This window comes from Saccopteryx bilineata, chromosome 2 (genome assembly GCF_036850765.1).
Source record: "Saccopteryx bilineata isolate mSacBil1 chromosome 2, mSacBil1_pri_phased_curated, whole genome shotgun sequence".
In the NCBI taxonomy this organism is placed as follows: Eukaryota; Metazoa; Chordata; class Mammalia; order Chiroptera; family Emballonuridae; genus Saccopteryx; species Saccopteryx bilineata.
The window spans coordinates 257,838,892-257,966,195 of record NC_089491.1 but is presented as its reverse complement, the minus strand read 5'-3'; the positions used below and the strand labels follow the sequence as shown (position 1 = coordinate 257,966,195).

The window sequence follows — 127,304 nt, the reverse complement described above, 5'->3', positions numbered from 1 at the left end:
ATGCATTGCTTACCCACCTTTGGAAACCCCTCCTTTAACCTTTCATTATCCATTTCCAAACGCCAAACCATTTTTCTGTTCCTTTTCTAGAACCCACTTCTTTTTTTTTTTCATTTACACATCAAAGCTTTATTGTCTAGCTTGGCCAAGCGGCAGCAGCTCCGACAAATCTGAGGGAGAGCGCGCCGGCCCTTTGTTTTACTTAGTTTTTATAGTTTTGTAAGTGGGAAGTACAGAAGCAAAAATTGTAATTAGGAGCCCTTTACCACTATTGGTTATAGTCATATGTCCTTTAACATGATAGGACCATGTTCAATTTGCAAACCATACATCATTTTGGAGAGAACAAAATTTACAAGTCAACACAATGGTAGAAAGATATCTCTTTACATATTAAAAGGCCTTCCTATTTTTTCTAATGTTCATCTGCCATCTCTCTGTCCAGAGTCAGACGTATTAACCGCATGCATTTACATAAGAGAGGTAGTTTCAGTGGGGACAAATGCCCGCAAATGGCTCATAGTTATAAGAAAAGGTTTATTTTGGCCCTTCCCCTCCTGCACCAGGCTAGCCATTCACTCCTTTCCCCACAGGTGTGGTGGAATGTCAGGGAATTCATGCTTTCCTTCCCTTTTCATTTACAATACAATGGCAAGAGCCATCCTGGTTATGCCAATCACAGTACAGAGACTATTCTCACAATTTCTCTGCACTCCTTAACCCAAATTAATAAAAATGTTCTCCAAGCCTCTCAAAATATTAATTCTGTATTTTTTTGGTACCTTACAACACCTGCGGATGAAGTGGCTCAGTGGCTCATTCCCCCCTCTGAATGGGAGTATAAGACGCGGTATCTACCGAGGGGAGAGGCTGGTAGGTGGGCTGAAGCGTGGGTCGAAGGACAAGGAGGTTGGCGGCCCCTAGCTGGCGTTTGACCAAGGTGGCCACCATGCGTAGAACACAGGGGCCGATCAGGAGCATGGCAAGGAGCACCAGAATGGGACCTGCAAGGGAGGAGAGCAATGTAGTGGCCCATGAGGGCCAGGTAAACCCGGGGACCCAAAGTCCATGTGCTTCTCTGTCCGAACGGCGTTTCTCCAGGCGGTCTCTCAGGAGGTCCAGAGATTGGCGGATGACTCCGGAATGGTTGGCGAAGAAACAGCACTGCTCTTGGAGAGCTGCACACAGTCCTCCTTGGCACAGGAACAGCAGGTCGAGTCCCCTTCGGTTCTGCAGTGCAACTCCTGCCAGGGAGCCCAAGGATTTCTCGAGAACTCGGATTGATCTCTCAAGGGCGGCGATGTCCTGGTCAATGAGTTCCTGAAGAGCCCTGAAACCGGAGTCCTGGACAACTAGGGCCGAGATACCTTTCCTAGTGAGGCGGCCCCTAACAGGCTGGCCAAAGCTACCACCACGGGGCCTATAGCCCTTTTAGAACCCACTTCTAATCAGCCTTGCCTCTACTAAAACAGTTCTGAAAGCCACCAGCAACCTCTCCATTGCCAAATCAATGATTGTTCCTTCTCAGTTCTCTCATCACTTTGCTGTTTCCCCTCTTCCTGACCTCTAAATGTAGGAGGGACCCCAAGGCTGGTATTAGGGCTCCTCTGACACCCCGCTGCCTAGCTGACCTATCATCTGTACTGAAGGTACACCCTTCTAAGTGCCAGCTCCTGGAAGTCTGCTGGGCTTAAAGCAGGCCTAGATCCTCCCTCCTCCCTCCACCACATCTCAGCAAACAGAAGCACTTGCCCCATTTCCTGAAACCTCAAGAGTTCTTGACTTTTATACCCATCCTGGCTCTCAACTCATCAGACCCTCTTCAAAATACAGCACAGTGCCAATTCCCCACACCTCCCACCATACAGTCTAGGCTAGGCCACATACCTCTCACTGGGTTCCCTGCTTCCCTCTCCCCTCTAGTCTTTTCCCCAGAGATCAGAGTGACTTCTCCACACCATAAATCATCCTGATTATTGAAACCCTCTGGGGGCTCCCACTACCCTTGCAATGACCTACAGGCCCTATGAGATTTGGTCCCCGCAGGCTAGCCTGACCAGCAGTGGCACAGTGGATAAGAGTGTTGACCTCGGACACTGAGGATCAAGATTGGGAACCCTGAGGTTGCCACCTTGAGTGCAGGCTTGCCAGCTTGAGCAAGGGGTCATTGGCTCAGCTGGAGCCCCCCTATCTCTGTCAAGGCATGTATAAGAAGCAATCGATGAACAACTAAAGCAGTGGTAGTCAACCTGGTCTCTACTGCCTACTAGTGGGCATTCCAGCTTTCATGGTGGGCGGTAGTAGAGCAACCAAAGTATAAATAAAAAGATAGATTTAACTATAGTAAGTTGTTGTTTTGTAAAGATTTATTCTGCCAGCCTGACCGGGCGGTGGCGCAGGGGATAGAGCACCAGACTGGGATGTGGAAAACCCAGGTTCAAGACCCCAAGGTTGCCAGCTTGAGTGAGGGCTCATCTGGCTTGAGCAAAAAGCTCACCAGCTTGAGCCCAAGCTTGCTGGCTCAAGCAAGGGGTTACTCGGTCTGCTGAAGGCCCGCATTTATTCTGCCAAACAGCGAAAATTCAACATAAAGTACTTGGTAAGTAATTATTATATACTTTAACTTACTGTAACTCTGATTTATAAATTTTATTTATTTATTTATTATTGGGTTTTTTTTAATATTTTTCTGAAGTTGGAAACGGGGAGGCAGGTAGACAGACTCCCGCATGCGCCCGACCGGGATCCACCCAGCACGCCTACCGGGGGCGATGCTCTGCCCATCTGGGGCATCACTCTGTTGCAACCAGAGCCATTCCAGTGCCTGAGGCAGAGGCCATGGAGCCATCCTCAGTGCCCGGGCCAACTTTGCTCCAATGGAGCCTTGGCTATGGGAGGGGGAGAGAGAGAAAGGAGAGAGGGAGGGGTGGAGAAGCAGATGGGCGCTTCTCCTGTGTGCCCTGGCTGGGAATCGAACCTGGGACTCCTGCACGCCAGGCCAACGCTCTACCACTGAGCCAACCAGCCAGGGCCTCTGCTTTATAAATTTTATAAAGTTACTTCCCTACTTTATAAATCACCATTACTGTGGAACCAGTGGGCGGTTAGAAAATTTTTTTTTTTTTTTTTTTATTTATTCATTATAGCGAGGGGAGAGAGAGTGAGAGAAGGGGGGAGGAGCAGGAAGCATCAACTCCCATATGTGCCTAGACCAGGCAAGCCCAGGGTTTTGAACTGGCAACCTCAGCGTTTCCAGGTTGACACTTTATCCACTGCGCCACCACAGGTCAGGCCTAGAAAATTTTTTTTATTTTGTATTTTTCTGAAGCTAGAAACGGGGAGAGACAGTCAGACAGACTCCCGCATGCGCCCGACCGGGATCCACCTGGCACGCGCACCAGGGGGTGATGCTCTGCCCCTCCAGGGCATCGCTCTGCTGCAACCAGAGCCACTCTAGCGCCTGGGGCAGAGGCCAAGGAGCCATCCCCAGCGCCCGGGCCATCTTTTGCTCCAATGGAGCCTCGGCTGCGGGAGGGGAAGAGAGACAGGGAGGAAGGAGAGAGGGAGGGGTGGAGAAGCAGATGGGCGCTTCTCCTGTGTGCCCTGGCTGGGAATCGAACCCGGGACTTCTGCACACCAGGCTGATGCTCTACCACTGAGCCAACCAGCCAGGGTGAATTTTTTTTTTAATTAAAAATAAATTTTTATTTTAATGGGGTGACATCAATAAATCAGGGTACATATATTCAAAGAAAACATGTTCAGGTTATCTTGTCATTCAATTCTGTTGCATACCCATCACCCAAAGTAAAATTGTCCTCTGTCACCTTCTATCTAGTTTTCTTTGTGCCCGTCCCCCAACCACTCCCCCTTTCCCTCCTTCCCTCCCCCCGCCCCCCATAACCACCACACTTTTGTCCATGTCTCTTAGTCTCATTTCTATGTCCCCCCAATGTATGGAATCCTGCAGTTCTTATTTTTTTGATTTATTTATTTCAATCCATATAATGTTATCAAGATCCCACCATTTTGTTGTAAGTGATCCGATGTCATCATGTCTTATGGCTGAATAGTGTATCATGGTGTATATGTGCCACATCTTCTTTATCCAGTCTTCAATTTTTTTTTTACAGTGATTAAAGCCTTTAAGCAAACTCTTGGCCAATACAGCAAGAATCCATAAAAGAGTAGTGTCCTTAACATGTTCACCAAGTCCAAGTTGGCCCCAACACCATGCCAAATCCCTGAAAAATGCAACCCAACCCCAGTTCAGTCCGTTAGGAGCTGTCACAAGGAGCAGGAGTCCAGGAAAAGTCCACATCCAGGAAAACCCAGTTCAGTCCATTAGGAGCTGTCACAAGGAGCAGGAGTCCAGGAAAAGTCCACATCCAGGAAAAGTCCGCATGGCACTGGAATTGTTGTCACAATTCTATACTTTGCAGCTTACGTCCAAGTCCAAATGACCGCTGCTTCTAGCTGGTAATGATTCAGGTAGACTGGAAAAGCCATCTGCAGCATGCATGGATATGGAGCTTCTGTTCTCCTCTGCCTGGAGATATGAGACCAGGGTGCTTTTCCCTGGAGCTCTGTGACTGTGGCTTGGTAAAGAGATCCTTGAGATACACTAAGCTGGGTGGCAAAGGTAGATTCATAATAGAAGTTGGCAAAAGGGGGAAAGAGAGCTCTAAATTAGGAGTAGGTCCCAGCCTGAAATATGAGTGGGGCATTGAGGTAGGAGGAATAAAGGAAACACTATATATTAAACAAAGCAGCAGAAAATAGGACTATCAACACCCACAACAGAGATCTTCGAGGGAAGAATAAAAAACCTGACTATTCAGGCAAGACATAGTTAAGTGGCCCTTGTGCAAATGAGATCAGTTTACCTGCTTCTTGGAAGAAATACTCTAGGCTCGTCCACAGTGTTGTAGATGGGGCCGACGGCCCTGGGCACCTTAAGTGGCAAACCCCAGCATTCTGTACAAGGTTAGGTCATAGGTGGCTGGAGCAGGCTGGAAGAGACTGAACCCTCCCTTAGAGGAGCAAGGGAGAAGCCTACCTTCCAGTGTCCCTTTTCCTCACAGCAGAGGCATGTAAGCCTGGCAGGCTTTAGCTCAATGACCTTCCTTTCCACTATTGAAGCAGGACCCAGATGGCATCTTATGAGACCCCTTTGGGGCGTTGGAGCCTTTAAGGGCATTTCCTAAAAGCTGGTAGTTCCCCTGATCTCTACTGGGCTTTTTCTGCCTCTTGTTATCTTTTTTTTATTTTTTTTTATTTTTTATTTTTTGGATTTTTTAAATTTATTCATTATAGAGAGGAGAGAGAGAGAGAGAGAGAGAGAGAGAGAGAGAGAGAGAGAGAGAGAGAAGGGGAGGAGGAGCAGGAAGCATCAACTCCCATATGCGCCTTGACCAGGCAAGCCCAGGGTTTCAAACCGGCAACCTCAGTGTTTCCAGGTCGACGCTTTATCCACTGCGCCACCACAGGTCAGGCGCCTCTTGTTATCTTAAAGGCCATGCTCAGAAGATCTCGCTGAGGAGTTTGAGGATCTCCATCCGCCTATATAAATCTTTTCCATATATCTGGAGCTACTTGGAAAAAGACAAAACATTGTTATTAGCTGGATCAAATAAAGAAGGTAGTAGTTTGCAGGAGAAAAAGATTTGGCGTCTCCTGTTCATCAGCATTCAAAAGAAATTAAAATTTTTTTTAAGTAAAAAGCATGATATGGTAAACTCATAGGAGTTCCAGGATATGACTCCCCCCTTTTAAATTTTTTTAAATTGACCTTAAAATATTTGCTGGGTACACTTTAATAATACCTTGACTTTAAAGATTGTAAGAATGACAAAATACAGTAAATGCTTTTGCTCCATATGCAGGAGCATTGTCAGTTTAACCAGTTTAGGAAATCCAATAATAGAACAGTGCATACAGACAATGAGCTATAACATGCTTAGCAGCCTCTCCTGTTCTGACAGAGGTTACTATAAATCCAGAATATGTATCAACTGTAATGTGGACAAAGGACTGTTTGCCAAATAAAGGTATATGAGTAACATCCATTTGCCAAAGTTGTCCTGATAGGGGTCCTTGAGGGTTAACTCCAAATGAAGGGGCAGATTGTAGTATAGGACCCCTTGGACAGGATTTCCCAATCTGCCATGCTGCTTCCCGAGCAAGTTGAAACTGTTTACCCAGGGCTGCAGCATTCTGGTGATGAATAGTATGAGACTGAATTGCTCGATCTGTCATGGTTGCTCCAAATAATTTTCTTTTGGGTAGCTTGATCAACAAGGGCATTCCTAGGCCCTGGCCGGTTGGCTCAGTGGTAGAGCGTCGGCCTGGAGTGCAGGAGTCCCAGGTTCGATTCCTGGCCAGGGCACACAGGAGAAGCGCCCCTCTGCTTCTCCACCCCTCCCCCTCTCCTTCCCCTCTGTCTCTCTCCTCCCCTCCCGCAGCCAAGGCTTCATTCATTAGAGCAAAGTTGGCCCGGGTGCTGAGGATGGCTCTGCAGCCTCTGACTCAGGCGCTAGAATGGCTCTGGTTGCAACACAGCAACACCCCAGATGGACAGAGCATCCCCCCCGGTAGGCGTGCCGGGTGGATCCCGGTCAGGCGCATGTGGGAATCTGTCTGCCTTCCCATTTCCAACTTCAGAAAAATACAAAAAAAAAAAAAAGGGCATTCCCTTGTGCTAAAGCTCCAGGAAGCATGGAGTGAGCTCGAGTATGTCCTATAAAACATGGAGCTCTATGTTGACATAGAAGTCTTTGAAGGAGGAGGAACTGCTGAAATAGACAGCAGTCTTTATAGTGGAAACACCATAAGTAAATATTTGCTGTCTATATATAGATTAAAGGGGGAATATGGCCTGACCTGTGGTGGCGCAGTGGATAAAGCATCGGCCTGGAACGCTGAGGTCGCTGGTTCAAAACCCTGGGCTTGCCTGGTCAAGGCACATATGGGAGTTGATGCTTCCTGCTCCTCCCTCCCCCTTCTTTCTCTCTCTCTCTCTCCTCTCTAAAAATTAATAAAAGAAAAATTAAAAAAAAAAAAGAAGAAAAAAAAAAAAAGGGGAATATGGCAAATGCTGAAAAGCCATGGTCATGGCATATAATTCTAGATTTTGAGCTGATTTTAAATTGACAGTTTCAGTATAAAGTTGTCCATTGATTTGCAAGAGCGATTTGCCATTTAGTGGAAGTTTCCCAGAGCCATTGTTGTTGATCCTTTGAAAAAAGGAACAATAATAATTTTGAGACTCAAAACCTATAAGCTGTAGCCTGACCTGTGGTGGCGCAGTGGATAAAGCGTCGACCTGGAAATGCTGAGGTCGCCGGTTCGAAACCCTGGGCTTGCCTGGTCAAGGCACATATGGGAGTTGATGCTTCCAGCTCCTCCCCACCTTCTCTCTCTGTCTCTCTCTCCTCTCTCTCCCTCTCTTTCTCTCTCTCTCTCCTCTCTCTCCCTCTCTTTCTCTCTCTCTCTCCCTTTCTCTCTAAAATGAACAAATAAAATAAATAAAAAAATACTAAAAAACAAACAAACAAACAAAAAAAACCTATAAGCTGTAAGGGTCGACTATGCCCCTTGATAATCAAGGAGGCGACAAGATCAAAATATGGAAGTGTATTCCATGGGCTATTAGATGGTTCTATGTGCCCAACCTGTAGCTGCTCTTGTACCAATTGAGCGGCTGCCCTAAGTTTCTCCTGAGAAAGGGGCCATTGGTCTACCCATACAGGATTATCTGATTTCCAAGTAATTGGGTCTGCACAATGCATTATTGAGGTAGCAGGAGCTACCAAGGCCCCTATGCTAAATTTTGATATCCTAATCCACACCTTCTGGTATTGGGTGCCATTTCTATGGGGGTAAGAATTCCTCACTGTTCTTTCCCTAGTCCCTTGCTGGGCAAAAATCCCCGATCAAGCATCTGAGTACTGACTAAACCCTTAGGACTGACAAGCAACGCTCCCATATTTTTCAAAACATCTCTACCCCACAAATTAACTGGCCATCCAGGGAGCACATAAGGCTTAAAAAATACAGAATGACCTTGGCCCTGGCCGGTTGGCTCAGCGGTAGAGTGTCAGCCTGGCGTGCGGGGGACCCGGGTTCGATTCCCGGCCAGGGCACATAGGAGAAGCGCCCATTTGCTTCTCCACCCCCCCCTCCTTCCTCTCTGTCTCTCTCTTCCCCTCCCGCAGCCAAGGCTCCATTGGAGCAAAGATGGCCCGGGTGCTGGGGATGGCTCCTTGGCCTCTGCCCCAGGTGCTAGAGTGGCTCTGGTCCCGGCAGAGCGACGCCCTGGAGGGGCAGAGCATCGCCCCCTGGTGGGCAGAGCATCGCCCCTGGTGGGTATGCCGGGTGGATCCCGGTTGGGCGCATGCGGGAGTCTGTCTGACTGTCTCTCCCCGTTTCCAGCTTCAGAAAAATACAAAAAAAAAAAAAAAAATCCAGAATGACCTTCTTAATCTTACAAATGTAGAAAACTAGAACTTTGTTGAGGGGATTTACTCTGCCCTATACCTTGTAATTCTGTAGCTGCTGCATGAGTGGGCCAGGAAGGAGGCCAATGTAGCTTAGCAATAACAGATACATCAGCTCCAGTATCTAAAAGTCCTTTAAATTTATACTCATGTATTGTTAGTTCCATTTCAGGATGTTCCTGACTTATTTTTTTTAAATCCAATTGGCAAAATCAGAGGAGTCAAATCATCAATTTGCTTGGGGCCCCTTTTGCAGGATTGGTTAGAAAATTTTACTAACAGAGATACAAATGTCGGTGGTAGGTATAAAAAGGTTGACTACCCCTGAACTAAAGTGACATAACTACAAGTTGATGCTTCTCATCTCTCTCCCTTCCTGTCTCTCACGTGTGCACGCATGCTAAAAAAAAAAAGTGTCTGAGTCAGGTGCACACCCGAGACCCAAACTTGATGCCTGCATCGTGCAACCTGCGTTGTGCCAGCACTGCCTCAACATGTTTAATTCCTAACCCTGTGAGATAGGAGGTATGCTGTTCCCATTTCTCAGATGCGAGTGGGGCTTGCTATCCAGGGGCCAAAGTCAGAGTTGAGGGCAGTCTCCCTCCAGAGATCTGCTTTCTCACCCTCTTGTCTCCTTCACTCCCCAAACCCTTCCCCCCGCCCCCCCCCACAAACTTTTTTCTAAAAGGCTTTGTGCTCAGCAGCAGTGGGTATGGATTGGCTACCTCCTGGCCGACAGCCATGCTAGATGACAAGCCCTTACGGGACACTGCCGCACAGACAGCCATCGTATGTGGCAGGCACTGGCTGTCTCCTGCCGAGCTAGACCCTGGGGCTGTCCCGGGAGTAGCCTCACGTCCCTGCTTGGAGGTTTGTCACTAGCACTAAATGGCCCTGTGAGAGGTTTCCGTCCTAGGAGCGTAGGCCTAGAGTGGAGGTATTTGTATCAGACAGGCCAATTTCTCTCAGCCAAAAGAAACTTCTGGAACTGCGCTGGCTTCAGATGCCCTCAGGAGGCTCTTGAGCTGTGTCTCACAGGGCTGTACAAAGCTGTCGATGCCTGGGGAGGGGTTTGGGGAATGGGCAGGAACATAAGAGAGCAGGAGAGGTGAGAGGGAGAAGTCAAGAGGGAAAGTCTCACCTAGTTTCTATCCCCTGCTTCAGACTCTCAGCTACTGGTCAGTTGTACTTGGAATAAAAATTTCCAACACAGAGTCATGGTCCCACAAGCCACACCCCAAGGGCTTAGGCAAAGGTTATGGAGTCAATGGAGTGACGAATCCATGCCCCACATGTGAACAAAGGCCTGCAGGAAGTGGCTCACCTGCTCTGTGGAAAGAACTTGGGGTTACAGGGCTGCAGTAGCTGTGGGGCCAGTGGCTGATGGAACTGGGAGCCAAAGCCCCAGACCCCAGGACCCCAGGACCCCAGGACCCCAGGCTGCGCTGACAGCTGGCTCTCAAGCTGCCCCTACGCTGCCCCCTTCCTTACAGAGCTGCCGGGTACCAGGCGAGCAGAGTGGGACAGAGGCGGCTAGAAAGCAGACCCACTGGGGCTCACTGGGTTTGTTTCTTTCATGGAGGGTGCAAGAGGCAGTTCAGGGAAGCTTGGGGTCATCTGGCCCACAGCCGGAGCAGAAATCATGGTTGGACTCACATTTTACAGAGCAGCCTGAAGCCCCCTGTGGGTTACCCACACATCCTGGACTGTACTCACAAGCTGAGTCTAGCCTGGACAGCTTCAAGTGGACCCAACCAGCACCAGAGCTGCCCAGCACCAGCTCTGTGGCCTGCCAATGAGGGCTTCGCTTGAACACTGCATGGCCATCATCTGACCTCCAGTTGCAACCTAGGTTGAGGAGGCAGCTTCCTAGCCAAGCACCAGCCCATGCCTATGTTGAAGCCACAGGATTCTGGGCCTCAGTTTCCTTAACACATAAAAAAATCATACCCACCCCATAGGATTATTTTGAGAATTAAAATACTTAGTATCCACACTCTGATCTCCACCCCTCCCTGAAACCGATGCTCCCAGCCCATCTCCAGCAGTCCTCTCTTCCTCCGGGATCAGCAGCCCCAAGCCCGGGAGGTATTCTTGACTCTGCCCTCATATTTTTTCAGCTCTCCCCTCAACATGCAGCCAGAATCCAACCCTGCCCTGCTCCCCACAGCAGCCACAGGGAATCTGTTAAGATCAAGGTCAGGACCTGACCTGTGGTGGTGCAGTGGATCAAGCGTCGACCTGGAACACTGAGGTCACCGGTTCAAATCCCTGCATTTGTCTGGTCAAGGCACATTTAGGAGTTGATGCTTCTTGCTTGAGCCCTTTCTTTCTCTCTCTCTCTCTCCTCTCTAAAATGAATAAATAAAAATAAAAGTTAAAAAAAAAACAAAAACAAAAAAACCCCCAAGGTCAGGTCACACCCCTCCCCTGCTCTAAATCCCTCCATGGCACCCATGTCCCTCAAAAGGCACTCCCATGGAGCCTATGTTATCTGCCTCCATTTCCCTATCCTGACCCTCCCTCCACCCCCGTCACTCCAGCCTCATGGGCCTCTTCAGTTCTTCTTGCACACATCAGGCACATGCCCCCTTCCTCACCTCCTTTACTGATCACTGATTCAAAATTGCAGACCCATCCCACCACCCACTCAGAGTCCTGCTCCCCCTCACGTGGCTCCACCTCCCTCTTCGCCCCAGCAGCTCCCTCCAGGCCCTGAGAACTAGTTCTGTTTTGCTCCCTGCTTTTTGCTCTGGGTTTCCAGTACCACCACAGTAGGTGCCGCATAAGAGTCAGCCACTTCTGTTAATAGTTATGGGCCTTTCTCACTCTGGGAGGGGGGAAGGGACCGAGGCGATGGTAGAGGGGGGCTTGTTCTACCTAGGTATCCAGGACATGGGGATGACAGTCCACTTTTTGAAAGGTCATGAGGTCTTGGTGAGATGACACATGTGAGCAGCCTGGCACCAGGAAGTCTGGAACACAGTAGATTCTTACAAATGCCTCTGATCCTAGAATGAGGGTACTCCCCTAATACTCATATCCAAACCCAGCTCCAGCTGCTCTCCTGTCTGAGCTCTAGTTTGGGCATAAAACTGTCCCTCATAGAGGTGACTTCAGGTCAAGGCACAGAGTAGAACTAGCACACAGTAGGAGCTTTATTAAAGCTCTGAGTCTTGCCTGACTAGAATCCCATGGTCAGTGGGTTAAACCCAAAGGTCGCTGAATCCAAAGGTCACTGGCTTGAAGCCCAAGGTTTCTGGCTTGAGCATGGGGTCACTGGCTCAGCTGGAGATCCACTCCCCATCAAGACATGTATGAGATGCAATCAATTAACAAGTAAAGTGCCACAACTACAAGTTGATGCTTTTCATCTCTCTCCCTTCTTGTCTCTGTCGTGTGTGTGTGTGTGTGTGTGTGTGTGTGTGTGTGTGTGTGTGTGTGTCTCTCTCTCTCTCTCTCTCTTTAAGAAAAATAAAAAAGCTCCGCATCTTGGCTTATTGTTGGCAGTGCTTCTCACCCTCACCACCATCCCCAAACTGGCCCCGCCTGGCCAGCAAGGCTGCTTGCCCAGTCAAGCCTGGTGTCCCCGCCCAGCCAGCAGCAGCAGGGGGCAGGATTTCCCGCTGATCCCAGCCAGGTCCCTCCTCTGCAGTTTGAAAAGAAACCAGTGGGGGTTAACCCTCCCACACCAGGCTGATCGGGCTGCCTCAAACCCTCCTCTCCCCTTAATACTCTGCCTGACCCAGGCGGCCAGAAGTGGTCCAAATGGTCAAGACTGGCTTCCCTGCAGGCAGGGGTCATAGGGTCAGACCCTCAGGCCTTAGCCCCCTCCCCACCAATTCTCAGTGTCCAGATCCAAGAAATGGGTTCCCCTAACATCAAGGTTAAAAATGAACACTCAATGTAAAACAGGGCGCTGAATGAGAACAACAGGGTGGGTTGGGGGGCATCCCACTGGCAGTTCCACAACCTGAGGCTGGTGCTGAGAATAGAAAGCTTGAAACCCTGGCTGGGATGGCCTCATTTATGGGACCTAGGGAGGTCCATTCCAGCCGGAGGTGACTTTGCAGCCCCTTCCTCTCCCCCCTCCCTCCCCCCCAGCCTCTATCGCTTCCGGAGTTCATCTTGGGAACAAGCCCTTTGCCTTCTCCAGGGAGGCCACTATAGGGGGAGGGGTACAATTAGGAGCACCCAAACCCCTCCTCAGGAGACCAAGCAGGATGGAAGGGACTGTGGGGACTAGCCTGGGTGATGATGGGGCATTTAGGGTGGTAGGGCCACCTGGGGACTCCCCGTCGCCACTCTGCACGGAGCAGGAGAGCCAGCCGCTTTTTCACTGACCCGGTTCCGGGCCCGGTCCCCAGTCAGGAGACTCCAGCTCCTCCCCCAGCCCGCCCTGCCAGGACGGGAACTACACGGCCCCTTTAAGAGAGCGCGGCCCCACCCGCCCCCTCTGGGCCGGATCCGAATTCCAGGGAGGCGGGGCAGAGACGGTGCAGAGTCTGCAGCGGCGGGACCGGATCGCTGTGGCTCGGGCGGCGCCTCCCTGCGGCGGCCCGGCCCAGCTCCGGCCCCCCGCCGGGGCGATGCTCCCCGAGGCCGCAGGATGAGCCAGGTGAGCGTGGGGACCCTAGCAACCCCTCTCCTCTGTCGGCGCACACTGATGGGGAACTGGGCTGCGGCTGATTCAGTTTCCTGGGGCTGTGTGACCTTGGGCAGCCCCGCACCTTCTCTGGGCCAAAGTCCGGAAGGAGAGGTCAGGCTGGAAGAGGCCATTCGGTAAGGGCCGCACGGCCTGGGCTCTAGGGAGGCTCTTCAGAGGCGGGGCCTGGCCGGGGCTAGCTGGCTGCCTGATCGCGCTTGGGATCAGAAAGGAGGTGCCCTGGGCCCGGGCTCCCTCACCCACTGGTCTGCGACCTTGGCTGATTACCCTCTCTGCACCTCAGTTTCCTTTTCTGTAAAATGGAATTAATTATCACAGCCCTCTCAGCCCTGGCCAGTGTCAATGGCTACCTGTTATTACTTACTGCTATGTTGTTATTATAAATAATGACACAGTCCTTAGGGAAGGGGACTGAGGGAAGACCCCGGACCTTCCCAGAGTAGGTCGGGTCCACGGCATCCCTGAATAATGGAGCTAAGCCCTTGTCTTCAGGACCTGGGCTCCTCTCCTGTCCACTCTAAGACCAGGGCTGTGGCCTCTAGAGCTCGACTTGAACCCTTTCACATAGTAAGGAGGACTCAGCCAGGTTCCCTAATCCACACCCCCAACAGCCAAACTACAAACACTTATGGACACTAAGTCATTTATAAAAATTATCCCATTAGGTCCAAGGAGGAAGGTAATATTATTATGTCCATTTCACTGATGAGGAAACTGAGGTACAGAGAAATTTCTTACAGTCAGGGCTCAAACCTAAGCATCTGGCCTGAAATGACAGGTGGGTACAGGTGGTCAGTGGCTTAGTCTGTATTGTGTATTGAGTGCTTGCTGGATCCTCACAGCAATCCTGACCTGCGTCCCTGCCCACAGTGACTTGGCTGGCCTGGGCATGGCGGACCCAGTGGTGGGCATTGCAGGCTCTGCAGCCAAGAGTGTGAGGCCATTCCGCTCGAGTGAGGCTTATGTGGAGGCCATGAAGGAGGACCTGGCCGAGTGGCTCAATGCCTTGTACGGCCTGGGTCTGCCTGGTGGTGGTGATGGCTTCCTGATGGGGCTGGCCACAGGCACCACTCTGTGCCAACATGCCAATGCAGTCACTGAGGCTGCCCGCGCTCTGGCTGCTGCCCGCCCGGCCCAAGGCGTGGCCTTTCAGGCTCACGGTGTAGTGCCTGGCTCCTTCATGGCCCGAGACAATGTGGCCACCTTCATCGGCTGGTGCCGAACAGAGCTGGGTGTGCCTGAAGTACTCATGTTTGAGACTGAGGACTTAGTGTTGCGGAAGAATGAGAAAAGCGTGGTGCTCTGCCTGCTGGAGGTGGCTCGGCGTGGGGCCCGCCTCGGCTTGCTGGCCCCTCGCCTGGTACAGTTTGAACAGGAGATTGAGCAGGAGTTGCGCGCTGCACCCTCAGTCCCCAGTGCCTCCAATGCCCCTGCTACTGAGGACACCATCGAAACTACTACTGCACCGGGGGTTCCCACTCGGGGGCCCCGCATGACGCCCATGGACCTGCGCAACCTTGATGAGCTGGTAAGTCCAGTGGTCCCTGTTGTGCTCTTACCTTGCACTTTGTACCCGAAATCAGACAGCCGAGCCGGTGCCCACAACCAGTCCCCAAACCTCTTTGCAGGACAGCCTGCCCCAAAGAAAGGGTGCATATGTTCAGCACCAAGTGTATACTGGCCCCGAGGAGATGAGCAGGCCTACAGAGTGAGAGGTGTTGAGTGATGTCACATGGGCCAGCTGGCCTGGGATAAAATCTGAGCTCTACTGCATGACTCCTCCTTCATTTATGTGCTAACTAGGCACCAGATGTGCTGTGTGTTCCTCATCCAGGGGCCACGTGATTTGAGCCCCTCTTGTGTGCCCTCAATCGAGTGCTAGACAGTTGCATACATGTTGCCTCAAGGTTAAGTGAGTGCCTGTGACACTCGATCTTGGGCAAGGTGCCTGGCACACAGTAGGTACTCAGTGGTACCCAGGAAAGCTCCCAGGGGCTCCAGGCCCCTCCTCACATCATTATCTGGGAAGCATAGCCAGAGCTGCTACTATTTTGCTGGGAGCTTCAGCACTAACTACTGTGAGCAAAGGAGGCGCCAGACCACATCTCCAGCTCCCTCCTCCTCCCAGGACCTAACTGTCCCTGACACCCCCGCAGCCAGGCCAAGAGTTTCTTTCTTATCAAGAGGTTAGGGCTACAATGTGCCAGTCCTGGAAAGGGGAGAGCCGGATGGTGTGGGCAGAGGCTGCCACCCCACCCTGTCCTGGGCCAGGGTCACCCGAGGCCCCACCTGCCCATTTCCTCAGCTCTATTGTGGGCAGGGAGGCAGGCAGTGCCGCCCACATAGCCAGGCTGGCAGCTCGGGGCCTAGAAGGACATGCGGGCAGATGTATACTCACTGGGCGGGTGGCCTGTGTGTGCATTTCGGTGTGTGACTGTGGCACCTCTGCCTCAGTGTGGTGAGCGCCCTGTGCTTATGTCCTGTGACTGCCTCCTCTCAGGACCTGGCCTCCTCCCCTCTCTCTGGGCCTCAGTCTACATGTCTGTGAAGTGGGTAAAGGGGAAGTGAGGATGGCTCCAGGGCTTCCCCAGGCTCAGGGGCTTTGGGAATGTGCCTCACTGGGGTCCCAGCTCCTGTCCTGATCACAGTCCTATCTAGTTATCTCTTTGACCCTTGATAGCCAAAAGGGAAGGAAAACTGGTGAAAGGTCAAGTGTAGAGGCTACACCAAGACTAGCGCAACAAAATCCATGCCCCTGTTCCCTTCCTCCGGACCCTGGAATGGCTGACATTGGGCTCTAGGAGGCGGGACCTGAGCCCTGACCTCCAGCCTCTCCTCTCTGGCCTCAGGTGAGGGAGATCCTGGGCCGCTGTACCTGCCCAGACCAATTTCCCATGATCAAGGTCTCGGAGGGGAAGTACCGTGTGGGAGACTCCAGCCTGCTCATCTTTGTGCGGGTAAGAGTGAGGGATGATCTGCAGGCAGCAGCTCATGGGACAGGCTACAAGGCCCACGGGATAGGCTGTGACCTGCCCTTGCTGGGCTCCCACAGGTGCTGAGGAGCCATGTGATGGTTCGCGTGGGTGGCGGCTGGGACACCCTAGAGCACTACCTGGACAAGCATGACCCTTGCCGCTGCTCCTCCACAGGTCAGTGCCCTTGATAGAGGCAGGCAGGGGGCTCATCTCTGTGGCTCCACCCCTCACATGCCACCTGTCTTCTCTCTTTGCAGCCCACCGCCCACCCCAGCCAAGGGCCCAAACCTTCTCCCCCCAGAGGGTGTCACCCACACCCAGCCCCCGAGCTGGTAGCCCAGCCCTAGGGGGTGAACGTTCAGGTTCCCGGCCAGAGGTGATACCCATTAGCTTACGAAGCTCAAAGGACGGTCCTGAGACCCCACTCAGGTGAGACAGGAAAACATGGAGGAGAGGGGTTTAGGGGGTGCGGGTGGGAATGTCCGCCCTGGCCTGGATGATGAAGGAGCCTGTGCTCCAGAGTGACTCACACCCTGGGAATAGTTCCCGTGGGTGGGGGCAGGCCTAGCTTCCCGTCTCCATGGCAACCCAATCAAACTAACAACACAGCTGGGGCGGGCCCTGGGACTGGGTGGCAGCCAGTCCAACCCTGCTTCCCTCTGGCCTGCCCAGGAAACAGGAGGGCTGGGGAGGGGGAGCTTAGGTCCTCCCCCTCACCCCCGCCAGGCTTTGCTTCTTCCGCTGCCTTGGGGTAGGGGAGGGAACAGGGGCCCTGACTACCGGAAGCTGCTGCAGAACCTCTCACTTCTCCCTGGAAGTCCCCAGGACAGAAATAAGCCCTTGACAACCCTCACCAAACCCCCCACAGCACCACAGGTGTCTTCCCTGCCCTCTACCAATCACAAATCTGCTTCTTCCTTCCTCTCCCTACCCTTCCTGCATGCCAGTCCTCTTTCCACAACGCCCCATCTCTCTTCTGTTTCTCTGTCCCAGGGCCCGGGATCAGCTGCCCCCCCATCCTCGCTCCCGACGCTACTCTGGGGACAGCGACTCTTCAGCCTCCTCGGCCCAGAGTGGCCCCCTTGGTGCCCGAAGTGATGACTCAGGCACTGGCCCCCGGAGGGAGCGGCCCAGTCGGCGGCTGACCACAGGCACCCCAGCCTCCTCAAGACGGCCTCCTGCCCCTCGCAGCCAGTCCAGAGACCAGCTAGATCGGGGGCGGCCCTGGGAGACCCCAGGAGGCAGGGGAGCCCAGCTGTCAACCCCCAGCCCTGCCCGGCGAGCCCGGAGCCAGAATCGTGAGGAGCAGGCTGTGCTGCTTGTGCGTAGGGACCGAGATGGGCAGCACTCGTGGGTGCCACGGGGTAGGAGCACAGGGGGCTCTGGCAGGAACAGCCCCCACACTCCCCGTGCCCGCAGCCCCGCAGCCCCAGGGCCACTCCGGGTTTCCAGCCCCGGTCCAGAGTTGGGCACCACACCGGCCAGTGTTTTCCGCACCCCCCTACAGCTTGATCCACAGCATGAACAGCAGCTGTTCCAGCGCCTGGAAGAGGAGTTCCTGGCCAATGCCCGAGCCCTTGAGGCTGCTGCTGGTAGAATCCCCGCTGGACCGGCTCCTGACCAGGCGCGGGCCCCAGACCCTCCAGCTCCCGACTCAGCCTACTGTTCCTCCAGCTCCTCCTCTTCATCCCTCAGCATTCTGGGTGGCAAGTGTGGCCAACCTGGGGACTCTGGCCGGATGGCCAATGGGTTGCCCAGGTGCCGAGGTCCAGCCCTGTCCAGCTCTTCCGATGAAGGCAGCCCCTGCCCTGGTGTTGGGGGGATGCCAGATGCATTGGCGAGCCACCTGGGTGGCCTTGAGCTCCCAAGGACCTGGGCACGGGGCCGGATGGACACACAGCCAGATGGAAAACCCTCACGGATCCCCACGCCTAGGGGCCCCCGCCGTCCATCTGGACCCATGGTGCCCGGGATCTGGCATGCCCTGCACTCAGTCAGCCCAAGGGCAGAGCCGGTTCCTGGATGTGATGGACCAGGCCAGCTGCCCTAAGGCTCCCATTCCTCCTCCTTTTCCTTTGTGGCCTTAACCCCTCTGCATCAGGGAATAGCCCCCACCCATGCACCTCTGGGGGACCAGACCTCATGGGACCAGACCCCTTAGGACCACATGGCACAATGGGACCTCTGTAATACATTCCAGTTGGGGGATGAGTATTGCTATTTAATTACTAATATTATTGAATGCCTTAGAGAGGAGGCTGGGCCAGCCCAATGAGGACCCTTCCTGAGGTCCTGTGGCCCTGCAGAGCCTGACAGTAAAGTTTTGCTCCAGCCACTTGTTTCTGCTTCTTGGGGACTGATCCTTGGGGCCACCCTAACCCTTATGGGAGCCATCATTACATGTTGGGATTCTGGAGTTAACTGTCAGGAGCAAAGCCTGACAGCTCTAATCTATAGGTTTAAGACTACCCTGCCCATCCCAGAAAAACCAGGTGCACTTGAACTGTTTCCCCCTTTATTATCTCCTGAGAGGTATGACTAAAGATTTTGTCCAGCGAGGCTCCAGGAGCAGTTTGAAAGCTTCCAGCTAGATTCATAGTCAGGTTCCTTCTGTCCAGTGGGATCGTGATTCGATGTCTCAGAAAGATGAAATTCAAAGAGACTACTGGCCCAGGAGGGGCTTTCCTCATCCAATAAGGGAGAAGACTGTTCTGTCCAATCCAGAAGAAGTTGGGCAAATTCGTCCAATCCAAGTCCCTGGTTGTTCCAGACAAACTGCCACGCTACCCCAACAGCAAGGTGGTCCAATTTGGTCACATGAGGCTGCAGCGCGCCGGATGCAACGCCCCCTGTAGGCGCAGAGCTGGGTGCGCAGGCCGCGAGCGCACAAGAGCGCAGCGTAAAAGCTCTCGGAAGAGACGCAGCACGTGCCAATTATACTTAGCTGAACACTCGAGGTAGCCGCAGCGCCAGCCCCTGCGCACCAGAGCAGCCAGTGCGCGCCGAGGCCCAAAACGCAATCGTTGACGGTCCCGCTTATTGCCTACCACAAGGATGGGCGCCTCGGGTGCACCAGCCGGCCTGGGAGCCAAATGAAAATGAGGGCTGGGTACTGGGGCCATGCTGGAGAATTACCCCAGTGGGCATATACACTCAAGAGCATTTTTTCCAGCAGCCAGAGACCTCCCCGTGGACAAAGGCCTGACCCAGCAGGCCTGAGACCAAGCCCACTCCCCACAGGCAAGGGCAAAGGCCTAGCCAGACTAGCAAAAACCTCACCATCCCACCCTGCATCCGGTCACGTCCTCACCTGGTCTCCGCAATTCGCTGCCGCAGCACCTTCACATAATCAAAGCTGTCCGGGCTGCAGATGTCATAGACGAGCACGAAGGCATCCGTGTCCTGCAAGCTCCAGTCCTTATGGTCTGGCCATTCCTAGGGGCGGGAGGCCGGGTATGCCGGAGCCAGTTCCCCACTCTCCTGTGCCCTGACCTTCTGCAGGGGTCTTGGCACCAAACCTCATCCTCAGGCTTTGGTCGTCCTCATCCTTCCCTGTGAGCCCTGTCCCCCAAGTTCCCTGGGCCCGACTGTCCTCGTAGGCACCAGAGTAAAAATTTCCTAAGGTGCCTGAAGCTGGTCAGCTACCAGCCCTACTTCACTCTAGGTCTCCTCTTGGCCATCCTTCTAGTTCCTTCTCCTTCCAGCTTTTAGCTCAGGTCAAACTCCTCCCCTCCCTCTTTGCTGTGGCTGGTTAGTACTGCTCTTAAAACTAATTCCAAAGCATTCCACCTGCTGTGGGCAGCTGTAAACGTTTAGGCCTCCAAGGCTAAACACATGTTCTTTTTTCTTTTTCTTTTTTTTTGTAATTTTCTGAAGTTGGAAACGGGGAGGCAGTCAGACAGACTCCCGCATGTGCTCGACTGGGATCCACCCGGCATGCCCACCAGGGGGGCAATGCTCTGTTGCATCCAGAGCCATTCTAGCGCCTGAGGCAGAGGCCATAGAGCCATCCTCAGCGCCTGGGCCAACTTTGCTCCAATGGAGCCTTGGCTGCGGGAGAGGAAGAGAGAGACAGAGAGGAAGGAGAGGGGAAGGGGTGGAGAAGCAGATGGGCGCTTCTCCTGTGTGTCCTGGCCAGGGATCAAACCCAGGACTCCTGCACGCCAGGCCGATGCTCTACCATTGAGCCAACTGGCCAGGGCCACACATGTTCTTATTTCCACCTGCAATACCTTTGCCACTTTTTTTTTTACAGAGACAGAGAGAATCAGAGAGAGAGATAGATAGGGACAAATAAGAACAGAGAGAGATGAGAAGCATCAATCATTAGTTTTTTGTTGCAACACCTTAGTTGTTCATTGATTACTTTCTCATATGTGCCTTGACCATGGGCCTTCAGCAGACCGAATAACCCCTTGCCTGACCAGGTGGTGGCGCAGTGGATAGAGCCATAGAGTGGACTGGGACATGGAGGACTCAGGTTGGAGACCCTGAGGTCGCCAGCTTGAGCGCGGGCTCATCTGGTTTGAGCAAGGCTCACCAGCTTGAGCCCAGGGTCGCTAGCTTGAACAAGGGGTCACTTGGTCTGGTGTAGCGACCCCCCCCCCCCCGTCAAGGCACATATGAGAAATCAATCAATAAACAACTAAGAAACTGCAACGAAGAACTGATGTTTCTCATCTCCCTCCCTTCCTGTCAGTCTGTCCTTATCTGTTCCTCCTCTGACTCTCTCTGTCTCTGCCACTAAATAAATAAATAAATAAATCCTCTATAAAAAAAACCCCAAAAACTTCACTCATCCTTACAGGTTCAGCCCAAATGCCACTGCTCCTGGAAACCCTGCTTAATCCTGCCTGCTCTTGTCTCTTCTCCCCTGGGAGTTACCCAACTTCAAGGACCAAAGTCTGCCCTGGCCAGGTATCTCAGTTGGGCAGAGCATTGGCCCAATATACCAAGGATGCCCACTGAATCCCCAGTCAGGGCAGACACCAGAATCAATCAATTAAAAAATAAGTGAACAATAAATTGATGTTTCTCCCTCTCCATTCCACTCTTGCCCTAAAGTCAATTTAAAAAAAGTCTGACCTGGACTTGACACAAATTACTTCGTACAAGTCTTTGCTCCACGTCACAGAAATGAGGGAACAGAGAGTGGCACACACCCCCCCCCAAGAAAAGTACACCCCCGTGCCTGGTCCCAACTCTCCCACTGGCTTTGTTCAAGGTCCAAACATCCAACATTCACCCTTGAGGGAGGCACGACCACGCTCCACCTGCACTGATCCAGACCCACTAGCGGAGGCAGGCAAATATAGAGGCACTTACACGCTGGAGAGAAAAAGCCACTTTGCAAAATCTCATGGCCTCTGGCCTGGTCTTGTGTGCCTCTGGGCCAGCGAAAAGGGGTGAGACACAGGAACACCAGGACACATATATACCTTCCAATCCATGTACACGGTTGGACACTCTGGGGCTGTCCACGCGGATGCACTCATGTGCAATGACCCCACCCCCAACATACACACACTGTCACAGCCCTCTTCGCCCCTGGAGCCGCTACCTCTAGACCCCCAGGGCTCTGACCGGATCCAGCGCTGTCACCGTCACGAATGCTCAGGTCGTAGACGGCGCCGTCGAGCAGCACCGCGGGACGGTAGAGGCGCGGCCCGTCCGTGGGCTGATGGCGCTCGGGGTAGTCACCAAACAGGAACTGGCGAATGATGGCCGTCTTGCCTACGCCCGGGGCTCCTAGTACGGCCACCCGCAGGCTTCCCCCCATGGCTGGCGCGCGCTGCCGCGCCCGCGTTGGAAAGCCTCATGGGCCGGCGCCGCTCCGTGCGCCCTGCCCGGTGCGCCCCGTCCCCACCGCGCTCCTCATCGTTCACCGGAGCACCCGGGGACCAGAGAGGCCAGGCCAGAGGACGGAGCTGGCGGCAGGAGGGCAGACAGACCACTGAGCCGGTCGACGGCGGACGCACGAGCAGCTCCGGCGGGTGCCGAAGCTCGGAAAGAACAGATCCGACGCGCGGCGCGCAGACACCGCCTCCGCCCCCCAGCGCGACTGGAGGCGCCGCCCGCAACACTGAGCACTGAGGTCTAACCTCCTCGCCGCGACGGTCTCTCAGCGTAGCAAGGTCCCGAGGCCGATGCTGCCTCTCGGCGTCCCGGTCGCCTCTGTCCTTTTCTCGCTCTGGCGCCCGGAGTCGCCGCCCCAGCCGGCGGCGGAGCAAGCCGATGAGGTAACCGCCCACCGCTCCTACCGCCTCCCTCTACTCGCCCCGGACGCCCCTCCCAGGAAGGGTCGTGAGAAGGTGACTGGGGCGCAGGGAGCCTGGGGAGAGACCCAGCCCCCTCCGCTCACCGCGCTCCTCTCACCCTCTCCAAAATAGAAGTCCTTTGCGCCCACATCCGCGTTGGCTTCTCATACATCGCTCCGCGAAGCTGGCTCCAGACAAACCCAGGCCCGCTGGACTCATGCCGCCCTGGGTCTGATCCAGCCTTAGCTGTGTGACCTTGGCGGAGTCACCGCACTGCGCTGGCTCGCTGCTCTGCACCCATCAAAAGCAGACATCATTTCTTGAGAACCTACTATGGGCCGGACCATTTACTAAACTATTACGTAAGTGATCCCTGAATCTACATCCTATACCTGGTATGTCCGTGTGAGAGGTCTCTCCTAAGTCGGGGGGCAGTAGGTAACCCTTGACAGCAGCTTTGTGATCTCCTCTGAGGAGCCCTCCCACCTTCCTCTGCCCACAAGAGTAAATAGCACTGAATATGTCAAATGGCAATCATTGAGGAAGGGCAGGACAGAGGATGCTGAGCCTAGTACACAACAGGTCACAGTAGTTCAACCCCAAATCCCTGCGCAAACAAAGCTGAAGGATTTAGAAATTGGTTGACATCTCCCCCACTGCTAATGCCAAGTTTTCTGCCTGAGGCTCCACCTGTAGGTCCTTCAAAACCTAAATCTTGCCTGACCTGTGGTGGCGCAGTGGATAAAACGCTGACCTGGAAATGCTGAGGTCGCCGGTTCGAAACCCTGGGCTTGCCTGGTCAAGGCACATATGGGAGTTGATGCTTCCAGCTCCTCCCTCTGTCTCTCTCCTCTCTAAAAATGAATAAATAAAATAAAGAAAAAATTAAAAAAAAAAAAAAACAACCTAAATCTTCCCTCCCTGGACCTGGTAAGTTCCTTCTCCATCCAGCTTGGAATGTCTGGGTTTGCCCAGCTTCCCCTTCATCTGCCTCCACCTGACTCCTGCCTACAGAGGGGGTCCCACATCTCTGACCAGATGCCCAGGTACTGGGTGAAATGCATAGATGTTTCTGTTTCTGCACTAACCAAGAATTTCACTTATAGCTTGCCAGGATGCTGAGATAGGTGTTTTTTGTTTTGTTTTGTTTTTGTTTTTACAGAGACAGAGTGAGAGTCAAAGAGAGGGATAGATAGGGACAGACAGGAACACAGAGAGATGAGAAGCATCAATCATCAGTTTCTCGTTGGGACACCTTAGTTGTTCATTGATTGCTTTCTCATATGTGCCTTGACCGTGGGGCTACAGCAGACCGAGTAACCCCTTGCTCGAGCCAGCGACCTTGGGTCCAAGCTGGTGGGCTTTTGCTCAAACCAGATGAGCCCGCTCTCAAGCTGGCGACCTCGGGGTCTCGAACCTGGATCTTCCGCATCCCAGTCCGGTGCTCTTTCCACTGCGCCACCGCCTGGTCAGGATGAGATGGGTTTTAAAAAGAAAGAAAGCCCTAGCCAGATAGTTATGTTGGTTAGAGCATCGTCCCAATATGCCAAGGTTGTGGGTTCAATCTCTGACTAGAGCACATACAAGAATCAACCAATGAGTGCATGGATAAGTGGAACAACAAGTTGATTTCTCTCTCTCTCCCCTCTCTCTAAAAATCAATCAATAAAAAATGTTTATTGAATAAAATTTTAAATATATTTTTTAAATGCATGTACTGTTAAAAAAAAAAAAAAGAGAGAGAGAGAGCCCTACCTTAGGAGAGAAGGTTCTAGAACACATGGGATCCAGGAACGGTAAGAACACGAACATGAACACCTCAGCTTGGGGGATGTGGAGGAACAAGGAGGAGCTAACCCTGAAGTGGGGAGGAGTGCATCCTCCCGGGAGCAATGATGGCAATGAGAGTGTCTCTCCAGATCACTGGATGTTTTCATCCTCCCCTGTTGGATCTGGTCCTGCGTTTGTTTTACTCTTCTCAGCCAGTAGGGAGCTCAGAGCCAGACTTGTGACTACCTTTGGCAGCTAGCTGTTCCAGGTCTTCAGGTCAGTGAGTGGGGACTATTCTTCCTTTGCTGCCCTGATTGCCTCCTCCACTCAATTTCCCCAAACTCTGTAACTTCTCAGAGTTTGGGTTTTGGGAGCCACCTCATTTCCTTTGGAGAGCAAGGCAGGGAGTAAATCAACTAAACCCCCCTTCCCTTTGGGCACTCGGGGGTGTGTGGGGCTGACACCAGGCTGGTCTTCCTTAAGGCCGTCAGTGGGGCCCACTCCCCTGCCTGGGCCACCCTCTCTTGCTCCTGCCCACCTTGGAAGCCAGCTCTGGGTGTCCGGGAAAACCTTTGCCTCCCTTTTGACAGAGTGCCTTCTTGGGCCGGGCTTCTTCAGGAACAGCCAGCAGGGCTGGTGGAAGGGGTAGGGCATCTCTAGGTCCCAGTGTAGTTTCTCAATGCATGGCTTTGGAATGATGGAGGCCAGTCTGAACAGGGACTATCCTAAAGTTCCCATGAAGTCCCATAAACTGCAGGGGTGCCACATTCCCTAGGAAACTCTTACATTAGCATCACTAGCAGCAGTTCCTATTTATGAAGAACCTGTGATGTGCAAAGCCCCAGCCCAGAGCCTGGTGCTCACTGAGGCTCAGAGGGATGCAGTGATTGCCCAGTATTGTCCAGCAGGAAGTGGCAGCACGGGCACCAGAAGCCAGGACCTTGGGCCACCAAGCCTGCCTTTCTTCATTGGGCCCAGGGGTGAGAGGCTTCAGAAGCAGGTCCTCCGTGGTCCTGTGGAGAAGGACTTTGAGGAAGCTCCTCTCACTGCAGGGGCTGAGCTGAGCTGTGACAGGAGTGAGCAACTAGGGCAGGCTTCCCAAAACTAGCAAGCCAGACTGGGCTGCCTGTCGGCCTGGGATATAAGTTTCACAATTTCTCTCATCGTTCCCCCTAAGGGGGCTGGACTGCTGTCTGTTGCAACACCACTCCTGTGTCCCTCACGTCCTCCCACGTAGTGCTCCAGGGAGCACCCACCAAGTCCCCCAGCACATGCTCCTTCAGCACTCCGGACCTGGCGCTGGGCACACAGCCCGCCATCTGTGGCTTGTGAGGGAGACATACAGCCAGGCACAAACAGATGGAAACCAGCACTGGGCTAGTTCAGGCCTTGGGGGCTGAGGGGATCCAGGGGCTGCACCAGCCTTTCTGAGGGCGGGGATTCAGGAAGGGCCTGATGACACACCTAAGCTGAGCCCTGGAGGATTAGCCACAGAAAGTCAGGTGGCCTGGGAGGCGATTGAGAGGGCCTGGCCAGGGACAGACAACAGGTGGGGAATTCTGCATCCCACAGTTCATTGTGATAGTCACCTAAAGCCAGCTTTCTGGGTGCCCTGCACCACCACACTGCCTGGCCTTTGCCACACAGCTTCTTCCCAAATGGCCTAATCCCAGCCCTTCCCTGGACTGCATCAAGCTCCCAGAAGCACCTCTTCTGGAATCCTCTGGCCCAGCCATCTGGGCCACCATTAATTGTGGTCTATCCTGCCTGTGAATTACAGTTCCATGCCACTCCATGCAACTCAACCTCCCTGGGCCCTGAATGGGGGTATGCTTACCACACAGATGTCTGGGTCTTTGGTCACCATTATAATGCCACTGGTCAGCTTCCCAAAAGCCAGATGGGTCTTAGAGCCATCAGGACACGAGGACGCAGTACAAACAGAGCTTCCTGGCTTCTAAAGTGAGGCCTCCTGCCTGACCTGTGGTGGCACAGTGGATAAAGCGTCGACCTGGAAATGCTGAGGTTGCCGGTTCGAAACCCTGGGCTTGCCTGGTCAAGGCACATATGGGAGTTGATGCTTCCAGCTCCTCCCCCCTGTCTCTCCTCTCTCTCTCTCTCCCTCTCTCTCTTCTCTCTAATTGAATAAATAAAATAATTAAAAATAAAGTGAGGCCTCCTGAGTTTGAAAGCTCCTCCCAGGGTATATCATCCATGCAAGTTACTTAAACTCTCTGAGCCTCAGTTTCCTTCTCTATAAAGGGGATAATAATGGTCTTAACTTCATAGAGTTGTTGTGAAATGAAATGAGATGATACAAAGAGAGAAACAAGACAATTTAGTAACGCTGGAGAGGAAAAAGTTTGGACATATAAAGCAATTTTATTTTATTTTTTTTACAGAGACAGAGAGAGAGTCAGAGAGAGGGATAGATAGGGACAGACAGGAACGGAGAGAGATGAGAAGCAGTAATCATCAGTTTTTCGTTGGGACACCTTAGTTGTTCATTGATTGCTTTCTCATATGTACCTTGACCGTGGGCCTTCAGCAGACTGAGTAACCCCTTGCCCTAGCCAGCGACCTTGGGTCCAAGCTGGTGAGCCTTGCTCAAACCAGATGAGCCCGCGCTCAAGCCGGCGACCGTGGGGCTCAAACCTGGGAACTCCGCATCCTAGTTCGACGCTCTATCCACTGCGCCACCACCTGGTCAGGCTAAAGCAATTTCATTTTTATATGCAAATAATTACTAGTCACAAAATGTAACGGAGGGGTATGTCTGTCCTCGGGCAAGTATGGACACAGACATTTCCTACTCTGTCAGCTGAGAGGGCCTAGAAGTGCCACCCCAGGAGCAACAAACACACTTAGCTCCCAGACCTTGGTTTCTAATGCTACTTGCTAATAAATGAACCAGACTCCTTGGAGACATGGCTGATTTAGGTTTGGGGCTGGACAAATACAAGATGAGCCTGGAGCATCTCATAATGCCAAGAAAGTAAGGAAGTTGCAAAAGGAACAAAAGGATGGTGGCACATCAAAGGGACACAGAGTCTACCAGAAAGAGCTCCCAATGGCTGAATCCAGAACAATTGTGACACCTTAGTTGTTCGTTGACCGCTTTCTCATATGTGCCCTGACCGTGGGGCTACAGCAGACCAAGTAACCCCCTGCTCGAGCCAGTGACCCTGGTCCAAGCTGGTGAGCTTTTTTGCTCAAACCAGATGAGCTCGCACTCAAGCTGGCGACCCCCGGGGTCTCGAACCTGGGTCCTCTGCATCCCAGTCCGACGCTCTAGCCACTGCGCCGCCTGAATCCAGAACAATTTAAGCAACAAAATGATGTGGTTTTGATTAAACCCAAATTATAAATATATTTTTATTTTTTTATTTTATTTATTCATTTTAGAGAGGAGAGAGAGACAGGGGGGAGGAGCTGGAAGCATCAACTCCCATATGTGCCTTGACCAGGCAAGCCCAGGGTTTTGAACCGGCGACCTCAGCATTTCCAGATCGACGCTTTATCCACTGCACCACCACAGGTCAGGCTAAACCCAAATTATAAAATAAATATTTCTGACACCAAACTAATATAAATTTTTAATTTGATAAATAAGTGTGGGCAAAGAAACAAATCTTCCTTATAAAAGAATTCCAAGTAGCCCTGGCCGGTTGGCTCAGCGGTAGAGCGTCGGCCTAGCGTGCGGAGGGCCCGGGTTCGATTCCCAGCCAGGGCACACAGGAGAAGCGCCCATTTGCTTCTCCACCCCTCCGCCGCGCTTTCCCTCTCTGTCTCTCTCTTCCCCTCCCGCAGCCGAGGCTCCATTGGAGCAAAGATGGCCCGGGCGCTGGGGATGGCTCTGTGGCCTCTGCCCCAGGCGCTAGAGTGGCTCTGGTCGAAGCATGGCGACGCCCAGGATGGGCAGAGCATCGCCCCCTGGTGGGCAGAGCATCTCCCCTGGTGGGCGTGCCAGGTGGATCCCGGTCGGGCGCATGCGGGAGTCTGTCTGACTGTCTCTCCCTGTTTCCAGCTTCAGAAAAATGAAAAAAAAAAAAAAGAATTCCAAGTAATTTATGCGGCTTCTCCCAGCCTCCGCGCACTTTCCCTTGTGTGGGCTGCACTTAGTGACTGGCTTCCAAAAAACAGCACAGATGGGTGGGGGAGGCTACCTCACAGTGGAGAAAGCTGCAGATACCTTAGCCAAGTGATCCAGGCTAATGTGACAGTGACAAATCATGTTGATGGCATGTACCCCTGAGGCGATGTGATAAGGACACCATGTTGGTAGTCTTCTTCTTTTTTTCTTTTTCTTTTTTCTTGTGTTTGTGTGTGTGACAGAGACAGATAGGGACAGACAGACAGGAAGAGAGAGATGAGAAGCATCAATTCTAGGTTGTGACACCTTAAGTGTTCATTGATTGCTTTCTCATATGTGCCTTGAAGTGGGGGAGGGGCTACAGTAGAGTGAGTGACCCCTTGCTCAAGCCAGAGACCTTGGGTTCAAGCTAGCAACCTTTGGGCTCAAGCCAGCGACCATGGAGTCATGTCTCTGATCCCACGCTCAAGCCAGCAACCCCGCACTCAAGCTGGTGAGCCTGTGCTCAAGCTGGCGACCTTGGGTTTTCAAACTGGGTCTTCTGTGTTTCAGTCTGATGCTCTATCCACTGTGCCACCACAGGTCAGGCTGGTCTTCTTCTTTTATTTATTTATTTATTTATTTATTTATTTTTACAGAGGCAGAGATAGACAGGGACAGACAGGAACGGAGAGAGATGAGAAGCATCAATCATCAGTTTCTCGTTGCGCGTTGCAACTTCTTAGTTGTTCATTGATTGCTTTCTCACATGTGCCTTGACCGTGGGCCTTCAGCAGACTGAGTAACCCCCTGCTGGAGCCAGCAACCTGGGGTCCAAGCTGGTGAGCTCTTTGCTCAAGCCAGATGAGCCCGCGCTCAAGCTGGCGACCTCGGGGTCTCGAACCTGGGTCCTTCCGCATCCCAGTCCGACGCTCTATCCACTGCGCCACCACCTGGTCAGGCTATTTATTTTTTTAATTTATTCTTTTTTTTTTTTTTTTAGAGAGGAGAGGGAGAGACAGAAAGAGAGAGGAGAGACAGAGAGAGAAGGGGGGAGGAGCTGGAAGCATCAACTCCCATATGTGCCTTGACCAGGCAAGCCCAGGGTTTCGAACTGGCGACCTCAGCATTTCCAGGTCGACGCTTTATCCACTGCGCCACCACAGGTCAGGCTGGTCTTCTTCTTAAAAACCCATATCCCTAGTCTCACCCTGAGAAAAACATCAGACAAAACCAACTGAGGGACAGTCTACAACATACCTGACCAGCACCCCTCAAAACTGTTAAGGTCATGAAAAATGAAGAAAGTCTGAGAAACTATCACAGACCAGAGACTGAGTTGACATGACAACCACATACAATATGAGATCCAGGATCAGAATAAGGACATGTGTGGGAAAATGAACGAAATCTGAAGAAAGTCTGTAGTTAGCTTTGTTAGAAAATTATATATTATATAATTTGTTACTTTATATTGTAAATATATAGTTTCTATATTTATATATATTTATATATATTTATATATATTTTAGATCACAAATATATGTGGAAAGGAATGAAAAAGAGCCCATTTATAAAAAGAAGCAAAAAATACACAACACTTGAATCTATGCACGAATCAATTCTAGTTAATAATGTGATAACTTGCAGTGACAGATGGTAACTATACATCATAAGGTACATAAATGTTGAATCACTATGTTATACATCTGAAACTAATATTGTATGCCAACTATACTTTAATAAAAGTTTTAAAATATATTTTATTTATTGATTTCACTAAGAGAAGAAGGGAGAGAGAAACATCAAGCTGTTCACGTATGGCCCCAATTAGGGACTGAACCAGCAATCTTTGCACTTCTGGATGATGCTCTAACCAACTACTAAGCCATCCAATCAGGGCAAAAAAAATTTTTTTAAAGGATAAATATGGTCTGGCCCAGGCATGGCCAACATACGGCCCGTGGGCCAGATCCGGCCCACATAATGAGTTTATGTGGCCCGCGATTAAATTTTTAATATTCTCCGCTACTTTAAAATCTTAGCTATTCAGAAGTGGAAGCGTCTTTGATTATTGGAAATCAAGATATTTAAGAAGATAGTGATATGCAGAAAAGAATTCTGCATGTGACTAATCTAGGGTTAACTTCCATTAATTGGTAGAATGGATTCGTGATTTTTTTTTTTTAATTCCATTTTAAAGAATTACAACTTTTGTACTCGTCTGTACTCGATATGAACTGTTGGACGTTTAGCGGCGATGTGAAACCCACATTCTTCTAGGCGGAGTTTGCCAGTGCGCACCCAAGGTCAAACAATTTGTTATTTTTGTGGTCAAATGTGCTGAATCATGTGGCATTGTAGCATGGACAACAGCTGCAGTTAATAATTGAAAACGTGCCCAGGCTGTTTGTAAAACGAAATAATTGTTTTATTTGCGATATAACCCCTTCAAGCTCATTCTATTAATCGAATATTGTTTCGATTGATTGCAATACAGTTTGGATATTTATACAGTATGTAATTATATTTTTATTAAAATAATATTGTAGCCTGACCAGGCAGTGGCGCAGTGGATAGAGCGTCATACTGGGATGCCGCGGACCCAGGTTCGAGGCCTGAGGTCACCAGATTGAGCGCGGGCTCATCTGGCTTAAGCAAAAAGCTTACCAGCTTGGACCCAAGGTTGCTGGCTCGAACAAGAGGTTACTTGGTCTGCTGAAGGCCTGCGGTCAAGGCACATATGAGAAAGCAATCAGTGAACAACTAAGGTGTTGCAACGCGCAACAAAAAACTGATGATTGATGCTTCTCATCTCTCTCCGTTCCTGTCTGTCTGTCCCTATCTATCCTTCTCTCTGACTCACTGTCTCTGTAAAAAATAAATAAAAAATTTAAAAAAATTAAAAGAAAAAGAAACAGATCGATGTTTCTGTCTCCTTTTCTCTCTAAAAAGAATCAACCAGTCCTGGCCAGTTGGCTCATCGGTAGAGCATTAGCCTGGCATGTGGAAGTCCCGGGTTTGAATACCAGCCAGGGCACACACGAGAAGCGCTCATCTACTTCTCCACCCTTCCCCCTCTCCTTCCTCTCTGTCTCTCTCTTCCCCTCCCACAGCCAAGGTTCCATTGGAGCAAAGTTGGCCCAGGTGCTGAGGATGGCTCCATGGCCTCAGCCTCAGGTGCTAGAATGCCTCTGGTAGCAACGGAGCAACACCCCAGATGGGCAGAGTATTGCCCTCTTAGTGGGCATGCCGGGTGGATCCCAGTCGGGTGCATGTGGGAGTCTGTGTGTCAGCCTCCCCACTTCTCACTTCAGAAAAATACCCCCACACACAAAAAAAAATCAATCAATAAATTTTTTTTGTGTGTGTGTGTGACAGAGACAGAGGGAGGGACAGATAGGGACAGAAAGACAGGAAAGGAGAAAGATGAGAAGCATCAACTTTTTGTTGTGGCACCTTAGTTGTTCATTGATTGCTTTCTCATATGTGCCTTGACCAGGGGGCTTCAGCAGACTGAGTAACCCCTTGCTCAAGCCAGTGACCTTGGGCTCAAGTTGGTGAGCCTTGCTCAAACCAGATGAACCAGCGCTCAAGCTGGCGACCTTGGGGTTTCAAACCTGGGTCCTGTGCATTCCAGTTCGACCCTATATCCACTGCACCACCGCCTCATCAGGCAATCAATAATTTTTTTTAAAAAAGAATAAATATGCAAGCAAGAACTTTCAATGAAGAAAACTTAAACTACTACAAAAAGACATCAGAGAAAGCATGAACCAATGGGAAGGTATCTATTCCTGAATTTGGATATAAAGTTAATATTATTATTGACATAATTTTATTTATTTATTTATTTATTGTATTTTTCTGAAGCTGGAAATGGAGAGAGACAGTCAGACTCCCGCATGCGCCTGACTGGGATCCACCCGGTACACCCACCAGGGGCGAGGCTCTGCCCAACAGGGGGTGATGCTCTGCCCCTCCGGGGCGTCGCTCTGCCGCCTGGGGCATTGGCCAAGGAGCCATCCCCAGCGCCCGGGCCATCCCTGCTCCAATGGAGTTTTGGCTGCGGGAGGGGAAGAGAGAGACAGAGAGGAAGGGGGGGGGGTGGAGGAGCAAATGGGTGCTTCTCCTATGTGCCCTGGCCGGGAATCGAACCCGGGTCCCCCGCACGCCAGGCCGACGCTCTACCGCTGAGCCAACCGGCCAGGGCCTTGACATCATTTTAAGGATGTCAGTTCTCCATCAATTAATATAAACATTTGATGAGATCCAAATAAAATAATACTATCAATATTTTAAAAGACTAACTAGTTCTGCCTGGCCTGCAGTAGGGCAGTGGGTGGAGCGTCGACCTGGAGCTCTGAGGTCGCCGGTGCGAAATCCCCAGGCTCGCCTATCAAGGTGCATGCGAGAGGCAGCTACTGCGAGTGGATGCTTCCTGCCCCTCCCTCCTTCTCTCTCTCTCTAAAAATCAATAAATGAAATCTTAAAAAAAAAGAGAGACAAACTAGTTCTAAAGTTCAAGTGGAACAAAGAGGGCAAATAAGAGGATACCATAAATTATGAAAACAAAAAGATACAATAATTTTTAAAACATGCATGGCCCACGAATAGAGAAATTTGCTGGTACAGAGTAGAATCCACAAAAGCACTCATATATATGTGGAAATTTAGTATATGATAAAATGACATTTCAAATCCGTGGAAAACGATGAATTATTCAGTACATGATGTGGAGACAGCTGGGTAACCATATGGGAAGAGAGAAGTTGGATCCCTACCTCATCACTAGAGCCCAGATGGAATATAATCAAAATGCAAAAACTAAGATCAGGTAGGTACTAGAAAAAAGAAATTAAAAGACTACATTAGCCTGACCAAGCAGTGGCACAGTGGATAGAGCATCGGATTGGGATGCAGAGGACCCAGATTTGAGACCCCGAGGTCGCTAGCTTGAGTGCGGGCTCATCTGGCTTGAGCAGAAAGCTCATCAGCTTGGACCCAAGGTCGCTGGCTTGAGCAAGGGGTTACTCAGTCTGCTGAAGGCCTACAGTCGAGGCACTTATGAGAAAGCAATCAATGAACAACTAAGATGTTGCAAGAAAAACTGATGATTGAAGCTTCTCATCTCTCTCCGTTCCTGTCTGTCTGTCCCTATCTATCCCTCTCTCTCTGTCCCTGTAAAAAAAAGAAAAAAAAAAAGACTACATTAAAGCCCTGGCTGGCTAGCTCAGCGGTAGAGTGTCAGCCCGGCTTGTGGAAGTCCCGGTTTGATTTCCGGCCAAGGCACACAGAGAAGCGCCTATCTGCTTCTCCACCCTTCCCCTCTCCTTTCTCTCTATCTCTCTCTTCCCCTTTAGCAGCTAGGGCTCCCCTGGAGCAAAGTTGGCCCAGGTGCTGAGGATGGCTCCATGGCCTCAGGCACTAGAATGGCTCAGGTTGCAGTGGAGCAGTGCCCCGGAAGGGGAAGAGCATCTTCCCCTGGTGGGCATGCCAGGTGAATCCTGGTCGGGCACATGTGGAGGTCTCTCTCTGCCTCCCCACTTCTCACTTCAGAAAAATACACACACACAAAAAAGACTACATTAAAAAAAAAAAGATTTCAGCAAGGAAAAATAAAGTGCAATAACAAAATGGGGAGAAATCATGACAAAGCAGGGAAAAAAAGAACCAATAACCATATAGAAAAATGGGAAAATACAAAGACAGCTCACAGAAAAGAACATATAAATGGCTCAAAAACACACGAACAGAGGCATACTTCAAACACAGTAAAATTCAGTTTTTCAGCCCTGGCCAGTTGGCTCAGTGGTAGAGCATCGGCCTGGCATGCAGGAGTCCCGGGTTCGATTCCCGGCCAGGGCACACAGGAGAAGCGCCTATCTGCTTCTCCACCCTTCCCCTCTCCTTTATCTCTCTCTTCCCCTTCAGCAGCTAGGGCTTCCCTGGAGCAAAGTTGGCCCGGGCGCTGAGGATGGCTCTGTGGCCTCTGCCTCAGGCACTAGAATGGCTCTGATTGCGGCAGAGCGACGCCCCAAGATGGGCAGAGCATCGCCCCCTGGTGGGCATCCTGGGTGGATCCCGGTCGGGCGCATGCGGGAGTCTGTCTGACTGCCTCCCCGTTTCCAGCTTCGGAGAAATACAAAAGAAATACAAAAAAAATAAAAAGATTCAGTTTTTCAGCCTGGCCTGTGGTGATGCAGTGGATAAAGCGCTGACCTGGAATGCTGAATCGCTGGTTCAAAACCCTGGGTTTACCTGATCAAGGCACATACGGGAGCTGAAGTTTCCTGCTCCTCACCCCCTTCTCGTCTCTCTCTTTGTCTCTCCTCTCAAATGAATAAATACATTTTAAAAATTTAAAGATTCAATTTTCACCCTTCAGATTGGCACAAATCAATATGCTCAGTTTGTGAGGGCATAGGGGAACAGGCATCTTATTCCTGGCTGGTGGGAATGCAAGTTAGAGAATCTTATCTATCTATCTATCTAGATATCTATCTATCTATCTACCTACCTACCTACCTACCTACCTATTTTTTTAAATATTTGCCTGCAATCAGATTATTTTCTCAGAATAGATTCCTAGAAGTAGAATTACTATATCAAAGTATATGAGCAGGTTTTTTTCTTAATTTTTATTTTATTTATTCACTTTAGAGAGGAGAGAGAGAGAGAGAGAGAGAGAGAGAGAGAGAGAGAGAGAGACAGGGGGGAGGAGATGGAATCATCAACTCCCATATGTGCCTTGACCAGGCAAGCCCAGGGTTTCGAACCGGCGACCTCAGCATTTCCATGTTGACGCTTTATCCACTGCGCCACCACAGGTCAGGCCTCTATCTATCTATTTTAAAGACTTTATTTATTCCTTTTTCAGAGGAGAGAGAGAGAGAAAGAGAAAGGGGGGTCCACTTGAGCCAGTGACCCCTTGTTCAAGCCAGCGACCATGGGACCATGTTGATAATGCCACGCTTAAGCCAGCGACCTCGGGGTTTCGAACCTGGGACCTCAGCATCTCAAGTCAACACTCTATCCACTGTTCCACCACCAGTCTAAATTGGAGAATTTTTAGCAACAGCTGTCAAAATTATGAACAAGCCTACCTTTGACCCAGCAATGTCCATCTCAGGAACTTATTGATGCATGAAAGTGAATATTCTTTGCAGTATCACCTGTACTAGCAGCTCAGTGGTCGGCAAACTGTGGCTCGTGAGCCACATGTGGCTCTTTGGCCCCTTGAGTGTGGCTCTTCCACATGATACCACGTGTGGGCGCTACCTTGATAAGGAATGTACCTACCTATATGGTTTAAGTTTAAAATTTTTGGCTCTCAAAAGAAATTTCAATCGTTGTACTGTTGATATTTGGCTCTGTTGACTAATGAGTTTGCCAACCACTGTTAACTAGCTACACTGTGGACACAACTCAATGGACATCTCGAAGGCACTGGTTCAAGATGGTACCTCCATTTACTGGAAAACGTTATACAGCTGTTATAAAAAGGTATTAGGACTCTATGATGGACTGATAATGGAAAGTCTTCAAGATAACAGGTGCAGAATGGGGTGTATTCCATGATACCATTGGTGTATAAAATGGAAAAAAAAAACATATTAGGCCTGACCTGTCGTGGCGCAGTGGGATAAAGCGTCGACCTGGAACACTGAGGTCGCCAGTTCGAAACCTTGGGCTTGCCTGGTCAAGGCACATATGGGAGTTGATGCTTCCTGCTCCTCCCCCTTCTCTCTCTCTCTCTCTCTCTCTGTCTCTCTCTCTCACTCCTCTCTCTCTAAAAAAAATCAATCAATAAAATATTTAAAAAAAAATATTAGATATCATTGAGTCTCTTTGGAAGGTAACAGTCTCTTCCTTTGGGAAGAGAAATGATAAAATTTTTTCACTTTTGTCTTTTTGGGTTTTGAACCATGAGAATGCATTACCTTTTCAAAACAAGAACTAAAATATAAAATATAAAATGCTTAACACCCTCTGGTGGGGTTAGATCCTACAGCTGCATTTGTGCCCATGAACAAGGATGTATGCAGGAAGATATTCATTGCACTGTTGCTTGGACTGGCAGCAGATGGAAACAGCCTGAATAGCCACCAGCCAGCACTGGGTATAGCATCCCATCCGCACAAGGAATACTGAAATGGGTCTATTTGTACAGACAGGTAAGAAAATCAAAGTGCTGGTAGTCTAGAGTGTGCTACCACTTTTTAGTAAGTATCTCTGTGGATTTCCTTACATACATGCACAGAATATTCCTGGAAGAAAACCAATATCTAGCAATAAAGTTTGTCTTCAGAAAGGGAAACTAAGAACTAGGGAAAGCCCTGGCTGGGTAGCTCAGTTGGTTAGAGCATCATCCCTATACACCAAGGTTGCAGGTTTGATCCTCAGTAAGGACACATACAAGAATCAACCAATGAATGCATAAATAAGTGGAACAACAAATCAATGTTTGTTTTTCTCTCCCTCAAAATAACAATAAAACACAACTTGGGAAGGGTGGGAAGGAGCCCTCAACCCTTTGTGTGGCTGATCTTACCATGGTTCAGAACTCCATAAAATAACAAAAACAAAACCCAGCAAACCATTAGTTGAAGATTAAATGAAAAATGAGGTCATGCCGCAGGCCTTAGTATAGTGGCTGGCACAGGGGCACCCATCAGGCCCCTGGGTTTTTATTGGACATTCCAGAAATTACTGGCTGGGAAGGTCCAGGATGCTGGAGTCTTGCAGGATGCCAAGGCCCAGAGAGGTGTCGGGCTCTGAGAGTGGGCAGGCCTGAACAGGAGGAGCCGAGAGTGCCAGGAGAGGTGGGGGAGGCACGTGATGGAGTCTCCCTGAGGGGAGGGACAGGAAGCTGAAGGGCTGATGGGATATTCCCTAAAGCACTTCTAAAGCCAGGCCTCCAGTGGCGGCCTCGTCTGAGGCCCTCTGTCCGACCAGGCCAGCCTTTTTCATCAGCCCCCCCCCCCCGCCCCGCCCTCCCATGCTTAGTCCTGGGCCTCAAGCTGCCCATCACCCCACTGGGGACAGCTATCCTTCACTTCAACTCTTCTGCCTATAGCAGTGGAGGGGTGGGACAGAAACCTGTGCAGCTCCTGCATGGCTGGGCCTGTAAGCCAGGCCCCCAGGCCACAGGGCTGACTGGGACAAGCCTCTCTCCTCAAGGGCTCAAAACCCTGCTGCTCTTGTCCACAGCCAGGGAGCCTCCAGCTGTGCTTGTGCAGGGCCTTCTGAGCCTAAAGACTTTCAGACGGGGTGGGAACTAAGGTCGTGCCATCAAGGGCCTAGGCTTTGTGCAAGGGCAGCACGACATACCCAGGGCTCAGAGGTGGGGCAATGGAGGGCCGGGTACCCCTGCCAATGCCTGGTCCCCAGGCTGCTGGGAAGGCAGCCATGTGTCACAGGTAGGCAGAGTGCAGGGAGTGGCTGGGGCTGACACAGGCAAGGACACCTGGTTGCTCCTCTTAGAAGCAGGCCGGAGGCCTACCAGCCATGAGGCACTGAGAACCCATGGGCAGCTCTACCGTCAGAGCCCTGCCCGGGGTCTGGCTGCCCTTCCCTGAAGCCAGGCCAGTGCCAGGCCCGGGGGAGCCCTTGGTGGCAGCTGGGCAGCTGTCAGCTTAGAACCCATGCTCAGCCAGCTGCAGGTGTGGGGTGGGGAGCAGCAAGCCCAGACGGGCTTGGTGCACAGCGTGCCTGCCAGAGCCCTCTCCCAAAGCCGCTCCCAGGAGCCTCCCTGACGGCAGGGAGCTGGGGAAAACCAGAAAGGTCGTCAGCCCTCTTGCCAACATCAAAAGGCTAGACAGTGTCTGCTGGGGTCAGGTTGGGATCATGGGTAGGAGAGTTGCCAGGGAAACCAGCAGGCCTCAGAAGTCAGTATTTAGGGATAGAGTGGAGGGAACTTGCTGTCCTCAGAGGCCTTGGGAGGGACCAAGCATACAGCTCATGTTTGACCCTGGGCTCCAGACCCCGACCAGAAGAGCCTCAGGCAGAACCTGACACACTGGCCAGGGACAGGCTTGATGTTATCATTTTTATTCTTTCTCTTTTGGAAAATAAGAGTGAACATACAATATATAGTCTCTCTCTCTCTCTCTCTCTATATATATATATATATATGTATATATCATAGTTACTGCAGGGCTCAAAAAACCATCCGCAACCACTTGTAGGCAGTTTTCAATTCTAACATTTGGTGGACAGGGAAAAAAGTGTCTGTGATTGCCAAAAGCAGAATCTTTATTATTAAACAGCAGTAACAGGAAAACCTAATGCTCTGTCAGACACGACTGACACTTGGGAGGCCAGGAGGAGGGTGGCAGACACTAAGGAGAAACCCCAAAGAAACTCTGGACAGGAGGCACCCTGCCTGCCTGCGCTCCCCATCCGCAGCTCTGCTTCTGCTCTGGGAGCCCAGGGGACACAAGGAATGTCTCACAGGCAGTGACCATCCTCAGAAGCAAGAGGAGCAGGCAGGGGTGGGGGTGGGTATGCACTGGCCAGGGGAGCAGGAGCCTTGGCAGGGGCTCTAGAAGTTTCTGCCTCATCTTCCCCATGCGGCTGGCTCTCAGGAAGCTGTGGCCTGATTGGCATGACTGTTGGACCCCAGCTTGGGCAGATGCAGGGAGAGAGGGTGTGGGGTGCAGTCCTGGGTACACAGACTCTGACAGAGCAGCTCTTCTGGTACCAAGGGCCCCTCCACGCACACCAGACAGCCTATCGGGGCCCATCCACCACAGTGGGCATGGGGAGGGCTGCTAACACCAACTGAGAGACGGGGCGGGCACTGCCTGGGCTGGGAGCCTGAGAAGGGAACCTCGCCCTCACCCTCAGGCACCAGGAAAGGAAAGAGAACTCTGGGTTTCCCTGTCCAGCATTTGTGCCACTCTGGTTCAGTGTCCTTTGGTTCCTCCTCATTGATCCTAAATGTCAGCAGCAACAGAAGAGGGGAGCCTCCGAGCATGGGAGCAAACAGATTTCACTCCGGGAGGGGTGCCGCCCAGTCCTGAGGACCCAGGCAGGCCCTGCAGTCAGGACCAGGGAGCCCCATGGGTGGCTAGGAGGCTTGTCAGGCCCCCTCCTGGGAGTAGGAGCCGTCACCCCGCAGGGAGCCGGCTCCTCAGTGGGCTGGCAGAAGGCTGGGGTGGGCACTGGTCGGGGCCTCAGTTCTTGAGGATGGTCTCGTAGGCCTGGTACACGTACTGGGACACTTCTGGTGCTCGACACTTCAGGGACAGCTGCGGGGGGAGAGAAGGTCACGCTCATTCCTCGGGTTCCTCCCTGGGGCTGTGATTTACCAGGCTGGGGAGGAACACGTGGGGAGGGCAGAGGGTAGGAACCCAATGGAAGTGTGTGTACATGCGGCCTGGTGGCAGCAGTGTAGCTGGGGCAGATGTGTTGTGAAGGAGAGGGGGTGGCTGCCACGCCAGCTGGGTGTGGACCAGTATAATTGCAGCCCACACACCTGCTGTCAGCCCAGCCACCACAGCCCTGTGGCAAGCAGTGTGACTCGGAGGCTGTGAGGGAGGGCCTGGCCCCCGCCCTGCAGAGCTGCCTGGCCCCCCACCGCACATGGGGGGCTGAGGTTCCTAGGAGGCATGGGTGCTGGGAGGAGCAGGTTTCTGCTCTGGAGGATGGTGGGGGCGCTAAGGGCTCTTTCTGACCTCCTGCATAGGAAGCAGGTATGTCAGCTCTAACTGCAATATGAGCCTGGAGAACACAGGTAGAGTGGAGACAAGTGCCACCACCCTTTTGCCAAAATCACTGCTCAGGTACAATTAGGAAGGGGGAGGGAGAGGTAGAGAAATCAGCAGCAGTGGCCCCAAAGGACCTCAGTGTCGCCTGAAGGGCTCTTTGCACACACCATGTGTGTCAGGAAGTGGGGGTGCCAGCTCCCTAAGGGGCTGCCTGGTTGGGCAGCAGCGGGGAGTCAGTGGAGGGCAGCTTGCCATCCTGCCTGCAGCCCGCGTGTGTGTCTGCCGGGACCTGGGGAGCAGCAGGGTGAGGAGAGGCCGGGAGAGCCGGGGGTGCACTGGAGCCAAGCCAGGAGACCGGGTGTGCAAGGTGTGGCTGGGGAGGAGGGAGGGGAAAGAGGAAGAGAAAAGCAATCGCTAACCTCCAAATCCTGCATCACGGGCACCAGCAGGGAAGGTGGACATGCAGCAACCAAACACAGGGAGACGGAAATTACCATCACCGAAGCCACCGCGCAGCCTCTGCCCGACCACAGAGCCAACGACCCCAGCGGGGCCCAGGGAGCAGTGTCTGGAGGGCCATGCCTGCCAGAGACTCGGGTGCGGGGGAAGAAGCAAAGTTTGGTGCTCTCTGGGGCTCGGAACAGCAGCTTGGCCTCCAGGACAACCACGCACATGGGCGCCACGTCCCGACGGGTCTGACTCAAAGGCCGGGACGGAGGAGCTGCTCGGAGTCACCATCCTCCCAGGTGGGTGCTCAGACAGGCAGTAACAGGAGGGTCAGGCCAACTGTGCCACTTCACAGGGCCCAATTTTATAGAATCTTCTAGACCAACTCACTGCTCTGAGACCCAGTTTGGTGTCTTCTCTGGGCAACTGGAAGGGACTGAGTAGGAAGCTTTCAAAAGTCCTTATATGGACAGAATTCTGCTGCTCCTTCACACCATGCTCAAAGTGACTCCGCCTAGCTGGGCCGGAGGGCCCCCCATCAAAGCCGCCCCTGGGCCTGGGAGGGAGCAGGGCAGGGCAGGAGTAGGGGCCTCACCATGAAGTTGGGGTTGCCTGGCTGGATGCGCAGCTCCGCCAGCACCCAGATGCCATTGGTCAGCTTCAGGGACTGGTAGAGCATGTCCTGACCCTCCACGTTCCTCTTGGCAACTGTGAAGATGTTGCTGCTCTGCAGCCTGCTGCTCACGGCCTCTGGGGGTTAGAAGGACCCCGGTCAGCAACAGGGGAAGGACTGGCTGGGTGCAGGCGAGGGGCAGTGTGGATGGGGTGGGGGGTGCTTAGGAGTCCTACCCGCATTGAGGGGGCAGTCTCTGATCTGGAACTGGGCTTCGTTTTCATTGGGAATGTCCTTCCATGTAGCCAGGAACATCTGTCGGTCTAGGGGGGAGGAGGAGAAAAGACACCACTCTGATACCTCTGATACCTCGGGGCCCTGCTCAATAACACTGAGCATGAAATGGGTCCGATTTGAAGATGGGGCCCTGCTCAATAACACTGAGCATGAAATGGGTCAGATTTGAAGATGGGGACAGGCACCAGCTCTGCCACAGTAGCTCCTGCCTCTCCGAGCAAACCCTGAACTCTGTGAATGTGGATAACATGCTGCTCCCAAAGGATCCTGGGTTTCCTGCCCTGGAGCCTTAGCTCTCTCCTCGCCAGCACCCACATATGCCCTCCTCCTGCTCTGGCCCACAGCCCGCTCATTAGTCAGCCTGCTACAGGGCTTCTGAGGTGACTGGGAGATGGCGGGGCAAAGGGTTCCACGCAGCACCACGCTGGAAGTGAGTCCTCTGGGTCTGGGATGAGTCTTCTCAGACGTTCTAGCCAAGGTTCAAGGGACAGGCATCAGGAAGGAGGCATGGCCTGGGCTCCCTGCTTCAGGGGATCCAGGGGACAACTGTCTAGAGGCTAAAGGCAAGGCTGAAGGGCAGAGCTAGAGAACCAAGGACTGAGAGCTCCTGTATGGCACTCGCACCCCCCCTGGGGGCCACACCTGGCCTGACAAGACACAAGGGTCTCCGTGCCCTTGCTCTAGGTTCTGCAGAGAAGCCAGTGACTCATGGGCTCTGATGTGGGGCAAAGCCAATCCATCCATTCCAAGGACCCCAGGGGTGACCTCACACTCACCCATCTTCCCGTCCTCCACAAAGAGGATGTGCAATGGGTACAAGGTGCTGAAGTAGAAGACGTCAATATTGTTTTTCACAGCCACCTAGAAACAGTGAGCCTCAAGTCGGTCCCTGATGCTTGGTTCCAACTCCGAGGTCCCAGGGAGGGCCAGCTCCCTGTGCCCCATACCTGAGCAGACCCCCTCACATGCCTTTCCTGGGAGCCATGTCCCTTCATCTCCTCAGATCAGACCTCCTGGGCACATCTATGGCCAAGAGCATGACTCCACAGACAGCACTTTGCACACAGACCAGGCTCCCGACCCTTCCGCCAGGCCCCGCCCCTGGGGTGGGGGTGCCAGTAAAGACAGAGGTGGCGGTCCTGCCAGAGCATACCTGCAGGTTGTTCAGAGGCTCCATCTTCATGACTGAGCCCACTGTGTTGAGAGGCAGGGAAATCTCCACAGTCTGGTTGGGGCTGAGGGGCGCGTGGACCTGGAGGGGGGCGGCGGGGGCCAGGCCAAAGCTGGGGAGAGAGAAGTCCCCATAGGGATGGCAGGGGGAGCAGGTGCTGACATGTGGGCTCCTGCCCCAGAGCTGGGGCAGCAGTTAACAAAAAGCCCCTCCAGCAAGCTGGCCTTACCCCAGGCTCAGGCCCAAGCCAGAAAGACAAACTGCTGATCTCCACCCTCCACCCCTCAATGGCCTTGCGCACAGGGGCAGAGTCCCAGGCTGGCTGCAAGCCTGAAGTCCATCTTTGCTCCTCTTCCTCCTCTGGGCCAAGTATGGGGCAGACACAGGTAAGCATGGCCTTGCCCCATCTTTCAGAGAGCTCTATCTCATACCAGGGACCCATAAGCTTCTTTGAACTTGAAAACTCTGTGACTGCCCAGTCGCTGCTGCTAACTGCCATTTCCTAGAAGGGAGCTGACCATCCCAAGTGACACACAGGGTTTTACTGTCTGGACCAGAATGAATCACATGATGGCCAGGTCACATGATGGGTAGAGATCCTCAGGAAAGCTCTGCTTCTCAATAAAGCAGCATGTGGGCAAATCAGGAGAATCCCCATGAGTGTGAGTTATCCCAACAACAGGCTCTGGGCTGATATATCACCACAGTATTGACTGGGACCATGAACTGAGCATTTAATATTACACCAATTCCTATTGTCATAAAAAAAAATAAATATATAGTCTCTCAGCTTCCAGGACACAGAGGCTCAGGGAGCACAGGCCCACCCCAGACCCTTCGAAGTGAGGGGCAGTGCTGAGATGCAGAGCTTAAGTGGTCCGACCCCAACCTGTGTTTGCTCAAAAGGTAATCAGGTCTGCCTGACACACAGCAGGAGATGATACGGAACCTCGGGCCTCTGTGGTGGCCCCTTACCCCCGGCTGGAGGCTCCACTACTGTTGCTATGTGACCTCTCTGAGCCCAGGTGTCATTACCTACTAAAAGGGGAGTAATGGCCTGATCAGGTGGTGGTGCAGTGGATAGAGCATCGGACTGGGATGTAGAGGACCCAGATTCGAGACCCCGAGGTCACCAGCTTGAGCGCGGGCTCATCTGGCTTTTGCAAAAAGCTCACCAACTTGGACCCAAGGTTGCTGGCTCAAGCAAGGGGTCACTCAGTCTGCGAAGGCCCGCGGTCAAGGCCCATAAGAGAAAGCAATCAATGAACAACTAAGGTGTCGCAACAAAAAACTGATGATTGATGCTTCTCATCTCTCTCTGTTCCTGTCTGTCTGTCCCTATCTATCCCTCTCTCTCTGTCCCTGTAAAAAACAAACAAAAAACCCCACACACACACAAAAATAAATAAATAAAAGGGGAGTAATGTAAAGGCATTGACCTCACAGGGCTATCAGGTGACAAGTGAAATAATATGCCGAAGGCCCTTGGCACAGAGCCAGGAACCTAGGAAGTTTTCAACACACAGTAAGTTTGTTGTGAGTGATCCCTGTGACCACCCCTTGAAGCCTGGAGTGTTTCTGTGGCCTGTGCGGTCACGTGAGCGTCAGTGGGATAGTAGCTGCCACCCTTCCTCGTCTGACAGACAGTCAGGAACCACTAGTCCACAGGCTCCCTGGGGAAGCAGCCCCTTCAGTCAACTTCTTAGAGGCTCATTTGCTCATCACTAGAGCTGCTCAGGAAGAAGAATCATCAGGAGAGGCTGCCTGGGTTCCCAGAGAGCTTGGGCCCAGCTGGGCTGGTCCACAAAGCCCCTGCTGGTGCTGAACAGGACAGCATCTGCACTGACCCAGGGGGCCGGGGGCCTGGTGGGGTGAGGAGCCTGCAGCAGCCACCACTCCCAGAGGCCCTGACAGTTTAATTATGTCGCATGGGGAGGCTGGCAGGCAGCCCTTCAGCCTTCTTAGAGTTGGGAGCCACTCAGGGCTGGAAAGGAGGCCCCAAACTCCTGTTCTGTGGGGTGCTTGCTGAAGGCAGGCTCCTAGGCTGCATCTGCGGATTTGTGTCAGGACAACACCTCTTCAGGTAGGGGAGGGAGCTATAATGCGGAGGGAACCCCACCTCTCTGCCCGATACTTTGGAGTCCACATTAAGAGGTCACTGGGGGAGAAATTAGAAAATTTTGGCCTGAGGCACGGCTGTGAGGAATACCCGCCTTCACCAAAAAGAAGGCACCAGGCCCTTGGCAGCCCTCGGCTCCTCCCTGCAGCCACCAGCATGGGCTCTCAGCAGGTTGCTCTTGGGGAGCTCACCTGTTGCGGTTGAACTGGATGGCAAAGTCGGTCATGACCTGAAGGGCCTTGTTGGTCAGCTGCAAGTCCATGGAGATGGAGCCCACCTGGCGGGTGAAGGTGCCTGAGATCTCCAACCCCTTGGCTTTCATGGCTGGGAGCCAGACCTACAGGAAAGAGGGTGGGGAGGGGCTGGTGTCTGCCACTTCCTCAAAACTCAAGAGCCCACCCGAGAGTCCTTCCTCTCTCTCCTCTCTCTGCCCTGCAGGTGCCTCCCAGGTTGACCACACCTGTCTTTACCGCCATCAGGAGATGCCATGTGTATCTCGGGATGAGAACGATCCTGCATGGCCCACCAGGGCCACCACCACTGGGTGCTTGGTGTGCCCAAAGCCGACCCAAGTCTTCAGAGGTCAAAAAAGGAACACTCAGGAAGTAGGGCTGAGGGAGATGAGGACACAAACAGGACCCTGCCAGCATTCTGACGAGCCAAGGAGAGTTGAGCCCAAGGCCATCCTGGGCCTCAGCCAGGGCCTTAGGCCTCCCTAGCTGTCCCAGCCTGTCCTCTCTCACAGAACGCAGGGCTGGCCCTTCAATTATAGAAAATGGCCTGACCAAGGACAGTTCCTAAGAGGACCCCTTGCCTGGCAGGCCCTCAGCTGCTTGGCTGCCCTTGTCATCTGAGTCTCAGCTTCAGAGCTGCCTCCTCAGAGAGGCCCACCCCCAGGCTCCTCCCCTAGTGGTATTCAGGGAGTGTTTGTGGAGCAAAGAGCTTGAAGGAAAGCCCTGCCCATGCAGGACGTCTGCTGGCTCATCCTGTACACATGCCAATGCCTCTGAGGCCGTTACCCTCACTCGGATGGCTCACAGCAAGGGCAAAGGCCGGGGCCCGCTTCCCCAACATTCCCCCAAAACGTCCCACAGCTCTCAAGTTGCCAATGCCAGGAACCTCAGAGCCATCTGGGCAGTAGCCCTCAGTCATTCCTCACCCCTGTGCCACCAACATGTAGCCCAATCCTGTCAATGCGACCACCTCCAATCTGCTGCCAGGTCCTCAGCTTTTCCCTCTCCACAGGCACCACCTCCCTGTGTCTGACTGCCATCAGAGCTCACCAGGTAAGATGGCAACATGGTGACTGCTCCAATTCCTCTTTCCCTAATCTCCATAGCAGCTACAACCATCTTTTTTTTTATTTTTTAATTTTTTTTAATTTTTTAATTTTTCTGAAGCTGGAAACGGGGAGAGACAGTCAGACAGACTCCCGCATGCGCCCGACCGGGATCCACCCGGCATGCCCACCAGGGGACGATGCTCTGCCCCTCTGGGGCGTCGCTCTGTTGCCACCAGAGCCATTCTAGCACCTGGGGCAGAGGCCAAGGAGCCATCCCCAGCGCCTGGGCTATCCTTGCTCCAATGGAGCCTCACTGCGGGAGGGGAAGAGAGAGACAGAGAGGAAGGAGAGGGGGAGGGGTGGAGAAGCAGATGGGTGCTTCTCCTGTGTGCCCTAGCCGGGAATCGAACCCGGGACCCCTGCATGCCAGGCCGATGCTCTACCACTGAGCCAACCGGCCAGGGCCTACAACCATCTTTAAAATTTTTTAAATTATTTATTTATTTATTCGTTTTAGAGAGGAGAGGGAGAGACAGAGAGAGAGAGAGAGAGAGAGAGAGAGAGAGAGAAGGGGGGGAGGAGCTGGAAGCATCAACTCCCATATGTGCCTTGACCAGGCAAGCCCAGGGTTTCGAACTGGCGACCTCAGCATTTCCAGGTTGACGCTTTATCCACTGTGCCACCACAGGTCAGGCCCATCTTTTAAATTGTAAATCTGATATGGCACCCTTAAAAACCCCTGCAATTCTGCAATGACTTCCACTGTCCATGGCTGGTGTCCTGCCATCCCCTGGCTCATTTGGTACCTGTTCCTCTAGCGGCCCACATTCAGTGTTCCCTCTGTTTGGAAAGTGCTTCCCGTGGCCCACCCCCACCCCATTGTACTTGCTAACTCTGATCCTCTGGACAAAATGGGGGTAGAATCTCATGGTTTTAGCTCTCCACTGTGACCTGGCATGCAGATAGTACTCAGAACTGTCACCACTCACTGATCCAAATGCTTGAGGAATTCCAACTCTTGTATACAGAAAGCCTCGTTCCCTTGACCAGGAAGGCTGGGGAATATAGTTATCCCTACAAAGGGGGAGGGGAAATGCACATGGGACAATTATAGGTAGTCATAGTGCTATTAGGAACATACCTAATAGTGTAGACAACATACCTACACCTTCTGAAGGGAGAGCACTCATGTCCAAGAACCTTCAGTGACTAAGGTGGTGGAGAAAACCCTGTTCATGTTGTAAGGAATCCTCCTCCAGGCAGCCAGCCCTGATTCCTCCTGACCTCATGATCCTCTCACCTCTCATTTCCAGAACACACTGTTGGTACACCCATCTGACCCTCCACTAAGACAAAGCAGTGAATAACAACTGTTAAAATGAACAGACAACTCCCTAAGGGTCAGCTCCCCAAGGGCCAGTTCTCATGCTCTATGTTCCTGGCAGCTCTGCAATGCCTGGCAAGAGCTGGCACCTGCTCTCCTGTTGCTTGGTGTGCCTTATGCCTGTTAAATTTGGCTTCTAACATGTATGGATCAGTCTCCTGCATCAGTGTAGCCGATCGGTGTAATAATTAGTTAACAGAACATTTTTACATTGCACCACTTTTCTGTATGTTCTCGTCACTGCTACTAATTCTGACAGCCCACGACAGTACGGCAGGCACACAGGCGTTCGCAAACACTCTGGGATTTAATCACATAGGACTTGGGAGCACAGACTTTGGTGTCTGTGTGCCAGGCCTACATGTTCTCACACCTCAAATTCAGCTCTCCTTCCCTTGTCCTCATCTCAGAAAATAACACCTCCCTCCCTTCACCCTATTGCTTGAGCCAGAATCACCCCTCCTCTCAACCCCAACAGCCTGCCAGTCCCACCTCCCAGGCAGCTCTCCAGTCCAGCCTCTTGCCTCCACCCCCAAAGGTGCCTTGCTTCTTCTTCTTCAGACTGCCATCAGCACACACCAGCTCCTGCCAGTCCTCATCGGGCTCCTTGTTTCTGCTTTAGCCCTCCAACCCAGCCTCCACGCTGTAGCCAGAGCCATCTCTCTTAAGAGCAAACCTGTTTCATCTCTGCTTAAAACCTTCCAATGGCTCCTGCTGCACCAGGATTGAGAGGAATCCCCCAGAGCCTGGTGCTGCTGATCTTACCAGCTTCCTCCCTACCTAGTCTCTGTTTAGCCAGGAGTCTTGGGGGGAGGGGTACTGCCCCTTAGTAGCATAGTAGGCATTTGTGGGGTATCTTCAAGTGATACAATGGGAGGAAGGCACTGTGTTTAGCGGGCCAGGGTGAGGGATGCTGAACAGACTGCCAGGAGACAACAATAAGCACTTGTCCTGTGTCTCTCCAGTATGTTCGCATGATTTCAACATGGCCCAAAACTGCCAGAACTGAACTATGGTGAAATCAAGGGAAGCTTGTTCTCTGTTTTTTGGAACTTTACTGGGAGTCAGTTACCATTTCAGAAACTAACAGCACCAATGGACACACCTCTCACAGCACCCGACTGTGGCCGTCACAGTGACTGCACTGCTGCCAACACCCGACAACTTCATCAGGTCTTCTGGGGTGGGCACGCCTAAACCTTTGTAACATTGAATTATATAATTTTCTTATCTTTTATGTCACACAGTGGTAGCACCTTACTTTAAAATTGTATGTGCTGGTAGGTGCACAGTCCACAGATCTCATTTAAGGACAGGAGAGGAAGGGGACATCACAAAATGTCTTATCAATGAGCGGCCCTGGGTCAGATAGCAATGAGAAGTGCTGCTCCAACCACACAGGACTTTGGCCAGCTCCCTGGAAGATGCAGTCCTCTCCCTCATCTCCAGGCTTTCCCCACAAGATGGAGTACTCTCCCCACTTCTGCTTGGCTAATCTGACTTGATCTACAGGCCTGGACTCCAGCTTCCCTGTGGGATGCCCTTCCCTGCTGAACCACTGCGCCTGACTTAGATCTCTGCCTTGTGCTCCCACAGCCCATGGCTGACTTTGGCATCGTGTGGGCAAACTGCTGCTCCTAGAGCCCATCCCCACTGGCCTGAGCAGATTCTGCAGAATGAGCCATTTAAGGTGCCGGCACATCGATCTCTAACTCCTCTCTGCTCCTGCCATGAAAGGAGGCATGGTACTTACTGCTTTGGGGGCCACGTATGATCCTGACAGGTTGCCCACGCCACTGGTCAGGTCAAAGAGGTCACTCAGGCCGCTGCCCATGGGTGCACCTAGGTTGGCTGGTACTGCTGCTGCTGGGGGTGCCACAAAGTTGGGGCCCCCAATCTGGAAAGAAAGAGAAGAAGTCAGAGGCAGGCACCTGAGGCAGGGTTGTCAGGGGTCTGGGATGAGTGTAGCCACCTGGCTCTTTAGAAAATAGGGAGGGCAGGCCAGGAGGGGGTCCCACAAGGCTGCTGTCACATCAACTCTAAGTTGTAGGAACAAGACAAAGTGAGGTGCGTGGAGAAGAGAGGCTGAACCCCCCTATGCCCTGCAAATCTCAAGCCTTAGGGGTAACCTCTGGGAAAGCTGGGGACACCTGCAAACTGATGCTCAGTCCATGGATAAAAGGGGTATCTGAGGCACACTGCTGTGAGGGGGCCGGTCAGGGAGATGGGAGTGTGCCCTCTAGGATACCACAGAGGGGCCGTGGGGGCAGAGAGGGCCAGCGATCTTCAGGATGACAAGCAATTCTATCATAGGATAGTGAGGATGAGATGAGGAATTCAAGGCCTTGGGGGCCCAGTGGCAGCTGGACACCAAGCGGTCAGAGCAGAGGCTGCCAGGACACTGGACAAAAGGCCCGGGATCAGCAGGGAGGGACTGCTCTGACATCATCTGACCCTTAGGATGTTAGACCAGCTCTCTCAGGAGGAGCAGGGACAAAGGCTTGGTGACGCAAGGGTTGAACCGTACCCCTTCAGGCTCATCCCCCATCTCCAAGCAGAAGCAGGCAGGGTGAAGAGAACAGGCAGCCACACGCAGAGAGAAAAGCCAGGGAAGAAGACACAGAGAGAGACCAGGGGGAGAAGGGAGAGAAAGAGGGAAAGAGAGAAAAGATTAGTTACTGCTGCTCCATCTGAGGTAAGTCTGGTGCAAGGCAGTGCTGGGCCTAGGAGGGGCCCAGACTGTTCCTATGATGAGCACTGTGCTCCTAGCCTTACTCCACCACCTGAATCCTGTGCCACAGTCTTGGGGACCTGAGCCAGGATGGCTAAGTGACATGGGCTCTGCTGCCCCCTCTACATTGCTCTATTAGCTGCCTGAAGAAGTTCCATGGAGATATCCAGGCCAGTCTCACCACCCCCTTCCTACAGGGGAGAACTGTCCCTGACTCTAATGGGCCTCTCGCAGGCCTGCAGGGCTACTACCCCCAGCTGGGGATTTGGGGTTAAGTGGACACAGATCTGGCTCCTCTAGACTACAGGGTCAGACTCGAAGGAACTTATAAGACTTACAGGACTGGGCCTTACACTGCCCCAGGTCTCCTGGGGCTCAGCAGCCTGACAAAGGGCTGAGCCCTGTGTCTGCCATTTAGCAGCTGTGCCTCTTGAAGGGGTCTTCTGACCTCTGTAAGCCTCAGTTTTCTCACCTATAAGTAGGGAGCTACATCATCACCTTCACAGGCAGAGGTACCTGGTTGGCACCTAGCACAGAGAGGGTGCTCAAGGATTGCTCCTCTGAACATCATTGTCAATGTCATCCAGGGGGGTTCCCAGGACATACCAGGCTGTCAAGGCCACCGCCAAGAAGGTCCACAGCTCCCATTTGCACTGAGGAGGTGGCCAAGGGTGGGCCGCTCACTGGAGGGCCAAGGTCCAGGTTGAGGAGGTCCCCCAGCAGGTCACCCTGGGCAGGAATGACATCTGGCTGCTCCCCAGAGGGCGCTCCAGCAGGGGCTGTCTCAGGACTCTCCGTGCTCTCGCTCCTTTGAGGACACAGAAGGAAGAGGGTCGGGGGGGGGGGCAGACTGTCTCGGGGTGATCAGAGTCCCCAGTCTCTAGGATCCTCTCCCAGGATAGGCACTGAGTCTGCTCAGTGTCCCATAGGGGCTGTCTACATGCCTCCTCCTCCTCCTCCTCCCCATTCCCCTGCCTGATCCATTTTTCCACTCTCCGAGAGATGCAGCTTCATGGGAATGAGTATAGGGAGGGGTCGTCTATATTACCACTAAGCCCACTCTACAGAAAAGACTGGCCGCAGTCTCCAGAGGAGTGGCAGAGGAGGAAGGTAAGGACAGTGCTCTAGAATCAGACCAATCGGGTCTGAGCCCAGCCTCTGCTGGCTGTGGGATGCTGTACCAGGCAATCAAACTCTCCATGCCTACTGTCCTCGTCTATTAAGTGGGGACATCTCTCAGATCTGTTGCAAGGATCAAATGAGATCACTTAGTTACCATCTTGTATAGTAAGTGTTCAATAAAAAGTTGCTAGGGGAATTATAATTTCCCTCAGACTCAGGCCTTGCCAGAGGACATCACATGTAGCCTGAACACTTGTGCTATTGAACTAAAGGACCAGGTGGGGAGGCTCAGCCCAGCAACCAGCCCACTTCACTCACGAGGCGGTGCGCGGCGGCAGGCTCTTGTGCACAACGCCCCGGCCCCCCTCCACAAAGGCACTGGGCGGCTTGTGGTAGACAGAGGCCAGGGTGCCGATGTAGCAGATGAGTTCGTCCAGCAGTGTGGGCTCGATGAGGTCCGTCTCTTCTGAGATGAGCGGTTTCTCAGCCAATACCACCTCCTTGGCAGCCACTGGGTCGGTGGAGAGCAGACGCCAGTAGATGTAGCCGCGGTCCCGTAGGTCCGGGTTGTCTGAGTCCTTGGGGGCGCAATGGGAAGCTCATGAAACTCAGAGCAGAGCAGCCGGGTGAGGGGAAGGGGAAGTTTAAACAAACATGGAAACGTGGCCCAGCACCCTCCCCGTCACTTTCCACTGTAGCAGGCCATGCCCACTCCTATCTCCACTCCTGCCCCTCCACGGGCAATCTGCCCTTCTTGTCCTCATATAAACCCTCTGGTTCTTGTGGACTGTCCTCTCCACTCTCATTTACACAGTCTCAACTTCACCACCTGACCCCATTCCATCTTGATTTGTTTATGACTGAGTCCCTGAGCAGGGATCCTGGATTACTCTGGGGCCCAACCTACAATATGGTGCCACTCTTAGGGGCAAGACCACCCATGCCTGGCTCCGGGGACCAAAGCGCTCCCTGTGGAGTTAGCGCAGCACAGCAGGGAGGCGAGGGCACCCACCTGAGTGGCCAAGCTCAGGACCTGCTGTACCAGCTCCTGCGTCTCTGTTGGCTTCTTCAGAAAGAGTTTCACTATGGCCGTCAGCAGCTGTAGCTGGACCTGCAGCAGGGAGAAATGACAAGGAAGACGTGTGGGCTTCATGTGGGGATAGTAGGAAACCAAATGAGGGCCTTGAGGCAGAGAATGCTTCCCTAAGTTTGGGATGGTCACAAAACACAGATTAAGGCCAGTAGGGGTGTTGGTAGTGCTGAGTAGCCTAGACCAGTGGTCCCCAACCCCCAGGCCACGGACTGGTACCGGTCTGCAGAAAAAGAATAAATAACTTACATTATTTCCATTTAAGTCTGAACGATGTTTTATTTTTAAAAAATGACCAGATTCCCTCTGTTACATCCGTCTGACTCACTCTTGACGCTTGTCTGGGTCACGTGATGCATTTATCCGTCTAACCCTAAAGGCCGTTCCGTGAAAATATTTTCTGACATTAAACCGGTCCGTGGCCCAAAAGAGGTTGGGGACCACTGGCCTAGACTACTCAGGAAGGAGTGGCCACTGTACTATTTGGCAACCCGAGGCAGGCCGGGGACACTGCCAGCCCTAGGGTCCCAGAAACCTACTAGGGCCCCAGGCTTCTTGAGGGGCTTACAGCTTAAAAAGGCAATGTGTAGTTGGTAAGCTCCTGCTATTTTTTTTTGTGTGTGTGTGACAGAGACAGAGAAAGAGACAGATAGACTAGAAAGGAGAGAGATGAGAAGCATCAATTCTTCGTTGTGGCACCTTTAGTTGTTCATTGATTGTTTTCTTCTTCTTCTTTTTTTTTTTATTCATTTTAGAAAGGAGAGAGAGATAGAGAGAGAAGGGGGGGAGGAGCAGGAAGCATCAACTCCCATATGTGCCTTGACCAGGCAAGCCCGGGGTTTCGAACCAGCGACATCAGCATTTCCAGGTCGATGCTTTATCCACTGCGCCACCACAGGTCAGGCTGATTGTTTTCTCATACGTGCCTTGACTGGGGGCTATAGCAGAGCGAGTGACCCCTTGCTCAAGCCAGTGACCCTGCACTCAAGCTGGTGACCTCAGGGTTTCAAACCTGGATCCTCTGTGTCCCAGTCTGACATTCTATCCATTGTGCCACCGCCTAGTCAGCCAGTGAGGCCCAGGGGACTGGTCCAGTAGGGTCCACTCTCATTGAGGAGCTATGCTTCTACCAGAGTAGGGGAACATCCCTGCCCAGCCCTCTCTCAGCCTCCACCTGTTACTTGGCTCCTACCTTCACTTGAACTTGCCTCCTGCTGTTCTCAGCCTGGCCCACCTCCTCAATCCCCTGGGTCTCATGCTGACCCAGTCCCCACCCCATTCTTCTGCAGCCTCCTGCGCCCTCGTCAGTGCTGTCCCACAGTACGAAAAACACTTTCCAGCCACCAGGCCATCCCACGGAGAGAGCTTCTTGAGGGAAGAGTATGTCTGCCACAATTGTAGCCCTGGTTATTGTGCAATCTATGCCTAGTGCAGAGCAGGCACTTAAGGAAAACTTGCTGACCGAGAGAACACCTCTGAAAGAACAATTCTCTGCACATAGTCCTTCCTTAGTCACATCTCATTTTGTCGGTCCTGGGACTAGAGGGCAGCCTGAGGGCTCCTGAGCCACGGCTGTGCCAGGGACAGACCAGTGGCAAAGGGTGGGGGTGGAGCTGGCAGCACAGCCTGGGCCTGCCCAGCAGAAAAGCACTTACAGAAACAAATGGAGCAATTACCCTCGTACACAGGGTGGGCTGACAGGAAGTAGGGTGGGGGGGATGTGGTCTGTTTCTGGGAGTCATAGGTTGTGCATTGTCCTGCAATTTGGTGACACATGGGCCAATGGTAGAGGAGCAGTGAGCTGGCTATTTTCAAGGCAGGAGGTGGCTCAGAAACTGGCTTCCAGCCCTGGTTCTAGCCCCTGGCTGGGCAACATAGACAAAGCCACTTACCCTCAGTCAGCAAGGGAGAGGTATGGCCTACTTCACAGGGTTCTTGTGAGCTCTGAACATGGTAATTTATGGCAGCTGACTTAGAGCTAGAGTTAGATCACACCTCAACTGAAGTCTGATTCTATCACTTCTCAGCTAGGTGACCCTGCACAAGTCATTTAATTTCTCTGAGTGTGTTTCCTCATCTATAAAATATGTATAACCCTCATAGGGTTAATGGAAGAGTCACCAGGACAACAAATGTAAAGAAACTATCATGTATTCTGTTCAACACACAACAGGTGTCATCATCACTGTTAATATCAGCATGGCCACCACACAGGAACTCTTTACCAAGTCTTGCCCAGCCCAGGTCAGCTGTCTGCCTGAAATCCCTCATCACCGTCTGGTGTGCTACGCCGCCTGGGAGCTCTGGCTACTGGCCCAACTCCTTTCAACCCTAGCAGCAGCCCTCCTGCAATGATGCCGCTGCCCCTGCCACCCAGGTAGGGGCCAGACACAGGCTGGGCTGACAACACTTTCTGAGCATCCTGCCCATGGCTAGAAAGGACAAGGGGCCTAGAAAAGGGGGCTCGAAGTGACAATCTAAAATAAGTACCCAAACTATAAAGCACTGAACAAGTATTTGTATAAAAGCTTTGAACTGGCCCTGGCCAGTTGGCTCAGTGGTAGAGCGTCAGCCTGGCGTGCAGGAGTCCTGGGTTCGATTTCCGGCCAGGGCACACAGGAGAGGCGCCCATCTGCTTCTCCACCCCTCCCCCTCCCCTTCCTCTCTGTCTCTCTCTTCCCCTCCCGCAGCCAAGGCTCCAATGGAGCAAAGTTTGCCCGGGCACTGAGGATGGCTCTGTGGCCTCTGCCTCAGGCGCTAAAATGGCTCTGGTTGCGGCAGAGCGACGCCCCAAGATGGGCAGAGCATCACTCCCTGGTGGGCATGCCGGGTGGATCCTGGTCGGGAGCATGCGGGAGTCTGTCTGACTGCCTCCCCATTTCCAGCTTCGGAAAAATAAAAAAAAAAAAACCCAAAAAACAAAACAAAACAAAAAAAGCTTTGAACTGTGTTGTGAACCCAGGAGACAAAGGGAGCAGGCCAGTTAATTAAAACACCACCACCACACAGCTACTGTTTGCTGAGCACTGGAGTGGGCAGTTTACACATATAACCCAGGAAGCTCTGCAGGAGCCCTGTGCCAGAGACAAAGGAATGGGCTTGCTAAGGTGAACTCACTCCAGGTTACCCTGTAACAGGGAAGGAACCTTGATTTGATTCCTCACCCCAGGCTCCTGTTCAACTTTCCCTTGTCTGACTCTAATCTGGACTCTTTAGTGGGCTTTGCTAAAGGAAAAAGGCTGCAAAAGATTTACTCTAATATCTGGGTAGAACCCCCCCCCCCAGGATATCCTCTGCAATAGTCCCAGGCAGGGCTTGATGGCAGGGGTAGAAACCATCCCAGGTCAGGCTTTGCTTCTCAGAGACAAGAAAGGCTCGTGCAGCCTGACCTGTGGTGGCGCAGTGGGATAAAGCATTGACCTGGAAATGCTGAGGTCGCCGGTTCAAAACCCTGAGCTTGCCTGGTCAAGGCACATATGGGAGTTGATGCTTCCAGCTCCTCCCTCCCTTCTCTCTCTCTGTCTCTCCCTCTCCTCTCTAAAATGAATAAATAAAAAAAAAAAAAAAAAAAGAAAGAAAGGCTCGTGCAGTGAAAGGGAAGGCAGCCCAAGGCGAGGCTGGCAGCTGCATTGGGCAGGCGGCAGTGAGTGTCGATGGGAATTATTACTATTATTTTGTATTGGACATCTGTTATTTTTGCTCACCCAGCATCAATTCTGTCTTCTGGTAATAGAAATGCTGGCTTTCCTTCAAAGAATTGTTCTTCTCCCCGCCCCTTGCAATCCAGGGATGTGTGTCTGACAGACCCTGCCAGAGTCACAGTGACTGGCTCAGGACAATGCAAACAGGCCTGGATTGTCACTGGAACTACAGAGGGCAAAGTAATTGAAGGAGTCTCTAAGTTATGGTCTGGAACTGTGTACTCCCCGTGGGCCCCACTTATGGGAGCCTGCCCAAGGGAGAAGCCACCCCAGAAAGGCAGACAGCCAGGACGCCATCATCTGAGCACCTTCACAAACAAGTGCTAGAGGGCACACTCCTGGCACTTATCAGCTATAGGAGTGAGTTGGTCCCCTTTTATGTCTGGACCCATTTGTTTTTAAACCAATTGTGACCAACACCAACACTACCACTAATAAATGCTTATCATCAGCTGGGCACATGGTAGGGACTTTACACAGGCATCCCATTCAACTGACACAGCAAGATGAGGGGTAGTCTTATGATCCTTTTATAAACAGGTAACAGGCTCTGAGAAGTGAAGGACTGCCATAAAGCCAGTGAGCCAGCAAGGGGCAGAAAAGGGGTCTGAACTCTGGGATCTTCAACAGCAAGGCCTGTGTCCTGACCTGCTGGCTTACACTGCCCCGTTGGGAGAGCCAGGATCCTTTGTGCTTACAAACAGATGTTTTAAAGGCCCCCATGCATGACAGTTCCCAGAAAAGGGAATATAAATGAAAAGATGCTGCTCAACCCACTCAGAACAGACATAAACCAAGCTACTACACATCACTGTACCAGCTGTCATCTATCAAATTGGCAAAAATAAAGTTAGAGGCTGGCCAGGAGGTGAGGGAAGGGCTATCCACCTATGAGCCAGGAGTGTAAATCAGAACAATCTCTATAGGGAAATCTCCAAAACACAGGCCCTTTACCAAGCATTCTGCTCCTAAGAATTTATCCCCCAGCTATACTTGCAGATGTGCCTCACACAGGTAATTTGTGGCACTACTGATGAAAAGAGCAGAAGGCTGACACATCTTCATCAGTTAAATAAACATGGAAGCTCTGCATGAAGGAATCCTATGCAGCTGTAAAAGGTTCTCATAAATTAATAATGGCAGGGCCTGACCTGTGGTGGCACAGTGGATAAAGTGTCAACCTAGAAACGCTGAGGTTGCTGGTTCAAAACCCTGGGCTTGCCTGGTCAAGGCACATATGGGAGTTGATGCTTTCTGCTCCTCCCCCCTTCTCTCTCTCTCTCTCCTCCCTCTTTATAATGAATAAATAAAATCTTTAAAAAAAAAAATTAATAATGGCAGGACCTACACATATGTTTTTAAGGGAAAAAGGACAGGTGATGAACAATTAAAAATTTTTTTTGTGTGTGTGACAGAGACAGAGAGAGGAACAGACAGACTGGAAGGGAGATGAGAAACATCAATTCTCCATTGTGGCACCCTAGTTTCTCAGTGATTGCCCTCTCATATATGCCTTGACCGGGGGGCTACAGCAGACCGAGTGACCCCCTTGCTCTAGCCAGAGACCCTGGATTTAAGCTGATGAGCCTTGCTCAAACCAGATGAGCCCGCGCTCAAACTGGCGACCTCGGGGTTTCGAACCTGGGTCCTCTGCATCCCAGTCTGACGCTCTATCCATTGCACCACCACCTGGTCAGGCTGAACAATTTGAATTTGTATAATACACAACAACTAGTGTTTAAAAATAAATGAAAAAGAAATATATATATACCTTTGATCCTTATTTGCAGAGTCTATGTTTGCAAATCTGCCTACTTAGTAAAATGTACTTGTAACCCCAAATTCAATGTTCATGGCACTGTCATGGTCATTCACAAACATGTGCAGAGCAGTGCAAAGTTTCAGCTGCCTGACACACACATTCCTAGTTGAGGTCAAATGAGGCAACACTCTGCCTTCCTGTTTCACTTCTCACATTATAAACAAATGTCCTTTTCACAGTTGACTTAGTGCCACATCTTTCACATTTTGGTGCTTTTTGTAGGTGATCTGTGTTTAAAATGGCTCCCAAAGCCTGACCTATGGTGGTGCAGTGGATAAAGCAACTGGAATGCTGAGGTTGCCAATTCAAAACCCTGGTCTTGCCTGGTCAAGGCACATATGAGAAGCAACTGCTTCTTGCTCCTCCCTCTCTTCCTCTTTCTTCTCTCTCTCAAATCAACAAATAAATTATAAAATTAAATAAATAAAACAAAATGGCCCCCAAGTGTAGCGCTGAAGGGCTGACTAGTATTCCTAAGTACAAGAAGGCTACAATGTGCCTTATGGAGAAAATACATAGATAAGCTTTGTTTAGGCATAAGTTATAGTGCTGCTGGCCATGGTTTCCATGTGAATGAATCGACAATGTAGGTTAAATAAAGTGTCTTTAAACAGAAACATAAGTATAACAAAATTATGTATTGACGAGTAGACAAAACTGTTGGGATCAGAGGCTCATAGGAACCCAACTCTGTATTCCTTCCAGGAGCAATGACTTAGTACTTACTTGCTAACTCAGTGTTTGTGGTAACTTTACAAAACATAAAAACCACAAATAACACCTGACCAGCCAGTGGCGCAGTGGATAGAGCATTGGATTGGGATGCTCTTGAACCCAGGTTCGAGACCCTGAGGTTGCCAGCTTGAGTGCGGGCTCATCTGGCTTGAGAAAAAAAGCTCACCAGTTTGGACCCAAGGTCGCTGGCTCGAGCAAAGGGTCACTCAGTCTGCTGAAGGCCCGCGGTCAAGGCACATATGAGAAAGCAATCAATGAACTAAGGTGTCGCAACGAAAAACCGATGATTGATGCTTCTCGTCTCTCTCCGTTCCTGGCTGTCTGTCCCTATCTATCCCTCTCTCTGACTCTCCCTCTGTCCCTGTAAAAACAAAAAACAAAAAAAACAAGCCTGACCTGTGGTGGCACAGTGGGTTAAAGCGTTGACCTGGAACACTGAGGTCGCTGGTTCAAAACCTGGGCTTGCCCAGTCAAGGCACATATGGGAGTTGATGCTTCCTGCTCCTCCCCCTTCTCTCTCTCTCTCTCTCTCTCTTTCCCTCCCTCTCTCTTTCTCTACTCTCTGAAAAAATAATTGAATAAATAAAGTCTTTTAAAAAGTAAAAATATAAATGCTGAAACTTTAAAACAAAAACAAAAAAACAAAACAAAAAACCCAAATAACAATAATCAATCATGTATGTATACGTTACACATATAGAGGTATGTGTATACCTGCTGATGCATTCCTGAACTCTGTCTGGAAGTATCTCTGAGAAATCAATAAATAACATTGGTGATCTCTGGGAGAACTGGTAGCCAGAGAAATGGTGGAAAAGAGAATTTTCACTATATATATTCTTTTGTATCTTCAATGTATTAACTATCCAAAGAAAAATATAAAAACAAAACCAGAAAGTTTTTCCCGCTTTCAGTGCAACCATCAGACCACTCTCACACACCCGCCTTAGGCATGGCAAGGTGGGAAGAAGAGGGGCATGCCGGTCAGCTGCACTTCACTTACCCCTGTCCATACCATCAATGCAGTTAGTAAGGGCAAGGCTCTGGGGCCTGCTGGCGGAGGGGAGGCTATCAGAGCAGTACGGACCACAGAGGTGCCAAGCTGACAGTCAGAACCTACCCCTGGCTTGAGCTGGCATGCTCGATGGCTCACCTGGGTGCTCTCATCATGGAAGCCCTCGAGGAAGCTCTCTAGCAGCTCGTCCGCATTGTCGATCCGCTCAGCATACTCGCCTACAATCCAGATCATGGCAGCCCGGGCCTCAGGCTCATCCAGGGAGTCCAGGTTCTCGCACAGCGTGGCGATCACACTCTCGTACCTGGAGGCCAGCGCAAAGAAGGCAAGTGAGCACTGAAGGAGCCCAGGCAACTTGGAGGCCCAGCAGAGGCCAAGAGAGACAAGCAGATGTTCTGCAAGACCCCAAGGGTGTGCTGAGTAAAGGGATTTGAGTATTATCTGTTACATCTTAGTTCTTATTTTGGTCTGGGGAGAGCAGAGGAGAGGTGGCTCAGAAGAAATAAGAAAAAAACCCAAGGTTTTCTTTTGAAAATGCTTTATATGGCAGAGTAATAAAGAAGGGAGAGAGGTTCCTCCCTGATTTTCCTCCCCACCATCCCTGTCCCCAGCAAACACATCAGCCTCACTGGGAGGGGTGGGCACATACTTGTTGGGGTACTTGCGGAAGATGTCCTTAATGACTACAATGGCTTCCTGGACCACGTAGTTGACCTTGGTCTGGATGAGATCGAGCAGCGTGCTCACACAGCGCTCCGCAGATTGCTGTGTGGGGAGAGAAGAGTGTGGGCAAGGCCCCTGCAACCCTTTCCAATAGAACTAAGAACTGTGCCTTGGCTAAGGGCTTACCACGCCTTACCCACCTTCCTTGTCACAGTGGGAGAATAGAACACTGACCCCAGGTAACGGGAAAGAATGAGTGCAAAATGATGGCCTCGGCACAGCAAGGACACAGGGAGACAGAATCAGATGGAGGAGAAGGCCAGCCGAGTTTCTGAGAGTGGGGAAAGTCCTTGGAGTTCCTCCAGGCCAAGCCCTGAGGGCAGAGTGCCTGTGCTCCAGCCTGACCTCATCTCACTTCTGCTTGTTTCCCAAAATGGTCTCCTGTGACAAAAACGCTTAAAAAAGCTGTTTGGATACCCTCTTCATCCCCATTCCAACCTGCTGCACTAATGCCCTTGTGGGAGAGATTTCTCAGGATGCCATCACAGGCGCCTCAGGGAAAATGACATAGGGGCTAGGGTGACCAGCTGTCCCAGGATCCCCTAGCCTCCAGTGGACTCATTTAAGGAGAGTTAGCTCTGTGGTTAAGGAATACCTCCATAGGCAGAGAATGGAACGGATGAAATTCAGACACAAGCATCTCTAGAGCCCTTGGGAGCTTGGAGAAAAGGGGTACATGGACAGCTGAATCATGACACCTGCCAAAACCTCTGATAGGCACAGCCCCTGATGCAAATCTCCAGGAAGTGAATGCTAAGTCTACCAGGGCCATGACCAGCTGGGGCTGCCCGTCCTCTTAGCTAACGCAGCTGAAGAATCCATGATTATCATGGTTCATTTCATTTGCAATAACTCAAAGGCCTAAAGGAAATTACAGAATGAGAATAAGCTCAACTGCCGGACTCCGGCAGTGACCCTCAAGCCTTTCTGGCCCACGAGAAGCTGGCAGATTCTGCTAAATCAGACTGGTTTCCTGGTTTCAGCTACCTTCCCCTCGTCTTTCCCAGCTGAGGACAAAGTCCCAGAGCCTTACCTCCACCTTGATGGCGCAGCGGCCAATGGCTCGCACAGCCTTCCGTACAAAGTCCACGTCCACTTCTGTTGCATACTCTTTAAGCTCTGCCAAGACCTGTGGCCCAGAACGAGAGGTTGGAGGGGATCTAGTAAGGCAACCACCTGGAACACCCCGGGCAGTGGGGTTGCAGAGCCAAGAAGGATGGAATTCTGCCTCTTGCTAGAGGTGGAAGGCCCAAGGGAGGGAGAAAGCTGTCAGGTGCCCCAAGAGAAAAGCAAGGAAGAAAAACTAAAAAGCCCTTGTTTAGGTTGACATAGCTAACAACATACCCACCTAACTACCACTTTTCCATGGGTGGTTAAATACTAATAGGAGAACAAATTCTTTATCACTTAACATTTGTTGCATGCTTGTTTCCAGAGCCCCATGCCCTGTGCTAAGCACTCTTCATGGATGAACTGTTAACAGTGAGAACAGACAGCCTGCCCAGAGACCAGAGCTCACTGGTGGTGTTGCTGTCCGACACCAAAGCCCGTGCCCCAGCTGCCACCCTCTGCTGACCTGGGCGATGTTGGCCTGGGAGGCCAGGCGGATCATGATGTCCAGCTTCTCTAGCTTCACATAGATGGGGTCATTGTACTTCACGAAGAAGACTTTCATCTCGTGCTTCAGGATCTCAGGCCTGGTGGTGGGGCAGGATTGCCCGAAGAGCAAAAAGCAAGCCATAAGCCCTGTGACAGAACCTCTTCCACATTTGCTGGGGCATTTCTGGGGTGTGAGGTGGAGCCTGACATCCATGAAGGCATTCACCACCCAGGCAGAGGGCTCACTGACGGGCTCGAGCAAGCTCTGACTGGCCATTGCGTGTCTCACCACATCCCAGAAAGGGAAGAGGGAATATAAGCTAAGACAGTTCACATTTGAGGGCAGCAGGCACCAGGCGGTGGGCTTGGAGATCAGGCCTTGGTTCCAATACCAGCTTGACTCAGACGCCGGCTTCCTCACCCATAAAATAGGCATGACACTATGCTAGAAAGTGTTACTGCAGACTGAAGTCTCTAGTCAAACAGATCTACAGTCTGGGAACTCAGCTTTTTGAAGTGTTCTCACCATTCCCTAAATGATAAAGGTAATTAACCATGCCTAAACTATTTGTATGAACTATAAGGCCTTTGTTGAACACCTGCTTACCTTCTGGGAGTCTGGAATTTTGGGAGGTGCCAGGAACAGGCTACCTACACGAATCTCAAAGAGGCACCCCTAGGCAGAAACATCACATCCATGTTGCTGTGTTTTGTTGCTGAGGAAGGTGTGTGCTCTGTGTGGCCCACCCCCATGGAAGGGAGGAAGCATAAGGAAGTCTGCATATGAATTCCTCCAGATTCTACCTGTGCCCTTAGGACCCAGCTATGTATCTTCACTCTGCTGATAATCTTAGCTGTGAGGACAACTATGTGCTGACTCCCATGAGTTCTAATGAATTTCTGAATGTAGGGTGGTCCTGAGACCTTGACACAGGCAACTATATAACAGGGCTGTAGTGAAGCATGTTGCATGATCAATGCCTGCCTCAGAGAAGGCACTGGCAACCCAGGAGCCGTCCCCAGTGGCACTTCTCCTCTGGCACAACCCACATCTTCCTGAGACGAGGAAAGCTGAGAGGTGCAAAGGCTTGCACCACATCACACACTTAGTGCTAATGAGGGTGGGAGCAAGATGAGAGTCACCAACCCCAACTCCTACTTTTATGCCCTTTCCAGACCAAGAAGAGGAAGGCAAAGGAATGAGGACAGACGGTGGAGAAGGGGGAAGACACAGCACAGGAGGAAGAACCCTGGGTCTCTCGTGATGCTGTACAAGCTGCAGGGAGGTCCTGGCAAAGCAAGGAGCCTCTGTCATGCCTGTGGGGAAGGCAGCATTCTGGCTGGGGGGAAGCAGGAAGAAATGATTTCTACAGTCAGGACTTGGCAAAGCTGCTCAGCCACATGGCGGGACTGAGCCAGGTGGTGCCTCGACAACAGAATCAACTTATGAGATTTGCTGTGTTAAATATAGTCCAGGGAGCCCTTCACACTGATAGGGATCCACAGGTCATTACACCTTACTAATCCCACCCTGCAGCTTCAACTCCCTGTTTCACCCCAGAGAGGTTTCCCATGTTTATTCCCAAACCTGCACAAATGTCCCGATTCCACTGATCTCTCTTGGCCCCTAAGAGTGTCCTAAGAACGAGACAGACTACAATGACAAGAAGTGTGCACTGTCTTCCAAGAGAGAAGGTCTGCAAAGGCCTGTCCTGTGCGTAGCCCACTCCCACCGACGGGGCTGCTGCGTCACACAGCAGATTGTGCTTTAGTTGCCGAGGAAGCTGTTTGACCAAAAAGGCTGGAAGAACTCCAGAGGCCAGCTCTACCCTTCAGTGCTGCTGCGCTCTCTCATGGATCATTCCCGACAGCCCCTCCTGCTCTGTGCTCCTTGAACTGGCACGCCTAATTGCTTTTCAGCTCCACCCACTGCGGGCATCAGAGGCCTCCCCTTATCAGTGGCTTACTGCAGCAATCATGAAACAGGCTGCAGAGCATGCTTAGCGACTTTGACATACCCCTTCCCTGGCCTCAAGGCTGATGTAAAGTGCCTGCCACCTCACCACCTGGAGTCCTCCAACCTCAAGGAATTTGACTATAGCTACCAACTCTGTCCCCAGCAAAAACACATGCACGTACATAAAATCTTACACACTGTTTCCGGAGGGCTCTGTGAACTGTGGTTAAGAAGCTCCATGCTAGCCTTTACCTGGCCTGCTACCTGGTTAAGCTAAGCCAGAGTTTCTCAACCTCAGCACTCCTGGCTTTATCCAGGAAACAGCTCTCTGTCCTATGCACTGCAGGATGTCAAGCAGCAACCCTGGCCTCTAGATGCCAGTAGCACCCCCAGCTGTGACAACCAAAAATGTCTACAGATGTTGTCAAATGTCCACTGGGGCACAAAGTTGTCCCTAGCTGAGAACTCCTGTAAGCGACTGAAACGTCCTGCACAAGACATGTCATTCCCCTTCAGAGCCATTTCCCTGTAGCAGAACCCCAGGAGCACAGCTGCCTGAGTGTGCTGGTCTTCATACCTTTTCTGCACGATGAGGTTGATGTTGCGCAGAGCCACATACTGCAGCTCAGGCTCAGCTGATAGCAACGTAACCAGAGGCGGCGCCAGCTTCTTGAGCAGCGTGCCATAGTAGTCCAGGTCCTTGGACAACATCTCCATGAACTTCATCAGCACCTTCACAGCAGATAGCACCACAGCAGAGTTGGCGTGGGAGAGCCTGGGAGTGACTCGCTCACAGATGCTGAGGTCCGTTCCAAGGGGGTAAGGAGGAGAGACAGACAAGGGGAAACACCTTGTTTTTAGCTATCAAAATAGCACGTCTTTTGTAGTGGAAGATCTAAATCCTGGTTTTGTTGCTTGTAAACTGACCCCAAGTATATGAAAACCACTCTAAGCCTCAGCGTCCTCACCCAGAAAATGGAGGTGATGATGCCAATTCCAAAGAGTTGCTGGGCTTAAATTAGACAACATACATAAATCACGAGCACAGTGTCCAGTATGCTGCAAATACTTGATAAATGTCAATACCCTTCCTGCCCCTGCTGGGAGGGAGTTCAAAAGCAGCAGAATATCACGCTGATTGGGACCAAGGGTCAGGGGAGCCTGAGCTTGGTGACCTGCACAATTTCGTCTATCTCTCTAAGGGAGTTTCTTTACCTATAAAATGGGGACAATGATGGGACTGCCTTTACAGAGTTGCTTTAAGGATTATCAAATGCATGGGAACCACCAGCAGAGCCCCAACACCCAGTAAGAATTCAATGAATGGTGGCTCTGACGCTATCCATCTCCTTCATCAGTCTGAGGTGACCAGGGTCTCTGGCCGCTACCAGGTCAGGCCTGATTTCTGTCTTTGCCCATGATGAGCAGTGAGCTGACTGCCTGAAGAACACCACGGACAGCCTGGCACTGGTCTTCCTCGAGGTGTGTCTAAGGACAGTCTGTGGGGCAAGGCCCTGGGAAAGAGCCCACTAGAAGCCTGACAGCTAATGCTTACAGCTCCCCCTGCCCCCCGAGGCCCAGCTCTGGTTGGGCTGGCAAACAAGGGCAGCCTGCTCACCTCTGGGCTTCCCGGTCGTCCTTGGGCGTGTAGTTGGCCAGGCAGTCCAGGATGAAGATCTGGCCCCATTCAGTGCACTCATTCAGGGCTGTCAGCAGCTTGTTAATGGACTGGGGGTTCAGGTCGAGGAGGTTGCTGCTGGGGTGAGACTCTGCGATCTCTGAGAGGGCAGCTACTGCGTTTGCCACCACCTGGTTGACAGGGTGGAAGAAATAGAGGCTGGGGGCACTGCTCACAGATCAAGGGCAGTGGGGATAATGATGCTGGACAGTCAGAGGTTGAATATCCTGAAAAAAAAAAAGACCTGATGGGCATGGTCTGGAGCACAGAGACCCTACTAACTTCTCTGCAAACTGGAATTGAAATAAGTGCACTGGCCATTAAAGAAAAAGGGGAAATAAAAACAAGATCTAGTGCCAGGTGCAAGGCCACAGAAAGCATTCCCAGGCACATAACACACAGCCCCAATCTGCGAGCTACAATAGCTCACTCCAGGGGTTGTCAACAGTGCTTCTCAAAGCTGGAAGATCCCTGCAGAGCCCCTGGGGGCTGCTGAGAACACACAGGGGCTAGAGTACAGAGGGACTTGCCAGGTTAAGCTCTGGGTCCTCAAGCCATTATCACCCGAACAGATGCTTTTACATGTATCCCACATGGGTCTTCAACTTTTCCCTAAGTCAAACAGTGTTCCAGCAGCCATCTCTGGACTGGCCACTCAGTGTGTGATTAGTGTTTTTATAGGACACAGAGGTGGCCAGCTGGGCAGAGGGGTTTGTGCATTTCATATTGAACAGGGCCTGCTAAACTGCTCCCAAACTGCTGCCACCGCCGTGTGTTACAAGACAAGTTCTGTTCCCAACTATACCCTGATGCCTGTTGTCCAAGCTATGCTACTTCCTGGGTGACCTCTCTGTGGGGAAAGGGAAAAGTACCTCACATTCGGAGCTCACTGATGGTCTTGGGTAAGAGTTACAGTGATGGGAAGGAGGGCACTAGTCTTGGTTGCACACCCACTGTATGTCTGGCCATTCAAGACACACGATCTTTATAGCTTAAGCCTCACAGCACTACTGTGAGGCTTAAAGTCACAGAGCTTGTTAAAAAGGGCACAAAGAAGGGAATCGAGGTCTAGCTCACTCCAAAACACCTGAACCACTGCAGGCACGAAAACAATTACCTTGCAAGGCTCTGACTTCCAGGAACTGAGGACTACCTGGGGGAGGGTCAAAGTCTTCCCAAGCAACCCAGGAGGTGGTGGAGGTGGCACAGTGGGTGGTGGCAGCAGCTTACCATGGGGTTAGAGTCAGAGATGAGGTCTTTAAGTGTGTCCAGGAAGCCCTGGTCCTCTACCAGCTGAGCGTTGATGTCGTGAAGCTTGGCCACACACACAGCTGCTGTCTTGCGAACATATGGGTCCTCATCTTTCAGGCACTTCCGGAGTGGCTCACACAGGTACTCTGTGATCTTGTCAACGCGGATGCACCCCATGGTCCTCACAGCCAGGGCTCGAATCAGGGGGTTGGGGTCCTCACAGTCCTGAGGGGAACCAAGCATTGGCCAGGGCCAGGGGTAGGCTGAGCAACATCAGACAATTGCTACGGGATCTCACTACTGCTATCCCAACTGTGGCCAAAGGCATCAAAAGTGCCACCTGTGGGCACCTAGCACATGCTACATACTGTGCTGGGCCTTTGTGCTTTATCACCTCTGCTCCTCACAGCACACATACAATACTCTTCCTGTTTTATAGATGAGGGAGTTGAGGCTCTCAGGGCGGTTGAAAGCTCACCGTCACAGAATAGAGCTGTGAATCAAACTCATATCCATCTAGCACCACAACCTTCAATCTTTCCACTGAGTCATAGAACCCCTTGTTTGCTCTCATCTGGGCATCGATGGGGTAGGGGAGCTAAGGTTCTAAAGGTACACAGAGCTGACAATTCAAGTCCATGCTTGCTCCTCAATCTGGAGGACAAAAAATGCAGAAAGGAGCAAAGTCTAGAAAGGAAACACAGGCAGACACTTGCTGAATCTTGCCCTGGTAAAGGATGCAGGCAATGGCTCACCCCAGTGGCACTCAGGGATCAATAGGCCTTGTGCAACTTCACATGGAATGAGTTAGCAGGGTCTGCACCATCTGGTTTTCTGGAGAGCAGGAGCCCTCTGCTGGAAGATGAAGCCCTCAGGCTGGGAGTTAAGAGGGCCTGGAAGGAGCCTGAGTGTTTCTATGCAGGGCCTTAGTGTCTCACCCTGGGAGATGGAGGGGATGGAGCAGTGAGCAACCATAACCCCCAACCCCCACCAAGCGCCTACTCACCTTCACAAAGGTGTTGACAGCCATGATGGCCATGTCAGGCTGACTCTTGGCATAGTTCATCAAGTACAGGTATACCAGCTTCTTCAGCTCTAGGTTGTCCGTCTGCATACAGTTTACCACATCAGGGAAGAGGGCACTAGAAGGTCAAAATGGCATCAGTGTGGGGAAAGCCGAGAAAGGAAGATGATGATTTTCCAAACAGCTAATGGGGGGGGGGGGGTGTTCAAGGAGACAGTGGATAGGTGAGAAGGAGAAAGATAACAGGACTTCCTAGTAAAAGGGAGAACATCAACTATGCTCTGTTACCAGGAACACTTACTAGTAGAAAAGGAATTCCAAAGTGTGATTTTCAAAGCATCCTGTTCTTTTCCCAGGGTTCAAATACAAGCTCTGGAGCCCATCAGACCTGGCTAAAACCCAGCTCTGCCTTTTGTTAGCTATCCGAAGTTGGGAAAATGCCTTTATCTCCCACCCAAACCCTGAGTCTCAGTTTCCTTATTTGCAAAAAAGGTGCAACTAAATCCAATTTCAAAGGGCCCTTGTGATAATTAAATGAGATAACATATTTAAGGCATCTGGTCCTTGACATCGGGGAGGTGCTAAATAAATTAAAATGATTGTTTTTCCTTCCCCTGAAACTTAAGATGGCCCCTGATATTGGGCTACTGGTTCTGGAGGGCTTTAGGAAAGCAGGGATTGGCTATGCTGTTTTTACAAGGGACCAGCTCAAGTGCCCACTAAAAACCAGCCCAACATATACAAAGCATACACTATATGCAAGGCTCAGTACTGAGGGTTTTATAAGTGCACTTGATCTCATTTAGTAGTCTTAAGAAGTCCGGGGATTATCTCCATTTTATAAAAGTATTAGGTTCATAAATGTCAAATAACCGGCCTGAGGAAACAAATCTGACTCTAAATCCCATGCTCAGGACAAGTGCTCATCTAGGTAACCCCTTCCCAACATGGCATCCACAGTCCCAAAGTCGAAGGCCCCTTGAGATGTGAAATACGGTTAGAGATCAATTCTCTGTCTCTGGAATCATCACCTCCCCTCTCAAGCCCTGTGATTTAATGGGTAAGGACATGTTATATAACAGAGACTGAAGAGTTCAAGGTGAATTTCCTGAGCCCCAACTTGCAGGAGGCCAGTCAGTGCTGAAACCAATAGATCACCTTGGAAGATGATACACCAGGAAGGGGCAGGGGACTGCTAATGACCCCGCTTGCTCTTTTGGGTCTGTCACATCAGCACAAGTGGCTCATTTGGGATGGAGAACAAAGAGGCTTCCTCTGTGTGGAGGTGACAGTGGTGTTCCAGTTGAAGGAGAGTGGCTTTGTCCTGGAAGGAATCTGATTTGGAAGGAGGCTCCCTTTTCCAGCAGACGCCTGCTCCCTTCGCCGCCCTGTCTTCAGCAGGCCCCTCTGCAGAACTGTGTCTCCTGTGGTGCTGACAGGAGTCCTTGCTGAGGGTGGCAGTGGGATAGGCAGTCCGTGGAGAAGTCTGGAACAGTGTGATCCTGTTGTGGAGCCCGATCCTGCTGTGGGGGGAGCTGCCCCACGTCAGCACTCAGGCCTGTGATGAAGCATGGGGCTGGACAGCCTGAAGGCACAGAGGGAATGGGTGGAAGACACCCCACCCCGGCTTTGGATGTCAGAAGGGCTGGGCATGAGTCCTAGTTGTGCCATTAACCTTGTGACTGTTGGGCAGTCACTGTACTCCTTCTTTATCTGGCCTCTTTGGCAGTAGAAACATCATTACCTACAATATGGGGATTGTAAGGAACTGCTGGGAAAACATATCTGAAAGTGTTCTGCAGACTCTCAAACACTGTGCAAGTGTTAAGCTGTTGTAAAATCCAGTCCCTGTCCTTGGGGATTTTACAATGTGGCGGGCAGGTAAACACAAGTACACATAAGAGAAGAATAGTCTATAATTAGTGCTGTGTGACAGGAACACAGAGAAAATGCTATGTGTTCAGGGCAGTGAGCTGGGGTGATAAGGAAAGCAGCAGGGAGACCTTGAATGGGTGTTATAAGACAGAAAGACTAGCAGGTACATGGAAAAAGGAAAAGGAACTTTCAGGCAGGAGAAAAGCGTAAACAAAGGGTAGGCGCAATTCGACATGATCTGCTCAGGCAACCAGAGGCTGCAAACTGGCACCAAATTTGACAAATTCAATCTGCAGGTGTGTTTTATGTGAACAGCGTCCATTTCTTTCCTTCAGTATCACCTGGCAAGCTAAAGCAGGGAGATTTAAAATCAAAGATCCAAGTTTCCACTTTTGAAGACCTAAAAGACCTTGCAACACTGGGTCCATTTTCCCGGCTGGCAGCAATTCTCTGGAGGTTCTGACAAGGCTCAGGTCACATCCACTCCATCGTTTGTTGCCTTTTCAACCTAGTCCAGTTCACTCACTACATAACTGCTTGACTCCATCAACATTTAAGCTCATGACCCCTCTGCAAATAAAGCCTTCTTTTGGGAAAGGAGGTTCGTGAAGGGAGCTAGATGATGAGGGGAGACATGGATGCTTAGGGATGCCCTAAAGGAGAGAGCTGAACTGGACCCAGCTGCCACTCAGCCTACTCCTGCACACCTGACGTCTTTGCCCACTGTCATTGATGCAATCACTTTCTTCACCGCCTCCTTCTTCTTCTCCTTCTTGTCACTGTTGAGCTCTGCCTTCAGTTCGAAGATCTCCCCTGAAAAAAGAGGCAGTCACGAGTAAGCCATTCTCACCTACCAGAGGATGATTTCCAGTCCCCAACTTCCAAAAGAGCAGGAGGGAGCCAGCTAAGACACTCCATGCCACCAGCTGAGGGCAGCTGTAGGCCCCTGGCCTCAGCTGGGACAGGCAGGAGAGAGAAACAAGTGTTAGGAGAGAAATTATTAAGATGAAAGCTTGGGCCCTGGCTAGATAGCTCAGCTGGTTAGAGCACTTTTTTTTTTTTTTTGTATTTTTCTGAAGCTGGAAACGGGGAGGCAGTCAGACAGACTCCCGCATGCGCCCGACCGCGATCCACCAGGCACACCCACCAGGGGGTGTTGCTCTGTCGCGACCAGAGCCACACTCTAGCACCTGGGGCAGAGGCCAAGGAGCCATCCCCAGCGCCCAGGCCATCTTTTGCTCCAATGGAGCCTTGGCTGTGGGAGGGGAAGAGAGAGACAGAGAGGAAGGAGAGGGGGAGGGGGGGAGAGGCAGATGGGCGCCTCTCCTGTGTGCCCTGGCTGGGAATCGAACCTGGGACTTCCGCACGCCAGGCCGACGCTCTACCACTGAGCCAACCGGCCAGGGCCAGAGCACTGTCTTGATACACCAAAGCTGTAGGTTCTTTGATACCCAGCAAGGCACATAAAAGAATCAATCAATGAATGCATAAATAAATTAAAGAACAAACTGTTATCTCTTTTTCTTTCTACCCCCTCTTCTCTCTCTAAAATTAAAAAAAAGAAAAAGATGAAAGCTTGGAGGTAACATTGGATTTGAGAGGGGAACCATGGAAGATACAAGGGTTCTGAGGGAGACAAAAGCATGAAGGCAGGTCCTGCTCAGCCAGATGGCTAAACACACACAGAGGGAAGCAAAGTCCTCCTCAGCCACCCTTATCCAAAGCCCTCAAGGCACTGTGTGCTGGAATCCAGGGACTTCAAGTTTGAGGGGAAAGGGTAGGATGTGTTCGATTCCCACATTTGACTTCTTCTGTTTTTCCTAGAACCTCCAGTTAAAATGGCTCACTCAGAGTCCCAGTTAAAATGGCTCACTCAGGGTCTCACTTCCTGAGCCACAAGTGGTTGCTCAGCTCTGAACAAGGGAATCCAGCTGCGCTGTGAGGGCTCTATCTAAACAGCACGTGATGAACTGTTCTTAACTTGATGATGTGGAAAAAGCAAATGAGGAAGTAGGGTCATTCGGGGCCCTGCCATGGAGAGGCAGTCAGGACCCCGATAACCTTAGTAAAGGCCAGGGGGGCGACTGGAGTGGCAGGCCTCTGGCCCTCAGAACAGTAGTCATCAGCATTTCCTGAGCCTTCCTCTAAGCCAAGCGCCACACTAACTTCCTCCCACACCTTTTCGCATGTCATCCTCACAACTCTGCATTCTCCCCATGTTATAGATGAGCAAATGGAGGCTGTAAGAAGTTCAGTAACTTGCCCAAGGACACACAGCTAGTAAGAGGTCGGGCTAGTAAGAGCTGCCCCAAAAGCAGCTCTGCTAGCTCCAAAGCTCGCATGCTTGGATTGACTCAGGACACTCACTTTTCCTTCTCTGGACCTGTTTTCTTGTCTGTACTTTTTACTTTGACTGCGGCACTGAATTCTTTCATTTAATACTCAAATGTAAACCACTCGTTTCAGTGCCTGGCACTCAGTGGCCTATATTAAAGGTAGCCATTATTATTATTAATTTGTCACATGATTCTCTGTCTTGGCTATCTCTTTTGAAGACGTAAGAGTCCCAGGCTTCCCTCTCAAGTCACTTGGGGTGGGGGTAAAGCAGACTATCACATGGGGCGGAAGTGCTGAGGAAGCACTGGTCAGACTTACAAGGAGAAAAAGAAAACTTAGCAGGTTTTTATCATGACTGAATGACATGGTGTTCATCAAAGAACTCATAAACAAGTTTAATTAACCACACACACACCAGCACAGCCCAGCACAAAGCCACTCTGAGGACATTGCTCAACAGAGCCAGGAGGAATCTGCAGACCTTGCAGTTCAAATTCACGGCTCTGCAGGGCTGAAGGAACCCATATCCTTTTCCTCCCAGACTGTGGGGGCCCTGTCTCCCAGCTGTGGAATCCAATAGACCATGATGACTCTGACCCTGGGCCCTGCTGCAGGGCTGCCCCTGCTTTGCCAGAGACCTTTGGGAAGTTATAGTAAAACTGGGTGTCAGTTGATGGATTGAGGCCTGAGTCACCCTGGCCCCAAACAGGCCGATGAGGTGAACTTAGGATCCGACTGCACCCAAATGTCTCCTTCCTCAGTCACCAAGCCTAGCTCCTCAATCACATATGAAGCATCTGATTCTCTCAACCCCACTGCCGCCCACCTAGCTCGGACACCATCTCTCTCTCTCTCTCTCTCTCACTGGAGCTGTGGGGCTGGTCTCCCTGCCTCCATGCAGCTTCACCCCCTTTCAACCCTTTATTAGAATCTGCCTTGGACCTTCCCTATTTAAAACTATCACTGGTGTCAAATTTGGATCCAATATCTCTACAGATATTGTCCTCAAAAGAAAACCCACAAAATAACCCCCACCACTGGCATCCCAACACACTCGGCACTAAGCTCCCCCCGCTGGCCTGGCTTACCAGGCCCTGCAGGACTGATCCCTGCACATCTTTCTAACCTTCCACCACACTCTTCAGTAACTTATGCCCAACTGCTTTCCTTTCCCTGAATGTATCATGGGCAGAGCACTTGTTCAGCTCCATTCCTTACCCCCACACCCCCTTTATCTAGCTAGGTCCACCCAGGGCCCTCTCAGAGCCTCCAACACTTCCCTTTATCATAGCACCCACCAGCCCTTTAGAGGAATTACTATTTAAACTGTCTTCTCCACTCAATCACAAGCAAAGCCAGTTTAGAGACTGTCTCCTCTATTGCACATGGAAGGTGTTCAATAAAAGCTGGCTGGACCAATAAATGAAATGCCTCAGGAGAGACAGACTTCAGGTCCAGGTTTAGCTGATCCAACAACACAATCTTTTCCTCTGGTCAGCAGGCGTGTCAATCACACTTGGAAGGAAGGAAAGAGGAAGGAAGGGCTGGGCAGTAGATGCTTACAGGGTCAAAACATATTTGTTTGCTGCTACAACTCCCATTTCCCAAAAAGCAAGAACAATCACAATATGCAACAATGTAAGATGAGCTTAGCAAACTTCAGTGCAGCAATTCAACAAAGACTGAGTGTCAGAACTGTGGAGAAATGTTTATGATAATGTCAAGAGAAAAACAGGATATAAACCTTGACTTCAACCACATAAATATGTGCCCAAGGATAAGGACCAGACACACATATTGCTGCGGAGCTGCTGATAACATTGTGTGCCTTCTTTCTTCCAGGAAACAACACCACCATATTTAACTATTTTAAGCCATGGGGAACAAATGAGGGCTTTTTTCTATATGAGGAGATAATGTTCATTCCTTCTTTTAACTCTAAAAGAAGTGGTCAATTTCTTATACCATCAACAGTTCAATTTTCTGGACCCCACTAGGTTAAAAGACGCTCTGGGTAATTCACACCACTAGATTCCAAGCCTCCGCACCTAGCCCTGGCCGGTTGGCTCAGTAGTCGAGCGTTGGCCTGGTGTGCAGGAGTCCCGGGTTCGATTCCCGGCCAGGCACACAGGAGAAGCGCCCATCTGCTTCTCCACCCCTCCCCCTTTCCTTCCTCTCTGTCTCTCTCTTCCCCTCCTGCAGCCAAGGCTCCACTGGAGCAAAGTTGGCCCGGGTGCTGAGGATGGCTCTGTGGCCTCTGCCTCAGGTGCTAGAATGGCTCTGGTTGCAACAGAGTGACGCCCCAGATGGGCAGAGCATCGCCCCCTGGTGGGCATGCCGGGTGGATCCCGGTTGGGCGCATACAGGAGTCTGTCTGCCTCCCCGTTTCCAACTTCAGAAAAACACACACACACACACACAAAAAGCCTCTACACCCTCCACCCCCCCCCCCATCCCTGCAGGGACCAAGCAAAAGGGTTGGGCAGGGCAAGAGTAGGACAAGACCCCCACAATGAAGCAAACTGTACCTTTCTTGGTTGTGGTGAAATACTTTGAGTCAGTCATTTTGGTCCCTTATCTGTGGCCAGACTCTGCAAGACAGAAGAGAGGGTGACTTTCCATTGTGATCCATTTTCAGTTACAGAGCACAGGAGGAGGAGAAGAGAAGGGGCCAGCATACATGTGGTATGGGAAGGCAGCTTTCTTTTTTTACTTGAACATATTGAGGTGACATTGGTTAATAAAAGTACAGATTTCAAGTGCACAGTTCTATAATACATCATCCGTATATCGTATTGTATGCTCATCATCCCATGTCAAGTCTCCTTCCATCACCATTTATCCTCCCATATTCTATTCTTTTTTTTATCCATTCATTTTCTTTTTTATTTATTTATTTTTAATTTATTTTATTTATTCATTTTTAGAGAGGAGAGAGAGAGGGAGAGAGAGAGAGACAGAGAGAAGGGGGGAGGAGCTGGAAGCATCAACTCCCATATGTGCCTTGACCAGGCGAGCCCAGGGTTTCGAACTGGCGACCTCAGCATTCCCAGGTTGACGCTTTATCCACTGCACCACCACAGGTCAGGCCCATATTCTATTCTTAAAAACATTTTTAAAATTTATTTTAGAGAGAGAAGAAGGGGGGGGAGAGGGGGAGAGAAAGAGAGAGAGAGAGAGAGAGAGAAACATAGATCTGTTATAGTATGTGCCCTGACTGGGTATTGAACTGGCAACCTCTGCACTTCAGGACAACATTCTAACCAACCAAGCTATCTGGCCGGGCTTCCCCATGCCCTGAAGATAGCTTATCTCTTTACTGGGCAAAGGAATTATTAGATACTGGCTGATCAGATTACAGAGGGTAATCTACCTGAAGGATCTACTTTTTTTTTCTTTTGAGTAAGAGAGACAGACAGGAGGGAGATAGATGAGAAGCATCAGCTTGTAGTTATGGCACTTTAGTTGTTCATTGACTGCTTCTTATACGTGCCTTGACCAGGGGGGTCCAACCAAGCCAGAAACTCCTTGCTCAGGCCAGCAACCTTGGGCTCAAGCCAGTGACCTCAGCATCCCAGGTCAACGCTCTATCCACAGCACCACCATCAGTCAGGCAGATCTATTAAATTTGTGGGGGTTTTTTGTTTTTTTTTACAGAGACAGAGAGAGTCAGAGAGGGATAGATAGGGACAGACAGGCAGGAACGGAGAGAGATGAGAAGCATCAATTGTTAGTCTTTCGTTGCGACACCTTAGTTCAGGGGTCCACAAACTGTGGCCCCCTAGGCCATTTATCCAGCCCTCACCGCACTTCTGGAAGGGACACCTCTTCCATTGGTGGTCAGTATGTTGGCGTCGCTCACGTACAGTACTACTTTGGGACGCACGTGTCATGGCTCTGGAAGCGCATCATATCACTTGTTACGGCTAGCAGTGACAAATATGGAACCGGACATTGACCATCTCATTAGCCAAAAGCAGGCCCATAGTTCCCATTGAAATACTGGTCAGTTTGTTGATTTAAATTTACTTGTTCTTTATTTTAAATATTGTATTTGTTCCCATTTTGTTTTTTTACTTCAAAATAAGATATGTGCAGTGTGCATAGGGATTTGTTCCTTTTTTTTTTTTTTTCCCTCTTCATTTTTCTGAAGCTGGAAACAGGGAGAGACAGTCAGACAGACTCCCGCATGCGCCCGACTGGGATCCACCCGGCACGCCCACCAGGAGGCAACGCTCTGCCCACCAGGGGGCGATGCTCTGCCCATCCTGGGCGTCGCCATGTTGCGACCAGAGCCACTCTAGCGCCTGAGGCAGAGGCCAGAGTCATCCCCAGCGCCCGGGCCATCTTTGCTCCAAAGGAGCCTTGGCTGCGGGAGGGGAAGAGAGAGACAGAGAGGAAAGCACGGCGGAGGGGTGGAGAAGCAAATGGGCGCTTCTCCTGTGTGCCCTGGCCGGGAATCGAACCCGGGTCCTCCGCTGTTCCTAGTTTTTTTTATAGTCCAGCCCTCCAACGGTCTGAGGGACAGTGAACTGGCCCCCTGTGTAAAAAGTTTGGGGACCCCTGCCTTAGTTGTTCATTGATTGCTTTCTCATATGTGCCTTGACTGTGGGGCTGCAGTAGACCAAGTAACCCCTTGCTCAAGCCAGCGACCTTGGGTCCAAGCTGGTGAGCTTTGCTCAAACCAGATGAGCCTGCGTTCAAGCTGGCAACCTTGGGGTCTTGAACTTGGGTCCTCGTTATCCCAGTCTGACACTCTATCCACTGTGCCACTGCCTGGTCAGGCAGATCTATTAAATTTTTGAATGTCTTTATCAAAGGATACTTTGACCCAATTTTATTTGTAGGAATCTCTCTCACAGATACATCTGCACAGGATACAAGTTTTTACTGAAGCACCGTCCATAGCAGTGCACCACTGGAAATAACTTATATGCCCATCAATAAGGGTTGGCTAAATACTCTGAAAGAACCCACAGATTAAAAAGCACCTAACAGCCTGGCTTGTGGAAGTGCAGTGGGTAGAACGTCAACCTGGAATGCTGAGGTTGCCAGTTCAAAACCCTAGGCTTACCTGGTGAAGACATATACAACAAGCAATCAATAAATAACTAAAGTGAAGCAACAGTGAGTTGATATTTCTTGTTCCTCCTCGCCCTCTGTAAAATCAATAAATAAAATCTTTAAAAAAAAAGCATCTGACAATCATAGTGACAGCAGCCCCTTTATGGCGTTTACTCAGCCCAGCACTGTTCTAAGTGCTTCGCACACTTTAGCTCACCACACACAGCCAGAAGTGCTATCATTGCCCTATAAGTCAAATGAGCTTGGAAAATGCCACGTTTAAAAGGCTACAGATTTATTCTCTCCCCAACTTTTCCAAGTTTCTCTAACAGTGATATGCATTATTCAACTGTAGAGGACTAGAATCTTTTTTTTTTTTTAAAGATTTTATTTATTCATTTTAGAGAAGGGAGAGAGAGGGAGAGAGGAAGACAGAGATGAGGGGAGGAGCTGGAAGCATCAACTCCCATATGTACCTTGACCAGGCAAGCCCAGGGTTTTTTTGTTTTTGTTTTTTTACAGAGAAAGAGAGAGAGTGTATCTCAGAGAGAGGATAGGTAGGGACAGACAGACAGGAACGGAGAGAGATGAGAAGCATCAATCATTAGTTTTTGGTTGTGACACTTTAGTTGTTCATTGATTGCTTTCTCATATGTGCCTTGACCATGGGGCTACAGCAGACTGAGTAACCCCTTGCTCGAGCCAGTGACCTTGGGTCCAAGCTGGTGAGCCTTGCTCAAACCAGATGAGCCCGTGCTCAAGCTGGCGACCTCCGGGTCTCGAACCTGGGTCCTCTGCATCCCAGTCTGACGCTCTATCCACTGTGCCACCGCCTGGTCAGGCCAGGACTAGAATCTATACACTGCAGGTTTTATTAGCATTGACTAAAGAGAAATGGTCAATTTTCTCAAAGCATCTCTCAGGATACCTCCTAATGTAAAACTTACAGTGAAGTGTTTTAAGGCAACAGGACAAAGAAAGTACCCAGGCTCTCTTGCTCATTCGACAAACATTTACTGGGCATCTAACCTCACCAGTTCCTTTTGGTCAACAGGCAAAAGATAAAATAAGGTAAACAGGCCAGGCTCAGCGGTAGAGCGTCGACCTGGCGTGCGGGGGACCAGGGTTCGGTTCCAGCCAAGACGCATGGGAGAGGCGCCCATTTGCTTCTTCACCCCCCACCCCTTCCTTCCTTTCTGTCTCTCTCTTCCCCTCCCGCAGCCGGGGCTCCATTGAAGCGGGGATGGCCCGGGCTCTGAGGATGGCTCCTTGGCCTCTGCCCCGGGCGCTGGAGTGGCTCTGGTCGCAGCAGAGCGATGCCCCGGAGGGGCGGAGCATCGCCCCTGGTGGGTGTGTCGAGTGGATCCCGGTCGGGCGCATGCGGGAGTCTGTCTGACTGTCTCTCCCCGTTTCCAGCTTCAGAAGGGTGCAAAAAAAAAAAATGGCCCTGGCTGGTTGGCTCAGCGGTAGAGCGTCAGCCCAGTGTGTGGAAGTCCCAGGTTCCACTGCTAGCCAGGGAACACAGGAGAAGCACCCATCTGCTTCTCCACCCCTCCCCCTCTCCTTTGTCTCTATCTCTCTCTCTTCCCCTCCCACAGCCAAGTCTCCACTGGAGCAAAGCTGGCCAGGACGCTGAGGATGGCTCCATGTCGTCCACCTCAGGCACTAGAATGGCTCCGATTACAACGAAGCAATGCCCTAGATGGGCAGAGCATTGCCCCCTGGTGGGCATGGCAGGTAAAATACAAAAAAAAAATTATTAACTGAGCCCCTATTAAAGAAAGCCAGGGTTTTTTCATACATTATCTTATTCCTACCAAAAAGTAACTTCTTTAAACCCCATTTTTACAGACGAGGAAACTGAGGCTCAGGAATGTTAGAGGCTGCATGATTTGGGTAGGAGGATTGCCCCGTGTATGCTGCTGGCTTTTCATAATAAAACTCCTTAAAATTCATACTGGACTTGGTGTCTCTACATGAACCTGCAGAAATGAGGTGCTTCAGTCTACACTACTAAAAGGACCAACCAGTCACTCTAGTCTGAAAGTGTGCTGAGCATCAGAGGTCAACCAAGAGAGGAATTCAGCTGAGTGTCCTGTGGGAAGCATAGGCATTGAGCCAGAAATAACAGGTTATGATAAGCCAGGCCCAGGAGCTCCACAGACAAAATGGTATCTAAGCCCCAAGGCTCCAAGGATGAAATGCCTGCTGACAAGGATGCAGATAAAGAAGTACTGGTCAGCAGATGAAAAAAACTCTAGAAGAATCCCTGGACTGTAACTTTTATCGAACTATGGAAGTGATCCCTGAAAGTATAGTCTTGTATGTAACTTTTATCTAATTAACTTTTCCCTAAATTCTAAACTCTTTACCTACCCTTTTCTTCCCTTTATAAATAAGGTTGAGATGAGGTATTAAGATTTTTGGGGGCAGTACCAAACTCGTGTCTTCTCAGATTGCGAACCATCTGAATAAAGCACCCCTAAAGATAAAAAATTATTATTAAAAAAAAAAAAGAATGTTAGCTAACTTGTCCAAGGCTTATAAGTGGCTGGCCTAGGAGACTGTTTTTAGGTCCATCCGAGTTCAGCACCTGTGCTCTATTGAAGGAGCCTCAGATTGCTCTCTGACAGCTTCCCCCATCTGAGAGGGAGGACAGAGTCCTGACAGTGGCTAAGGACTCAGTCCAAAAAAACCCCAAGAGACTTTCAAGTGCAACCTTCCAGTCCCACATGTAGTTTCACATGGTAAGAAAACTACACAACTTGAAAAAACAGCCATTTGAATGGAGAAAACTCACTCATTCTATTCTGTCCCTTCTGTTGCATCTATGGACGAGGCTTAATCATGTAGCCCATTAATATCTTATTTCATTACTACGTGGGGGAGAGATGATTACTGGTTGGGGTGTGAGCAGTGTCGAGGATCATTTCAGAAGTCTCCGGAAACAGCCAACACAGCTCCTCTTCAGCCCAACTGTATTTTTTCCAGGTGAAGCTTATACTTATGGCAGATGGCAACAGTGTTGTTCCCCAAATGAAAACGCCCATAGGTTTTGTTTCAGTAACCAGTGGAAAACAGGTATGTACTGTCTTGGGACTGCCTTACATCCTCTGTGGATCCCATTAGCATAAAGGAATAAAGGCTTGGCTGACAGAATGGTATTAAAATAAAAATAATGTGATCTTCCTTTTGCTCTGCAAGGTTGAAAAGGGATGATGGTACTTTTCTGTGGGAGCTGTGGGAAAGAACAGAGGGACTGCTGTTTTGATAAGACCAGTCCCACAGTGGGGACTCTAATTGCCAGTCCTGGCAGCAGGAGTCAGGGCTGTAGGCAGATCCACAAAGGGAGGACCCATAACGGTCTGGTCCACAGCTCCATCCATCTTCCCCCTTCATGCCTGGCCCAGGGCTCCACATGTGGCCAGTATTCAGCTGATAATTTTTGAAAGAAATGAAAAGGGACCACTGAAAATCCCAGGGAGCCTCAGATTGCTCTCTGACAGCTCTGTTATGTAACTATTTGGCATTTGTTTTCTACAAGAGTTTATTTACATTAAAAACAATTTTCTTTTGAGCCTACACAAAGCCATTTTCTCAGAGAAACCTCACCAACCTAGAGATTCTTTCTGGAGCTGAGAATGAACAGAGAAACAAGATAATGGGCTACCTATCGCACAATAAAAGCTTCCATCGCTTCAGAAGTCACAGGCTTCAAAGCATAACTGGCAGAGGCATCCAAAACAGGAGAGGACCCTGTTTCTCAAGGTTAAGTTTCGTCTAAGAACAGGGATCAATAAAGGCAAAGGAGGCTAAAAACAACAGGCCACAGAAAGTAACACACAAATCCCTCTAATGTTAAACCTAGAAGAAAATCAAAGTGAACAAAGCAAAAACTACCTTAGATGTTTAACTTCAGCACAGCCCAGAAATTCTTCCTTCTCCAGCAGAAGAGGCTGTCAGGGGCTTTCCCCTGATCTGCAGGCACAACACAACATTTGAGTAACTAAATTCCCAGAACATAACCCGCTCCTGCAAATCTGTATTGGATGCTACCACCCAGGTGGAAGAAAGAAAGGGTAGGAAATTTGAGGGATAAAAAAAAGTGAAAGAGTGCCTGACCAGGTGGTAGTACAGTGGATAGAGCATTGGACTTGGACACAGAGGACCCAAGTTCGAAACCCTGAGGTCGACAGCTTGAGTGCGGGCTCATCTGGCTTGAGTGTGGGCTCACCAGCTTGAGCCCAAGGTCTCTGGCTTGAGCAAGGGGTCCTTCGCTTTGCTGTAGCCTCCCAGTCAAGGCACATATGAAAAAGCAATCCTTGAACAACTAAGGTGCGGCAACAAAGAATTGATGCTTCTCATCTTTCTCCCTTCCTGTCTGTCTGTCCCTCTCTCTGCTCTGTCAAAAAGAGTGAGAGTTGCAGGGTCAGTCAAGTCAAACCATCACAGCTGCTGATCCCCCACAGCTCTGAGCTTTTGATGATACTCTTCCTTTTAAAGGTGCAAAGCAACTACATACTTACAAACTAAACTGCCACAGTGTGCTGGCTGCCTCTTCTCTGCAGTATCTATTCTGCATATGCCTCTGCAGAGCCCAATGGGACTGGTGATGCAGAAACTGTATCGCTCTGAGGTTGTTTCATATACAAGGAATTCAAGTAGAGGAGGAGGGAGAGGTGGGGAGAATGAGAACGCTTTTTTTGCAAAGCCACTCTCCAGAGCACAGATTTTAAAACCTCAGTTCACTGTGAAAGATCACCTGCGCCCTGTTGATCTACTGAGGGGGCCTATCTCTTATGTCCTTTCACTGCAGTTGCCTCTTGGATGTCAGTGCAAGATTTTTCATTCTCTCTGCAGGAATGGGAAAAACCCTACACTTCAGTCCTAAAGAAGCTGACTTGTGGATGCCACAGGAAAGGCGTGCGGGCACCACTCAGCTGTCCCCATACATCGCGTCCCTACTAATGGAGGCCAAAGGGGCTAACACTTTGTTCTCTGATGGCTCTGATTGTGTAGAGGAGCCACAGTTGAAAGCAGGCAGCCCACTGAGGCAAGAAAAAGCTTAGGATTTGGATTCCATCTTTGGAAGTGGCAGGGTGCATTCAAAAAGTACTAACTGGAGAGAATTTTTGGTTCAGAAACTGCTCTGGCCAGTGTGATGAGTCACTTTTGCTAACAAGACAGCATTCTGGGCTGGATACCCCTCAACTTCAGCATTTACAGGCCAAGGAATAGCTCAGGGGGATGGCACAGTACAAATTAAAAGAGGAGCACACCTGGAAGAAAAGGTTTTGTCTTTCAGGAGCCCCTGCTGCTGTCCTCATCTTGTCTACCTTCCCACACCCATCCCTGGAAGATGACTTGGATGTCACAATCACGGGACCAGTCCCTATTAATTTCACTTCTTAAAAAAAGTCCTTTGATCCTGCTTCCTCCTGCCACTAGGCTTTGAAAAAAGGAACTGAGGAATAAAGCCTTAAAGTAGTATTCTCTTTTGTTTTCTAGAGTTAAAAAAGAAGTCCTTGGTGCCCTGGCCGGTTGGCTCAGCGGTAGAGCGTCGGCCTAGCGTGCGGAGGACCCGGGTTCGATTCCGGCCAGGGCACACAGGAGAAGCGCCCATTTGCTTCTCCACCCCTCCGCCGCGCTTTCCTCTCTGTCTCTCTCCTCCCCTCCCGCAGCCGAGGCTCCATTGGAGCAAAGATGGCCCGGGCGCTGGGGATGGCTCTGTGGCCTCTGCCCCAGGCGCTAGAGTGGCTCTGGTCGCAACATGGCGACGCCCAGGATGGGCAGAGCGTCGCCCCTGGTGGGCGTGCCGGGTGGATCCCGGTCGGGCGCATGCGGGAGTCTGTCTGACTGTCTCTCCCTGTTTCCAGCTTCAGAAAAATGAAAAAAAAAAAAAAAAAAAAAAAAAAAAAAAAAAAAAAAAAGAAGTCCTTGGTGAGAATCACTGGCATACCGGAAAGGGACACAGACGGAATCTGTAAGTGTAAAAATGAGGTCTTAGGAAGAAAAGGTGTTGGGCAGATAAAATATATTACGCTCATTTTGTTAAAGATGGTGCTGCCCATGTGGAAGCCTGACGTCCAGATGATATTAATGTGTGTTGGGGGCGGGCTGTGGGCAGGCAGGATCCTTGTAGCCTGGGGCTTGGTTTTAGGACTAAGGCTTTCCCACCCTTTTTGATGCGGGGTGGTGCAATCCCATCATGCCTCAGATAAGTGACTTTGTATTAGAGACTTCCCTATTTTGTACAGTGTGTCCATAAAGTCATGGTGCACTTTTGACCGGTCACAGGAAAGCAACAAAAGACGATAGGAATGTGAAATTTGCACCAAATAAAAGGAAAACACTCCCACTTTCTGTAGGATGATGTGGCAGCATGTGCGCATGTACAGATGATGTAACACTGTGTATACAGCAGAGCAGCCCACAGCCATGCCAGTCGAGATGTGGACGGTACAGAGGAAAGTTCAGTGTGTTCTGTGGCTTGCTAAATTTGAATCCATGACCAAAGTGCAATGTGAATATCAGCGCGTTTATAATGAAGTGCCACCACATAGGGATAACATTACTTGGTGGGATGAGCAGTTGAAGGAAACCGGCAGTTTGGTGGAGAAACCCCGTTCTGGTAGGCCATCAGTCAGTGACAAGTCTGTAGAGGCTATATGGGATAGCTACCTAAGGAGCCCTAAAAAATCTGTGCATGAGCCCACATCGAACTGCACTGAATAGGTATGAAACTGGGAGAGTTTTCCTTTTATTTGGTGCAGATTTCACATTTCTATCGTCTTTTGTTGCTTTCCTGTGACCCGTCAAAAGTGCACCATGACTTTATGAACACACTGTATATTAGATTAAAGATTTTGATTTCTGCACTATAAAGTGGGACAGACCGGGAGCTTGCTCTCTCGGTTCCTGAGATTAGCATTAGAGGAGAGAGCAGAGAGAAGAGAAGAGAGAGGCCATGTGGAGGAGGCCAGGAGAAGTAGCCAAGATGGCGGAGTGTTGAAGGAGAAGCCAGTTTGTGCAGAGAGAAGGAGATGGGGAACAGAGGTGAATAAGGCTAGTGAGCTAGAAACCTTTGATTCCAGGAAACTCGGATAAGTCAGTAGCTTTGTGAGCACTAAATGAGTGGGTTTTGGAGCCCAGTGTGTGTTTTTACTTGCCCACCGGGTGCAAGCTAGGATTAAAGATGATATGGCCCACCAGTTCTTGGCTCCATTGTTTCATTACCATCTGTCCGAATCTAATGCGAACCTGCATGGGCCAGGCGGCTGTGATGGTGGTCTTGGATAATGGCTTCACAAAAGGGGAAAGGAAAAAACTCATAAAAATATTCCCAACTAAAGACTTTGAATTTTTTATTTTTTAAGCCACTGTTGTTAGGGTTTAAGAAAAAAAAGAAAGTCTTTGCATATCTAAATGTAACTTTATGTGTTTCAATAACAATTAATAATTTTCAAGGAAAGTACTGAACTAAGCTTACACTTCTCTATAATTCAACTTCCCCTGTTGAAAATGAGGCCAGTCCCACCTGGTACTCTACTAATATAGTAAGGTACCAAAAAGCTGCAAAATTAATACTGATATTTGTAAAGCCAAGTAGCCAGGGCTACCACCACAGCAGCCTGGCCCATGGAGGTTCGCATTGGATTCGGACAGTCGGTAAAGAAACAATGGAGCCAAAAATTGATGAGCCATCATTTTTAATCCTTGCTTGCACCCAGCGGGCAAGTAAAAACACACACTGGGCTCCAAAACCCACTCACATTCAGTGCTCACAAAGCTTCTGACTTATCCGAGTTTCCTAGAATCAAAGGTTTCTAGCTCACCAGACTTATTCACCTCTGTTCCCCATCTCCTTCCTTCTCCCTGCACAAACTGGCTTCTTACTCAACACTCCGCTATCTTGGCTGCTTCTCTTGGCCTCTTCCACGTGGCCTTTCTCTGCTCTCTGCTCTCTAACGCTAATCTCAGGAACCAAGAGAGCAAGCTCCCGTTCTGCCCCCATTTTATAGTGTAGAAATCAAAACCTTTAATCCAGGCCCTGGCCGGTTGGCTCAGCGGTAGAGCGACGGCCTGGCGTGCGGGGGACCCGGGTTCAATTCCTGGCCAGGGCACATAGGAGAAGCGCCCATTTGCTTCTCCCCCCCCCACCCCCTCCTTCCTCTCTGTCTCTCTCTTCCCCTCCCGCAGCCAAGGCTCCATTGGAGCAAAGATGGCCCGGGTGCTGGGGATGGCTCCTTGGCCTCTGCCCCAGGCGCTAGAGTGGCTCTGGTTGTGGCAGAGCGACGCCCCGGAGGGGCAGAGCATCGCCCCCTGGTGGGCAGAGCCTCGCCCCTGGTGGGTGTGCCGGGTGGATCCCGGTCGGGCGCATGCGGGAGTCTGTCTGACTGTCTCTCCCCGTTTCCAGCTTCAGAAAAATACAAAAAAAAACCCCAAAAACCCTTTAATCCAATATACAAAATAGGGAAGTCTCTAATACAAAGTCACTTATCAGAGACATGATAAGATTGTACCACACCACATCAAAAAGGGTGGGAAAGGCTTAATCCCAAAACCAAGCCCCAGGCTACAAGGATTCTGCCTGCCCACAGCCCGCCCCCAACACACATTAATATCACCTGGGTGATGCCATCTTTAACAAAGTTAGCATAATATATTTTATCTGCCCAACAATATTCTAGGAGTTAAGGTCAGGCTTTCCCGTCCCGTCCTTCCTTTGGGGAGGGGAGGGGAGAAGAATGTAGAAGTTTCTGGCTTGCTAGGACAACAGGTCATTTAATTTTAAATTTAAAATAAGGCTTAACTAAAAATAAAATAAAATAAAATAAAATAAGGCTTAACTGAGGAACTTCTCTTTCAATAAGAGACAGAATTTACAAACCAGCCTACATTGATTGTGGTTCCTCCTCCCTTCCTGGAATCCTGTAACATACCTCTAGGCAAAGGAGGGGAGATAGATACTAAAAGATTTGTAAATATCTTTGATTGTATCACCTTGAAAGTTTTAATGTCTCTATGGATCCCCTAAACAAATGTTGTAAGCTTGCTAATAATTGTGTCATAATGTCATGCTCCCCCCCAACCTGTGTGTGATCAAGGGTATATAACCAGCCTCTGAAATGTATTTGGCACGCACAATTTGGTTCTGCACATGCCTCGTGTTAGTCATATGCAGCCAGCATATTTAATAAATCTCCTCCTTTAATAAAATCCTTCAAAATTCATCTGGACTTGGTGTCTCTACGTAAACCCGCGAAAGTGAGGTACAGTACTTTACAGCATCTGGGGTACAGTACTTTACAACACTTATAGCATGTATTTCCTCTGATGGGACCTGAGAATTAAAGTACACTGACAAGTATAAACATAAACATTGTTAATATCATGGGGTTCCATTTATATGAAATTCTCAAGTAGTAGGGGTAAAACTAACTAATGGTGACAGAAGTCGGACCAGTGGATGCTTCTAGGTATAGAATACTATGCAACCAAGAAAAAGCATGAAGTAGTTTTACATGTGCTTGTATATAACATTGCAAGATATTAAGTGAAAAAAGCAATATGCAAAAGTATCATACATATAAAAGTATATGTAGTTTACTGTCATTTCTATTAATAAATAAAAATATGAATATTAATAAAACATAAATACCATGTTTGCAAATGTATTAACTATCTTTGAAAGGATAAACAAGAAAAGTTAATAGTGGTTTCCTCAGAAAGAAAGCTGAATTTCCAACAGACGGGTGAGAGACTGACTGTAAGGCCAGTTGCCACACCCACCATCACAGCCGCCTGGCCCATGCAGGTTCTCATTGAATTCGGACAGACGGTAATGAAACAACGGCGCCAAGAACTGGTGGGCCATTAGCTTTAATCCTAGCTTACACCTGGTGGGCAAGAAATACACACAGTGGGAAAACACTTCCCTTTCCATTCAGGGCTCCCAAAGCCACTGACTTACTCGAGTTTCCTAGAATCAAAGGTTTCTAACCTCGCTAGCCTTATTCACCTCTGTTCCCCATCTCTTCCTCTCTGCACAAACTCTGCACAAACTGGCCTCTCCTTCAGCACTCCGCCATCTTGGCTGCTTCTCCTCTCCTCCATGTGGCCTTTCTCTAGTTTCCCCCAACATGGGTTCCTCTGCTCCATTTTATAGTGTAGAAATCAAAACCTTTAATCCAATATACAAACAAGGAAGTCTTTGATACAAAGTCACTTATCTGAGGCATAATTGGATTTTTCATAAGAGTGCACTACCCCTTATCAAGCAACAGTCAAGGATGTGGGGAAAAGCCTACTCTTAAAACTAAGCCTTAGGGCCTGACCTGTGGTGGCGCAGTGGATAAAGTGGCGACCTGGAAATGCTGAGGTCGCTGGTTTGAAACTCTGGGCTTGCCTGGTCAAGGCACATATGGAAGTTGATGCTTCCTGCTCCTCCCCCTTGTCTCTCTCTCCTCTCTAAAAATGAATAAATAAAAAATTAAAAAAAGAAAAAAAACCCTAAGCCTTAGGCTATAAGGACCCTGCCTGCTTACAGCCTGTCCCCCACATCCAATGCAAACTACAAGCGAGCAAACATATATATCATATTTGCAAACTTATTTGACCCACACTGACCATTCATCATTTGCCTTTTTATATCTTGGGAATTTTATATCCTGTGCCCGAAACACAACTCTTAAATATCATATAATACAGTTTAGAAAACAATGGTACATCTACCTGAAACACTGTTCCCAGCCTTGGGCTCATCCTTGTAAGGTATTTTTCCCTGCCGAGGAAGAAGGAAGGGGTGTAGAAGTAGTAAGTCAGTGGCTTTGTTCCACAAAGTGTGGAACAGCGAAAGCTTTATTTAGTACGGCGCATCCCACCCCATGAGGTTCTCTGGTCCTGCGGGACAGAGGCTAGGGAAGTCGCATGGAGTGACCTGCGTTGGGGATATTTAAAGGGTCTGTAGGGTGGTCAAGCTAATATGACGTGGTGAAATCTCACCGGCTGGCAGACAGTCACTCTTTTCCAAAGGGCTTCCGGGAAATTTCTTTTGGTCTTTTGGCACATATGGATATGGGCAGTTCTAGCCAAGTTCCCGGGTCTGGTGTCTCACGTGACCTTTCCCCATTGCTGACCACCTTACAATCCTGCAGTCTCAGCACAAACACTGCTACACCAAGGGAGCCTTCCCTGGACCCAAGTGGCAGGGGCTTCTCTGACACTTGATTCAATTATTGTGGACTTCTCCACAGCCCTATTCACAACTCTTAATTTGGGATCTGTCCTGTTTAATGTGGCACTATGCCTGGCACATTCTGGGAGCTCACCAAATGTTTGCTGACAAAATGAGTGAAAAGACAGGTTCTGAGAGAAGCTACAAAAACCAAGGACCTATACTAGATTAAGACAAGAGGATTCCCTGATGAATGCCAGATAAAGATGACTGGACAGACCAGAGACATAAGGTTTTGCAGTTAACTTTCAACAAACATGGCTAAGCTGATCCAATGCCAAGACGGCTGCCAGGAAATCCAGCTTTTACCATCAGCTGTGTGATCCTGGGCAAATCTTTCTATCTCTGAGCCTTACTTTTACCAACTGTAAAACAAGAGAATTCAACCAGATTTATGGCTTTTCAAGGCCCTCCTTGCTTTTCTGGATGAAAAAGGGGCCACATGCTGAATTGATAAGCTCAGGAGAGGCCTGCATGGTGGCCTTGCAAACTCATAGCCTAAAGTAGGGGTCTCAAACTCGCGGCCCACAGGCCGCATGCGGACCGCCAAACAATTATGTGCGGCCCGCAGACTAATCCACGAAGTTCAAAATATTTTGGATAAAATTAAGTAAGCCTAGGGGCCTACTTGTATTTTTCATTTCTCTAGCATCCTAGCTAGATATTAGCTTAGTTAACAGCAGTTTTGATGCGAACTACAGTTTCTGGTCGTTTTGTGACACTGAGTAAACTGCATGTATGATTGTGCTTGTTGTACTGATTTTTGTTTTCAACTGCAGTGAGAAAAGTGTTGCGTAACAGTTGCCTTTTGTAGACCTAGTGCGGCCCGCTGAACGGCTGTGATCTTGCTCTGCGGCCCACATGCTGAGTTGAGTTTGAGACCCCTGGCCTAAAGTAACCATAGAGAAGTTCTGAAATTAAAACTTTTCTAACTAAAAGCAGTTCATGGCAGGCAGTCTTGTCCTAAGGTGGTATCTTTTTTCTAACAAAGGTCAATGTTTATCTTAACTGTTGTCTTTTTTTGCATCTTCCATAACATCGCTTTGAAATGTCAGAGTAATATTTTCCAGATCCCTCAGGGCACAGCCACCACACTAAAGCAGAGCCCACAAACCCCTCATTGTTATTATCCTTTGCATTGTTAACTGTTAACTATCCTTTAACTGCCTATGTAAAAGAAGTATGAGTATAAATTTTAATTTTTATTCAGTCCCAAAAATTTCCCGGTTTTGCTTTCTCCTGCCTTACTAATCTATCACCAATGAATTCCCTGTAAATCCCTCTTATGTTTTCCCCTTTGACTCTGTTGGGCAGATAAAATATATTAGGCTCACTTTGTTAAAGATGGCGCTGCCCATGTGGAAGCCCAACGCCCAGGTGATATTAATGTGTGTTGGGGGCGGGTTGGGGGCAGGCAGGATCCTTGTAGCCTGGGGCTTGGTTTTAGGACTAAGCCTTACCCGCCCTTTTTGATGTGCGGTGGTACAATCCCATCATGCCTCAGATAAGTGACTTTGTATTAGAGACTTCCCTATTTTGTATATTGGATTAAAGGTTTTGATTTCTGCACTATAAAGTGGGGCAGACTGGGAGCTTGCTCTCTCTCAGTTCCTGAGATTAGCATTAGAGGAGAGAGCAGAGAGAAGAGAAGAGAGAGGCCATGTGGAGGAGGCCAGGAGAAGCAGCCAAGATGGTGGAGTGTTGAAGGAGAAACCAGTTTGTGCAGAGAGGAGATGGTAAACAGAAGTGAATAAGACTGGTGAGGTTAGAAATCTTTGATTCTAGGAAAGTCGGATAAGTCAGTGGCTTTGTGAGCACTGAATGAGTGGGTTTTGGAGCCCAGTGTGTGTTTTTACTTGCCTACCGGGTGCAAGCTAGGAATAAAGCTAATGGCCCACCAGTTCTTGGCTTCATTGTTTCATTACCATCTGTCCGAATCTAACGCGAACCTGCATGAGCCAGGCAGCTGTGATGGTGGCCACAGCAACTGGCTTTACAGATTCCGATGTATAAAATAAGTGGTGAAACTATTTTCCAGATCTCTTTATCAATCCATTGAGATTCTGCTTCCAGCAACTGTCGACAGTTTGGCTCAAACTTATAAAAATTCTTGCAGGTTTAGCCTGACCAGGCGGTGGCGCAGTGGATAGAGCGTCGGACTGGGATGCGGAAGGACCCAGGTTCGAGACCCCGAGGTCGCCAGCTTGAGCGTGGGCTCATCTGGTTTGAGCAAAAGCCCACCAGCTTGAACCCAAGGTCGCTGGCTCCAGCAAAGGGTTACTCGGTCTGCTGAAGGCCCACGGTCAAGGCACATATGAGAGGGCAGTCAATGAACAACTAAGGTGTTGCAACGCGCAATGAAAAACTAATGATTGATGCTTCTCATCTCTCTTCGTCCCTGTCTATCCCTCTCTCTGACTCACTCTCTGTCTCTGTAATAAATAAATAAATTAAAAAAAAAAATTAAAAAAAAAAATTCTTGCAGGTTTAGATGTTTCTTAAATTTAAACTTTTAAACTTTTTTTTTTGTATTTTTTTGAAGCTGGAAACGGGGAGACAGACAGACTCCCGCATGCGCCCGACCGGGATCCACCTGGCATGCCCACCAGGGGGCGATGCTCTGCCCATCTGGGGCGTCACTCTGTTGCAACCAGAGCCTTCTAGCGCCTGAGGCAGAGGCCACAGAGCCATCCCCAGCGCCCGGGCAAATGTTGCTCCAGTGGAGCCTTGGCTGCGGGAGGGGAAGAGAGAGACAGGAAGGAGAGGGGGAGGGGCGGAGAAGCAGATGGGTGCTTCTCCTGTGTGCCCTGGCTGGGAATAGAACCCTGCACTCCCGCAAGCCAGGCCGACGCTCCACCACTGAGCAAACCAGCCAGGGCCCTTTTAAACTTTTTAAACAAAGGTGGGCCTGATTGGGGTGGTGCAGTGGATAGAGCGTTGACCAGGGACACTGAGGTCCCAGGTTTGAAACCAGAGATCATCACTTAAACATGGGCTCATCTGGCTCCAGTGCAGGCTCACCATCTTGATTATGGGATCATCGACATGATCCCATGGCTGCTGGCTTGAAGCCCAAGGTCGTGACATGTATGAGAAGCAATCAATAAACAACTAGAAGTGATGCAACTGCAAGCTGATGCTTCTCATTTCTCTCCCTTTCTGTCTCTCTCTCTCAAAAATAAATACATAAAAATAAAAAATCAACGAGACCAGAAGAAACCAACCCTGCCAACACCTTGATCTCATATTTCTCGCCCCAAGAATTGTTTTTTTAAAGATTTACTGATTTTAGAGAGAGAGAGAATTGGGTATAGGAGGAGCAGGCAGCATAAATTCATAGTAGTTGGTTCTCATGTGTGCCTTGACCAGGCAAGCTTAGTATTTTGAATGAGCGACCACAGCATTCCAAGTTGACGCTTTATCCACTGCGCCACCAGAGGTCAGGCACAGCCCCCAGAATTGTAAGAAAATAAATTTCTATTGTTAAAAGAAATTAAAAAATAAAAAATAGAAGGGGGACTGCTCTAGTTGACCTAGGTGGGGGCTGTAAAGCCAGTAGCCGTGGCCACCATCACAGCTGCCTGGCCCATGCAGGTTTGCATTTGATTCGGACAGATGGTAATGAAACAACAGAGCCAAGAACTGGTGGGCCATTACCTTTTAATCCTAGCTTGCACCTGGTGGGCAAGAAATACACACAGTGGGAAAACATTTCCCTTATCACTCAGGGCTCCCAAAGCCACTGACTCATCCGAGTTTCCTAGAATCAAAAGTTCCTACTTCACCAGCCTTATTCACCTCTGTTCCCCATCTTCTTCCCTCTGCACAAACTGGCTTCTCCTTCAGCACTCCGCCATCTTGGCTGCTTCTCCTCTCCTCCATGTGGCCTTTCTCTGCTCTCCTCCAGCATGGGCTCCTCTGCCCCATTTTATAGTGTAGAAATCAAAACCTTTAATCCAATATACAAACAAGGAAGTCTCTGATACAAAGTCACTTAGGCTGGGAAAGGCTTAGTGTTAAAACTAAGCCTTAGGCTATAACGACCCTGCCTGCTTACAGCCTGTCCCCCATACCTAATGCAAACTATAAGTGAGCAAACATATATATCATATTTACAAACTTATCTGACCAACAGGGGCCTAGAATCTGAATCATTCCACTCTTCCTTTCCTGACCCGGGGCCCTTCAGACAAGCCATGTTCCATGAGACAGTTTGAGAACCAGTCTATTAAATGACATATAAAGTCCCTCCCACACCTCACATTCTATGACAAACCCATTTCCTTACCAATGAGTATTCTTCCTGGGTATGAACCAAGGAAATGGAGCATGATCATTCTTGAAGCATGACAAAATACATTCCCAAGAGGACAAAAGAGAAAAATTCAGAATGCAGCTAGGGCCAGCAAACCTTATTAAGTCTTCAGTAGGAAGGAAAACAATAACAAGCTAATCAATTCCCCCAAATGGCCAGCCAATGGCTAGGTAAAGGCTATTCTAGCTCAGGGCAGTGATTCATGTCAGAGCAGTCAATGCCCTGCAATTGGATGAGAGGCATGAAGTCGGCAGTCGGCAGCATAAGCACAGCACACTGCACTCTCAGAGAATCAGCAGTAAATTTACAAGGGAGACAACTGGTATTGTGAGATCAGCCAGAGAAGTGTTTGGAAAGGAAAAGGAAAAGAGATATTTGGCAAGGTCTGATCCAGCTGCCAAGACCCATCTCTGAATTCAAGGATATTCAGGCAGGGAAAACTGATCCCTGAAAGTCTGCACAGGTAGCTTTCAACCTCAGTGTTGATAACTGTCACTGTAAACTCTTGCCTGATGAATATTTGTTCAGAAACTTGCTCCAAGGCACGTGTTAGCTCAAAGACAGTCAAGACAAAGCTAGGAAGAGTGAAGAAAATGGGTAAGGGTGGTGCCACCATTTCTTCATTTGGAACAGAAAAGTCAAACGTTGATCCTCCCACATGTTTTGCTATTTCAGTTCTGTCTCAAGGGCAGAGATTGATTTATTCCACAAATATTCTCCTACTATGTGCCATGCTCTGGATTGTGCCCCTCCCCCCACATGAAACTCAGAGTTTAATGGATTCTACTCACCACTCCTCAGTGGTCTGATAGTCTCCTAAGAAAAAGGTTCTACAGGTAAGGACTCAAGTTCACTTTACAGACAGGGAAAGAGACAAGGCCAACTTGAAGATTAAAAGGTGAGTCAGCAGTAGAGAAACCAGGCTTCAGACTTATTCCCCGAGATAGTCAACAAACTCAGACAGACAGGCTCTTTCAAGCTGGCTCAATAACTATGAGAAAATAAGCTATTCTTCTTCAGGCTTGGCATGAAATTCAGAACAAAAGTGGCAGTGGTAATAGTAATAATGGCAAACGGATATGCATTATGGCCTGGACACTACAAAGTCAAGGGTATTGCTAAAATCCCAAGTGCACAGATGAGGGAACTGAAGCCCAGAGAGGTCATGGCAACCTTCTGAAGTCACGTAGCTAGAAAATGGTAGTGCCAATACTCTCCACTCCTGCCCCATAATGAGGTCCCACATGTCCCATTCTGTCAAGCAAAGGAACTCTTCTCTGAATGAAGCCCTAGCAAAGCACACACACTCCAGGCTGAAGTCTATGTAAAATATGTTGCCACACATCCCTGCAGAGCCCCTGAAAAGTTGAATGACAGGTTATTTTAGGACCAGTCCATCCAGTTTGGACAGCAGAAATGTCAAGGTTGGTGATGTGCCTGGTAAAACCCTATTTAGATGAGCTTGCCAAGATATGGGTCTCCTGGGATCTGGATGCAAACTGACTGGTCAAAATCAATCTCCTGAGACCCACTAACAATTAAAGCCTTAAGTGAAAAAGAAACTAAAGGCAAGCAAATGCCACACTCAAATGTTCCTATTATCAGTACTGAGTCCCTAGACCCTAATTTTAGAATCAGGTGCCAGTTCTCAACTATCTATGAACAGTAATATGTGGACATATCTGCTGTCAAGAAAAAGAAAAGTTGGCGCTATCCCTCCCGAGAGCATGCCTGTGCCTTCCCTTTCCCCTTCTCCACACCCCTCCAAACCCCGGTGCGATACCTTAGCCCTTCTCTCTCCTGAGCTTCAAGCGCTCTTCTGCCTCTGTGACTTGTTTCCTGAGCCTATGCAGCCTAGCTGGCTCACTTCTACTACCTCTGTAGCTTTCCAAATAAATTTTCTCTTATACTTTGAAAAAGAGATAAAAAGATAAAGAAACATTCCTCTGGATTTGAAAAAAAAGTAACAGGAACTTCTTCTGAATAATAAGTTAATTAAGATGATGAGAAAGAGGCCAGAGACTACAGAACAAAGCCCAACATCTCAGTTTTTCAACCTACACAACTACAACTGGAACATTTTCTGAAGATCCGTCAGGGTTCAGTCACCCATTCAGCATGTGTAACAGCGTGCAGAGCACTGTCAGCTCTGGGCCCCACACAGAAGAATGCAAACAGTAGACAAAGGACAGTCTTCTCCATCATTCTTACTAGGTAAGAGACTGCAGATGACCAGCAGAGTGGTCATGTCTTCCTGATAACCGTCAACAATGCTCAGAGAAGAAGAGTTCTGAAACTGGTGGAGCATCAAGGGAAGCCCTCTTAGATGAAGAAGGGGCTTGCCTAAATATGAAAAGATAGATTAGATTTGGAAAGGGAGGGCTGAGGGTGACATGGATAAGACCCACAAGATACCAGCCTAACTGAGAGCGAATGGAGAATAACTCAACCATCAGTAGCACTTACTGGTGTGCAGGCTCTGTGCTAAGTGATTTATAGCCCCTCTTCTAATACCTTTTAATTTTATTTATTTTTTCAGAGACAGAGAGAGAGTCAGAGAGAGGGATAGATAGGGACAGACACAGATAGGAACAAAGAGAGATGAGAAGCATCAATTATCAGTTTTTCATTGCGACACCTTAGTTGTTCATTGATTGCTTTCTCATATGTGCCTTGACTGTGGGCCTTCAGCAGACCGAGTAACCCCTTGCTCGAGCCAGAGACCTTGGGTCCAAGCTGGTGAGCCTTGCTCAAACCAGATGAGCCGCGCTCAAACTGGCGACCTTGGGGTCTCGAACCTGGGCCCTTGGCATCCCAGTCCAACTCTATCCACTGCGCCACTGCCTGGTCAGGCAATACCTTTTAAATGAAAACGAGGAATTAGAGACTGACCTATGGTGGCACAGTGGATAAAGCATCGACCTAAAATGCTGAGGTTGCCGGTTTGAAACCGCAGGCTTGCCCAGTCAAGGCACATACAAGAAGCAACTACTACAAGTTGATGCTTCCTGCTCTTACCCCACCTTTTTTTTATTGTTGTTTTTTCCTTTTTCTTAAGAAGTGAGGAGGCAGAGAGACAGACTGCTGCATGTGCCCTGACTGGGATCCAGCCAGCAAGCCCCATATGGAGTGATGCTCTGCCCATCTGGAGCCAGTGCTCCATTGCTTGGCAACCAAGCTATTTCAGCACATGAGGAGAGGCCATGGAGCCATCCTCAGCACCCAGGGCCAACTCACTCCAATCAAGCCATGACTACGGGAGAGGAAGACAGAGACAGAGAGAGAGGAGGGGTAGGGGTGGAAAAGCAGATGGTCAGTACTCCTGTGTGCCCTGACAGGAACTGAACCTGGGACATTCATATGACAGGCTGATGCTCTACTGCTGACCCAGCTGGTCAGGGCTCTACCCCATTTTTCTTTCTCTCTCTCTCTTTCCTTTCTCTAAAATCAATAAATAAAATATTTAAAAATAATAAATAAGGAATTAAGAGACACAGAAAGGAGTGACTTATCCAAGGCCCCTTGTGACACCCCCTGCCTGGCTGAAGGCAAGGAAGGATGAAAATCAAAGATGGCCTTGGACCCTGGCCAGTTTGCTCAGTGGTAGAGCATCAGCTCAGCGTGTGGAAGTCCCGGGTTCAATTCCTGATTGGGGCACACAGGAAAAGTGCCCATCTGCTTCTCCACCCTTCCCCCTCTCCTTCTTCTCTCTCTCTTTCCCTCCTGTAGCCAAGGCTTCATTAGAGCAAAGTTGGCCCAGCCGTTGAGGATGGCTACATGGCCTCTGCCTCAGGCGCTAGAATGGCTCCAACCACAGCAGAGCAACACCCCAGATGGGCAGAGCATCGCCTCCTGGTGGGCATGCCGGGTGGATCCTGGTCGGGTGCATGCGGGAGTCTGTCTGACTGCCTCCCCGCTTCTAACTTCGGAAAAATACAAAAAAAAAAAAGAAAAAAAAAGAAAAAAAAGATGGCCTTGGATGCAGAGTGTGCCAGAAGATGCAAGTGATCCTGTCTAATGAACAGTCACACTGACTAGCATTTGACAATTCAGATTGCTCCCTCCTCCTTAATACACTCTCTTGGACTCCCGGATTCCATGTTCTCTGCTTTACTTCCTACCTCTGCCTGCTCCTCAGTCTCCTTTGTTGATTCTTCCTCCTCTCCTTCTCCTTCAGCACTGGAGTGCTCCAGGGCTCTGGTCTGGTACATCTTCCCTTCTCCATCTACACTACCTTTTTGATGATCTCACCCAGTGTCAAGGTTGTATCATCTGCATGCTGACAACTCACAACTTTACCTCCCCAGACCCAACCTCTTCCCTGAACTCCCTGCTCATATATCCAAACTGCCTAAATTGATACCTGAATTTGAATGTCTATATGGCTGATAGGCAGCTCAAACTTAATATGATAAAAACTGACCTCCTGCTTCCTTCCTACACCCAAGTGGCTCATCCTACAGTCTTCATTACCTGGTTACTGCCAACATCATCTTTAACAGGTTCTCAGGACAAAAAATTCAGTTACCGTTGACAACATACTCCCCCTCTCTCATATCCTGTCATCTAATCTATCAGCAAATTCTAGTGGGTCTACCTTCAGAATGAATCCAGAATCCATGAAGTGACTTCTTACTAGCTCCATCACTATCACCAGGCTCCTGTCCAATATCACCTCCCATTGGGATTGCTACAAAGCTGCTTGTACACTGCCCCCTACAACCTACCTCAACAACAGACAGAACGGTCCTACTATAGTTTAAGTCGGACAGTGGTGTGTCCCTCTGCTCAAAATCCTCTCCACCTTACTCAGAGTAAAAGCCAAAGTCTCTAACATGGCCTCATGGCTTACAGGGTCCTATAGGAGATCACACTCCTTTCTGTCTCCCTCACACATACCCTATCATTACCTCTTTGAACGCTTTTCCCCTATTTCCCCATCACCACTCAGTTCTAGACATTAGGCCTCTTTGCTGACCCTTGTACAAAATAGGTATGTTTCCACCTCAGGGCTTTTGCATACATAGTTCACTTTACTGGGGACTCTCTCTCTAAACAGCCTCATGGCTTAGTCCCTCGCTTCTTTTAAGTCTTGGCTCAAATGTCACCTCACTGAGGCCTTCTCTAACCACTTTATTTACAATTATACACATCCCCAACCAATCCACTCTACTTATCCTCCTACTTTCCTTCAAAATATGTATCACTAACATACTACAAAATGTATTTATATTGCCTAATTTTTTCCCCTCCATAATATAAATTCCATGAGGACAAGGATTTTGTCCATTTTGTATTCCTAGCTCCTAGATGGGTACCTGGCAAATACTGGTGCTCAATAAATATTTGAATGACTAGTGCTCAACTCTCCAACTAGGGAAATTTTATGCTTTGTAAACCTACCTGAGCTAGAGAGCAGCTTCCCAATGTTCCATTCACAGAGTTTGCCAGGATCAGGGCTGCATCTGCTCTGGTTGTCATGCTATTCTGTCAAAATCGAAATTGAAAATGCCAGACCCCATAATCCCTTTTACAGCCAATAAATGTAAATAATGATAAGAGAGAAAAGAAAAGGGCAAAAGGTAGATGATCAGGTAGCAACAACTCCAATGGGAGAAATGTTCAAGCCACTTCATTTGGTGAGGCCAGAACACTATTCCTTGCTCTCATACGCATCAGTTCACAGAGTAACCAGAGTTGCGGAGGTAGGGGTACAAATGCTGGGGGAGGGGTGTGGAGGGGGCTCTGACATAGGCAATGGTGTGAGCTCTGCCTATAACCCTCCAGGCCTTTTTCTGTGTTGCTCTAACTGCCAAACTCTTCACTGCCTTAGCACTTGCTGATCCTCTGCCTGGATTATCCCCTCTGGCTTCTTAAGTGGCTGCTCTAATTTATCCTTCAAATCTCAGTTTAGATTCCATCATTTCAAAGATAACATCCCTCTACATAATAAGCAGGAATTTTTCTATCTTCACCCCCAACCCCCGGTTGCCCTAGTCATAAGTTTACTGACCACCTCCCACATGCCATAAACAGGTCTACATGCTGGGGATACAACCGTGAATGAAATTTCTAGGAGGAACCACAGCAGGATAAATAAGTAAAATATATGTTATCTCAGATAGCAATAAGTGTTATGGAGAAAGAGAGCAGGAAAGCAGGATAGGAAGCTTGGGGGAGGGAGAGGTTGAAATTTAACCAGCGTGGCCTCAGAAGGGCTCCTAGAGAAGATAACAAGTGACATTATCTGGGCGTAAGAAATTGTCAGTGCAAGGGTGGTAGTGTAACTGCCTGTTTGAGGAACAGCAGGAAGGTGAGGTGGTTCCAGCTGAATGAGCATGGAGGGGGGCAGTAGGTTAAGAGGTCAGAAGAGAATGGAGGGGGCCTTTCAGGTCTCTGGCTTTTCTCAATGAGCTGGGAGGCAATGAGAGTTCTGAGCAGGAGTCCTGAGATCTGACTTACATTTCAACAGGTGCTAGGGGCTATGCTGCTGTTTCCCTCATGGCTTATTAGTTTTTCTAATTATTACATTTGTTTTCTATTTCTTCTTTGTCTCTCTCCCCCATTAGGATTAGGATGTAATAAGCAAACCAAGGACAGACAGAAACAGTCTGGCTTGTTTACCTATTCTCACTTAGCCCAGTGCCAGGCACAGAGCCCAAAAAGCATGAGGCTTGGGAGCCTAGAACCAAACTGAACCTCCTCCTCAGCTCCACTAAATAACAGGAGATAATCCAAGAAAAAGGGGTTGGGAAAGGAAAGATGGCCACAGCAGGTAGAATGGGGCCTCTTCAGGGGCCTACAACACAATAGGCACAGTCATACAACTGTAAAATAAGAATTATAATGTTGCATACCTGAGGGGTTTGTGATCTAAAATATATTAAATTCAAAGCCCTCAGCAGCGCCCAGATACCTGGTACTTGGCAAATGTTAACCACTATTACTACTACATAGGGAGAGAGGCTACCACCAACATATCATATCCCTGCTATTCCCCAACCCTCAGGTCTTTAGAGCAGGGGTCGGGAACCTATAGCTCACGAGCCAGATGTGGCTCTTTTGATGGCTGCATCTGGCTCGCAGACAAATCTTTAATAAATAAATGATAACGTTAAAAATATAAAACATTCTCATGTATTACAATCCATTCATTTCATACCATTCATGTTCATGGTCGTGGGTGGCTGAAGCCAATCACAGCTGTCCTCTGGGACAACACCAAATTTTTATTGGATAATGCTTAATGTACACGGGTCATTGTATGGCTCTCACGGAATTACATTTTAAAGATTTATTTTTTTATTTTTATTTACTTTTTAATTTTTTTTAAAATTTTTATTTTATTTATTCATTTTAGAGAGGAGAGAGAGGGGGGGGGAAGGAGCTGGAAGCATCAACTCCCATATGTGCCCTGACCAGGCAAGCCCAGGGTTTCGAACCGGCGACCTCAGTATTTCCAGGTCGACGCTTTATCCACTGCGCCACCACAGGCCAGACTTTATTTACTTTTTTACAGAGACAGAGAGAGAGTCAGAGAGAGGGAAAGACAGGAACGGAGAGAGATGAGAAGCATCAATCATTAGTTTCTCATTGCGCATTGCGACACCTTAGTTGTTCATTGACTGCTTTCTCATATGTGCCTTGACGGCGGGCCTTCAGCAGACCGAGTAACCCCTTGCTGGAACCAGCGAACTTGAGTCCAAGCTGGTGAGTTTTGCTCAAACCAGATGAGCCCGCGCTCAAGCTGACGACCTCGAGGTCCCGAACCTGGGTCCTTCCGCATCCCAGTCCAACGCTCTATCTATTGCGCCACCGCCTGGTCAGGCTCATGGAATTACATTTTAAAATATGTGGTGTTCATGGCTCTCTCAGCCAAAAAAATTCCTGACCCCTGCTCTAGAGGCCTTGAAGCAGGCTGGTGGCTGGCTGGGTGGCAGCAACAGTAGTTTGAATAGTTAATTCCACTACTGATCAGATATCCCTATGTCCCTAGGGTGACATGAGGATAGACAGATCATCTGGAAAGTGCTCTGAATCCCTTAGGAGTCAAGGAATCTTGACAATTCAATGCAATATTCATTCATTTGTTCATCTATCAAGCACTTACTGAGCACCTACTACATGCCAGATCCTTGACTAGGTGCTGGAGACACCGGCAGTTAAGAGAGGAGTCCCCTCCAAGGATTAAGAGCCATTTACTTAGAAGAGAGCCAAGTAAACAATGACAATCCATTAGGATCAGTGCCATAGGACAGTGGTCCCCAACCATTTTTGGGCACGGACCAGTTTAATGTGAGAAAATATTTTCACGGACTGGCCTTTAGGGTGGGACGGATAAATGTATCACGTGACCGAGACAAGCGTCAAGAGTGAGTCTTAGATGGATGTAACAGAGAGAATCTGGTCATTTTTTAAAAATAAAACATCATTCAGACTTAAATATAAATAAAACAGAAATAATGTAAGTTATTTACTCTTTCTCTGCGACTGGCACCAAATGGCCCACGGACCGATACTGGTCCACAGCCCAGGGGTTGGGGACCACTGCCATAGGACATCAAAGAGGAGCATCTACTTCAAGCCTGCTATGTGGGAGGGGAGAATAATCTTAGATGGGAAGCACTAAGAAGTAGTCCAGCAAAGGGAGATGGAGACAGGAAACAGTGTTCAAACAGTGGAAACAGCACAAAGCAAAGACACAGAGGTATACAGCTGGAGCTTTGCAGAAAAGCAATAGTGTTTGTTTGGAGCTTGGGAGAAGGTTGGAGGGTGGAACAGGAGAGATGAGGCAGAAGAGAGCCAGGTAGGGGTCAGAGCCCAAAAGGCCTTGGATGCATGCTAAGGAATGTGAGTTTTAGCTTGAGGGCAATGAGGAGGCACTGATGAACATTCAAGCAGGACTTTTTAAAAAGGATTCCCCAACTGCTCAGGTGATACTTTCTGGAGTTATTTGTTTTTCTCTGTGTGAAGAGAAAAAAGAACACAAAAACTATTTCTGGGTTGTGATAATTTATCAATGACCTATCTTAGGCAAAAAGATCTATTAAAAAAAAAGAAATGTCTTGCCTGGCCTGTGCTGGTGCAGTGGGTAAAGCGTCAACCTGGAACGCTGAGGTCGCCGGTTAAGGCACATATGGGAGTTGACGCTTCCTGTTCCTCTCCCTCTCTCTCTTCTCTAAAATGAATAAATAAATTAAAAAAAAAATTTAAGAGTGACCCTTAAATTAAAAAAAAAAAAAAAAAAAAAAGAAACGTCTTGTCTGACCAGGCGGTGGTACAATGAATAGAGCAGGGGTCGGGAACCTTTTTGGCTGAGAGAGCCATGAACGCCACATATTTTAAAATGTAATTCCATGAGAGCCATACAACGACCCGTATACATTACGCATTATCCAATAATAATTTTGTGTTGTTCCAGAGGACAGCTGTGATTGGCTACAGCCACCTGCAACCATGAACATGAGCAGTATGAAATGAATGGATTGTAATACATGAGAATGTTTTATATTTTTAACATTATTTTTTTTTATTAAAGATTTAATAAATCTGTGAGCCAGATGCAGTCATCAAAAGAGCCACATCTGGGTCTCGAGCCATAGGTTCCCGACCCCTGGAATAGAGCGTCGGACTGGGACGCAGAGCACCCAGGTTCGAAACCCCAAAGTCGCTGGCTTGAGCCCAAAGGTTGCTAGCTTGAGTGACTCACTCTGCTGTAGCCCCCCCCATCAAGGCACATATGAGAAAGCAATCAATGAACAACTAAGCTGCCACAACAAAGAACTGATGCTTCTCATTCATCTCCCTTCCTGCCTGTCTGTCCTTCTCTCTGTATCTGTCACACAAAAAGAAAAAGAAAAAGAAGAAAGAAAGAAATGTCTTCAAGTAACAGATGCCCCCTCAGCTTTTAGAAATACACCAAAGTGCAAAACCCATATCCAAGCCATGTTTGCTCACTGTAAGCATCTCAGGCTTTGGTGCAAGGAGGGGTGTTTTCTGGGAAGTGAGAAGTCAAAACATGCAACAGTTTCAGAAAACGACTAGAAAAAGATGAAAGTCCAAGCCCAAAGTCAGCAGGACCAACAAACTGAACTTGTTCTGAAACACTTTTAGGAAGTGAAACGAGAAGGGTGGGACAAGTCCTATGATATATAAAGGTCTGTTTGCAGAAGGAAGTAACACCCCACAAACCAGGGGTGACAGCCTTCCTCAGGCATGGAACCCCAGCAGGCACCAACTGCCCAGGGTTAAGATGCCCAGTACAACAATAATAGGCTCTGCACAAATTTCCTCATGTAATCGCTGATGCACATCGGCGCTGGGCAGGGGGTGGGAGGGGGGCACGGGAAGGAAGGTGGTGGCAGTATTTTAAAGCTGATATAAAGCAGGTCCAGTCTAAGTAAGCTGTCCAGATCACACTATCAGGAAGCTGCTGAGCTGGATTTGAGACCCAGAGCTGACTGATGGGGAGGCAGAAGTGCTTTCTCCATTATACCTCTGAGCCCTTCCAGCCGCTTAGGATGACACCTCTGCTCAACCCACACACAATAAATAATTTCTACATAACCTCTAAGAGATCTGATTCTTTGAGGACTAGTGAAGCTGCTCTTCATGACAGTTTATAAGAGGTCAGAGGAGTCTTGTGTGTGAGCCCTCAGTATAGGGAGCCAAATGCTCTGAACTCTGCTCATGTTTCTACCATCTGTGACAAGTCACTTCATCTCAAATCCTCTCTTGGAAGGATGGGGATTAGGTGACAATATTAAGTTTCTGTGCATTCAGTGGAACTGGGAGGACAGATCATAGAATTTTTAAAAAAGGTACTACAGTAATATTTACATCATAGCTTTCTTCAGAAGCATGTGGAAACCTTCACAGGTTCATTAAGTCTTATAACACTCAGGAGTGGGTAGAAAAGCAGCAAATCTTTCTCATGCTGCTCTCAGGGAAACTGAGGTAGAACTGGACCAAGTGATTGTCTGCATAGGAATAAGGCTCAGACTCACAGAACCTAGTTCTCGGGCCATCAAACCACTTCACCATCTCCCAGGTAAGATGTGCTCTCCCCAGCCAAGAAGCCATGGGGTCTGCACTTTTCTCATAGAGACACAGACCCTTTCCTTCAAGAACTAGGGCTAAAAAAAAAAATCCCCTAAGGGTCATGTGACTCCCCTTTTTTCCAAAAGGAGTGGAGCTCAATCACTCTCAAGAAAGGTTCTGGCCTGACCAGGCGGTGGCGCCATGGATAGAGCGTCGGACTGGGATGCTGAGGACCCAGGTTCAAGACTCCAAGGTCGCCAGCTTGAGTGCGGGCTCATCTGGTTTGAGAGCTCACCAGCTTGGACCCAAGGTCACTGGCTCAAGCAAGAGGTTACTCGGTCTGCTGTGGCCCCCCGGTCAAGGCATATAAGAGAAAGCAATCAAGAACAACTAAGGTGTAGCAACGAAAAACTGATGATTGATGCTTCTCATCTCTCTCCGTTCCTGTCTGTCTGTCCCTATCTATCCCTCTCTCTGACTCTCTCTCTCTCTGTCTCTGTAAAAAAAAAAAGAAAGAAAGAAAGGTTCTGAATATTCTTAAATTAGTTTCATGGATAGCATGTTTCATCCTAACCAAAGTGAATCAAATGTCCCATGTAAAGATTAGAGGGGAAGCAGTAAGGCTACATCTTTACCTAGATGCAAATAAATGTAAATGGCAGCTAAAGATATTAAATAGCACCAACACCCCAACCTTGCTCCAGCTTCCTTTTACAAGTGTCTGAAAGCCTGGGTCACCTGGTTAGGAACCCTGGCTTTGTCTATACTACCCGGCTGACCTTCCATGTGTGATTTAACCTCCCTGTGCCTCAGTTTACTCATTGACAAAATGGTGATAACAACAGTAGCCATCTCACCGGGCTGTTATGAAGTTTCAATGCAGCATGGCAATTAAAGTACTTAGCACTGTGCCCGGTACACAGTAGGGGGCTAAATAACCAGTACTGAGCATTTGCATCAGTATTTTTAGCATTATTACAGGTGTCCCCATTTAACTTGGTCCTGAGGTGCCAAGTCTACTCCGTAGCAGGGGGTTGTTTCTTGAATTTTTTCCTCTTTTCGAATCTTGGCAAAAAGATAAAGCCCCCAACGACCAGGAGGCTTCAGGATGGCCACAGGGGTGAGTGGGAAGGGAGAAACCAGGAGCCAAGAGGAGTTTCCCCTCCCGCCAAGCACAAGCTCTTGGAGCCTAAGTCTAGGAGTCTGTCCCGGAAGACGCCTCAGGACGGGCTGCGGAACTGGGGCTGTTGGGACGCAGGCCCGCAGCCAAACGGGCGTGAATGAATGAACCTGCAGTCCTTCTGCCACAACCGGTCTGGGAAGCCATTCTCCCCGGTCTCGCACTCTGTCCTCTCCATGACCTCTGACCCACCCTCGAACCCCTCTTCTCAGATCCCTGACTCCCCGTCCCACTCCTTCTCCTGCCTCGCTGGACCCCCTGGTTCCTCACCCACAGGTCCGAACGACTGCTGGCGCCACGGCGCGGCTCGGCTGGGCAGCAAAATGTCCGCAGTCTCGTCCTCTCGCTCTCCCGGTGCGACAGTGCCGCCGGCTGCTCGGAGACCCGCGGCTGTCACCTGCAGGGCGGAAGTGAGCTGCCTGTGCGTGGGCACTTCCGGTGGACGCACGGCCTGGGGGCGGGGTCAAAGGTGTAACCCGAGCGGGTACTGGGGATCGCGGGCGGGGCCAGGAGGGGGAGGAGACAAGAGGAATTAACTCCGTCTTAGCCGAGATGCTGCTTTGGCAATGTGTCCAGTAGAGCGCTAAGTAATTTAATGTGGATAGAAAAGGTCGTACAGACTTTGAGGTCTATCTCTTCTTTCTGTATTACAGACGGAAAAACAGGCTCTGAGAGAGTCAGGATTTTCTCAAGATCACTTATAAATAGAAGAGTCAAAACTAGAGCTGCACCTGACCAGGCGGTGGTGCAGTGGATAGAGCATTGGACTGGGATGCCAAGGACCCAGGTTCGAGACCCTGAGGTCGCCAGTTTGAGCGCAGTATCATCTGGTTGGATCTAAGGTCGCTGGCTCGAGCAAGGGGTTACTCAGTAGTGCTGAAGGATCGAGCAAGGGGTTACTCAGTCTGCTGAAGGCCCGGGCAAGGCACATATGAGAAAGCAATCAATGAACAACTAAGGTGTCGCAATGCACAACGAAAAACTAATGATTGATGCTTCTTATCTCTTCGTTCCTGTCTGTCTGTCCCTACCTATCCCTCTCTCTGACTCTCTCTCTCTCTGTAAAATACAAAAACAAAAAACTAGGGCGGCAAGTCTGGTCTACTGCTTGCTGCCTTTCAGTGCGGCCCTCTGGGAATTCTGCGTTGTAGCGAAAAATATCGGACGCTCCAAGGAACTTTTATCCAAGGAGAACTTCATAATGTCTCATTTCCCCTTTTATTGGGTCTGCCAGGACCTCAATTCCTATAGCTACTTCACTCCCGACTCTGGTACTTTTTTTTTTTTTTTTTTTTTTGTATTTTTCTGAAGCTGGAAATGGGGAGAGACAGACAGACTCCCTCATGTGCTCTACCGGGATCCACCCGGCAGCCCACCAGGGGGTGACGCTCTGCCCACCAGGGGGCGATGCTCTGCCCCTCTGGGGCGTCACTCTATTGCGAACAGAGCCACTGTAGCACCTGAGGCAGAGGCCAAGGAGCCATCCCCAGCGCCAGGGCCATCTTTGCTCCAATGGAGTCTCTCTGCGGGAGAGGAAGAGAGAGACAGAGAGGAAGGAGAGGCGGAGGGGTGGAGAAGCAGATGGGCGCTTCTCCTGTGTGCCCTGGCTGGGAATCGAACCAGGGACTTCTGCACTCTACCACTGAGCCAACCGGCCAAGGCGAGCCGACTCTGGTACTATTAACACTCTCCTCCTTATATATAATTTCTGATCATCCCCTTTCAAACATCATTTCAGCCCTGGATGGATGGCTCAGTTGGTTGGAACATCATCCCATTCACAGAGGTTGCTGGTTGGATCCCCAGTCAGGGCACATACAGAAACAGATCCATGTTTCTCTCTCTCACTCCCTTATTCCCTCTCTAAAGTTAACGAATCAGTCAAAAAAAATTATTTCATTGCTACTCTTTAAAAATGTTTTATTGGGAAAATAATATTTGCATTATAGAAAAATGAAAATATACTAGAATGCAAAATGAAGATAAAAGTCATCTGTCATCTGTAATTCATTTGTCCTGAGACAATCACTTTTAATATTTTGGTGAATATTCTTCCAGACCACTTTTATATTTAATATTAAAGAATATTTAATATTCTTTAATATTTTGGTGAATATTGGATAAATCCAATTTATCATTGGATTTTTTTTTTTCCTGAAGTGAGAAGCAGGGACAGACTCCTGCATGCACCCGACCGGGATACACTTGGCATGCCAATTAGGGGGTGAAGGTAAAGCTCCATTGCAACTAGAGCCATTCTAGCACCTGAGGCCAAGGCCATGGAGCCATCCTCAGTACCCAGGCCAACTTTGCTCCAATGGAGCTTTGGCTGCAGGAGGGGAAGAGAGAGATAAAAAGAAAGGAGAGGGGAAAGGGTAGAGAAGCAGATGGGCGCCTCTCCTGTGTGCTATGACCGGGTTTAGGACATCCACATTCCAGGCCGACGCTCTACTACTGAGTAAACCGGCCAGGGCCTTTACTGGATATTTTTGGCTCACTAAAATATTGGTAAAAACTTTCCCCAAACAACAAGTAAATTTCTACATGTTGGTTTCCAATACTTGTACAGTATTCAACTATTCCTCCACTGGTATCACTCTTCCGAAAAACAGTCCCCTACAGTAGTACACTTAGGTTGTTATCAATCTTTTTTTTTTTTTTTTTTGTATTTTTTCTGAAGCTGGAAACGGGGAGAGATAGTCAGACAGACTCCCGCATGCGCCCGACCAGGATCCACCTGGCACGCCCACCAGGGGGCCATGCTCTGCCCACCAGGGGGCAATGCTATGTTGCGACCAGAGCCACTCTAGCACCTGAGGCAGAGGCCACAGAGCCATCCCCAGCGCCCGGGGCCATCTTTGCTCCAATGGAGCCCTGGCTGCGGGAGGGGAAGAGAGAGACAGAGAGGAAGGAGAGGGGGAGGGGTGGAGAAGCAGATGGGCGCTTCTCCTGTGTGCCCTGGCCGAGAATCGAACCCGGGACCCCCGCACACCAGGCCGACGCTCTACCACTGAGCCAACTGGCCAGGGCCGTTATCAATCTTTTAATATTATAAACCCAAATAAGTTCACACAGCCAAGACTATATATCCCATCTGATCTAAATATTGATTTAATATAATTTTATGTTTAATCAATCTTGAGTTTCTTTATAAAATTTTTATTTTGAAATAGTTATAGATATACAGGAAGTTGCAAAAATAATACATATAGTCCTATGTACCCTTCACCTAGCTTCCCTCAATAGTGACATTTTATATAGTAGTAGTATAAATCAAAACCAGAAAATCAATTAATGGTACAATACCATTAATTGTTTACAGACTTTATTCCATTTTAAAATCCTTTTCTGAAGTAGGCAGGAAACAAAATAATTTTATATGTATGTGCCATGTTCCACATGCTATGCACAGCTGTCTGGAGGAACTACCTTTCTCTAATGATAAATGTTGCTGAATACCATCAGCTTCCCTGGAAAACAAAATTTCATTAGGAATGTAACATGAAGAAAGAATAATTATTCAACAAAACAAATCAACAGGCCCTGGCCGGTTGGCTCAGCGGTAGAGCGTCAGCCTGGCGTGCGGGGGACCAGGGTTCGATTCCCGGCCAGGGCACATAGGGGAAGAGCCCATTTGCTTCTCCACCCCCACCCTCTCCTTCCTCTCTGTCTCTCTCTTCCCCTCCCGCAGCCAAGGCTCCATTGGAGCAGGGATGGCCTGGGCGCTGGGGATGGCTCCTTGGCCTCTGCCCCAGGCGCTGGAGTGGCTCTGGTCGCAGCAGAGCGACGCCCTGGAGGGGCAGAGCGTCGCCCCCTGGTGGGCAGAGCGTCGCCCCTGGTGGGAGTGCCGGTTGGATCCCGGTCGGGCACATGCGGGAGTCTGTCTGACTGTCTCTCCCCGTTTCCAGCTTCAGAAAAATACAAAAAAAACCCCGAAAAAATAAAAAAAAACCCAAACAAATCAACAAACCTAAAGGTGCCAAGCTGATTAAAGAGGTCAGACCTTTAAGATTTCCAAGAAGATGGAAGTCATAGTGTCCGTTTGCTCAAGAAGGAGATCCAGGAAGGTGGCATTTATGCTTGGGCTTGGAGAACAGAGTAGTACAGGCTGAGATGAAAGAAAAAGATAATCCAGGACAACAGTGCAGAGGCAGGAAGGCAAGGGAGACAGGCATCTGGGTCCTTCAGAAAGCATTTTCCAAGCCCCTACTCTGAATTAGGTCCTGAGCTGGGTACTGGATGAGGCAAAGGCCCTGTCCTTGCTGAACTTCCAGTTTGCCTGGGGAGGATGACAGAGCAGCAGACATAAATGTAATTGGTACTGTTATAGAGGATGAAAATATGGGAGTCCAAAGAAAGAACAAAAGCTCTGGAGGCTTAGAGGAACCAGGGGAGGCCTAGACAAGTGGGGGGCACTTAATTTGAAATTGCAGAACCACAGTGAATATTTCTGGAGCACCTAGGGTGCACCTAGAAGTGTGCAGAGGGTCTCATTTGTTCCTCACATCATCCCCACTTTATCTGAGTAGGGCCTGAACTATGGTGGCACAGTGGATAGAGTCAACCTGGAATGCGGAGGTCACCAGTTTGAAACCCCAGGCTTGCCCTGTCAAGGCACATGCAAGACTATGAGTTGATGCTTCCCTTTCCCCACCCTCTTTCTCTCTCTAAAAAACTAACACATAAAATCTTTTTTAAAAATTCTCTTTATCTGGGTAGGGGCCAACTGAAACTCCAAGAGCTTAAGTCAAACAGTGTCTGAGTGGCAGAGCTGAGGGACTGGTCTCACATCCCAGGATACATGCTATCATAAGTCCTACTCATTCACCTAAAATATATTTGTCACTCCTACCTGAGTCAGCCATATTGGGGATACAGCAGTGATCAAGATGTAGTACATCCTCTCCTTGACACCACTCTTGAATGCAGAAGAGAGACAATAAAGGGACAATTATAACACAGCTCAGAAGGACCATGAATGCACAGGAGACTTGGGTACCAGATGCAGCCTGGGAAAGTCAGGGATGGCTTCCTGGAGGAAATGACATCCAACCCAAACTGCAAAGGATGATATTACTACTACTAATAGTTACATGAACTAGTCACTGTGCTAAGCTTGAGTATGTATTAACTTACTGAACTCTCCCAACAATTCAATTCCACAACTGTCCCCAAGTAAAGATGAAGAGACTTAGGCCAATGGGCAGAGCCGATTTCTCCCCAACTTCCCTATGAGCCTGGGCCTCCTTTCCCACAGCTCAGCCTGGTAGGAAAGCTAAAAATATAATGCTAATAAGAAGAGGCACAGCTCAATGCCAAAGACTGGATAATTACAGCTTTCAGAGATGGGTGATGGAAGTGAGGAAGAGGGGCTTCTTAGGGGATTCCCTTCCCTACCACCAAACCCAGCTGTCCACACTGTCTGAGTCAAACTCACCATCAAATGCTAAGCTGTATTTAGAACAGTCACACCTGGGTAATGTGTGGTCCACACTGGCCCCCTGAGACTCCAAGCTCAGGAGGAGCCCCTTGTTCCAGGATGGGAAGAGCAGAGCAAATGATGGCCAAGCCCATCTGGAGAGAGAACTGACCTCCCCCAACAAATACATCATTACTAAGAATAACATAAAAAAAATAAAAATAAAAAATAAAAAAGAATAACATCACCTGCTGCTTAGAGGAGGGAGGAAGTTTTCAAACTTTTTCCCAAGCTCTATTCACTTTCTGCCCTGCCCTGTTGAGCTGGCTGGACAGGCCTGTCCACATCTTTGGGCTTCAGTTTCTCCTTTCTGAGAACTCTGAACCCACCACGGACCAAGCACCATTGTATGCCCTTGACATCTATCCCCATCTCAAGAGGTGGGCACTATGATAACCCCTATTTTACCAATAAGCACACTGAGGTTCTGAAAAGCTGAGAAACTTTTCCAACTTTGCAAGGTAACAATGGACCAAGCTGGGAGTCCAGACCAGGGCTGACGACTGCAGAGCTCTTGCTTTCCCCCTCACCTCCTCCTTACCTGCCTCGTGAGGCTGCTTCCAATCAGAGGAAGGTTACGAGTACTTGTGATCTCATGAAATAACCCAGGACCTGCTGCTGGCACTGTGCGACCTTCAGTGAGTCCCTTCTTTCTGACACACAGAATCTGAGTCCATCCTTCTCACCTTCTTCTCTTCACGCCGGTGCCCCCCCCCCTTTTTTTTTTGGTATTTTTCTCAAGTTGGAAACGGGGAGGCAGACAGACTCCCGCATGCGCCCGACCGGGATCCACCCGGCATGCCCACCGGGGTTGTTGAATTAAGTACTTTTTCCATCTAAGCCCACTAGAGGGCGCACAAGCAACATTAACTGTCACCCTTCCCTTCAGATGTAAGGGGCCAGAGGCAACCTGTCCCACAGCATGCCTTTCTATGTCCCGCCCTTCTTTCTATGTGATTCTTCTTATGTGATTTCTATTCTTTGCCTTCAATTTCTGTTTACTTGCTGGTTTTGTTGTCTTTATGCTACAAATTTCTAAAAGTTGCCTCAGATCCTTTTCGGAAAGGGGCAGGAGGTGACTTTGTCTACAGCCTCACTAACAATGCCAGCTCCCCACTTGCTGAGGGGGCGCAGCTCCAAATCCTTCACACCCAGAGTAGGCCTGGCACAGACCCCAGGGCAAAGGGGCCTAGAGGTTACCTGGCACTCCTCTTCTGCCCCCATCTCTCCCTGCTGCAAATGCTCTCATTCACCCATTCCTGGTTTTCTAGGAACAAAATTCTGCTCACCCCCTGCTGGCTCCGCTGCCTACCTGTCAGTAATAATGGTGATGATGGTGTGGCAATACTGATGGCAGAGCCATTTGCCAAAAACTCATCGTGTGACAGACTCCACACAAAAATAATTTAATTGGACTGTCTCCCTTCTGCATGATATCCCATGGGGTAGGTACAGTTGTCATCCTCATTTCACAGGGAGAACATAGAGGCTCATTGATCTGCAGAAAAGGTGAGCTGGGAGGAAATTAGTACGGCTGGGAAGATCCCAGCCCAGAATCACAGGTCCCTGGGCTGGAATGCAGGTTTTGCCATTTCTAGCTGTGTGGCTCTGAGCAAGTCACTTGCTCTCTCTGTGCCTGTTTCCTCTGATGCACACTCCACAGGGCTGCCACAAGAACTGAATGAAGGGTGCAATGCCCAGCGCATGGCATGCAGGGAGCACACTGCAGACATTAATCATTGTTCTAGACCAAATATGTTATTACCTATGACGGTGGTTTGAACCACAGTCCATTTGATCCCACAGACCCAGCTAAGTACCCTCTGGGTAAATCCCTGCTGAAGCAGGAAGTAAAACCTTGTTTGGGTTGAAAATTCCAATTTCATGATGGGCTCAGGTTGCCTCCTAACGGAGCCATGTTACCATAGCTGCCCTATTGGGCCTGCCGGTGCCTGCCTGGCTCTCCAGGCAGGCTGGATGGCAGGGCTGGGGACAGGGGTTAGGGGCTGACACTTCATAGACATTTTTGCTTCACCTGGCCAGTAGCCTATGCCACCCCCTCCTGGCAGGCCCATAGCCAGACTCCGCCCCCAGGAGCTTCCTGTTTGCTCCTCACTAAACTCTTTCAGGCCCCCCTGCAAGGCCCAGCTCACACCCCACTCCATCAGATCCTGGGAGAGCCCTATGACCAGACCCAATGGCAACCCTACCTTTGGAGACCTCCAGAGCTGCTGTCCTCTCTGAGTTCCCCACTGAGCTGCTGTCAACAACAACCTTCCGCATCTGCTCTTCTGGACTCAGTCATGGCGGCCCCCTTTTCTTTCCCCTCACCCACAGGAGCATACCACATGCCCTGTGCATGCTAGATGATTCCCACACACAATCTCCCTGGAGCCTCTCAGCTGGTAGGTGACAGAGGCAGGAGTGAACCCAGGATTACCTAGTCTCATGTCCGTGTTCTTTTTTTTTTTTTAATTAAATTTATTAGGGTGGCACTGGTTAAAATAATTACACAAGCCTGACCAGGTGGTGGTGCAATGGATAGAGCATTGACCTGGGATGCTGAGGACCCAAGTTCAACACCCGGAGATCGCTGGCTTGAGCGTGGACTCACCAACTTGAGTGCAAGGTTGCTGGCTTAAGTGAGGGATCATAGGCATGACCCCATGGTCGCTGGCTTGAACCCAAGGTCCCTGGCTTGCGCAAGGGGTCACTGGCTCAGCTGGAGACCCCTGGTCAAGGCACATATGAGAAAGCAATCAATGAACAACTAAAGTGCCGTAACAATGAGTTGATGCTGGGGGGAGGGGTGGGGCACAAAGAAAACCAGATAGAAGGTGACGGAAGACAATTTGACTTTGGGTGAGGGGTATGCAACACAATCAAAAGTCAAAATAGTATAAAAAAAAAAGTCAAAATAATCTGGAGATGTTTTCCCTGAACATATGTACCCTGATTTATCAATGTCACCACATTAAAGTTAATAATAATAAAAACAAGAACAACAACGAGTTGATGCTTCTCACCTCTCTCCCCTCTCTCCCTTCCTGTCTGTCTGTCCATCCTTGTCCTCACCCTTCAAAATAATAAAATAATTATACAGGTTTCAGATGCCCAATTCTACAACACATCTCTGTACACTGTATTGTGCATTCACCTCCCGCAAGTGTTTGTCCATCACCATTTATCTCCCCTATACCCTCCTCTACCACCCTGCCCTCCCCTGCAATCACCACACTATTGTCCATGTTCATGACTATCTTTTTGTCCTGTTTTGCTCAATCCCTACACCCTCCTCACCCAAGCCCCTTCAACAGCTGTCAGCCTGCTCTCTATCTATGAGTCTGTCTCTATTTTGCTTGTTAGTTCATTTTGTTCATTCGATTCCACATATGAGGGTAATCATATAGTACCAAGTCCATGCTCTTAACCAGCCTTCTAACTCTCCTTGCTCTCCTCCAGGGAACACCTCCCAATTCTCTGACTTTGTCCACGGAAGGGCCTGATCTGGCCTGTACTGGCCGGGCCTGTTCTGACTCTCTACTAGATCTGGAACTGGAACCACGTTCTCTGTAGAACTCTACTGCCTCATTCACATACTTGTTGCTGAATGAACAAATGAATGAATGAGCTGGATGCATCTCTGTATCTGTTCCAGATTGTGTGAGGATCAGAGGACCTAGGAGGAGATGGGGTACCTCAGTGCTTTCTGTTTAAAACAAATTGGGGACTTTTCATTCATTTGCTCATTTTTTTTTTTCAAAGCTGGAAACGGGGAGAGACAGTCAGACAGACTCCCGCATGCGCCCCACCGGGATCCACCCGGCACGCCCACCAGGGGCAACGCTCTGCCCACCAGGGGGCGATGCTCTGCCCCTCCGGGGTGTCGCTCTGCCGCGACCAGAGCTACTCTAGCGCCTGGGGCAGAGGCCAAGGAGCCATCCCCAGCGTCCGGGCCATCTTTTGCTCCAATGGAGCCTTGGCTGCGGGAGGGGAAGAGAGAGACAGAGAGAAAGGAGGGGGGGGTGGAGAAGCAAATGGGCGCTTTTCCTATGTGCCCTGGCCAGGAATCAAACCCGGGTCCCCCGCACGCCAGGCCGACGCTCTACCGCTGAGCCAACCGGCCAGGGCCTAATTTGCTCATTATTTTTGATAAATAGTTATGGACTCTATGCCAGGCCCTGTGCTAGACCTGCTCTCCTGGGAGACAGCCTATCAACAGACAGTTCTTGTCTGTGAGCTTAAAGCACAGGGCAGGGGTGAGGGCCTGGAGAAGGGGCAGGGAAGGCTCCCTGAAGAAGGCACAGAGGGCTCTCTGAGAAGGACATACAGGCTCAGGTTTGAGCATCATACAGACTGAGGTTTCAATTAGTAGCTATGTGACCTTGAGCAAGTCATTTCCTTTCCTCTGGGCCTCATTTTATTCATTTGTAAAAAAAGGGAGCTACTAGAAAGTGCTATTCTGAGGCCACTATAAGACAACAAATGTGAACAAAGTGGTGATTCTTATTATGTAAACTGCTCCTGCCCTCCCCCCCGCACCACTCCACACATACACACAGAGCCCAGTGAAGGTCAGGTTTACAGTAGATGCTTAGAAAAGTAAGCTAGCTACCTGGTGTGTGAAGCACTCTCTGCTGGCTGGCTCTATTCTGAGCTTTCACAATCGACAGTACCACTGCTGTCACTACCACTGAAGCTCATCACTAACAACATAAAGGAGTGGTGAGTGGGCCCATCTCTGAGGAACGTCCATATTCATACACTCCAAGTATGAGTCTATCCACACCCCTCTGATGCAGGACGGGAGCCCCCGGGCAGTTCCAAGGGACCTGAATTCCATACCATTCAGCCAACTTTCCTCTTGCACCTGTGCTGATGAAGTGGCATCACAGCTCCTCAGCCAGGCATTCACCAACCTGGACAATGGCAAAGTGTGCCAGGTGAAGGAGAGAGGCCATGGCCCCCACATCCCCAAGCCCATGTGGTCGCCACCCAGGACCACCTGGGAAAGCATGCAGCTCTGTGGGCAAAAGAACTTGGGTTATAAATGAAGAAACAAAATGTCTGTATCTATACAATGGAGGGATATGTATATTTACACAAAGGAATGAAGCGCTGACACCTGCTACAACGTGGACGAACCTTAAAACATTATGCTGAGTGACGGAAGTCAGACAGAAAAGGCCACACAGTGTTTTATCTCATTTCTATAAAATGTCCAGAGTAAGCAAATTCAGAGACAGAAAGGAGATTAGTGGTTGCTCAGGGGCTGGGGAGAATAAGAGAATGGACAGCGAGCCCTAGGGCATATGGGATTTCTTCTGTAGGGGGGTGTATAAATGTCCTGGAGTTAGGCGATGGCCGCACAACCTTGGGACTGAAATGAAACCACTGCATTTTACATTTTAAATTGGTGAATGTTTGGTATATAAATTGTATCTCCATTTTTAAAAAGAGAAAGGATATGGGGTGGAGTGTTGGCTCTAGCTGTATGATTTGGGGGCAAGTCTCTTAACCTGCTGGTGCCTCCTTTCCATCTCTGTAAAATGGAAACGGTGTCTCCCTTCGGAAGTCCCTGGGGGGATTTATTGTGTAAATGAATGTGGAGTGCTTGGCACGGTGCCTCCCCTGCAGCAGGTCCCCAGTATGGATGTGGCCACTGTGGTGCTAGTAAAGCACCAGGATAATGTCCACCCTGGCACCAGCTAAGCCACAGCTGGGATGTAGAAAGAAAACACTCTGGACCATTCACTGCAGCAGGATGTCGGAAGCCAGAAGACCTGGCCTGGCTGTGGGATTTGGGGCAAGTCACTTGCCTTCCCTGAGCTTCTGCTCATCTGCTCCCCACCTGCTACACTGGAAGAAGCGGACAAAAGCTCAAGTGTGAAAATGTCACGTGATGCACAGATGCCTATGCTGTTGTCATGACTGTGAACTCAGAGGGGAAAGTTGGCTCCTGACCACACGGGCCAGCTCTACTTGTTGAACCCATCCCCTCTCCCATATGCTCACCTGCTCCTTTTGCTGCCCAATCTGAACCTCCTTCTTCTCCACCCACAGGTGCTGGTTCTGCTGGCAGAGCGCCAGCCCACCAGGGTCCAGGCAGAGGGAACAGCATGCGGGACTGCAGCCTGGGGAGACACCACAGATGCCCCAGAGGCCAGGAGCGCAGGGCAGGAATCACATTCCAGGCCTCACCAAGGTGACAAAGTGGCCCAAACTTGGGCCAGGGTGGCAGGACCCACAGCATCACCTGGGTGTCTCAGGTGGGAAGGCACTTAACTGCTGAAGCCTCAGTTTCCAGCTTCCCAAACCCACTAGATAATGGAACCCTCATAACCTCTTATGGGTGTCCCCCCAGCCCTGGCCTCCTGCCTGATTCCTCACCCAGGAACCCTCAAGCTGGCTGGTCCTCCTGTTCCTCACATGGCTCACCTGCCTGGGTGTCAAGCAGATTTTGTTCTTGAAGAGGGCATTACTGGAGCCTGTGATGTGCCCCTCAGCAGCAGCGGCTGGTAGGTGTCCCTAATGGAAGGGCCACCCTGACACTTCCCAGAGGCCAGGACTAAAGAGCAGGAGGTGGTGGGAGGATGTGGGAGAGAAGATGAGCTATACAAGGTGGTGGTGGTGAGGTTGAGTGGCGGGGCAAGAGAACAAGAGAGAAGAGGAGTGGCCTGAGCCTGTAACCTTGGTAGCTGAGAGGGAAGAGGTGGGAAAGGCAGGGTCAGAGAGGAAGGTCAGACATGAGGGGGTCAATATAATGGAAGACACCCACTCCCCCAGCCTCACACATGGCACAGAGTCCTGAGAGAACACCTGGCCAGGGGGACCCATCAGAGCCACTCTCTCCCAGGAATGAGCCTCAGGCTAGCTAAGAGGAAAAGCAACCAAGCAGGTGTGACAAGAGGCCTTGGAAAGTGAAGCCAGTGACTCCAAATCGCTCAGGTGGCCCTCCAAGGGCATCCACCCTGACCTTTAACTTTGGGCTGAATTTTGTTTTCAGTTGTGCTCATGAAACTGTACTCTTAGCATATCTCCAGTTTGTGTGGAACGATCCCAATAGGTCCCTAGCCTGTGTCCTGGTAAGTGCAGTAGATTTGGCTGCAAGAGTTCTGGGTGTGACTCCATCACTGTGTGACCTAGGACTGGTTAACTTACCTCTTCAAGCCTCAGTTTCCTCAGCTGTCAAACAGGGGTAGCTGTACCCACCTCATAAAGCTGCCAGAGAATGAAATGAGGTGATAAGTGCTTGGTACATAGTAAATGTTCAATAAAGTTTGGCTAAAGCAGAGAGCTAAAGCAGAATTCACCCAGGAAGCCTTGCACTACCGAAATTCATCCATTGTAACTGCCCTGTATATTGAATGTATATTGAACACTGACTGCACTGGATGTATAGCATACACACACACACACACACACACACACACACAAAGACTAGTGGGCTGAAGCAATAAATGACATAGCAGCAGCTTAGGATGGTCTGGTCTCCTTACCTCCTGTGCCACCCCCTGACTGTTTCACCAAGAGTGAGCAAGCCACATGGCCCTCCAGGCTAAAATAGCACTTTCTGCTCTTGGTAGTCTTCCAGAGCACTCATGGGTCAATATTCTTCTTCCAAGAACAGCTTGCACTAATTAACACTTTTGAGCCTTTGTCTAAGCTATATACCCAGTCTGGAAAGCCTTCCTGCCACCTCTCACCCTACACCACTTCCACCAGCCCAAGAACCTCCTCATCCAGGAAGCCCACCCAGCTTTGAGGCCAAGAATGTAGTTGCAGGAGCTTCTTCTGGCTGTAAGGCTGGGTTTGCAAAAGGCGTTGCCTGGGAGGGGTGCCCATGAACAAGAGGACTGCAGCATCACAGTCTCAGTGGGCCTTTATTGGGCCCTACTTGTAAGGCACTGTGCTGGACAGTTTGCTAATCATTTCAGAAATACTTTTTTTTTTTTTTAAAGTTCCCCCTTAACTATAAAAGTGACATTTGCTTGTGGTAAAAAAGTTCAAACAACAAAAACTCCTCCACCCTCACCTCACAGGGTCATTCCTGGGCTAGGGTTCAGCCCTTCCCCCAGAGGGCAGCACAGAGTGGCCGTGGTTGAAGATGGCGCTCCAGCAGGCTCAAAACTACACAGCAGCACTGCTGACCCCACTGGCCTTTGGCAGTGTCCTTGGCCTCGGAGAGTCACTGTAAAATGAGAGAATAATAGGACTCCCCCACTAACGCCACCCCAGGACTTGTTGGGCTGGTTGAAGGCTGAAATGTGTACCCACACAGTGTTTGGCACAGGGCCCACACAGGACACACAGTTATTGGATAGTGGCCATTTTAGTGATATCAGACCCTTCTGTGGCAGCTAGAAAATTCCTAAGTAGTCTAAGCTCCAAGAAGCCCGCTGGCTGCACTGATAATTCTCATAGCACAGTGACAAGAGCCCAGGCAAGTTCTGTGCTCAGCGTCCTTCCCAGGGTCTGGGTCCTACCACCAGGGGACTGTAGGGGTCCTGCTTACAACAGCATCCTCTGACCCCTGCCCCTTGGAGGGAGGCCAACCAGAAGCCCCTCTACTGCTGGTGCTGTAGGTAGTGTCCTCCCCAAGTGCTGCATCAGACTTTTTCTCCATAACCTCTCCAAGCTCCTGGTGGCCGTAAACATTCTCCCCACAGGAACTGCAGAGGCCCCTCCTGGTGCCTTGGGCAGGGCGCAGTTCCTCTCCGGGTCCAGGGCAGGATGCCCAGGGCCAAGCGACTGCAGCATCCTTGCCCTCTCCTTCAAAGCCATCTCGAGGGGCTGGGCTTCCCATTCGCCTAGCCCTTCCCTTCTTGGCCTCACTTTTTCCACCTGAAAAACAAGGGGCTTGGGTCTGAATCTTTTGAAAGAGTCCGATGACAGTCCTAGACACTATTCCTCAACACATACAAACCCCACACAATTTTGCACACAACTTTACCAACTGCTTCCCCCACCAGATCTGCCACAAAGCTGCCTGGTTAGGAACCTCTACATTTCACGAGCTACCGTTATTTGCAAAAAGCAAGTTGTAAAACAGAGTATATAGTATAATCTTATTAAAACATAAATATTAACATTTATTTGTAAATGTATAGAAAAATCAGGAGGAATCTATATAATAAATTGTTCTAAAGCTTATCTCTACAAATTGGGGTTTCAGAGGCTATCACTGTGTACCTCACACATTTTTTTTTTTTACCTCACACATTTTTGTGACTGAATTTTTAACAAGTATGTGCTACTTTAAGGGATTTTGTCCCCATTTAAAATATTATCCCAGCCTGACTGGGCGGTGGTGCAGTGGATGGAGCATTGAACTGGGATGTGGAGGACCCATGTTCAAGACCCCGAGGTCACCAGCTTGAGTGCGGGCTCATCTGGTTCGAGCAAGGCTCACCAGCTTGAGCCCAACGTTGCTGGCTCAAGCAAGAGGTCACTCAGTCTGCTGTAGCCCCCCAGTCAAGGCACATGTGAGAGATCAATCAGTGAACAACTAAGGAGCTGCAATGAAGAGTTGATGTTTCTCATCTCTCTCCCTTCCTGTCTGTCTGTCCCTATCTGTCCCTCTCTCTGACTCTGTCTCTGCCACACACACACACACACACACTATATATATATATATATATATATATATATATATATATATATATAATCTCATAATATTATCACTAACCACTGTCTCCAGACCATTGATCGGAATGATAATGAGGCTTCTGAAGTGCAATCAACAATGAATTAACAGAATGAAGACCATGACTTGACATAACTGATTCCTATGGGCAAGGTAAGTGACCTATCTAGGCCTCAGTTTACCCTCTAAAATGGGGTTAGTGGTAATTCCTACACCTCAAAGTGTTCCTTACTTTGGTAGGAAGAAAAAATAATAATGTGAGTTTGCTTTTCTCCTTCCTCCCTCCCTCCCTCCCTCCCTCCCTCCCTCCCTCCCTCCCTCCCTCCCTCCCTTCCTTCCTTCCTTCTTTCTTTTTTTCTTTCTGACCCTTGAATGAGGCAGATTCTCAAGGACTCCGCTTGAGTCCCCAGTGCTAGTCTTTTTTTTTTTTTTCTGAAGCTGGAAACGGGGAGAGACAGTCAGACAGACTCCCGCATGCGCCCCACCGGGATCCACCCGGCACACCCACCAGGGGCAAAGCTCTGCCCACCAGGGGGCGATGCTCTGCCCCTCCGGGGCGTCGCTCTATTGTGACCAGAGCCACTCTAGCGCCTGGGGCAGAGGCCAAGGAGCCATCCCCAGCGCCCGGGCCTTCTTTGCTCCAATGGAGCCTCGGCTGTGGGAGGGGAAGAGAGAGACAGAGAGGAAGGAGGGGGGGGGGTGGAGAAGCAGATGGGCGCCTCTCCTGTATGCCCTGGCCGGGAATTGAACCCGGGACTTCCGCACTCCAGGCCGACGCTCTACCACTGAGCCAACCGGCCAGGGCCCCCAGTGCTAGTCTTAGAACTGCTCTCGTTGGCCCTGGCCAGCTTCTTCCCAGCTGTCGGGTCTCCAATTGGCCCCCCGGAAGGTCTGCACAGAGCCAGGAACCCAAAGGACAAATGCAGCTAATGAAATCTAGTCTGGGCTCTGGTGTCTGGCACCAGGTCAGCAATGGGGATATAAAAAACCCAGACATCACCTCATTGCTGTTTCATCAAAAAAGGAGCCTTTCTTCCAGCATATCCCTGCAGAGGACAAATTCCTGCTGGTAGTGTGGCTGGGAGGGAGCAGAGAGAGGAGAGAATGTGGGGAGTTCTCACAATCCTGGGAGCCAGAGGGCAGGTAGCCCAGGGCATCACAACAGCCCTGGGACCTTGGTAACCGTACAACCACACTACTGGGCACTGTGTGGGCACCTGACAAGCATAAGCCCCTCAATCTCTCCTCAAACCCTGTGAGGAAGATACTGACACCTCCTTCTAACCAGAGGTGAAGGGACCTGTCCATGGTCACTGAGCTACAGTCAGAATCTGTCCCCAGTCTGAGTGACTCCAGAGCCAGTATTCTCTGCTACCAGGGAGCCAAGAGACCAGGGGCCTAAGCACAGCGCTCGTCAAATGCTGTGTGCGACCTTGGATAGGTTTGAGACCTGTCCTGGGGGTTTCAGTTACCCCTCAATGATTTTCAGAGGAAAACTCCAGGCTATAACCTTTTCCTCCAGGATAGCTCTTCCACAGGTTTATGTGTGGGGCTTTCCTGGAAGGTTTGGTCCGAATACAGGCCTCCTGATGGCCTCAGAAAGACAATTAAAGCAGAAACAAACAAGCCCTTGCCCCCTGAACCAGACAGTCTCCAAGAGCTATATCAGGAAGGTTCTTTCAGTCCCAGATGGATACACAATGTGCTGTTTCTAGGGGCTAACCCTACCCTACCAGCTCCCCTGGCCCTGCCTACTTGGTCCACCTAGCTCAGGGTCTTCATGGCTTCTCCTCTGATCCCTGCTCTGGAGGACCCTAGGTCCCCTCATGCTTGCTGAGTGCTGGTCAGAACACTGGGGCCCCTGTAGGCTTATCAGGACTCCTCAGCAGGGCCCTCCCAGGGCAGTGCCCCAAAATGACTAGGCAGAGGTGGGACTCCTCACCACCCCTAAGCCTTGATCCTCTTTTCCTTTTCCAGTGTTCAGGGTCACTGCCAGGGCAGCAGGTCCAAGGTCATTTCAGGAAAAGCTATGGATCCAGAATTTTATGCTAAATCATCCAGTTGTTAACTGTTGAGAACTATACTGGTCATTTTTTTTTTTTTTTAGTAACTTAGTTACTTTTTAAAAAAAAAGATTTTATTTATTCATTATAGAGAGGAGAGAGAGAGAGAGAGAGAGAAGGGGGAGGAGCAGGAAACATCAACTCCCATATGTGCCTTGACCAGGTAAGCCCAGGGTTTTGAACCACGCAACCTCAGCGTTTCCAAGTTGACGCTTTATCCACTGCGCTACCACAGGTCAGGCCTATACTGGTCATTTGTTATGTGATTTCAGACCTATTCTCTGCCTTTCCTCTGCTCTGCTTGGCATGGAGTGGGGGGTGGGGTGGGGTGGGGTGTAATGGGAAAGAGGGAGGCAGACTGCTGTGAACTACATTTCCCAAGCTCCTTTGCCAATTAGCTCTCTGGTTAGGTTCAGCCAATAGGAAGCAGTGGAGACTGGCAGGTGGGAAGACGCCAGGTTATTTCCCCACTTTCTGTGAAGTATCAGTGGACTTTTTCTGATTGATATAGCAACTAATTCAAATCCTCTTTTTTCCCCATATTTTCCCTTTTTTTTTGTGACAGAGACAGACAGACAGATAGGGACAGACAGACTGGAAGGAAGAGAGATGAGAAGCATCAATTCCTCATTGCAGCACCTTAGTTTCTCATTGATTGCTTTCTCAAATGTGCCTTGACCGGGGCGCTACAGAAGACCAAGTGGCCCTTGCTCAAGCCAGCGAGCTTGGGGTCAAGCCTGGTGAGCCTTGCTCAAACCAGATGAGCCCACATTCAAGCTGGCAACCTTAGGGGTTTTCTTAAATTTAAAAAAAAATTTTTTTTTATTTGTTTATTTTTTTACAGAGACAGAGAGTGAGTCAGAGAGAGGGATAGACAGGGACAGACAGACAGGAGTGGAGAGAGATGAGAAGCATCAATCATTAGTTTTTCGTTGCACATTGCGACACGTTAGTTGTTCATTGATTGCTTTCTCATATGTGCCTTGACCGTGGGTCTTCAGCAGACCGAGTAACCCCTTCCTGGAGCCAGCGACCTTGGGTCCAAGCTGCTGAGTTTTTTGCTCTAACCAGATGAGCCCGCGCTCAAGCTGGCGACCTCGGGGTCTCGAACCTGGGTCCTCTGCATCCCAGTCCAACGCTCTATCCACTGCGCCACCACCTGGTCAGGCAAATTTTTTTTTAAATTTTTACAGAGACAGAGTCAGAGAGAGGGATAGATAGGGACAGACAGACAGGAACGGAGAGAGATGAGAAGCATCAGTCATCAGTTTTTCGTTGCGACACCTTAGTTGTTCATTGATTGCTTTCTCATATGTGCCTGACCGTGGGCCTTCAGCAGACTGAGTGACCCCTTGCTCGAGCCAGAGACCTTGGGTCCAAGCTGGTGAGCTTTTGCTCAAACCAGATGAGCCCTCACTCAAGCTGGTGACCTCGGGGTCTCAAACCTGGGTCTTCCACATCACAGTCCGATGCTCTATCCACTGCACCGCCGCTTGGTCAGGCTTCCCCATATTTTTTTTATCTTATTTTTATTAATTTTAATGCAGTGACATTGATAAATTAGGGTACATATGTTCTGAGAAAACATCTCCAGATTATTTTGACCTTTGATTATGCTGCATACCCCTCACCCAAAGTTAAATTGTCTTCTGTCACCTTCTATCTGGTTTTCTTTGTGCCCCTACCCTCCCCCTCCCTCCCATATATATATATATTTTTTCCTCCCATATATAAATATATATATATATATATATATATATATTTTTTTTAACAGAGACAGAGAGAGAATCAGAGTGAGAAATAGACAGGGACAGACAGACAGGAACGGAGAGATGAGAAGCATCAATCATTAGTTTTTCGTTACGCATTGCAACACTTCAGTTGTTCATTGATTGCTTTCTCATATGTGCCTTGACCACGGGCTTTCAGCAGACCGAGTAACCCCTTGCTTGAGCTAGTGACCATGGGTCCAAGCTGGTTAGCTTTTGCTCAAACCATATGAGCTGCACTCAAGCTGGCGACCTCGGGGTCTCGAACCTGGGTCCTCGGCATCCCAGTCCGATGCTCTATCCACTGCACCACCGCCTGGTCAGGCTCCTCCCATATATTTTTACTGACAAAAATTCCCAGCCCTGTGTCCTGTCTGCTACCCCACCCAGCTTCCTGTTAGTCCCCTCCCCCACTCTTCAACCCTGTGCTTACATCCCCTACTGTCCTGCCTCCCAGTGGGGGCAAATTCTTGCCATTTGGCTTCTCCCCGGAAGTGTCTCCCCTGGGAGTGGAGTGGGGATGGGGGAGGCCCTTGGAGTATGCATACCCAAGAACACCACAGAACTGGGCACCAATAATAATAATAATAATAATAATAATAACAGCAGCAATAATAATTCCACCTAATGTTTATGAACACTCAATTCCTTCTGCATGTAGGAGAAAAGTAAGAACTGAGGGCCCTTTGGTCCTGCTTCTTAGGGGTCAGATAGAAACTTGGAAAAGCTCAGAGCCTCCATAATTAAAGAGCCAAACTACCGCTTATCTCAGGCCTACCACATTCCCCAAACAGTTTCTGGTACTTTGTCTTTTAATCTTCATGATTGTCCTGAGGAAACAGAGGCTCCTGAGGGAGGTAACTCACCTGGTTCCGTAGCCAAAAGAGGTGGAGCCAGGACTCAAACCCCAAAGACCATGGTTGCCCTGACCTGCACTCACATGCCCTCTGTGCTCACCCCAGCCTCCCTGCCTTTGCGTGGCCTGTTCCCCCACACTGGACCGACTCCTTGAGGGATAATAAAGTGGGGATCAGACTAGGCTGAAGGGATCCCTCACAGCCTGCCACACTCTTCCCTATCATAAGGTGGGGCTCTGGATCAGTGCCCTGGCTCTGCTGCAGCTAGGCAGGCAGCTCAGCCAACTGCTGGGGTGGCACAGTTGCACTGGGAAGGGGACCTAGAGTGGTGCTATGGAGGCTTTTGATGGTTCCACATCTCTGCCAGGGCATGGTGGGCACTCTGTGTCAAGCCCTGGGTCTCTGTGGGTGACAGAGCATCTCATAGGCCTGGTTTTAAACCTAGCTGTGAATAACGTACACCCAGGTTTTTCTGTGAACACTCAAACCTGCCCTGAAGGATACTTAAGAATCACCTGGGAAGAAAGTCGATAATATTATAATAACTATGCATGGTGTCAGGTAGGTACTATATAAATGTCTAACCACTATGCTGATTACCTGAAACAAATATAATATTTAATATCAACTGTAATTGAAAAAAAAATAATAATAGAAGAATCACCCTAGTTACTTCCAGAGTAGAACCTGAGAGACTGGGGACAAAGAAGGACAGGGAGACTTCACTGTCTACCCTTTGGGCCTTTGGACTTTTGAACTATTAGTAAATAATTTTAAATTTTAAATTCTGGTTTGGTAAATCATTGATGTATGACCTTGAACAAGTCACTGAACTTCTCTGAGCCTCTATTTCCCCATCCGTAAAATAGAGTTAATTATAGCACTTACTTCATAGTGTAAGGGTAAGGCATAAATGAAAGCATGTGTAGAAAGGGCTTAGCACTATGTCTGACACACAATAAGAGCCCCTAAAATGGGACTACAATTATTTTATTATCATTATTGGCTATTTGCCAACAGAGGGTTACTGCCACAGTACTCTGCCAGCTTCCAGGATCTCATCCTTGAGATGGAGGCTATTTTGGCAAATGCCAGCTCAGTCCCCACTAGCTCTGTGACTTGGGCAAATGATGTCATCCCTCTGTACCTCGGTTTCTTGCACTAGAATGCATAAAGAAGTGGAACAACAACTTGATGTCTCTCTCTCTAAAATCAGTTTTAAAAAATGTAGTCATTAAACATTTCCCAGTGACCTCTGTACCACATATGGTGTCGGCACAGGAAGTGCAAGGTGAGGCTGAAAGTGAGGGGCTTGAACTCTGGGGGGAGACAGACACACTAACAGATGCTTACAACAAGAGATAAGTGGTGGACGGAGGAAATGGAGCTAAGAGAGGCCAGCAGAGAAGCCTCACAAAGCCCGAGATGGGGAGGGCACAAAAGAAACTTTCCTGGAAGAGGTACTGTCATAGCTGAGCCCTGAAAGATGACAAGGGGTTCAGAAAAGGCAAGAGAAGCAGTAAGGACAAAGCCTGGAGGTATAAGACCCAATGGGTTGTTCCAGAACAGCAAGAAGGAGGCTTGGCCCTGAGGGCAGTGGGAAACTGAGGACAGCCCAGTTTCAGACCCCAGCTCTACCACTTATCAGATGTGTGACCTTGGGCAAGTTATTTAACCTCTGTGTGCCAAGTGAGGCAAACAGTGTCATCCCATACAGTTGTGAGAATAGGATTTTATTTATTTATTCATTCATTTTAGAAAGGAGAGAGAGAGAGAGAGGAGAGACAGAGAGAGAGAGGGGGGGGGGGGAGCAGGAAGCATCAACTCCCATATGTGCCTTGACCAGGCAAGCCCAGGGTTTCGAACCAGCGACCTCAGCATTTCCAGGTTGACACTTTATCCACTGCGCCACCACAGGTCAGGCCAGTTGTGAGAATAAAAGTGAGTTAATTCATGTAATGTGCTTAGAGCAGGGGCTGCCACACAGCCTTGTTCTGCTCTGTCCTCCGTAGGCCTAGGCGTGCAGCAGTCTTCAAGGAGGGAATGCTGACTAAATATTTGCTGAGTGGACAAAGGAGCAAACAGGCCACTAAGCTCTTGGACAATCCCGTGCCCCTTTGCTGACCCACAGGGTTGGGGTGTGCTCTGGCCTTCCCACTTCCTGCTCGCCACAAAGCTGGGAGCACACAGATAAATTTCCTGGAGATACAATGATCCCCCAACAAACTACCTTGGCCACAAAATGACCATCGCAGGTTGATCCCCCATATGACCCTTTCTGCAGGAGCCTGGACTTGACAGCTAGACTGGGCTTCAAAGGGTAAGGAGACTCTTGTTTATTGCTAGTGTGACCCAGGGATCCACCTCCAACTCAGGTCTGACTCTCACAAGTTCATGGATGAGGAGACTGTGGCTCAGGGAGGTGGGGTCTGCCCGGGTGGGTAAGAGGAGTGGAGGGTCCCACCCAAGGCTATAGCACTGCAAAACTGGGCTTTTCCAACATCCCCATCACCTACCCTGTCTTAGCTCTCTCCAGTTTGCCTGGCCTGGTTGCCAAGGTCTCTGTTCAGACACAGAGGAGACTCAGTTCCAATGTGAAAGAGTCAGGTGGAGAGTTAAGGGAAATAAGTATGGGTGTCAATGATGACACTTTCAAGATCATTCACAAATGAGGAACTGAGGCCCAAAGAGATTCCTTAAGCTACTCCAGGCTGCCCAGCCCATCCATGG

At 49.8% G+C, this 127,304-nt stretch overlaps 3 protein-coding genes and 2 non-coding genes across 13 annotated transcripts; 1 reads left to right on the top strand and 4 right to left on the bottom strand.

Annotated features, from left to right (window-relative positions):
* The first annotated feature begins 12,961 nt into the window (after window positions 1-12,961).
* On the top strand, window positions 12,962-18,474 carry GAS2L1 (growth arrest specific 2 like 1). Of its 4 annotated transcripts, none has more exons than XM_066260206.1 (6): window positions 12,962-13,116; window positions 14,035-14,692; window positions 16,014-16,121; window positions 16,217-16,313; window positions 16,397-16,568; window positions 17,133-18,474. In XM_066260206.1, the coding sequence occupies exons 2-6, from the start codon at window positions 14,054-14,056 to the stop codon at window positions 18,187-18,189; spliced, it is 2,073 nt and encodes a 690-aa protein (XP_066116303.1). In that variant the 5' UTR covers window positions 12,962-13,116; window positions 14,035-14,053; the 3' UTR covers window positions 18,190-18,474. The 4 variants fall into 4 exon arrangements, with proteins under 4 accessions (XP_066116303.1, XP_066116304.1, XP_066116302.1 ...); XM_066260207.1 differs by having other exon boundaries at window positions 12,967-13,116; window positions 14,007-14,692; XM_066260205.1 differs by having other exon boundaries at window positions 12,986-13,280.
* Window positions 18,475-18,602: 128 nt separating this feature from the next.
* RASL10A (RAS like family 10 member A) lies at window positions 18,603-22,334 on the bottom strand. Its single transcript, XM_066260209.1, has 3 exons — window positions 21,700-22,334; window positions 19,450-19,574; window positions 18,603-19,220 (listed from the first exon to the last, which is right to left on the bottom strand). The coding sequence occupies exons 1-3, from the start codon at window positions 21,916-21,918 to the stop codon at window positions 18,953-18,955; spliced, it is 612 nt and encodes a 203-aa protein (XP_066116306.1). The 5' UTR covers window positions 21,919-22,334; the 3' UTR covers window positions 18,603-18,952.
* A 15,939-nt stretch (window positions 22,335-38,273) lies between these two features.
* On the bottom strand, window positions 38,274-105,175 carry AP1B1 (adaptor related protein complex 1 subunit beta 1). Of its 6 annotated transcripts, XM_066260201.1 has the most exons (24): window positions 105,031-105,175; window positions 101,610-101,718; window positions 97,944-98,027; window positions 74,454-74,516; window positions 70,296-70,401; window positions 67,696-67,831; window positions 66,669-66,914; window positions 65,379-65,569; window positions 64,338-64,559; window positions 61,781-61,901; window positions 61,238-61,333; window positions 60,131-60,246; window positions 59,620-59,785; window positions 52,131-52,229; window positions 51,437-51,696; window positions 50,603-50,804; window positions 49,793-49,813; window positions 49,019-49,162; window positions 44,791-44,936; window positions 42,463-42,592; window positions 42,086-42,170; window positions 41,249-41,335; window positions 40,995-41,149; window positions 38,274-39,493 (listed from the first exon to the last, which is right to left on the bottom strand). In XM_066260201.1, the coding sequence occupies exons 4-24, from the start codon at window positions 74,488-74,490 to the stop codon at window positions 39,419-39,421; spliced, it is 2,841 nt and encodes a 946-aa protein (XP_066116298.1). In that variant the 5' UTR covers window positions 74,491-74,516; window positions 97,944-98,027; window positions 101,610-101,718; window positions 105,031-105,175; the 3' UTR covers window positions 38,274-39,418. The 6 variants fall into 6 exon arrangements, with proteins under 6 accessions (XP_066116298.1, XP_066116297.1, XP_066116300.1 ...); XM_066260200.1 differs by lacking the exon at window positions 97,944-98,027; XM_066260203.1 differs by lacking the exon at window positions 101,610-101,718 and having other exon boundaries at window positions 105,031-105,170.
* On the bottom strand, window positions 44,156-44,251 carry LOC136327610 (small nucleolar RNA SNORD125). The gene has a single exon (XR_010729794.1). It is a non-coding gene; the product is annotated as a small nucleolar RNA SNORD125 (small nucleolar RNA).
* A 15,439-nt stretch (window positions 105,176-120,614) lies between the features above and the next one.
* TRNAS-GGA (transfer RNA serine (anticodon GGA)) lies at window positions 120,615-120,690 on the bottom strand. Its single transcript has one exon. It is a non-coding gene; the product is annotated as a tRNA-Ser (tRNA).
* Between the last annotated feature and the right edge of the window lie 6,614 nt (window positions 120,691-127,304).

Bases quoted from the DNA above. Each gene is read 5' to 3' on its own strand.
- GAS2L1 (XM_066260205.1), top strand. From the start codon at position 13,108: ATGAGCCAGGTGAGCGTGGGGACCCTAGCAACCCCTCTCCTCTGTCGG. The intron at 16,122-16,216 runs GTAAGAGTGAGG...GGGCTCCCACAG, and splicing joins GCCTGCTCATCTTTGTGCGG to GTGCTGAGGAGCCATGTGAT. The intron at 16,569-17,132 runs GTGAGACAGGAA...TCTCTGTCCCAG, and splicing joins GGTCCTGAGACCCCACTCAG to GGCCCGGGATCAGCTGCCCC.
- RASL10A (XM_066260209.1), bottom strand. From the start codon at position 21,918: ATGGGGGGAAGCCTGCGGGTGGCCGTACTAGGAGCCCCGGGCGTAGGC. The intron at 19,575-21,699 runs GTAGCGGCTCCA...TCCCGCCCCTAG, and splicing joins AGAGCCCTGGGGGTCTAGAG to GAATGGCCAGACCATAAGGA. The intron at 19,221-19,449 runs GTGAGGACGTGA...TTTGGCTCCCAG, and splicing joins CAGCGAATTGCGGAGACCAG to GCCGGCTGGTGCACCCGAGG.
- AP1B1 (XM_066260201.1), bottom strand. From the start codon at position 74,490: ATGACTGACTCAAAGTATTTCACCACAACCAAGAAAG. The intron at 64,560-65,378 runs GTGAGCAGGCTG...AACGGACCTCAG, and splicing joins GACGACCGGGAAGCCCAGAG to CATCTGTGAGCGAGTCACTC. The intron at 61,902-64,337 runs GTATGAAGACCA...CCCCACCACCAG, and splicing joins AACCTCATCGTGCAGAAAAG to GCCTGAGATCCTGAAGCACG.